The sequence below is a fragment of the Micromys minutus genome (genome assembly GCF_963924665.1).
Source record: "Micromys minutus genome assembly, chromosome: X".
NCBI lineage: Eukaryota > Metazoa > Chordata > Mammalia > Rodentia > Muridae > Micromys > Micromys minutus.
Window position 1 is genome coordinate 7,582,630 of NC_137970.1, and position 144,179 is coordinate 7,726,808.

Genomic DNA, 144,179 nt, shown 5'->3' on the forward strand with positions numbered 1-144,179 from the left:
AGGACTGTAAAAAAATAAAGATTAAAAATGCACTCTGAGCTGACCCAGAAATGAACCCACACACCTATGGCCATTTGATATTTGACAAAGGAGCTAAAACCATCAGTGGTAAGAAGATAGTATTTTCAATAAATGGTGCTGTTTCAACTGGTGGTCAGCATGGAGAAGAATGGCCTAGTGCAAGTGGATCAAGGACCTCCACATAAAACCAGATACACTCAAACTAATAGAAGAGAGAATGGGGAAGAACCTCGAATACAAAGACAATGGGAAAAATTTCCTGAACAGAACACCAATGGCTTAGGCTCTAAGATGAAGACTCAACAAACCTCATACAATTGTAAAGATTCTGTAAGGCACGGGATACTGCATGTGAAGCTCACCGAGATGGCGATCCGGGCGCTGGAGACTTACCGGAGCCATAAGAATTTAATTCCTTTTCAACCTTCAATTCAGTTCCAAGGACTCCAAGGGCTTATGAAAATTCCCAAAAATGATCACTTCAGTGAAGTCCACAACTTTAACTTCTACTTGTCAAATGTGGGGAGAGATAGCCCTCAGGGCAGACTGCATCCCGCAAACACTCTCTAGCTCTGGAGCCTCTCAGCTCAATTTCCTGGGATTTATACAAGATAAAATTACAGTGTGTGCAACAAACGATTCCTGTCAAATGACTCGAGAAACAATGACCCAGGCAGAGGAGGAATCCCGTAGTCGAAGCACAAAAGTTATCAAACCCGGTGGACCATATGTAGGGAAAAGAGTGCAAATTCGTAAAGCACCTCAAGCGATCTCGGACACAGTGCCTAAGAGGAAAAGGTCAACGCCCATGAGCCCTGCAAATACAATTCGAAAGATTCAAGGTGGCAGCAGTGTTTGTCAGAGGCCATACAGAGATAGGGTCATTCACTCACTGGTGCTAAAAGCTTACAAGAAACCCGATCTGCTTGCCCTGCAGAAAGATGGTGTCAATCAAAAAGACAAGAACTCCTTTGGAGCAATTCTCCAACAGGTGGCCAATCTGAATCCTAAGGATCTCTCCTATGCTTTAAAGGATTATGTATTTAAGGAGTTCCAGAGAGACTGGCCAGGTTACAGTGAGACAGACAGACAGACAGACATTGGATTCGGTGCTCTCTAGTAAACTAAATCCACCTCAGAATGCTGGCACTGGCCTGTCAGGGTCTCCCATGTGTTCCAGCAAGGGCACTGCCTCATCTCCTCAGAAACGACCTTTGGGTTCAGATTTCATTGATCTTTTAATGAACAAAAAAGCTCGAATATCTCACCTGACAGAGTCCCACCAACATTAAATGGCCATTTGAATCCCACCAGTGAAAAATCTTGTGCAGCTGCTGCCGTCCCCACCCCCTCGCCACGGCCTCCAACCCACCGGCCTGTCTCCAATCCTCCCCAGACTGTAAATTCCAACTCCAATTCCCCTAGCATTCCAGAAGGCCGGGGGACTCAAGACCTACCTGTTGAAAGTTTTAGTCAAAATGGTAGCATCTTTGAGGACCAGCAAGACAAATATACCTCAAGGACTTGTCTGGAAACATTACCCCCGGCTCAGCTCTGCTAAAGTGTCCAAAACCCATGGAAGAAGAGCATCCAGTGTCTCACAAAAGAAGTCCAAAAAGAAGTCTAAAAATACAAGGAAAAGGACCAAATAAAGAAACATGACATTGAGACAGTGGAGGAAAAGGAGAAAGACCGTCAGAGAGAAGAAACTGCCAAGCTGAGTAATGACAGTCCAAATGCCAATGAAGGAGTTAAAAAAGGGTGCACAGCCCCCGTGGAGCCTTCTTCAACAGTTGAACTCCCAGGTTATTTGATAAAATATATTACTATTGTTTCTTATGAGCAACGCCAGAATTATAAGGATGATTTCAATGCTGAATATGATGAATACAGAGCTTTGCATGCCAGGATGGAGACTGTAGCCAGGAGATTTATTAAACTGGATGCACAACGAAAACGCCTTTCTCCAGGTTCAAAAGAGTATCAGAATGTTCATGAAGAGGTCTTACAAGAATATCAGAAGATCAAGCAATCCAGTCCCAATTACCATGAAAAAAAATACAGATGCAAGTATCTTCATAACAAGCTGGCTCACATCAAAAGACTAATAGGTGAATTTGACCAACAGCAAGCAGAGTCATGGCGCTAGAGCTCTGCTTGGACCAGAAGATGTGAATAAATTTAACGCTTAGTTATTTAAAATTCCAGATGAGTTGCTCTAGAGTCTAAAAGATGAAACTTTGCTTGTTCAAGTTTCAGTATTAGTAAACTTGAGTTACTTTTTTTCTCTCTCCATTTTACTGTGCTTCCCTGAATTTTGAAGCTGCTTTTTTTCTGGTCCTCTCCCTGACCCCCGACCCTGAACTTGTTAATAGAAGCAAATTTTTAGAGATTGGAGATCCAGCATCTATACTTCAAATAAATTTTCCTTGAAAACTTGTGTTTGTCATTAAAGATGATTTTTGTTAGATATCAGGGACGCAAAATCCACACTTAAAAGAATTGTGTGTGTTTAAAACAAGAAAAAACAGTAATGTGCAAGGTGAAAAGCTTTTGGATAAACATAAGCCTATTTTCTGACCTTTCTTAATGCAAACTCTTTGCCTTAAATGGTGGAATAATTTAAAATTTGCACAAAGTACAAAAAAATCAAAACATTGTTTGTGGAGGTTTGAAAATTAGAAAGTTGTGTAAATGTGTGTAGTTTTCTATGCACTTATGTATACATGCATACATACATGCATATATACATACATACATACATACATACATACATACATTCATTCATACATACATGCATACATACATACATTCATACATACATACATACATACATACATTCATACATACACACATACATAACATACATACATTCATACATACATACATAAATACATACATACATACATACATAAGGGCTGTCTGGCTCTAGTGTTAAATCTGCCCTACAAGTTAAACCCCCATTGCAATGGCTGCCTTAAGGTGTTTGCTAGTTGTGTACATCATGTGGTTAATCAGTAGCTACACTGCTTCCCAGTGATTACAGCCCCGGGAAGCACACTGTTGCCTACCAGCATCAGAACATGTGTGTTCTGCTTGTACGTCTGCAGAGCTGCTGTGGATGTGAACTGTGTGAAGGTTAAAAAGCTGCTACTCTCAGTAGGCCGGACACTCAGGTTAAAGAGCTGACGAGTGTTGCAGTAGCTTCTTGGTGTGTGTGTGTTTGTTTGCTTGTTTGTTTGTTTCTGTCAAATTGCTACTTCTATTATGGAAGACAAAGGCATTTCCATTTCAACAGTTTGTCAGCTTTATAAATGTTGGGCAAAAAATGATATGTTATATAAATGAAGCAGATCTTATAGTTTTGGGGCAAAATGACAAAGATAAATGTGTAGGTAACCTATTTATATACTGCTATAAAGTATTTTTTGAAGAGAGATATGAAAAGAAGATATTACTTACATATATTTAAAGATTTTTTTTCATCCTGGATACCAGGATTATAAAAAAAAGAGTAGATATATTTTACCATAACATACTATGATTCATCAAATAGCACAAACTTTCATTTCCTGGAGTTTATCTGTTAATGTTGATTTAAACTATCACTTGTCTTTTCATGTGGAAACATAAGTTATGTGGTCAATCTATAAGGATTTTGAAATGAAGTTGATTCTGATTGTCTTGCATCGTTTCAAAGCGCTGCCGGTTGAAAAGGGAAGCATTATGTTTACAAATCTGTTTTGAAATGTTTGCCAAAATTTTGGTAGTATTTTTAATAAAAATGTTTGCCTTCAGCATCCAAAAAAAGAAAATATCACTCTGAGTGAGGCAACCGAATTACAAAAACAAACAAACAAAACAAAACTAAAGACCAAACACCCATGGTATGCACTCACTGATAAATGGATATTAACCCATTAGCCTGGAATACCCAAGATAGAATTCACAGACCCCAAGAAGCTCAAGAAGAAGGATGACCAAAGTGCAGATACTTCAGTCCCTTTTAGTAGGGGGAACAAAAATATTCACAAGAGGAAATATGAAGACAAAGTTTGGAGCACAGACTGAAGAAAAGTCATCCCGAGACTGTCCAACCTGGGGATCAAGCCCATATATAGCCACCAAACCCATACAACATTGCTGATGCCAAAAAGTGCAGCTGACAGGAGCCTGATATAGCTGTCTCCTAAGAGGCTCTGCCAGATCATGACAAATACAGAGGCGGATGCTCACAGCCAATTATGGACCTGAGAATGGGATCCTTGATAGAGGAGTTAGGTAAAAAATTGAAGGAGCTGAAGGCGTTTGTAACCCCATATGAACAACAATACCAACCAACCAGAGCTCCCAGGGACTAAACTACCTTCCAAAGAGTACACGTGGATGAACCCATGGCTCCAGCTGCATATGTAGCAGAGGATGGCCTTGAGGAGCACCAGTGGGAGGAGAAGCCCTTGGTCCTGCCCAGTGTAGGGGAATGTAGGGCAGAGAGGCAGGAAGGGGTGGGTGGGTGAACTCCCTCACAGAAGCAGGAGGAAGGGGCATGGGGAAGGTGTATGGAGAGTAAACCAGGAAAGAGGATAAAATTTGAAATGTGAATAAAAATATTCAATAATTTTTTTTAAAAAAGATTAAATATAATTTGTAAAAAGACTTCATAAAAAGAAAGAAATAACTAGAAAAGATCTTCTTGAATGATAAGATCATATTGAATGGTATAACTCAAACTCAGAAAGCCAAATGTCATGCTTCTCTTTCACTGGAGGTTCCTAACACCTGGTGTCGGTATATTTTTGGAGTAACCTAGAAGCCAGAAAAGTAAAACAGGACCATTGCCAGAGCTAAGGTATGGGGGAGCAATGCATAGAGGAATGAAAAGCTACAAGTGATCTGAGGAAAAAATAGACTCTAATTAAGGAGAAGAGAGCGATAAATATAGGAGAGAGGAGTCCAAACTAACAAGAAGGATGTCTAAGAATATCATAAAGTATACTATTAACTACCTACTGAAAATAACTATAAAACGTGGAAGTCGGGGTATAAATAAAGTTTCCCATTTGAGCTAAAGTACTCCCTGAAAGACACAAAGACCATCAGACACCAACACCAGTTGTGAGAAAGCCTCTTTAAGTTGCTTGTAGGGCTGCCCATGAGGCTCCAAAAATATCACAGGCCACTGCTATTGCCCTTGGTTCCCCGCCCCCCGCGAGAGGTGGAAGTCCCTATTTCCGAAGACACCATGTACTTCAGACGAAAGGCCCAGTATCCTGAGCTAGAACTCACTTGAAAGCCTTGCCCCTGAGGACCAGTTTTCATGGTACCAGAATGTGGTACCCATTTCCAAAAGAGGGAAGTAAACAACAATCCTACTAAGCTATGATGCTTATGAACCACATCAATAACCATCAAAGCAGGATGATTCTAAGGATGCAGTAGTAGCACACATAATTTAGTGGTAACCAACAGCTCTGTAATTGTACTTAAGACCCACTCAATAAGATGAAGTTTATACCTGGTACTAGTAGCAGGAGAATCTACAGTCACTAATTTACTTAACCGGCATAATCAGTAACAATCATTTATAAACACTTATACTTCCAGATAAGGATAGTCTTTATCCTCTCCAAGGAAAACTCTCTTTGTAAGAGACAGAGACCACTACAGAAAATGACAACCAATCAAAATTCAGAGTTGTAGCTCCCATTCCCAACAGATACATCTACAAAATACTCTTGCATGTAAGGCTCAAGGATCATTACAGAAGAGGGGGCAGAAAGATTTTGAGAGCAAGAAGATCAGGCAATTTGCGGTAAGATTGTGTATCCTAGTAACAGCAGAAGCCACACCTATAAAGATTCTACAGTATAACTGTCCAAACATGAGCTGAAAAAGGATGACATCAGTAGACATGCTAAAGCAGATGGGGAGGTTTAACCATACACTGTGAACTACAGGCAACTAAGGAATGCTGGATGTGGGAGAAGCAGTTTTCACTAGAAAGGAGCACACCAATTGGTTATCCAATACCAAATAGTCAGCCCTGAAAACATACATACAAGTAACATTCTACAGACTAAGCAGGTTATATTTAGAAATGTATATGTACATACATACATCCATGAAACAACAATTAATGAAAACGTAAAAGAATTAACTAAATTTAAACAGTGGTTTCTTTATCATGGCTAATGGCTTGCTCACTGGGGCTTGTTTCAAGACCTCAACCTCACTCTGCCTACAGCTATGTCAGAAACTCTTTAAATTCAAACCGGTTTTTTGCCTTGCTAAACTGGACTTTAAAAAAAATTTTGCCTCAGTTAAAAACCCCTTAGGTACCTTCTCTAGTTTTCCATCTTAAGACACCAGGCATAGCAGTGCACATCTGTAATCCCAGAACATGGGAAGTGCAGACAGGAGAGTTTGAAAATCAAGGTCACTGGTAGCCAGCCTCATAGCATTTTGAAGGCCTGACTGGGCTACACCAGACCCTATGCTCCTTCTTCCTGACCCAATCCCCAAAAAAGCAAAAGAAAAGAAAAAAAATCAAGAGAATGTGGAGGAGGAATAGGAAGTGGAAGACCACACACACACACACACACACACACACACACACCTCTGTAAAGCCTCACCCCACCCTACTCCACCCTTCCCTACCCTACTCTACCCATCTGCTGTGTGTCTGATGAACTTCAGTTTATTTTTTGGCCCCTTTGCTAACATTTTTGCGCAATGTACATGTGCATACCCTTGTATGGGGCTCCGTAGTCATGTGCAGTCTGAAAAGAATTCAGTTACTGTTACTGGTGGGTAAACATTTGCTTTTTTATTAAAAATATTTATTTTTTATGTATGTGATTACACTATTACTATCTTCAGACACACCAGAAAAGGACATCAGATCCCATTACAGATGGTTGTGAGGCACCATGTGGTTGCTGGGAATTGAACTCAGGACTCTGGAAGAGCAGTCAGTGCTCTTAACCACTGAGACATCTCTCCAGCCCTGTGTAAGTGTTTCTTGTCTCTTAGTTTATTAAGGGACCAAAATTAGAGGTCAATTCTGTACTTAGGAAGGTAGAATATGCTGTATCTTAGGCTGCCAGATATCAGTCATTTTTTTTAAAATATAAAAGACAAAACTGGGAAATTGTTAAAAATCAGAGGGGTGTGTGTGTGTGTGTGTGTGTGTGTGTGTGTGTGTGTGTGTGTGAAAGAGAGGGGGCATGCAAGATGAATATGGAAGACCATAGAGCTTGGAGAGGGAAGAGGGGAGAGAGAAGAAGGGAGACAGAAGAGGAGTGAGAGGGAAGAGGAGAGATGGAGAGGGAGAGAGAGAGAGAGAGAGAGAGAGAGAGAGAGAGAGAGAGAGAGAGAGAGAGAGAGAGAGAGAGAGAGAGAGAGAGAGAGATTGAGAGAGAGAGAGACAGAGAGAGAGAGAGAAGAGGGAAGAGGGAACCGGGAAGAGGGAGAGAGAGACCATACAAGATGAATATAGAAGATCATAGATATGTGTTGAATACAGCAGGGCAGATTCCATAAAGTTTAAAATCATCCAAAGTTCCATGTGTTCCTTCATGTTAGTATGCATGAAATAGCAAAAAGTCAAGGAGACACCAATGCTGACATTTAGCTTTTGGTTTTCACTACTAGGCCCGCATGTTAAGTTGAATAATGGCCGTACTGAAGATTCTCAGATCTGAATCTTTGTGCCAATGAATCTCTCCTCTTATATCACAAAAAAATTTGCAGATGTGATTAAGGATCTTAAAATAGAGAGACTGTCCAGATAGTCCCAATAGGACCAGCATAATCACAAGGTTTCTTATAAGACACAAGAGGAGCAAAATGAAGAGAGGGCACTGCATTGTAATAATGGAATCCCAAGCCCTGGAGCCTCCAGATTACTGCCAGCATCTCAATTTAACTCTGTAAGACTCACTTTGAATTTGTGAAATGCAGAACCATGACATAATAAATGTGTATTATGTTAAGCTACCAAGTTTGTGGTCCTTTGTTACAGTGACAATAGACCACTTGATGAAGCCCTTAAAGTGACTGTCACAGCAAAGGTAGTCAGGAGCTTGTGGGAACAGATGACTTGTTCTCATTAACTGCCCCTAGCCTGTGAATTTGCTCCATCTCTGGATGGACCTACCTAACATATATACACTCAGGTTTTCTCAACACAATCTAGAATCTGGGCCCATTCACTGCTAACTGCATCCTTGAGCACACTGAAGAATTTCACATCTTCCTACCCTATTGTTAGATGTTTCATGTGGTTATAAGGGTATATGATAGAAGATGACCATATACACTGGGCAAAGTAATCATCTCTATTTATTTCAAAATGTAAACTAAGACCATTGATACATCTTTAGTGTGGGCTTTTGCCAAGGATACAGTTTGCCAGCATGGATGTTGATCTTATTGAGGGTTCTTTCTATTCAGCTCCACATAGGTCCCTTAAATAAAACCCCAGGATGATATGGGTCTAGCTTGAGATGCCAAATACTACTAGCTGTATGTTTCTTGAATTTCCTCAGTCCAAAATAATCTAGGGTAGCTTAAAGATATCTAAAATTGTCCCAGAATAATGGACTGTCTAAAATAAACACAATTCTGGTTTGCAAACTATAAAAGTTACATAGATCTCTGTCTCTACCACAAAAACCTTGCCAAACTTCCTTACCTTCCCAATTTTCCATAGCTCTATGTTAAAGCAGCTTTTACAGGTTTTTTTTTCTCCCTTGCCCTTTCTATCCCACTACTATTATTGCCCATGAATTTTCTTTCTTGCCTCTTATTCAGATAAACACAACAGAGTCAGAGGACCAAGCAGTTCTAACAAGAAAAGAATCTACCTCAACAAATAGGGCATAGAAAGGGTTATGGCCACTAGGTAGAAACATATAGATGCCACTATTAAAAGAAAAAAAGCCACCACTTGTCGGTGCAGGTAACACCTCTTTGCTAATTTGGGTTTTTGGGTTTTTTTTGTTTGTTTGTTTGCTTGTTTTGTCTTGTTTTCTAAGCATAATAATGGTCCTAAATGTGTCAGAATTTCCATCAGAAATGAACAAGATTTGGCCAGTAGATGGCGCACCCTTAAAAGAAATTCACACCACCCTCTTGGCACAGGGTCTGGGAGATAGAGAGCCACTGCTGTTGATGATTTTAAGAAAAGGGGAAGAAAGGAGAGGGGGGAGGACTAAAGAAGAAAAAGAGGAGGAGCAAAGTAATGAAATAATGAAAGAACAAAAAGAAAAGCAAAGCAAAGAAAAAAAGAAGAGAAAAGAGAGAAAAGAAAAAAGTATAACACAAAGGTAGGAGTATATCTGGGAGGAGTTAGAGGGAGAGGAGAGCATATTGATCAAAATATTTTATATGAAATTCTCAAAAAGATCCAAAGGCAGAAAGGGGCTGTGCAGAAGAGATGTGGCAAGAGACTAGTGTATTGGACTCTGTAGTCTATAGGACAAATGGAATGTAACATTTCATACTTCTCGACAGTGCTTCTGTAATTAGCTTTTACTTCATTGTCTTCTGTAGGCAGTTCACTGACTTGTTGCATATGGTGATGCTCTTGGAGTTTTGAGACTACATCCTAATAATTTCCCTTACCCTCAGTTAGTAGTAACCTGTGTCTTTTTGGAGCACTGAACAGAGCCCCAGTTAATGGATTGCTTGGCTTCTCTAATTACATGTGTGCTCAATGAGGCAGTCCATGCATGCTTGGTTCACTACTTAGTCCTACATAGTGGCTAACTACATAGTGGCTAACCTAGCACACAGGTGTTGAGTATTATGTTGAGTGACTTCAAGAAATCCAAGGTCACATCTACTTTAATTCTAAAAGGTTGATGGAGAGTATCTATGGTAAAGTCTTGCCTGCATTATTAAACCATTACCGTGAACCCTGCAAAGTTAGCACTGTGAGTGGCTGTCTAGGAATATTTTAACAAATGATTCCAAATTGTTGCTATAGACTTGTTAGGGTTTTCATTAGTGTGCTGTTCTGTGGATCCTCTCTCATTTTTAGGGTTCTTTTCAAACTTGGTGTTTCCTCTATAAAAAGAATAATGCAGAAACAAAGCCTTCCTTTTAATAAGGACATGTGCATAGAGATGGTGCCACTCTATACAAAGTTCAAGTCCACAATGGTTTATACTTGACAAAGCCATTTTCTGTGTTCTGTGGAATTAGATACCTTCCTGCATCCTGGATGCCCCAGCTGGTGGGAAGAAAGGCTGATCCCAATTTCTCATTAGGACTTGAGAATCACAGTTGTAGATTCTTATGAATTGTTCCTGGACCTGTCTTGTCTGTAGTCTTAACAACCTTTCCACCTTCCCATCCAAATGTGCTGAGTTTTTAGTTGCCACTGCATTGCATGCTGACTGTCCTCTGCACAAACCTGCCTTCCTCATCCTCTTTTGTATGCTGTCTCTAGCAAACTTTCTGCTCTGACCCAGTGTCTCAGTCTATTCGTAGGAAATCCCAAGTGATGAGAAGTAGTGCTAGCAACAAAAACGTATTAATCGCATAATGTGAAGAAAATCCCTAGAAGATATCAAGCACAGGATTGTCTTTCCACAGATGGGCAAATTGAGGCAGAGAACCCAAATGATCTGCTCAAGGCATCATAAAGTAAGTGAGAAAACTCGTCAGAATCCACACCTGCAGCCCAGTCAGGCCTACTATAGTATTATAGCATCTGATCTACTCCCAGTCAACCTTCATAACATAAAATCAAACGCAGTGTCAAGTATTTGGAATCTCATATCAAGTGCTTTTTAAAAGTTCATCCTCTGTAGACTTCTGGCTATGAGAAGCCATCTGAATCTTCTGATAGAATATTAGCCAAAACAGAGAAGCCTATTTGAATGAAGGGTTATATTGCATTTTATTAAGAACAACAATGAAACTTAACATACAGACAGTATCTTACTTCAGTGACAAATCATATACATATGCATATGCCCATATGTCGCTCTAGGGCCAATCTTAGACATGGAACATTAGGTGCCAAGTTCACAACCATCAAATAAAACATAGTTCACAGTCCTTCAGTAAAGTTTATTTTTTAGTGTAATATGAGAACATATTTAACAGCTATAACAAAAGGTGTACTTTTTAAAAACCAATTTTCATTCTAACTATGCCAATTCACCTTCAGATCTATGAAAGGAATTATCAATCTGTTGAAATGACGATAGTTTCTCTGCTTCAAAGAAAAGAGTTAACTTTGTGGTAGACAACCTCACATACAGTGTTTCTCAACTCTCATTACATGTCTAAGCACATCTGTACTGGAAATCATTTTAATACCAAACTTTATCTTAATAGGATTGATATCATTCAGATAGATTAATTGGTTTTCTAAGAAGCAGAGGCAGGTAACTGCTCTCTGCAAACTCAAGAGGTTTTCAATATTCAGCAGTTCAATGTCAACAATCTGAATACTTTTAGACCTCTTGCCAATTGAGGCTTTTAAATCACTACAAGAAAAGTCCGGACTAAGTTAAACAGCTGTTGAAGATTAGTGCTGAGAGTTCTCACTACAGTTTGATATGAATTGAGGCATCTCCTTATGGACTGGAGAATATCTAAGACATCACTGAATCTTTTAAGTTAGTTAAAATACTTTTGAATTACAAGGTAGAGCAGGATAGAAAAATCTAGATCTTTGTTCTCAGAATGGGCAAAACTTTAAAGACCTTAAGTCCTCACATCAGCATCTAGGGGCTTAAATTCACATTTAGGATAAAGCTAGTATAATAAACTTGGGTTGGCCAGCATATGCTGACATAGCTCTTCTTAAATAAAAAATATGTTTACATTCTTTTTTTTTTTTTTAAAGAAGTGCTTTGTGAAACCTTTGGGAAGTTTCTTTAATTGACAAGTGTTTCAGATGGGAAAGAGAAAAGATAGGCACTATTCTGGACCCACCACACTCCTAATAAAGAGAACCCATTCTGGGTATACAAAATCATTCAATTTAATGTCTGTTATAAAACCTAATAATTAAAACGAGTCATGTTATCACATAGAGCCCTAATTTAATTTATGTATTTGACTGTATCAACAAATAACAATAGAGAAAATTTCATATGTCCCTTGGCACTTGAGAGGAAATGGTCTACTACCAACCAACACAAATATTTAACCATCTTCAAGACACAGGTATGCTTAGTGAGCTAATACTATGATCAGACAGCGATGGTCCACATTAAAATAATGCTCTTTCCTTAAAACAGTACAGAATGTTACTGACAAGGATCAATGCATGTCTAGATACAGTCCAGAAAAGAAAGTGCCTATTGTAGTGTGTATCACATGGAACTAGTCAATGAGGTTACCTAGGGAACACTTCAGCCACTATTTTCCTCTGTACACCTTGGACACAAAAGTCACGGTAAGTCAAGTATTTTATTTCTGAAACCATTAGCTACTTTCCATTAAAGGCAAAAAGAAATAAAAGCAGAACCCAGGAATTACTCCTCATAAGCACTTCACTTTTTGAAATTAAGCACTCAACATTTTATTCTCTCTACCAACACAAATTAGTCTAACAAACAGGATGAAACTTGTTCTTTTGGAAATTAGCTAGGTGATTCTTTGGATTGTTATCACTTTACAAAGACCGAAATTAAACTGATGAAGGTTAAATCAAGTGCACTTAAATGGCCCAAACCACAAGCTGTATTTCATCCACACTTTCCTTTACATGCTGATTGTGTTAAGGGTGATCAAGCAGGAGGCCTGAGGGTAAAAACTTCAGGATTGGAGCTGTTTAATCTTGTACAATACAAAGCAGAGAAGAGCCACAGAAGTAGAAAACCCAGTGATCTTGAGCAGACCAGGCACGGAAGGCAGGTTCCTCTCTAAGAAGGTGTGGGTGATTTCAATGGCTGGAACATCCTAAATAGATGAACATAGATCATTAATAGAAGTTCTTGCTGTATCTAGAAGAAACAAAGCCTTTATGTAGTAGTATGTATTTCTATCCCAAGACAGTTGCATCTATAGCAAAAGCAGAGGCTGATTGGAGGACAGTGCATTTTTTATGTGCTGTAGTCAATCTATAGAGATGAAGTAGGCAAACTTACCTTGGACTCAGGCTCTTGAACCCATATATCCTTCTTTGAAACTTTTCCTAGAGCATTCAAGACCTGAAAGAATAGAGACTACAGCATTATACTTTGATATTATATACTTTTTACAGTTTCAAAATCATATAAAACATTGATGAACCCATAGGCAGGTAGCAGAGAAATGCATACACAGACTTTCAGTGTCAATGGATAAAGAAAATTTGTTATTCACATACAATGGAACATTATTCAGCTCTATGTAAGAATGAAATCCTGTCGGTGTGACAACATGGACGAGCTTAGAGGACAACAAACCATAAATAAAACCTGCCATGCCTAGAAAGACAAACAATACGTGCTATCCACTGTATGCAGAAGGCAAATAAGAGAAAACAACAGAGGGCACCCAAAGCTAAGTGAGGTACCAGGGAGAAAGGCTACTGAGACTGGGATAATAAAGATAAAAATATAATTCGTTTGGAGGAATAAATTCTAACATTCTATAGCAGTACAGGGCCACTAAAGATAATCGTAATTTACTTGGTAATTCCAAAGAGCCAGAAGAAATGATTTGAATATTTCAAAGAAATAATACATGTCTGATGTGAGGAGATGCTGATTATCTTGATTTGATCATTGTATACCACACACAGGCGTCAAAATATTTGTATGCTCCACAGATGTGCACAACTGTGTCGATGAAATAGCCCAAATATCTAGTTTTTTTCTGTATATTTATATAAAGATAAAATAAAAACAGAAAGATGAGATGACAAAAATGCTCCCACAGGGCTGGAACTATAGCTCTCTGGAATGGCCCATGACTCTCATGCGTGATGCCTTCAGTTCAATTCCCAGTACTGCTGCCCATGATGAAATAACAACTGAAACAGTATACCTTAGATTTCCACCTTACCTCTCTAGCTGCTCGTTCTCCAGCTTCAACTGCTCCTTCCATATAGCCACTCCACTGTGTTGCTGTCTCTGTGCCTGCAAAGTAAATCCTGCCTACTGGCTGGCGAATCACCCTTCCAGAAAAAAAGGAGATCCCACAGTTACATGGGTATGTGCTGAGTGGAAACTAGCCAATCACTCCCTAACTTCATCTACTCCCGAGAAGGAAGGGAGACTAACCAAGGACCAAAAGCCAGTGTGTCTCATCCCAAAGTAAAATGCAGTTTTTTGTTTCCATGTACGAGGATCTGAACCTGGGGGAAGCAGACTAAGTTTATTCACTAAAGACGATGCTGACCTATTTTCAGCCAGCTAGTCAGCCAATGAGAATATGAATTCAAATCCTCAGTAACATCTCACAATTATATTTCCTATTGTAGCCCATTTTATTCATTATATTGTCTTCTATTCAAGATAAATACATCCACAGATTCGGGCCATAAAACATTTTTAGGACATCAAAAGAGACTGTAACAGCAAGGAGGAAGATGCTGACAGTCATTACTAGCAGAAGAAACAGCTCAGGAAGTCTATGAGTAAGTAGTCCTAAAATAATATAATCTGTAAGTTTCGCAGAACATTTAGGGGGATTCGCTAAGGGCGAACAAATAGGTTCTTCCTATAAGAAAATTCTGATACACAGAGCCAATGGGCAACTCTCTTTCCTAACCTTCTAGGTGTTATCTTTGCCATGCTTGTGGTTCCCCTAAACTGCACATCCCAGACAAAACCCTTCATCTCAACACACTGGCATTCCTTTTTCCAGTTCAAGAATTTCGTGCCTCATTTCCCCTCGATTCTATTTATACCATCTAGACCTGTACCGAGAGTCCAGAACTAGATTCGTTGATCAGTCTTATCACTACTAACAGTAGCTGTTTCATCCTGTTAAGGAAGAACAAGGCAAACAGCAATCTTGAAAGTACAGGTAAACAAGTGCTGCTTCTTTCTCTATGGACAGATGTAACCAGATGCTAACATTCCAGATTTGGTCCTCTAGAAACTTGAGGAAGGTGTGCTGTGGCCAGATAAGACACAATTTAGTGATGAAGCCACTTCTCCCTGACCCCACAGTAGTAACTATACCCAGATGGGAAGAATAATGAAGAAACTGTGAATGCCTAGTAGAATTCTATCATTTTAGGCTTCTTCCTGTGTTCTACCTCTTGAAACTGAGAAACTGGGATCCTAGATCCAATGCCTGTAAGGCAAAGAAATAATGTACGTGAAACAAGGTTTTTCTAAGTAGAGGTAGACTCCCAGGCCATGCAGATCTCATATCCTGCTACCTCAGCTGTATACATTGAGAAATCTTCCCTCTGAAGAGAAATATCTGATGCTCCTCTGTTGACAAAACATATGTATTGGACACGTGCAGCCAGGGTCCTTCTGTGTAGACTAATACCAGAGTATAATGTAGCCCTGTGAGACTAAATGTTGAGGAAAGCTCAAAAGGCTTCCTGATAGACAATGTGGTTCCCTCATCTCCCATGTGCAGCTGACAACTACATCCCACCTAGTACACTGCTACTGCTCTTTGTGTTAAAATCCATTTTCCTGGAGACATCTACTGAGTTACCAGCTGAATATTCTTCTGGGAACTACAAAGAATAACACTACCTATTTCCACAGTTCATATTGAATGTAGACTGTCTGAATGTGTGGCAGTCCCGGATGATTTGGTGCACTGATTAGGTAGTACCTTCCATACTGGGTCATGATACCGGGAGGGAAGTAGGCTGTGTAGCAGCCCCCAGAGTACTGCTCCTCACACCAGTTCTTCTCTTCATAATGGACCGGCTGTAGTGCAATGGGGAGGAAATTCCAAAAGAAAACAAAAATGGAACTGTTAGCTCTAACAGTGAAGGCCTGTACATATTTTATTAACAAAAAGTTTTATTTACAGTATAAAGTGGACATGGAACTCAGTGGTACACATGTGCCAGGCCTGAAATCTGAGCTCCATCACAAGGAAAATAAATAAGAAAGGAAGAAAGGAAGGAAGGGAAAGGAGAGGAGTAGAAGGGGGTGAGAGGGAAAGAAACCAGTTTGGAGATGAAGCTGTGTGGTAGAGCACTTTCCTAAGCATGCCAAGGACTCCAAGGTCAACCCCCAATATTGCAAGATAAAAAAGAGTACATTGTACAACAAAGACACTGATTTTTTTTTACCCTCTCTCTTAAGGGAGTCAAGAAATATCCCAATACTTAGGAGAGAGGATATTTTCACTCATACAGATCCTAAAGATTAGAGCTAAGTCTCTGGAAAACCCTACAACAATAAGATTTGGAAAGTTTTTTTCCAATACTCTGTAAATTGGACCGTTTTCCAATTTACACAGGTATTGCTGACAAGGGTAGGGTTGGGGGGACAAGAAAAAGAGAAGCACAATGCATAATTTCAGAATACTCTCCTTAAACTAAAAATTCATATACTAAAAATATTCCTTAAAAAATAATTAGGATGCAAGTAGTCCCTGATGAACATGAGAGTCTTCCAAGACTTCCCCACCACATTTGAAATGTCTATTATTTGCACATTTCAAACAACAGTCCACAGACAAAGTCCTCAGCTATTGGTGGTCTCTTCAGAAACATGTGTTGTCACTGCTTTCAGAAGCAGTGTAAAAACCCTGGAAGTGCTAAATGAGATACAAATTAAATCTCCTTGTGGTAAAATGAACTAGTATGCCTTTGACTTAGGCAAAGCTTAAGTCTGGTGTGTCAAATATATATCATGGTGCCTTCAGCAATGCATGATGACAAACCTGGGGTTTTGATTTATAGCAATCACTGATAAATGTCAAAAGCACAGGATCTCTGTCCTGCAGACCAATCTCCATGATCCATGATATGATTGTGGCTCCAAGTCTCTTACTAAGGTTGAATACCTATTATCTAGTGAGCACTTAAAAAGCCCAAAGTAATGCCATATCACAAATCCCATGTACTAATACTAGTGTTTAATGCCTTTGGATTGCTGAATGTAATCCTCTAAATAAGCACACCTCTTTCTATTCTCTGCTTAAGACTTCCACAAAACCAGAACTTGCTTTAATTTACCAATTTAAGACAAAAGAAAGAGTCTGAGAATTCTTACATATAAAGCTTCTTGAGATCCCAGAACTTTGGCATACAGCTCACAGATTTTCCTCTTCCTACAGAAAAGAATAAAAACATTAAATAAATCATAATTGATGGACATATAATAAAGGCATTCTGTTCTAGGGTACTTGATAGTGACTTTAAAGAGAAATAAAATTTAATGGCCTTCTATAACAATAAAACAAATAGTCTATTAATTTCTGAACTCACCTTACATGATTTAGTGGATTTCTGTATGCCGATTAACATCATATGCTTTAACATGGTAACTTAGAGAGGAATCAACAGAATTTTCCTGTTTTAAATTGGTCACACTATGTATAGCCCAGAACTGCTCTTCACATGAGGGTAGTTTTAAACTTGTGATTTCCTTGCCTCAGCTTCATGAGCACTGGCATTATATATATAAAAGTATATTTTACCATGCCTGCCTAATATCTTCTTGAAAGAAGATACAAGTTAAACTCACAACTATTTCTGGTAAAAATTTTAAGTTACTCATCTTCTAAATTAATGTTTCTATATCAATTATTGATTATATACTATTTACATTTATTCTTTTCAGGTTTTAGATAGATTAAACATGTAAAACTAGCTCTGAAATATTTGTGAAAGGGTAATGAGCAACAAAAAAAACTGTATGAAAATGAGGTAAAAGATGTAATTCAAATCCATAAAACAAGCATTAAGACCAGATGAGACAAATGGTTAAAAGTATAAGTGTGTGAGTGTACATGCAGGTGAAAGAATCAAGCTTAGTAGTAATAAAATACAAATATAAAAATATACAAATTTGTGTCACCAATTTCACTGGAAAATATTTTTAAAACACATTTCCTCAAAATAGTGTAGAAGAAAATGTAAGCGTATCATTCTTGTCATTGTAATTATTACTATTGCTATAACTCTTAGAACTATCACATAAGTACAAAAAGTTAAGTCAAGAAGGGTTGAGATTATAAATGTTACCTATTGCTATGCAAGGCTTTAAAGGAGACAATTGTCACTCATGAATGATATCACATAGTATAAAGTGGATATGTTAATTCTAGGACCTTTAGAAAATGCTTGATTAAAAGCTTTAACATACAGGAAGAAGTTTCAAGACTACTATGTACTTTCTTTCTCTGTCCAATCTAAATTCTCCATTGAAAAGATGACGCCAAAGCTCAGTGAGCTGGAGACTCATTCACTACCATTCAGTTAAGCAATGGAAAGGTTAACTTTTACTATTCTGAGCATTTTGTCTATAGTAGATGCTCAGTATGTATTACTTAAATTTTATGCTCAGTCCAGTATGGCATTCTTTTTCCTATGCCACAAAAAGATGACACGCTATTATGTTACAAAACCTTCTAAGCAGTAATTCAGACACTTGTAGAAAATTAAGAATATTGCCAAGACACGTAAGAATATTTCTGTAGTGGGAGGTTCTGTGTCAACTTGACACAAGCTAGAGTCATCAGAGAGGAAGGAGCCTCAGTTGAGGAAATACTTCATGAGTTCCAGCTGTAAGACATTTTCTTAACTAGTGATCAATGGAGAAGAACCCAGTCTATGGTGTGTGGAGCCACTTCTGGGCTTGTGATCCAGGTTCTATAAGAAAGCAAGCTGAGGAAGCAATTGGGAACAAGCAGTGGGGAGCAAGACAGTAAGCAGCACTCCTCCATGGCCTCTGGAGCAGTTCCTACCTCCAGGGTCCTACCCTACTTGAGTTCCCATCCTAGCTTCCTTTGATAATGAAAAGCATTATGGAGTGTATGCCAAATAAACCCTTTCTACAGAGTTGTTTTTGGTTATGGTGTCCTGTCATGGCAATAAATACTCTAAGATAAATGCCAATCAGTATTCTAAAAAGCTTAATGTATTTAACTTATTTTCTGGACAATAATAAAACCTTTACTAAAGTAGAGCTAAACTTAAAAATTAACCTTTATTATAGTTTAACTTTTAATCACAAATAATAAAAACATAATAAAATGTGTTATTTAATGCATTTAATACTATTAAATGAGCCAAAGACAAGATTTACAAGTATAGCAGAAAACTATCTTTCCATTTCTTTTTCCTCATTGAAATTAAAACTTTTTTGTATGAGGGACAGGGATGAACACTACACTTCACATATGCAAAACATGTGCTTTGCCACTGAGATCAATTCTCTACTCAGAGCAATACATGTAGATTACTTAGGTTCAAAAATTAGTAGAATATATTTTAAATTTTAGCCAAAGAAGGTACCATGTAAGTTATCTTGTAGTTGTATCTCTTTTATACATACACTATATAAACCTGTCTATTCAGCATCAATCATCCATTTATCACCTGAGCAGGTAGTCAAATCTATAAATCCTAAGTCTCTACTTCAGATTTATTGAATCATATTCTACAAAGCTCCTTCTGTCTGTGCACTGAGATGACCCTATGCAACAGCTCCTTGTACCAAGACCCTGCTAAGAGAGAGCTGCTCCCCCAGTACTGCTGACACACAGGCTTAAGGGAGGGTTAAGCTACTATCAGAATCAGTAAGTCAAGCTAACACCAGAGATAAGCAGATGATGAGAAGCAAGTCCAAGAACCGAAGCAACAGAAACCAAGGCCACTAAGCATCATCAGAACCCAGTTCCTCCACCAGAGCAAATCCTGGAGACTTTAACACACCAGAAAAGCGGGATAATGATTTAAAATCACAACTCATGTTGATGTTAGAGGACTTTAAGAAGGTCATAAATAACTCCCTTAAAGAAATACAGAACAACACAGGTAAACAGAGATAGAAGTCCTTAAAGAGGAAACACAAAAATCACAAATATCCATAGAGAATTAAAGGAAAATACAAACAAAAAAAGGTGAAGGAATTGAACAAAACAATCCAGGATATAAAAATTAAAATAGAAAAGAACAAAGAAATAATAAAGGGAGACAACCCTGGGGATCAAAAACCTAGGAAGAAGATCAGAAGTCTTAGATGCAAGCATCACCAACAGAGTACAAGAAATAGAAGAAAGAACCTCAGGGGCAGAAGATCTCATAGAAAACAATGACACAACAGTCAAAGAAAATGCACAATGCAAAAAGTTTATAACCCAAAACATTCCAGGAAATCCTGGACACAGTGAGAGGATCAACCCTGAGGGAAACAGGTATAGAAGAGAAGGAAGATTCCCAACTTAAAGGGCCAGTAAATATCTTCAAAAAATAATAGGAGAAAACTTACCTAACCTAAAGAAAGAGATGAACATAAACACACAAGAAGCGTACAGAACCCCAAATACATTGGACCAAAAAAGAAATCCCTCCTGTCACATAATAGTCAAGACACCAAATGCACAAAACAAAGAAAGAACAGTAAGAGCAGTAAGGAAAAACTGTCAAGAAAAATATAAAGGCAGAACTACCAGAAGTACACAGACTTCTTGATAGTTTCCAAAGCCAAAAAAATCTTGGACAGATGTCATATAGACCCTAAAAGAACACAAATTCGAGCCCAATCTACTATACCCAGCAAAACTCTCAATTACTACAGATGGAGAAACTAAGATATTCCATGACAAAACTAAACTAACACAATATCTTTCTATAAATCCAGGACTACAAATGATAATAAATGGAAAACTTCAACACAAGGAGGGAAGCTACACCCTAGAAAAGGCAAGAAGATAATTTTCTTTTAACTAACCCAAAAGAAGTCAGCCACACAAACATAATTCTACCTTTAACAACAACAACAACAACAACAAAACAGGAAACAGCAATCATTGGTCCCTAATACCTCTCAACATTAATGGACACAATTTGCCAATAAGAAGACATAGACTAACAAGACTGCATATATGAAGAGACCCAGCATTTTGCTGAATACAGTAAATACACCTCAGTGAAAAAGACAGAGACTACCACAGAGGAAAAGGCTGGAAAACAATTTTCCAAGCAAATGGTGCAAGAAACAAGCTTGAGTAGTCAATCTAAAATCGAATAAAATAAACTTTTAACCAAAAGTTTTCAAAAAGGATAAAGAAGAACACTTCATACTCCTCAAATGAAAAACTCAACAGGATGAAATCTCAATTCTGAATATCCATGATTCAAAAGCAAGGGCACCTACATTCATAAAAGAAACCTCATTAAAGCACAAATCACACATTGCACCTCACACAATAATAATGGAAGACTTCAACACCCCACTCTCATCAATGGACAGATAATAAATGCAGAAAATGAACAGAAACACAGTGAAACAAACCAAACTTATCAACCAGATGGATTTAACAGACATCTATGGAACATTTCATCCTAAAACAAAAGAATATTCATTATTCTCAGCACCTCATGGTACCATCTCCAAAAGTGACCATATAATCAGTCAAAAGCCAGACACAACTGATACAAGAAGATTGAGATATTCCCATGCATCCTCTTAGATCACCATGAACTAAGACTGGTTTTCAATAACATCAAAAAGAACAGCGAGACCACATACACATGGAAGCTGAACAATGCTCTACTCAATGATATATTGGTCATGGAATAAATGAAGACAGAAATTAAAGAATTTTTAGCATTTGATGAAAATGAAGGCACAACATACACAAACCTATGTGGGACACAATAAAAGCAGTGCTAAGAGGAAAATACATAGATTAAAATTTTCCAAACAAAGAAAGCCCAGGATCAGATTTTTTTCTGCAGAATTCTTAAGACCTAAAAGCAATACTCTTCAAACTATTTCACAAAATAGGGACAGAAGGAACATTACCCAATTTCTTCTAAGAAGAAACCATAATTACACTTATATCTAAACCACACAAAGACAAAACAAAGAAAAAGAAAACTTCAGACAAATTTCCCTTATGAATATTGATGCAAAACTCAATAAAATTCTGGCAAACCGAATCCAAGAGCACATCATAATGGATCATTCACCATTACCAAGTAGGCTTCATCCCAGGCATGCAGGAGTGGATCAATATACAGAAATCAATCAATGTTATCCACTTGGTGAACAATTTCATATAAAAAGACTACATGATCCTCTCACTAGATGCTAAGAAAGCATTGACAAAATTCAACACCCCTTCATGTTAAAAGTCTTGGAAAGATCAGTAATTCAAGGCCCATACCTAAATATATTAAAAGCAATATACAGCAAACTGGTAGCCAACATCAAACTAAATGGTGAGAAACTTTAAGCAATACTATTAAAATCAGAAACTAGAAAAGGCTGCCCACTCTCTCCCTACCTATTCAATACCATACTGGAAGTCCTAGCCAGATCAATTAGAAAACAAAAGGATGCCAAAGGGATACAAATTGGAAAGGAAGACATCAAAATATCACTATTTTCAGATGACATGATAGTATACATAAGTGACCCCAAATATTCCACCAGAGAACTCCTACAGCTGATAAGCAACATCACCAAAGTGGTTGGATATAAAATTAACTCAAACAAATCAGTAGCCTTCTTCTACTCAAAGGCTGAGGAAGAAATTAGGGAAATGACACTCTTCACAATAGTCACAAATAATATGAAATACCTTGGTGTGACTCTAAGCAAGCAGGTAAAAGATCTATATGACAAGAACTTCAAGTCTCTGAAAAAAATAAATTGAAGAAGACCTCAGAAGATGGAAAGATCTTCCATGCTCGTGGATTGGCAGAATTAATATAGTAAAAATGGCCATCTTACAAAAACCAATCTACAGATTCAATGCAATCCCCATCAAAATTCCAATTCACTTCTTCATAGATTTAGAAAGAGCAATTTGCAAATTCATTTGAAATAACAAAAATTCCAGGATAGCAAAATCTATTAAAAGAACAATAAAAGAACTCTGGGAGAATCACCATCCCTGACTTCAAGCTATATTACAGAGTAATAGTGATAAAAACTCTATGTTATTGATAAGGGGACAGGCAGGTAGAACAATGGAATAGAATTGAATACCCAGAAATTAACCCACACACCTATAATCACTTGATCTTTAACAAAGGAGCTAAAACTATCCAGTGGAAAGAAGATAGCATTTTCAATAAATGGTGCTGTTTCAATCTGGCAGTCAGCATGTAGAAAAATACAAATAGATCCATTCTTATTGCCCTGTAAAACTCAAATCCAAGTAGATAAAGGGCCTCCACATAAAACCAGATACACTCAAACTAATAGAAGAAAAAGTGGAAAGAACCTCAAACACCTGGGCACTGGGGAAATTTTTCTGAACAGAACACTAATGGCTTATGCTCTAAGATCAAGAATTGACAAATGTGATCTCATAAGACTGTAATGCTTCTGTAAGGCACAAGACATTGTCATTAGGACAAAACACAACCCACAGAATGGAAGAAAGATCTTTGCCAATCCTACATCCCACAGACAGCTAATATCCAATTTATACAAAGAATTCAAGAAGTTAGACTCCAAAGAATCAAATAACCCTATTTTAAAAATGGGATACAAAGCTAAACAAAGAATTCTCAATTGAGGAATATCGAATGGCTGAGAAGCACCTAAAGAAATGTTCAACATCCTTAGTCATCAGGGAAATGCAAATCAAAACATCCCTGAGATTCCAACTCACACCAGTCAGAAAGGCTAAGATCAATAACTCAGGCGACAGCAGATGTTATGAGGATGTGGAAAAAGAGGAACATTCCACTGTTGCTGGTGAGATTGCAGGCTGGTACAACTACTCTGGAAATCTGCCTGGTGGTTCTTCAGAAAATGGACCTTGTACAACCTGAAGACCCAGCTATACCACCCCTGGGCATATACTCTAAAGATACTCCAACATATAACAAGGACACATGTTCCACCATGTTCATAGCAGCCTTATTTATAATAACCAGAAGCTGGAAAGAACCCAAATGTCCTTCAACAGAGGAATGAATACAGAAAATGTGGCAGTTTTACACAATGGTGTACTACAAAGCTGTTAAAACAATGAATTAATGAAATTCCTAAGCAAACTAGAAAATATCATCCTGAGTGGGGTAGCCCAATCTCAAAAAAAAAAAAAAAAAAAAAAAAAAAAAAAAAAAAAAAAACCCATGCTATACAATCACTGATAAGTAGATATTAGCCCCAAAGCTTAGAATACTTATTATATAGTTTACAGATCTCATGAAGCTCAGGAAGAAGGATGACCAACATGAGGATGCTTTGGTCCTTCTTAGAAGAGGCAACAAAAATATTCACAGGAGGAAATATGGAGACAAAGTTTCAAGCAGAGAGTGAAGCAAAGGCCATCCAGAGACTGCCCCACCTGTAGATTCAGCCCATATATAGCCACCAAAACCAGACAATATTGTTGATGCCAAGAAGTGCATGCTGACAGGAGCCTAACCTAGCTGTCTCCTGAGAGGCTCTGCCAGATCATGACAAATACAGAGGCAGATTCTTGTAGCCAACCATTGAACAGAGAAGGAGGTCCCCAGTGGAGGAGTTAGAAACAGGATTGAAGTTGCAGAAGGGGTTTGCAACTCCTTAAGCACAAGAATAGCAACCAACCAGACCTCGCAGGGACTAAACCACTATTCAAAGAGTACACATGGAGGGACCCATGGCTCCAGCTGCATATGTAGCAGAGGATGGCCTTGTTGGGCATCAATGGGAAGAGAAGCCCTTGGTCCTGCCCCAGTGTAGGGGAATGTCAGGGCTGAGAATTGGGAGGGGGTGGGTAGGTAGGTGGAGGAGCACCCTCATAGAAACAGGGAGAGTGGAGATGGGATAGGGTGTTTATGGAGTTGAAACCAGGAAAGGGGATAAAATTTTAAATGTAAATAAAATATATCCAATTAAAAAAAGAGACATTTTATAAGCTTCAAGAAAATAGACTTTCCTAATACCTTTTGGGAGAGTTAGACACAGTCAGTTTTGAAAACCATAGTTGTTATTACTGATATTTTCAGTAAAGGTTTTGTCTTATAAGAATTTTAGAGTTTAACCAGTGTGTGGAATCATAATCAAATGTCCACCTCCAGTCTGCTATTTATTTTATTATTAATAAAAAGGAAAGGCAGAAAATCCAAAAGAAAATGTCAGGCTTAGTGTGGTATAATGAAACAAAAAAGAAGAATTCTATCTGCTACTCTTGACTTTGTCACATGTCAGCGGCTATGGTTTGAATGCATGTGTCCCCCAAAAATTTCAATGTTAGGGCTAGGGTCAGTGGTAAAGTACTTGCTTTACAGTCTTGATGACTTGAACTCAATTCTTGAAACCCATTCCAAGGTAGAGAAAACTGATGACACAAATTGTTCTCAGTTGTCCATTCATGTGTGCATGAGCCTACACACACACACACACACACACACACACACCAAGTTTTTTCTTATTAGAAATTTATCACCACAGTGATTATAATGGTGAATTATGTGTTCAAAGGTACAAGTATAGGGTGCTTAAGAAAAGGAATTAATCCCCAGGCGCTCTATATAGCTAAGTATTCTAGGAAAACCCTACATCTTAACCACATAAAATGAATACAAATTTGTAAAATTAAATTAATATAAGTTCATAGACATTTTGCCCAAGAAGTATATTACCAAATATTTTAAAAATTGTTTTTTAAGGATAATCATATTTGTAAAATATTGTGCTTTTCTTGCTGTTATTCTACTATTGTTGGTGCAACAAACAGAATGTCCAGGTAACCATTATTGATTTTCAGGTATAGATTGCTTACCTTATGTCTTTATGTAGTTTAGCAAGTCGATCAGCTTTCCGGGCAAGTATGAAGCTGGAGAAGAAAGCCACATTTGAATGTTCAGTTATAGTCAAGCTAAGTGTACATTACCACCTATTCAGCATTAATGAACTCTCCCAGCCCTCCCGTTTTCCTCGGCAAATGTCATCCTATCTTTGGCTCTCTCTGCTTCCAGAATTCTGTAGCCTGTTAGCTCCTAAGTAACAGATAACCAACCTCTTGATCAGTATTTTGCTTCTAAAATTTAACACCATATTTGATATAGAAAATTAGATGTTGTGCATATTAAAACTATATTAGATGATTATCCCTGCAATGACACTCAATAAAAGCTGAACAACTATTAATACAGGCATATCATAGGTACCATGATACATCCCTCCATCCCCACACTTTTGAGCCAATAATTGGTACCCTTATCTCACAGATAAAACCTTCTCTGGGGAATTATACTCAGCAGCAGATAAATCCCTCTGTCAACATCCTTTCCTAAGAGGCAATTGACACTCAGTGAGTGAGGTGTCTATTCCCTTGTCTCAGTTTGACTGGGAAGAACCATTCCAGCTTCCAGACTTCCATAGGCTGGCTAACTACTGACATACAACTCTCCAACTGGCCCCTCCCACAAAAGAAGTCATCTCTAAATTTCACAACAATAAACCTCTTGTACCTATGCCTCTATCTCTAACTCAGCTTCCTTGGAAACTAATTAAATACTGCCCTCCAATAAAGTAAGTTAGTAAAACTCAGCTATAATCCATCTGCTCAAATAGATTCTGTTTATTGTATAAATAATACTATCTGCACATTTGAAAGAATTGAATTGTGAGATGAATCCTTAGTTATACTATTAATAGAAACAGAAATCTTACAAAAATTCAAAGGATGGGTAGGGACACAACTCAGTAGTAAAGCAGTTGATTAGTTGCATGCAGAAAGCTCTAGATTTATTCTCCAGTACCCATTCTAAATCCAAATGAACTAAAATGAGATAAAACTACTTCCTCATTAAAATGGTTAAAATTATATTTATTTTGTTCTACAGATATAAAATAGACAGATAGAGCAAGACTGAAAGGGAATATTTCTTTTTCTCCTCAGCCCTGAATTAAAGTGTTCCTCGATTATAACCAGAAACTCCTTTAGGACTGTCAGCTATTACAGAATGTTTTGAGAAGCAAATATGCCAAGTATGTTAACACAGGGTGAGTTCCACTGGCAGTTGTATATTATTTAAGGGAAGAGCAAAAGGGGTGCTGGAGGATGGGGATAAATAATAGAAGAGAATTATTTGCAAAAAACAATGTACGAATGAAGTTCTACAATAAAATCCATCATTTGGGTCTTAATATTTAAAATTAAATGAATTAAAACCTGAAATTTGAACTATTCATCCTATGGGGTAACATCATCATTTTGCTTGAATTAGCACTTTTAATGATGACTCAAAATTCATAATTATGGTTAAATTTTAGATTTATGCAATGATCTGTAGGTTCAGACTTGTAAAATAGTTTTAAAAATTACCCAGAGCTAATAAAAAATTAAATCATTAGTCAGATGATTTTGTATGGCTTTGACCTCAAGTTTTTATCAAATCTCAAATTAGGTGTATAATAATCACTTACGCTGTAGACAAATATTTTTCAATTTTATTTAGCCGTTTACTGAGAAAATCAAACATGCTGGGGGCGTGTTGGAAGTATTTAGTAGTTCTAATATATAGTTTCTAAAAGGCAATGGTTATTATAAACACAGTGCTGGTCAATTATTATCTCTGGTTTTGAGGCTTTTAGAGTGAAATTCAAAGTGTAGGTAATATACCTTCAATGTTTTCATTATCAAGAACAAAGCACAAAGTCTGATGTAGTTGTATATACCTGCAATCCTAGCATTTAAGTGATGAAGGCAACAGAATTAGGAGTTAAAAGTTAGTCCCATTTATATAGCAAGTTGGACTCCAGTCTTGCTACATGAGAACCTGCCTCAAGAAAGAAAGGAAGGAAGAAAAGAAGGAAGGAAGGAAGGAAGGAAGGAAGGAAGGAAGGAAGGAAGGAAGGAAGGAAGAGACAAGACAAGACAAGATGGGAAGAGAAAAGAGAAGAGAAGAGAAGGGAAGGGAAGGGAAGGGAAGGGAAGGGAAGGGAAGGGAAGGGAAGGGAAGGGAAGGGAAGGGAAGGGAAGGGAAGGGAAGGGAAGGGAAGGGAAGGGAAGGGAAGGGAAGGGAAGGGAAGGGAAGAGAAGGGAGGGAAGCAGGGAAGAAGAGAAGGCACGGGAGGGAAAGCAATCTAGCTGGGCCTGGTAATACAGTCCTGCAATTACAGCTACTCAGGAATCTGAAACATTAAAGTTTAAATCCAATTTTGCTACTGAGTAATTTAGTGAGACTCTATATTAAAATTACCCATGAAAAATACAGTAGACATTTGCCTACCACATACCAGGCACTGGGTGCAATATCAGAGTTGTACACACAAGAGGGGAGAGAGGAGTGGAGGCTACTGCCCTAATACAACAAAGAGTAGCTACTCAACAACAGTGAGAAAACAAAACTTAATTTTCAACGCCTCAATCCTCAAACAGTTGCACTAATAACAACAAGCAAGATTTACAAAAGAAAAATGAGCAAGTTTATTATTCTTTACAATGTGTGGTCTTTGGGAGATGCACTGGTACAAAGTAACCCAGAAGTGCTAAGTCTGGCTTATTTGCATACCTAACAACAACATATTATCAAAATAAGAAGAAAGTTTTAGTCTTATGAAGATGGGGAAACCATGAGAAGGCAAATATACAGGAAGCTACTTTTGGATGTCAGCTTGAAGCTTCCTCTGACTCTAGCTCTAAACTAATAAAGTGCTATTTCCAGTAAGATGGAAGTGAGATGCAGGGAGGACTGAAAAAGATTTTTCCTTTTTTCCCTTTTTCTTGGATATTCTCTATATTTACATTTCAAATGTTATTCTCCCTTCATTCCCATGCTTCCATGAAGATGCTCCTTCTCCCAACCATGCTCTCCCACCTCAGCAGCTGGGTGTTCCTCTATACTGGGAAAATGAGCCTTCACTGGACCAAAGGCCTCTCCTCCCTCAATTGCCAGACAATGCTGTCCTCTGCTACACATGCAACTGGAGCCATGGTTCCCTCCATGTGTGCTCATTGGTTGGTTTTTTACTCCATGGGAGTTCCGGAGGGTTTGGTTGGTTGATAATGTTGTTCTTCCCATGGGGTTGCAAACTACTTTCAGCTCCTTCAGTCCTTTCTCTAGCTCCTTCATCAGGGTCCCCGTGTTCAGTCCAATGGTTAGCTGCAAGCATCCTCATCTGTATCTGTATGACTCTGGCAGAGCCTCTCAGGAGGCATCCATATCAGGCTCCTGCCAGTAAGTACTTCTTGGCATCAGCAATAGTGACTGGGTTTGGTGGCTGCATATGGGGTGGATCCCCAGGTGAGGCAGTCTCTGGATGATCTTTTCTCCAATCCCTGATCCTCTATTTGTTCCATTATTTCCTCCCATGAGTGTTTTGTTCTCCCTTCTAAGAAGGACTAAGGCATCCACATTGGCCTTCCTTCTTTACCTTGTTTTAGGTAAACAGAAGGCAGGCAGAGAGCTCTACTGCATCATGTTTAGAAGAGATATAGTCTGACCTCCCATAAATATAAAATATCATTAATACTGGAGAAATAAGTTCTGGTGATCTACTCCATAGTAGGGTAGCTATTGTTAATATTAACTTACTGTATGTTTTAAAGAATCTAAACAAGATTTTAAATGCTTTTATCACTAAGAAATTATTATATGAGGTAAAAGACATGCTAACAAACTTGGTTTGATCCTTCTACAAAGTAAGTATGTACTAAAATATTTTCCACCCAGATATACATTTTTAGCAACAAAATAATAAAATAATAAATATATCTCTTCTAGGAATTTCCCAAATCATTCCAGTAATAACTGGAAGGGTGCCAGCACATATATCTCTGTTAGAAAGCCTGTGGAGAGCATTTTTGGCACCTCTAAAGAGTTGATGGTGGAGTAATATTAAGATTAATTTTATTCCAGGACATCTTGGGGCTGGCCAAGGCAGGAATCTGGCTTTGGTGCTACGCCCTACAAGGGCTAGTATCAAGCACATTGGCATCTGTAGCTCAAGGTAGGGCTCTCAAGAATAAGGCTATAAGGAAGTACATCCACATCTGTAGTTCAGGATAGGGCTCTCAAGAATGAGGCTATAAGGAAGTACATACACATCTGTAGTTCGGGGCAGGGCCTTTTAGAATGTGGTATAGGAAGTACATTCCTATTTGATGCTCCAGGCAGTATCCTTAGGAATGCAGCTCAGGGCAGGGTGGATTTCAGAATGTAGGCACAGCAGTATCCATTTTTGTCTCTGACCTTTTCACCTGACCTCCAGTAAAATGTTTTCAGGATCTTTGGTTGTTATCTTGCTTGATCCCTGTCTCAGAACTGATATTACCTTTCTGCACGTAATTAAAGTGATTTAAGAAGGGATGAATTAAACCAAGCTTTGATTCAGCCATGAGGCTTAGGCCTCAAGTCCAGCCGAAGTCATGCTGCAACTTTAACTAACCTGTCTTCTTTCAATCCTCGCTCTGGCTCTGGGGAACCCCAAGTTGTTTGCCCGAGCTGGTCTTGGACAAAAGCCAAAGCAACTCCAGTGTTGCACAAGGCAAGACTATCAATGGTTTTCTACCTATAACTGAACTGACTTTCATGACATTCTGAAACGTACATACTGATCTGTTCTGTGTTGGCCTATAGCAATTTGTCTATTTGGGTAAACTACATGAATCTTGTCTTACTCAGTGAGACTAAAGATGAAGAAGATATGCTGCTTCTATGGACATTATATTTTAAGCCACTGCTTATCTCAGGAATTCAGTGCTATTGCTTACATTATAGCCAGAGAACTGGCTATTAAACATTTCATCAGCAACCCAGGAAGAGCTGACTTCCTAAGTTACTTGGAACGTGGATCTGCTCCTTTTCTCTGTAACTTTCCAAAAATGGTATAATGTGATCTTTTATTGAGCTCAACTATCTCTTTAAGAAGGAAGCCTGCATTTCCCAGAAAACAAAAGCAGAAACCATTGATCCCTAAAAGTCACTTGTCTGTTATTAACATGTGTTCCTTTGTAATAGTACAATACTATAAAAGTCTTTTTGTATGTATAGGATTTTTTATAAGGACAAAAGTAAGCAACTAGGAAGGTGTGTCTTTCCTTAGCATTTCCTTTTCGAGGGCCCATTTCCTTCTCTGGAATACTAGTTCTACGTAGGCTGTTGGTACTATCTATGCACTTCTAAAGCTAAAAGAAATGTTGTTGGTGAACAATAACCATAGGCTACTGATGCCCTGTCTCATACTGACACTATTACTCAGTATGCAACAAGTATTCAGAAGGCCGATCAAATCCACAGACACTGTATTTAGACAGTTTTACAGGGTGAAGTGCTTCTCTTTCCAGAGTGACTGTGGCCATTCTGTCTCTATGCAACACTATCATACTGTCCACCCGTCAGCCCATCTGTCCATCTGTCTGTCTAGTTGCTTGATCCACTCTATCCTCAGCACGTAAGTTTTATAGAAGAAAGAAACTCATAGGTGGGAAAAAGTTAAAAATAGTATCAAGTTTAGCAGTTTTCCAAGAGTGTCACATACAAAAACACTGTTATGGATATTTTATAACATGGAAACAAGATAGAGTTTATAGTTATCATTGCATATGCCACATTTTAAAGCAATATCCTTTGCTAGCACCTATACCAACACAAATTGGAAACTTACCCCATGATGGCAGGCAGTGACCCATCTGGTTTAGTGTCATCCAGAGTGATGGAAATTGGAGCCTCCTCATCTTCAATAATCATGCAGCCACAATAGTCTTAAGCAGGAGAAAATTAAGAGATTGATACCAACATTAGAGATACATATACATATAGGATATACATATATATATATATATATATATATATATATATATATATATATATAAACTATATTACAAAGAAGAAATAAAATCTTAAACTACTACTCTGTTCTACATCTAGGCTCTTTTATTTTAAAGACTCACATGACTATACAAAGATGTCTATCCCTTATGTGGAAAATTTCCCATCTATCATTTTTATAAAGAGCTATGACTCGTGCATGGCAAAATGGTAAGACTTAAAAAAATGGTAAAATGGTCCTGCATGCAGGGACACATGGAAAATGAAATGAGACGTGCTAAAAGAATTACTTCCATTAACCCTGGAAGCTGTAAAAAGGATTCTACTGAATATGAGCAGGAAGCAAATCTGGAAAGTACCTATATTTTAAGCCCTATTTTATTTAATATTTACAACACCCCATAAGCATTTATCACAAAACCGTATCATCATTTTATGTTAAGAGAGCAACGCTAATAAGCTGGTGAAGTTCAGGAACACCTTACTTCAGAACCCTGGTCTCTGGGCCTATTGGTCTCATTCTGCTTATGAAGAGTAAATAGCAAGATGAATGACAATGGCCCTCTAATTGATATTCCACTGTATGCTTGCATCTTTTCCCACCACTGTCAATCACTCTTGAGACCATTTTGTGAAATTTAGCGACAATAATTTCTCTAAAAATTTGGACACACTTATATTTCTGTATTCAGCATATTCTATTCAATATCCTTTAAAAAAAGTTGTTTCTGTACTTAAAGCTTAAACACAAATAAGAGTAACCTACCATTTTTCTTCCAGAAAGCTTCCTTGTAATACACCATGCACTTGATGACTGCCCCCATTGGGAGACGCTGAATTAACTGGTTTCTCTCAGGTGGAAGCTCTGGTTTAAAGTGGATTTTGGCAGTCAAAACTGGTGGTATGGCACTAATTACATATTTGCACTGAAATACAATATGCAAAATATTACCTGAAGCATGAGCCTTTGCAGAAGGTATGAAGCATCATTTAAAAACAAAAAACAAAAAAACAAAATCATCCCACTCTGAAACAATAAAATAGAACAATAAAGGTGGGCTGGTAAGTTTTGTGAACTTGACACAGCTAGAATTAGCTTGGATAGTAGGACCACAACTGAAGGACTGCCTCCATTAGACTTGAATGTGGGCATTTCTGTGTAGCATTTTTATGATTAATGATTGATATGGGACCATCCAGTCCATTGTGGATGGTGTCACCTTTGTATAGGTGGTCCTGTGTAGTAAAAGAAAGCAAAGTAAACAGATCATGGGAACAAGCCAATTAGTGGTACTTCTGTATGATTCCTGACTCTGTTCCTGTTTGAATTCTTGCAACGACTTCCCTCAATGATAGACTGATCTGTACCTGTAAGCCAAATAAACCCTTACTTCCCAAAGTCATTTTTGTTCATGGTGTTTATCACAACAACAGAGAAGCAAACTAGGATAGTAAGCAAACCAAGTCTGTCAATCTGAAAGACTTGAAGTGAATATATGCTGCATTTAATTAAACTACAGATTATATTACATACAATTAGAAGTTACAAATGGCATAAAACCCATTTATCACAAATGCCTTTGCCTATAATAGATTACCTCATAGTTTTCATGATTCAGTGTTTCTACAATGACTTTGTCATCTGTTTGGTCAATATAAGTAACAGGAGAGCTCAGCTTCACTTTATCTCCAAGAAGAACCATTATCTGTTCACTCACTTGGCCAGATCCACCTACAAATTTCCGTTCCTATTGGAGAATGTAAGCATAAAGAAAAGTTATAAAAGGAGAGTGGTGGAACATTTGCCACCAATTGGTAAATTTCCAGGAATATCAATGTCAGACCTCTATCCTTAGCATATCCAATTGAAGGAAGAATCATTAGGACAGAACCAAGGTACCTTAATTATTCTCAGCACAGATTGTAGCAAGGAAAAGTCATTACTAGCATATAAAATCAGAGGCCGGAAGAAAATGTTCTCTATGCCAATGCTGCCCTAACTACATGCAAATTGCAAGCCTGGGAATGTCAAATGTCCATGAGTATGGTGTATGTAAGGAGCTCTGGGAAGGTGGGGTAACTATGTTGATCCTAGGGGCTGTGCTTTCTAATTCCCCATGGAGTTACTTGCCTGAGCAGGTAAAGACATAAAAAAGATTATATTATAGATAATGTGAGTCTAAGAGAACAGGTTAGGGTACTATTAGGGTTAGCAATACCCTATCAGAAATAGCCAAATCAAGTCCTAGGAACCTAAATTTCAGCTTTTGAAAATCTTTGTCTCAAAACTAACTGTAAGTTTCATTGTCAAGGCAGAATACTGATAGCTAAGCATCTGTTTAATATTGAGTCTCTGTTTATAACTACACATTTTAAAATGAAAAAAGTCCTATATTTGCAAAAAACAGGGGTCCAATTAGCAACAACTCTATATATCACAAGAACAATTTGGAGACTTCTGATGATCTCCAGAGAAGAACAACAATTTACTTTGAAGACAAAGCCTAAATTCATAAAATATACTCAAAATTCTGGGACTCAAGCAACACAGCATAAAATCGAGTTAAGCTGCAATTAATTAATTAACCTCATCTCACTCAGGCATACCATTCCTAGATAAGAGACATTTTCTTTGGAAAAGGGAGATAGATCTTTTCAATGAATGTCAGAGTCTAAGGAATTAGGGATTTAATATTCTGAGTTTGCTGTTAATTTATTATATATTTAGTCAATGAATTGAATATCTTTATTCATTGGTAATGGAAGTGTATATAAGTAAAAAACTGCAAGTAACGGGAAAATTATAAAATCCAAACTATAGAACTTACTATTAAAAGTGGACACAAATTACTTGTGTGAATTAAAAGAATAATTTCCATTCTACATTTGTTAACATGAAAGAATACCTGTGAGAAACAGGTGGTAAAGAACTGGGATAATTTTAAGTATACTAATTTTCTAAGCACTATAATTTTCTTGGAAATTAACTCATTTTGAGTAGTTTAATTGCTTTGATATAAATAGCTTCATTTTCCTACATTTTAAGGGAAGGAATTTAATTCTTAAGATATAATTAATTCAAAATGAAATATTCTTTAGCAATGAACTTTACAGGAATAAAAAAAATGAGAAAATTTCCAGACATATTTTAGGTTATTTAATACTACCATAAATGATTATAAACAATGGAGGGATTATCAAGCATTGTTCTGGGAGAGTTTAGTTTCAGAACAGACAGTGTATACCTGGCCGCCATTGGTGACTGAGAATATCCTAGCAGTGCCTCCACACTGCCTCACATACCACAGGAACCACAGGGCAGATACCTCATGAGGCTCAGAAGTCACATTAATGTTCACAAAAAGATAAGCAAATTCCCGAGCAGTTCTGTTCACAGAATAAGAATGAAAATCACATGTCAATGCATATAGGAAGAAGAAGATAACCAAGTCCTGAAAGTTATCATGTGACCTCCACCCATGTCACATACATACTGTGAAAAGGATACACCAGCTACATACACATCAATAACAACATAATTAAAAACACATACAGAAGTCAGAGAAAAGCACCTTTACAACGTATAATAGAGTACAAGTAGAAAGGACTGAAGGAGCTGAAGGGATTTGCATGGCTCCAGCTGCATATGTAGTAGAGGATGGCCTTGTGCATCAATGAGAGGAGAGGCCCTTGGTCCTGTGAAGGCCCTATGCCCCAGTGTAGGGGAATGTCAGGGCAGTGAAATGGGAATGGGTGTGTGGGTGGCAGTGCACCCTCATAGAAGCAGGGGAATAGGGTATGAGATAGGAGATATGTGAAGGGCAAACTGGGAAAGGGGATAATATTTGAAAAACATATAACTAAAATATTAAAAAGTGTTTGTACTATTTTGGAAAACAAATACATAACAACCAAAATTTCATGGTCTGAGCATCCATAGGAAAGCATTTGTTAACTTTTGGAGAAAAAAGAAAAAGTTTTCTTCTGCTATTAAGAAATGGGGTTTAGCTTCAAATATGGTCTATCTAAAGATGCAATATCCTTGAACATTAGGCATACTTTTAACCTATTTTAAAGACTTTCCTCACATTCATATCTCTTCTGACTCCATTCTTGTCCAGGCTACTGTACAATCTCTTAGACAGAGAAAGTGGTGACCCTCCTGTATTATCACCCTACACCACCTCTAATATCCCCTACCATGCTAAACACAGTGAGTATTTTAACAATGGCAAGCTGAAAATGGTTATATGGTAATAGGGCCTGGAATGTCAGTATACAGTAGGCAAAGGAAAGAGGATAGCAAGTTAGAAGCCATGCTAGTCTACACAGTGAAACCTTGTTTAGCAGAATCAAGAACAACCAAAACAAAACTAAACAAAAAACAAAAAAGTTTAAAAACAATAACATGAAACAAAATTTAAAAATTCTTCAATAGCTAAAATAGAGAAACATCTCAAACCTTGAATATAGACAATAGTATAGATATACTACAGGCTGCTTAACTCATGACATTAACTACCCTCACACTACTGGCTCTATGTTCCACCAACCTGATCACTCACTTGTTCAAGTATGCCAATTTTCTTTTCTTTTCAAGCCATTTAAAAACACTACTCCTTACTTTCTCTGCCTAAAGGATACTATTCCCTTAAATCACTCATAGGTCTGAACCTCTCTCTGTTCATGTTGGTTATTCACAGAAGACATTCCATAACATTACCTTCTCTATCCTCCTCTCTCTTAGGTTTTTCTACCATCTAAACTACATCTACATTTTACTCTCTCGTATTCTAACATTATGCCATTCTGAAAGATGCTGTTCCAGAACAATACATACATGCATCCTCTTTCCTCATACTTTTCTGGTAATTCTTATAAGGTACCATGGTCATTCATAGGAAGGGCCATGTCACTAGTTTATCTATTTTTTCCACCCTACCCTTGACCCTCTGAATTATCCTGGAAATTAGCATCTAATGCTATCTTTTCCTGACTCTCAAATGTTTCTATAGCTTATTACTGGAAGATATTAGTACTATTACGTTATCTAATCACAAGCCTAAGCCAGTTTTGGCCTTTATAAGAAGATACTTTCCAGTGTCTAACAGTGTCTTTATATAATAGCCCTAAAATAAATATATGCTAACAAGTATATAAATATCATATGTGTCAATTGAAATACAAGAAAAAGGAATAAAACATACAAGCATGCCCCACAAAGCATATTGATCTATGTTTGATGCATATATGAGAGTAGTTCCACAAGAGTAAACAGCCCACTAGTCATCTTAGTTCATATACATGCTGGAATATTTATCCAAGCAATTTACTAATACTATATTTCTTAGTAAGTATCCATATCATTAAATCATGACTATAGTAGTAAACTGAAAGTTACTATGCTAATAATAAATCCTAATTAAAATCATTATATAGTTTATATTTTTATTCATCCAGACTAGTTTCTTATCTACATTTATATGGAAATTATTTTTTAAATCTGTTTTATCTTCATTTTTGAATATGGGGAGGGGATATACACACATTCCACATTTGTTGGGAGTCCTTGCAGACCAAACTGAAGGTCAGCTCCCCTGGTGCTGGAGTTATAGGACTTTGTAAGCTCCCCAACATGGAAACTGGGGTCTGAACTCATGGCCTCTTGGTAAGTACTCTGAACCTCTGAGCCATATTTCTAGCCTCTGAGATTAATTTTTTAAAAACATGTTTACAACCTGCTTTTGTAGGTAACCTCAATATAAAATAAAAATATAGCTACTATTTTTTTATTGAAGATATAACCCTTTTGTCCAAAAGTGGTCTACTCCGTGCACATACTTTCTTAAGTTTTTTATCATTTTTTGCCCAAATCTGCTATAGCTAATATCATTATTATATTTCTTAACTTTCCCTATAAGTCACTAAAAACAGCACTACTACTATTCAAGACAGGCTACAATGGATCAGAGGAGATTTTTAAAATAAGATTGCAAGCAGTCAAATATACTTTGTCCAACAGATTTTATCAATGAGATCTTTCATGGTCATCTTGTCCAATTCCTCAGCATGTCTTGCTTGCCATGGTGCATCAACGGGGATCTGCAATGAAACACTCATGAGTGAAGAGAACAGTAACCATTGTTCTAACTCTCTTTTCAGAGAAGCCTTTATGTGAACCTTTAAAACCTTGTTTCTTTGTCTCTGTAATTTGTTTAGAAGTCCATAGAGAGATGAGATGAATCTGGAGTTCATGCCTTAATGATATTTATTGTCAACAACAGAAGTAACAGTGATCATAATTACAACATGTATAAATTTATTTATAATTGGGATGGTGATAATCATTATTAATATCAATATTATTATTGGAAGATCACACTCATTTTAGGCCCCGAACTGAAATTTGAGGCAACAATGCTGTAGAGCCTGAGAATAAATAAACTCTGAAGCAGAAAGTCCTCCCTTGCTTTACTATTTAAAGTGGCACTGTAGATACACAACTGTAAGTAGATATTTGGCAGAAATGTGTCATATATATGTTCAGAGATATAGAAAAAAAGGCACACATGCAGTGGTGTTTTGAATTCCGGTTCCCTTGCTGCATGGTTTTGAGTAAATTATCAAAATACTTGGTATCCATTGTCTCCATCTGTCAAGTGAAAATCCTAGCTGTTGCAGAATTGTTGTGTATATTGGAACGAGTATGCATCAGCGCAAATCAGCAATGTCCCTTGTACTTTGCAAGGATATTAATCAGTTTCATTCTTCAGCAATATGCTACGTGCAAAATCAAACCCACATTTTACCTCTTTTCCCATTTCATCCATTGTTCTCCACAGGTTGTTGTAATCCAAATACGCCAGGGGGTTCCAAACAGGTGGAAATGCACCACGGAATGGGTAAGTTTTCCCCTGGAACATAAAAGTAAAGGGAATATATTTGAAATGGATAATACTACAAGAACCAGCCTGTTGTGAGAGTCTGCAATCCCATAAACTCAGGAAAATGAGGCAGAAGTTTATAAGTGCAAAGCCAGCTTGAGCAACTTAGTGAGACTGTCTTTAAAGTAAGAAGAGAACCTACGGAACCAACTAACCTGGGACCATAGAGGCCCAAAGTCTGAACTGTCAACCAGAAAGCATACAAGGAGCAGACCTAGGCTCCTCTGCATATATGTAACAGTTGTGAACTTTGGTCTTCAGGTGGGAATCCTAACAGCAGGAGCAGGAACAGGAATAGGAGTAGGAGCTCTCTCAGACTCTGTTGCCTGCCTTTGGATCCCTTTCCCCTAACTGGGCTGCCTTGTATAATCTAAATAAAAGTTGTACCTGGTGATACAACTTGATATGCCAGAGCAGATTGATATCCATTGGAGGCCTCCCCTTTTCTGAGGAAGAAAGAGAGGACTAAAGTTTGTGGGGGAGGAGAGGGGGGAGGGGAGAGGGAGGGACTTCGAGGAGAGGAGGGAGGAAGATCTTTGATCTGGGATTTAAAGTAATTAATTAATGAATTAATAAAAAGTAAGAAGGGAGAAGAGGGCTGGAGTATTATTCAATGGTAGAGTGTTTACCTAGCATACACCGGGCCTTGTGTTCCTCTCCTAGGACTACAAATAATAAGTAAAAATTTAGACTAATATAAACCATTCTTTTTATGAATATGTGTGTATGTTTGTGGGGGGAAACAAAGATAGAAGCAGAGACAGTGGAGAAGGGAATGGGAGGAAGGGAGGGAGGGAGGCAGGAGACATAAATTCCGGTATGTGTATCCACAAGTATGTGCAGGCCGACGTGCCTATGTGGACACACAAGGAGGTCAGGTCAACTTTGACTCAGGTGTGATGCTCTCCACCTTATTTTCTTGAGACAGGGACTCTTTTTGGAGATCACTAGTCTGACCAGAGTGGCTCTAGGATCTGTCTGCTTTTGCACCCATAGCCTGAAATGATAGTCACATACTAACTGTGGATGGGTTTTTACAAAAGTGCTGGGGCTCTGTTCTTCAGTCATCATGCTTGCACAGAAAATACTATACCTGCTGGGCTAGCCTCCAACTCCAACCTAAATCATTTTCAAAGCAACTGGATCTTCTACCATACCCAAACCGTTCCCTTTGAAGGAAATTAAATATATTATACCTAATGAAGCCTAATTTTAACAAAAAATACTAAAATTTCCTTCAGTGTTGTATTAGCTGTTTTTAGTTTACAAGAAATTATAGCTTTTGATTAATTTTACGAACAGTTAATTATATAAAGATAAAACTACTTTTAGTATAAGTGCTGAAACCATAACATTCTTATTAAATCTCCCTGGAAAGGTGGTCATATGTGAGTGACAAAATGATTAAATGAAGGACCATCTTTAGACACACACTAGTCAGATCTCAGATCAAGCTTTAAAGGTTTTCACAAGCTAAATGAAGACTGCTGAGACTACTATGTTTGCTGTAAAGAATCAGACTTTTACCAGTTTAAATGTTCAACATCCAGTTTTCTTTTCTAGGTGTACCCTGATTTCCATTTGAGAAATTGCCACTGTGTAGATATTACTATGTACAGAGCATGGTTCCAGCAGCCATTAAAATAAATAGGAAGGATTAGATTCCTCCTCCCAATTCCCAATCAAGCCCATCACAAGTCTGTGATCTGACCATGGCTAATCATATACTTTTGGAAGAGTTAGTTCATCATAAGCCAAGAGAATGGAATATGGATTCTCTTCCCCAAATCAGCATGGCAAACAGATGCTTCCTGTTGTGAAAACCATGAATCCTTTCCCTAACTTGTCAAGAGTTCTGTTTTGTGTAGATTCTGAAGTGTGAAGGCCCCGCCTCATCATTTCCCTTTATTAGATCAAGTTGTTTTTGTGGCTTAGTTCTAAAGCTTCTAATGTCAAGACAGCTTGATATTTAGAAACCATTTATTTTACTTTATTGTGTGACATATAATATACTAAGCAAAACAAGGGTAAGTAGGGGGTAGACTCTTAGAAAAAGAAGAAAAATTAGGTCGATTATAAGGTGCTATCTACAATGCAATTCCTTTAGTAGTTCTTTAGATTCTTAGTCTGTAGATCCAACCAACTGCAGATAGAAAGTAGTTTTAAAAAAGCTATACTTATGTGTAGAGATCCCTTTATGGTTATTATTTCAGAAACAAAAAATTATAACAATTATTTAGATAGCATTTACAAATGCCTGCTATTATAAGCAATCTATATATCATTTAAAGCACACAGGAGAATATGAATAAGGTATATGAAAACAACATTTCACTTAATTTAAGCACTCACGTATTCCCAGATCTTGGTTTTTATAGGAAGTCCTGAAACCAATCCTCTACAGATACAAAGGGACAATTATGATTAAAAATAAATGAATTCCTGATATTCATAAAGCCCAAATCTTTTCTGCTAGTACAATTTCTCATGAAAATTTGAGATTTTGATTAACAAATATCTGTAGAAAGTCAACTTCATGCACTGCATGATACTAAAAGTTGTGCTAGACTTTCAAAAAGGTTCATGAAAAAAAGTTTATCAAGGCAGAGTTACATAGCCTGACAGTACGTGCACAGTCTCTTCACAATGACAACTGAATAAGAAAGAATATCTGGCATCCATTAGATGACAAAGAAGTGAATTTCCTTTCCACTAGCAAATTCAAATAACCTTGGTTGACTATGTAACCTGATTTCTTATTACAAAATGGTATGCTGAAATGCTACAATCCAATTTTTGAGACTTCAAATCCTTTATCATCGTCATGACCATCATCAAATATTCATTAAGCTTTCTCAATGCCTAGCAGTGGCTGAAACTCTTCATATACACTACCTCATGTAATGCTCCAATTAGCTCTGTGGAGGCAAGGACTACTAATATTTCCATTTTATAAATAAGGAAGCTAAAGTCTAGTGACAATAGCTGGGAAGTGGTATGAGTGTAATTTATTCCTCTGAGGTCTTTGCTCATAAAATGTATTTCTTTACTCCTAGATGGTTGATGGAATGTGGAGATAGTTTCATTATAGTTGTATTTTAAACTTCTACCAAAAAAAAAAAAAAAACAAACAAACAGAGCCTTCTCATATATGAAACTTACAAATTTCCTCCATGAATCTGTCTTGTTTCTAAGATTAAAAATACAAAGAAAAGGGGGGCTGGAAAGATGTCTCAGTAGTTAAGAGCACTGACTGCTCTTCCAGAGGTCCTAAGTTCAAATCCCAGCAACCACATGGTGGCTCACAAATATCTGTAATGGGATCTGATGCCCTCTTGTGACAGCTACAGTGTATTAATATAAATAAAATAAGTCTTTTAAAATATACAAAAAAAGAAGTGCTAGAGGTATGATTGTCAAAGAAGCATGGTCATCTTTGGGAAAGGTGAACATATTTTCTCAAATAAATGGACAAAAACATTTTACACAAGAGCAAAAAAAAAATAGTTCTGGAGAGAAGGGCTGTGAAGCCCTTAAAACAGCTGATTCTTCTCTAATTTGAAAACTCAATAGAACCTATATTTTCTCTATAAAATGAATTTGTGCTCAAAGAATAGTCATATCTAAAAACTGATCTCTGCTTTGAAAAGAAATGTTTTTGAGATAGGGTCTCTCTATGTAGCCTTGAACTGGCCTGGAACTTGATATGTTGACCAGGCTGGCGTTGAACTAACAGGTAGCTATTCCCTATCTTGGCTTTCTGGGTGTTGGGATTAAAGGTGTGGGACAATGAAATGTACTTTAAAAATATTCTTGGTGATCGTTGAATAAAGTATTATGTGTCCTATTCGTAATAAAAATCTTATAGAACAATACCTATTTATGTGTGCTTAATAAGGTCTTAAGGACCCCTCAATCCAAGCCTATATAAACACACAAAGAACCAAAAAAGGTCAAAGAATAGGGTGAGAGGAGAATACCCTAGTAGTCTCCTTAATAATGGAAGCTATAGACAGTCTAAAAGATGAAAACTTTTAACATTCTCACAAAGGCACCAAGTAAGTAAACAATTAGTTTCATCTTTGTCAGTTTCTGGCTTTTCTGTTTCTATTTCCCCATACTGCAAGGAACAACTTCCTTCTTTTTCACAGACCTAAAAGGACCTATTTATTAATGGTTACTTCTAGATTACAAAACTGGAAGACTACTTTGACATGTGTGAATCTCTAAAATAATACAGAGTAAGAGGGCCTTAGGATTGGCTCTTGGCTAAGAGAAAGAAGCCTTAAGAGTAGACTCCATGGATTTTCAGCAAGGTGTCAACAGTTTCTCAATGCAAAACAAACTGTCATCAAGAAAACTATTACTTTTTGAAAGTAAAAGGAAATGAAGACTCTAGAGTATTAACTGTTCATTTTCTACCTATATTCTAAAATTATACTATTTTTCCAAAATAGTCATTAACCTCTGAATGACTGAAATAGAAGAAATTACTCATGTTGAGCAGAACAAAACGTTCCTGGAATCATACTCCCAAATATTTAAGACCATTTAAGAAATCACATTTTTAATATATCAATGTTCATAATAATATGACGTTATTAACAGACCATAATAGTTTATGGCTCTCATTAACTGCAAGAGGAGCTAAATTTATATTAAGCAAGTAGGACTTACTGACGGGCACTTCGAGAAAGATTTATTTTTAGTTATACCCTCATACTTTAGTTAACCAAACGGAAGTGAGAACAATCGTAGTATTTTAAGTAACTGGGGAGGCTGCCAAAACAACTTTCTTTAATCATGAAAAAAACAAATAGCTTTTGGATTGTCTTGGGAACATGCTTTTCCAAACCATATGCATTCATTGGGACATGCTTGTATCACTGTTTTGTAACAATACCTATTAGGGAAATTTTCCCTACAGTTCATAATGCAGTAGTAAATAAGGAAATCATCTAACAATCATTGATTTAAATAACAGCATTATGCTGTTTTTAAAAGTTAACAAAATAATCTTCTTACTGCTTCTGAATGGATAGTGAATACCTATGTTGAGTAGCTCAGACTGTAGAAAAAGAAGAATTACACTAAGGTATAAATGATGCTCTCACCACAAAACTGAAGAGGCTTAAATAAATGTTTAGGTGATCCTTCCCCAGGAATTCTAGTTATGTACAGAAATTTAAAACAAAGCTATTGCGATAAAAAGAATCCAAGTTTTTTTTTCCCACTGTAGGCTCTTGGGTAGCTAAAGATCACTGGCAGGACAACCTTTTAAAAGTATGTTCTTCTTTCACTTTAAATGCCATTAATTTAGGAGAAAAAGAATAGTTAGGAAAAAGATGAAAATATTGGGACGATGTACAGCTGTTTAACATTCATATTGAGCTATCATTCACATACCTTATAATCTATCCTTTAAAGTTACAATGCGGTGGCTTTCGGTATAATCATAGTTGGGGTAGAAAGATCACAGTTTGAAGCTAGCCTGGGTTATGTAATAAAACCCTATGCTTTCCCACCTTCTAAAAAAGAAAAGTAGAAAAGAATAGGAGATGAACATCTCCAACAAAAAGTATAACTTCCTTAGTGTTTTGGATTGTTTGTTTTGGACAGGGTCGTGTTGAGTAGAACAAAAAAAAAAAAAAAAAAAAAAAAAAGTGTTCCTGGAATCATACTCCCAAATATTTAAGTCTATTTGAGAAATCACATTTTTTAATTTTAATGATTATAGGCCTGCATCACTCTGCCTGGCTTTGTATTTTTTTAAGAAAATTACTCATTTGTACTCTTTTTCCTTTTTAGTATAGAATAGAGTTTATTCAGGCAATGGAGAAGGGAGTTAAGAGGGTAGTAGGAAGAGGGAGAGAGGGAGGGAGAAAGGAAGGAGGGAGAAAGGGAGGGGGAAAGGGAGAAGGAGACAGAGAGGAAGAAGAGGAGAAGAGGCTGGCCATGAGCACATGGAGGGGGGAAGGGTATGGCGGGGGGAGAAGAGACAAAGGCGTAAAAGAGCAAGAGGGCAGGAGAGGCAAAAATTCAAGAGCCAAAGTTGTACTGAGTGGTAGTTAATACTGGAGAATATTTTTTATGGTTCCATTGAGAATTTTCTTCTGATTGCATGAAACTCAAATTCAAAGCAAAAAATAAAATTCAGTTCTATAGAAATAGTACTGTACTACTCAATTATTAGGCATCAGCATTAATATCATTATTTGTGTCTTTTTATTTCAAATTCTATTTAGCAAGGATAGTTATTGATGAGGCTTTCGCAACTGTCTTTTTCTGTTATTTCCTTAAGACCCTGAACTAGTGGCATTCTTGTAGCTTTTTTCTCATCCCAGTAGAATTAGTCACTAGAATGATGAGATCCACTAAGTTTTCCAATGCTATTCTTTTATACATTTGGTTTAGAGGTGAAAAAGTTTTGAGTTGATACCTGAGACAGAGAATTACATTGTAACACCAATCCTGTCAGAGTACTGGGTAATGACAGAAATCACTTTCTAGTTAGACCAACATGCATTCAGTCAGGAGACAGCTGAACTTTACTTCTTCAGGAAGTGCCCAGAATGGAATAAGAATGGGATTCATAAGACATTCGAGTGTTTTTCAGGTTTCAATAGTTACAATGCAACTCTGCAATAGCTTAAAAATTTAGGATCAAATACTGAGCCTTTTGATTGCTGTTTGTGTATGTCTTATAGGATGAGGGTAGGGTTAACAGAGAATAAAACAGGAAGAAAGCAGTAAGCAAAGGAAAGGAAAGCGTTTTTTTTTTCTTCCTTCCTATTTTTTTTTTTACCGTTTCAAACAATATTTTTATGGCTTATCATATTTGACCAACTCTTCTCACATCCATCTCCCTTCATTTCCCAGCCAAAATTTTGTTTATTTCAAAGAAAAAACCAAAACACATTAAGGCTAATTTGTTCTGCTCAAATATTGTTAGATGTGTGACCTCCACTGGAGCATCATTGATTTATCAGGGGCTACACAGGAAGTTGGACATGAAGTCCCACACTTACTTAAGGAGCTACTTGCATTTAACAAGCTGTTGAGGGAAGGAGAGTCAGCTTTCGCTAACAGATCTGAATCCCAGATGGGTAACGGATTCTAAGCTGAGCAGTCAGGATCTCTGGAAATGAGATTGTCAATTTCTCTAGAGAAAGCTGGTTATTTAATGTTCTATTCCATTCAGAAAGTTATTCTATTAATCCAAATGCCTATGCTATAACTGACAAGGTGATTGCTAATCTACAAACAGAATGTAAGAGAAATAATTTATATCTAACAAGTCCAAGAAAACAGAACAATTCCAATAATTTTCAGTGTATGGTTAGAGATAATTTCTATAGTGAATTATTACTGATTAAAAATGATTGAAAAGCCAGGAATGCTAGTGATTCTCTCTAATCCCAAAAGTTTTTAGGTTGAAACAACATAGTAAGAATTTGTTTTTAGGGAGAGAGAGGAGGGGAGGGAGGGGGGAGAGAAAAAGCATAGTGGAAAAGATAGAAAAAGAAGGAAAGCAGAAAGAGAAGAGGAACAAAAAAAAAGAAAGAGAAGAGGAATGCAAAGATAAAAGGTATTCTGTGCGAGAAGAAAAGTAAGTCAGTGGTAGCACCAGGCCCTGTGTTTCATTACCAATATCAAGAAAAAGGGGGATTCTATACAAAGTTATTGGTGATGGTTATACAGCAATTTGAGTGCACTTAATGTTACTGAATTATATACCTAAAGTGGTAAGGAATGATAGAAAAATCTCCTAACCTCACTTTGATATATTATGAGCTGCCATTTTGACTAAGTAGAGTACTTATATTATAAAAAGCAAATCTGAGTGGTACTCTAAATGTATAGAACATAGAAAGGAGCCTCTCTGAGGAAATTGATAGTGGCCTTTGTTTTCAATGCTATGAGAAAACCTGGAGTGTCACATATGCTAGGCAAAAGATCTACACTTGAGCTACCCCTACTCTTAGCCCTATGTAAAGCTTTAAAAATAATTGTGTCATTTTGATCTCTAGGAATCCACAAGCAACAAATTAAGTATTTTGAAAATGTGTGTGTGTGTATGTGTATTACCCAGGACTATGTAGAAGCTGCCTGCATATATATTTATATTGTATATTTGATAGATCAAATTAATAATATTTAAATATTTAGCCTGTTTCAAAATCAATTTATAAATGGAAAATCCAAATGAGCTTAAGCACCCATAAGCACATTGTATCTGGAATGAAATAATGGTTCATGGACTCAGAAAGGATGCATTGAGATAAGTAAAACAAATAAACAACATTCCTTTAGGTTTTTGGCGGTTTCTCTCTGAAAGGGGTTGAAAGTGAAAATTCAACTTCCTCTTCAGACAAAAGAAATATGTTCTATAAATTACTATATAAAAGATGCTAAAATAATCTTAGAATTAAGTGCCCCTTATTCAAAAGAAACACTTGTAAACCAAGGGTTAAAAGCAAGGTCTTATTAGTAAGCATTGAAACAAAGTAACACAAAAGCAGATCTTTTGTCTTCTACAAGACATTTTGGCTGAAACAAATCTCATCTCTTGGCAAAACATGTAGTTAGTATTCTAGGACACGCACATTCTGAAAAGCCTTTGAGTTCAGAAACCTGGAGTAAATAGCCATAGCAGAATAGAAAATCCAGCACTAGGAAAAATGTTTACCAGGCTATTACTATAAGGAAAGCTTCTGAAGTTTCAAATAAAGGTTTATCACACCACCCTCTAAAAGTAAATGTTTGGTGCATATTTCTGACTCTAGTTTTATTTAGATAGCATGTGAAAAGTAGGGAGAAAGTGAGAATGCATAAATTGTCAATTCTATATCAAAGCTGAGCCTGAAGAAATGTTTGTGTTGGCTCTACCCACATCCTTCACTACACTCTCCAAAATTTAACAAAAGGCTTCCATAATTAAATGGAACTCATTCATCAAACAAATGTACTAATAGGTCATCTTATTTACAAATGTGAGTAATTAATCACTCCAATGAGCATTTAGTATCAAATGCTTCCTTTACCATTTAAATCTCAGTACTGAGAGAGCACAGACAGACACAGATCCCTGGGTCTTACTGGCCACTCAGTGTAGCAGAATCAGTAAGGTCCAGGGAGAGACAAAAAGAGGACATTGAATTACTCACCATGTACCCCTGTCAAAATCTTACAATGGACATAACTAGGAGACTAGAAAGTACTTGGCTTTAGTCCATGGGAGTTTTGGCGGGTTTGGTAGGTTAATAATGTTGTTCTTCCCATGAGTTTGCAACCTCTTTTAGCTCCTTCAGCCCTTTCTTTAGCAACCTCATTGGGATCCCCCGAGTTAAGACCGATGGTTAGCTGCAAGCATGCTCAGCTGTATCTATATGACTCTAGCACAGTCCCTGAGGGGGCATCTCTGTCTGGTTGCTGCCAGTAAGTACTTCTTGAGATCAGCTATCATGCTTGGGTTTGGTGGCTGCACATGTGGTGGATCCTCAGGTGAGGTGGCTCCTGAATGATCTTTTCTTCAATCCCTGATCCTCTATTTAACCTTGTATTTCCTCCCTTGAGTGTTCTGTTTTCCCTTCTAATAAGGACTGAGGCTGGGTTTTCAGATAGTACTATGTCCAATTTTCTGAGGAACCACCAGACTGATTTCCAGAGTGGCTGTACCAGTTTACAACCCCAAGAGTGGAGGAGTGTTCCTCTTTCTCCACATCCACTCTATGATCTGCTGTCACCTGAGTTTTTTATCTTAGCCATTCTAACTGGTGTGTGGTGGAATCTGGGGATTGTTTGGATTTGCATTTTCCTGATGACTAGAGATGTTGAGCATTTCTTTAGGTGTTTCTCAGCCATTCAATATTCCTCAGCTAAGAATTCTTTGTTTAGCTTGTACCCCATTTTAATAGGATTATTTGATTCTCTAGAGTCTAACTTCCAACCTTTGTGCACACATTGAGAGACCTATGGCTCCAGTTGCATATGTAGCTGAAGATACCAGTGTCTAGCATCTATGTGAGAAGAGGCCTATAGTCCAGGGAGGACATGTTTTCCCAATGTATGGGAATGCCAAAGCAAAGGGGTGGAGAGGGTAAATACGAGGGAGTGCACCTTTGTGAAGGCAAGTAGAGGGGGATGGGAGCAGGGCAGGGGAAAGATAACATCTCAAATGTAAATACAGAGTATCTAATAAAAAATGAGAAAAAATTTAAAAAGTACTTAGCTGAGTACATGACTACAAATTTTCAATGTTTAAACTGTACAAAAGGAACGTAGAACTGGCATTCAGGAAGTAAAAAATAAATAACTAAACCACGGTCTTTCACTAACACCAACTGTATCCGCTTATTTATCAGCTGGCCATCACTAAAAATGATGATGAAATCTCTTAAAAATATCAAAGGCTCAATGCTTTTCTAATCACTGCCTCAGTTTCATTTTCTAGACTATATAGTGAAGTAATAAAGAAGAAGCTTTCAGGGATGAATAGACTGTTACTACTCTTATAGCTTTGTCACTCTACCTCACTGAATCTTAGTTTTCTTTTCTGTAGAATGGGGGAAATCAGGACAACCTAGTGGGGCAGATATAAGAATATAATGAGTTCATACATAAAAGGACTTAGTTCTTTATTGTTAGCCTCTAAGAACAATAAAGGCTATTCAACACCTGACTCATTGTAAGAACTAAATAATGTGGATGTCTGCTAAACTAGCTTTCAAGTTCATTTTCACAGTTCCCAGTTGAAGTGCATGACTGTTTAAATAGTTGAGCACACAGGATTTGGTTTCCTTCTTCATATTAAATTTAAAAATAAAAAAAATTCATAAATGGTAGCTGAAATTATTCTTACTGTTATTAGGAAAATGTCATGCTTTGCAGAAACGAGAAAATAGAAAATCATTGTAACTACGGCTTAATAAAGCCAACATTTTAAAATATTTTGTGTAACTTTTAATGATGTTAGTGATTGAATCTCATACATACTATGCAAATACTCTGCCCCTGAGATATGCCTTCAGCTGTTACCACTTTGTAAAATCTCTTAATATTTTTTGATCTTCTCTTAATCCATGAGCTCTCAATATTTCTAAAGGCTACTTGTTTATTTTCTCAAATGTGCTATTATCATGTTTGAGATGTAGGCATCTCAAACTACATGTTTATCATGTTTGCTAAGATTCCTGACTTCCTCCTGGTTGGATATTGCTGTGCACAGATCCCAAGTGTCCCAGTAAACTCCTAAGGCTTCAGCCCCCAGACTTAAAATGATTGTGTGCAGTCAGAAGGAGATGTGTCTTTTGCAAAGAGGTGGGGTGACTGGTGTGAAAATCCTGTCATTTTGTATATATAAATGAGCCTTTCCTTCATAGTTTCAGGAAGTGGCCTACAATAACAGGTTGGAAAGTTAATTTCTCAAGCATTTTTCTAGGTTCCAGTCACTATGTGTTTGGCTTCCGTAAGAAACAATAACAGTTGCAAAAGCTATTGTTCCTTAGGTGGATCTGAGGAGCTGGATTTAAACAACCTCTTCTTCAAACACTAGGAAATGCACTACCAAGTCATATTTTCCAAAAGGAAAAGCCAAATACAAAGCATGAACAAGGTGTTCAAAGACATGCTCAGTGAGAATGCAGGAGAAACACCAAGTTAAAAGGTAAAGTGCCTCAAATTGTGTTCTTTGGGGCCTTTACATCTGGCTCTTAAGACTCAGGAGTTGCTTAGGACTATGGAAGATGCATAGAGAGAGAGAGAGAGAGAGAGAGAGAGAGAGAGAGAGAGAGAGAGAGAGAGAGAGAGAGAGAGAGAGAGAGAGAGAGAGAGAGTGTGTGTGTACCTGTCTATCTTTTGTTCATCTATTAGTCTAGGGAACTCCATCCCTTATGGCATGCAAATGTTTTAAGAAGGAGAGTGTAGTAAAGCCTGGGAGAGTTACTGTAGGTATCATAGTTACTTTACTATTGCTATGACAAAACACCATGGCTAAGGCAACTTATAAAAGAAAGCATTTAGTTGGTTTTACCATTTCAAAGGTTAGAATGTATGGTGGCAGATCAAAGCCTGGTGGCAAGAGCAACTGAGAGTTCAGATCTTAATCAAAAGTAGGAGGCAGAGAGAGAACATACTGGAGATGGTACAAGGTTTTAGTAACCCCAAGGCCTACCCCAGTGACACACTTTCTTCAACATGGATTTAATCTTTCTCAAATAATTTCACCAACTTAGGACCAAGTACTCAAATATATGAGCCTATGGGGACCATATACTGTAAGTAGGACTTAATATGCCATCCTAGTAGAATTGGGCATACAATAGTGCTTAAAGCTATGTGAACCATGGAAGCCTAGCTTAAGAGACTTCAGAGGAGAACAACATGAACAACCAGGCTAGAAACCATTCTTGTGATTTTAAATGTAACAACTTTCTGTTCTTGTACTAAGAATTTGCTTAAGGCTAAATTGAAACTTAGTATACTTTCTTTGACAGGAGATTTCAATACAGCATAATATTGACTCTGCTGATTGATTGTTAGTAATCACTCTTATGCAGGTCTACAGTGAAAAAGAACAAGGGGAGCCAGAAAAACGTTTGAAGAGAAAAGAGCAGCAGGAAACTTAACTTTGGAGACAAGGCTTTTGCTGAAAGAGGTGATGAGATCAAGGCAAAGCCTGAACTGCATTAGGATAAAGGAAGGGCATAAGGAAATTTCTGTTACTTAAAATCAACAACAAATCAAAGCTGCTACAAATGTGATGAGAAGATGCTGGGTTTAACCCAAGTTCGTAGTCAAACTTGGTAATGCTGTCCTCTTGACTCTGGCTTTAGAATCATGAAGGATACACAAGTAAAGGGTTGTGGAATCTTCCTTTAGGGATAAGAAGGGCTGTTAAAGCAAAGAGTGGGGCCAGAGTGTCCTAGTAGGGAGGACCTAACAAGCCACTTCATAAAGCTGTGAAAGTGGGGCTTGGATTGTATTGGAAACTCCAAAATATTAGAGGTGCCAAAGCCATGACATATCTGCTAAGCAGAATTGCACACAGGGAGTAGAAACACCCACGGGAAAACTGTATCTTTGCAGGCAGCAAAGCTGGAAAGGTGGAGTTATCTAAGCCCTTTTACATAAGATATAACGCTACAAAATTTTTAGTATGTCCTGTTAGGTTTCAATATTTTCTTTTTAGTGTTTCTTTGCTTTGGCCTGATTCAACCCTTTTGGAATGGTAAAATATATTCTGTGGCACTCTACTTTGGAAGTGTGTAACTTCCTTTTTGATTCTACAGGTGATAACAATTAAAAGATTATCTGGAGTCTAAGAATTTACTTTAGATAATGACCTCATAGGCTTATGTTTGCATACTAGACACCCAGTTGGTAGAACTGTTTGGGAAGGATTGGGGAGGGGGCTTCGTTGGAGGACATGTGTCATTGGGGATGGGGTCAGGAATTCCAAGACTTGTACAATTCCAAGTGTTCCAGTTCCCGTACCCCCTCTCTCTCCCTCCCTTTCTCCCTCCCTCCCTCCCTCCCTCCCTCCTTCCCTCTCTTTCCCCCAACTCGTTCTCTCTTCTTTTAGTTCCAGATGCAAGCTCTCTGTTCTTACTACCATATATTTTTCCACTATCAAAGACTAACTCTCTGAAATCATAACCCCAATTAAATACTTTCTTTAATAACTTACTTTGGTCATTATTTTGTTAGAGCAATATAAAAGTAACTAAGATAGGATCTACCTGAAACTTTGAAAACTGCTACATCAAAAAGTAGAGAAACATTTCAAAGTTTAGGGGTTTTCTAAATAGGATTCCTGTTATTCAGGAAATAACGTCACCAACTGACAATGGGAAACCTTGTGAAATTAAAACATTTCTGCTGGGCCTGCACAGATCCAAGCCAGATGGAGCCCCACTGCTGTGATTGGGGCCCCATTCTCACCTATCCCTAAGAAACTAATTCTAATCAGCATATGCTTGCAAAAACAATTTTTTTCTCCACTGGAGTCTCACTGGGTCTATAACCCATGCCTAATAATAGGCCCCATGACGAGCAATGGTATTTTGGAGATTTTTTTTTGTCTAGTGTTGGATTATTTGGGCACTCACCTTAATGATCTTTTGCTTGTATACTACAATTTCTAATTTTTTGTATTTGTATGTTTTGTGTGTATGTGTTTTATTCTTCTTTCTATTATTTTAAAAATCCTATTATATTAATCTATCTGTTTGTTTCCTAAAGGAAAAGAGAACAAAGTGTGGGGTTAGATGGATCAGGAGAGGGGATCTTGGTGGGGATAAGGACGAAGAAACCATGATCAGAATATATTGAACATGAAAGCAATATTTTCAGTGGGAAAAAAAGCTGTTTATCTGACAAAGAATTAATATTTGGAATTTATTTTTAAGAATGCAAAAAACCCAAAAAATAAGAAATAGAAGAACTTAATCATAAACTAATAACATTAACAAGTAAGTTTTCAAAAGATGAGAAATGCAAATAAAATCTACATTGTGATTTCATCTCACTATAGAGAGAATGGCCAACATTAAAAAAGAATAACAGCAAATCCTGGGGAAAATATGGACAAAAGGAAACCCATATTTACTACTTCTGGCAAGAATGCAAACTAGTCTAGCTACTATGGAAATCAGTGTGGAGGTCTAAAAAGCTAAAATTAGACCTACCATGTGGTTCACACCTGCCATTCCTGGGTATTTGCCCAAAGGACTCTTTATCAAAGCATCACAGAGATACTTACATATTAATAATAACTGCAGCATTATTCATAATAACTATGTTATGGAACTTAGGTTTCATACAGGAAAACATGATATACATAAACAATAGATTTTTCAGCTATATAAAATAAAAATATGAAGGAAATTGGAAACAACTGAAGACAGTTATATTAACCAAATTGAGACAATGTAAAAAAGAGAAATATTATAGTTTATCTTATTTGTAGTTTCTAGATTTCATGAGATTATGAAAGTCAAAACAAAACTATCTAAGGCAACAAAGGAGGCTGATTGTAGGGGGAAGAAAAAGAGGTGTAAGACAATGAGATATAATATGCTTAATATCCAATATATGCTTGTATGATAATAATATACTTATATAACATACATTGTACCATGTAAAGTTAATATACACAATAAAAAACTTTAAAAAATAAATGTTAAAAGGGAGAAGAATTATCACAAATGAACAAAAACTTTCTCAAATAAAATCTTCATGCATTGGTCATATAAATAAACAGTCAGGCTTACCTTGACATATTGAACTAGACGCTCTTTGACATTCACTTTATAGGTCTCTATGCCTAGCTCCTTAGACAAGCGTAAGATTCTGTTCTGGGTTGGTCCCACATAGGCTCCACCAACATCTACCCATTTAACATGCTCATTCTGAAGAAAAAGAAAAGGTAGATTACCTAATCTTTGTAATCTAGAAACATTTTCATCATGAAAAAAATCACGTTTAATTTGCTAACTTAATTGTGTCTTATGTGTTCTTTATAATGCACACCTAAAATTCAAAACCCCTTTTATCTTCCACTCAAAACTGGGGAACACTGTCTGACAATTCAATAGGCATGTCCATTTGCAGAGCTGTTGATGAGATCGATTCAGCAATGCAGTGCAGAAAGAACTATAAAATACATCCTGCTGATCTAGATCCTTTGCAATTCACTTCATTTATCCTGTGTATTTTTCTCTTTCATTATTACTATAGGAGTCACCCAGGGACTTACCAATCCTAACTTCCTGATTTCCACCAGCTGAAATCTTAAATCAGCCCACATTCATTGGCTCCTGCTGATATTTTACGGTATTTCAAAGGAAAATGCATCATGGCAAAAGAATATTTAAAAGTATAAAATATCCATATAACTAAATATTTACAAATATGTAAATTGTCTCAGGAGCAAGTCTCCACTGTTCCAGAGTCTTTATTAACATATTTGATTTTTTTTCAACAGATTGAATCTTGGTAACCTACAATTTCTTTATACATTTGTACTAAGTTCTTTAAGGTTGGCTTCTATTCTATTGTTTCCATCAGTTTTTGTGTGTGCATACTGCCTACTTACCTTTACTTGTCTTTATTTTTTATTGTGTAGCAACCACTGTACTTGAAACACCATGCGGAAGTAAGTGGAATGATAAGAGTTATTTTTCTCAGAAAAGATTTATGAGACACTAATAATACCCAATAACTGTTTCTTTTCAGTATCTGAGATTTGAGGCTAGAAAGAAATGCATATATGAACTGGTCTTCTTGCAGTTCACCCTTAGTTCTAAGATACAGTCTAACCTGAAGAGAAGGGTTGAAAAGCTCTCCTCATACACATATTTACCTTGGCTGGAACAAAACGAACAAGGAAGAACGTTAATCAGAGAGTCTGTGAGATAAAAAGCCCCTCAGGACACTGGAAAGATATTGGTCTTGTACTTAAGTGAGAAGGTGGAACTTTGGAAGGCTTTGACTAGTGCTAAGACATGACTTCTAGCTCAATGACTTACCTTCACTACTGTGATACCAAAAACTGATAATAGGAAACAAGAATAAAAACAGGGAATCAGATAGCCATAGCCATAACCTGGCCTAGAGGTGACAGTAGCTCCCACCATGATGTAGCAGTAACAATATTAGGAAGCAATACATTCTAAAAGTATTTTGAAGGCAAATGCAATACATTTTTTTTCATAGAATGAATGTTGGTCTGGAAATGCTGACCAAGACCCCAAGTACCTGTTGCTGTGTTGTTGTATGGGAGTCTTGTTTTTGCAGTTGCTGGCAAGAAAACCTTAGCATGGCCTTTTACATTTAGCGTGATAAGAAACTGTTCTACCACAGAGCAATTCATCAGCAGCTCTCCAATGTGACTGCTTTCATATTCCTTATCAAAAAAATGTACTCTAGGCATGAGGTTATAGATCAGTGATTCAGTTCTTGTCCACACACACACACACACACACACACACACACACACACACACACACACACACCAGTTTGGATGGTTGGTTTTGAGAAGTCTGTTCAACATCAGTATTGACTAATTCCTAAGTTCCCTCTCAGATCAATACAAGTGCATTTTATTCCAATAGGAGAGTCACTCATGGATTCCATTCTACGTTAGCAGTAGTAGTGAAATGCTATATTGACTTCTTTTAATCTAGATATCATAATCATCATGTTTTCTTTCATTATCAATACTGTCTCCTGAAGCTTCTTTACTCTCTAACATGTTTTAAAGAACACCAATAAATTTCTCTCACTTTAACACACAAAAAGAGGACTTGTAATGTACAAACATTTTTTTAGAATACTGACACTCTCTTTAAAGCAAGTAATCATAAGTAAATCAGGAAAAAGAGTGAGACATTTGTCAGAGCTAGGCCTTCTGCATACATGTTATGATTTTATACCTTGGTCTTATTGTGGGACTCCTAACAGTGGGATCAGGTGCTGTCCCTGACTCTTTTGCCTGCTTTGGGGAACCTTTTCCTCCTACTGGGTTGTGTCATTCAGCCTTCATACAAGGGGAAGTACCTAGTCTTATTGCAACTTAATATGTCATCTTTGGTTGATATTCGTGGGAGGCATGCCCTCTTCTGAAGAGAAAGGAGGAGGATTGGATGGGGGAAAACAGAGGGAGGACCCAGGACAGGAGGAAAAAGCAGAAACCATGATTGGAATGTAGTATATGAAAGAATATTTAAAAAGTGAGGTATTCCACAAAATATTTCTTTAAAACCAGAAATACATTAATAAAGTAGCTTGGGTTCTGTTGGAAGACACTAAGTGTAATATGGTATTCTATCAGGCTGTACTTGCTCTTTCTTTATTTAGGTCATACTACTCAGCCTAGGAGGTCATATACACAGAATCTATTAGGAAACAATACCTTGACCTTGTGGTGGCATTGCAAGCATTCCAATTTTATTAATTTGATTCTGCAAAATTATAGATGGTTTAATCATGAAAAACTGTTCTAAAATTGTAGAAAATTCATCAGAAGAAGTCATGTGACAATTATCAATTTTGAAATTTTGGGTTTTTTAAGATCCAAAATAGTTTTTATTTCTTCTTCCAAAATTATCCTAACTGATTATGTTATTTAAATCAGTTCTCAAAATTATTTGATTTAATTTTCTACAAAACGCCATCCTGACCATTTCTTAAAGCCTTCTTTTTCTTTCTCTAGGCATTTGAAACATAAATGTCAAGTGTTTGTTTCTAAGTATTTTTAAGATCCCTTTCTTATGACAAAGGAATACCAAAAAGGTATATAGTACCATGCTGAATAGACACTAGTAATTCCTATCTGTTGCTGACATATATAAATGGAGCAATATGGCCAAGTAGCTAAAGCCAATAGACTGGGATAAGCATGTCAGAATTTCATTTCCTTTATATGACTTGCTCTTAACTGAAAATCTGCAACATGACTGATGTTCTTATTTAATAAGCAAAAGGTTCAAATGACAAGGAAAATGGGAGAAAAGGAAAAGGTAATAACTACTTCTAATATGAAAGGATATTTTTCAGAAAATGACAGAAGAATCACATCTAATAAGCGAATACAGGTAGAATACTTAACTTGTCTTTTGCACTATGGTATATATAATGCCTTCAATTTGAATTTAAAGTTAGTCTGGTGGTAGAGACACATACCTATTATTCCATTATTCCTAAGGCAGGGACAGTAGAATCTCAAGTTGAAGAACAACCTAAGTTACACAGCAAGACTCTGTCTCAAAAATAAATAAAATAATAAGGCAGATACAGTGATGCATGCCTTTAATACAGCATCCAGGAGACAGAGGCAGGTAGGTCTGTGTGAGTTCATGGCCAGCTTGGTCTACATAGGAGTTCTAAGACATCCAGGGTTACACAGTGAGACCCTGTCTTAAAAACAAAAATGAAAATAAAAGTGTTCAGGATCTTCCAAGAGTGTATCTTATCATTCGACATAAAACCTGCATGTGAAACACTAATACACTTAATACAAATCCAGTAAGAACAGTGAAGAAATTCCAGTCTCTCCACTCCTTTTGTACATTTAAAAGGTGTATAAATGTTTTGTCCATGTGTATGTGTATGCACCATGTGTGTACCTGGTACCCACAGAAGTCTTAAGAGGACTTCAGATCCTTGAACTGGACTTAGAAATGGCTGTGTGATTGGAATCAAATCCAGTTGCTCTGAAAGAGTGAGAATTGCTCTTATCTAAAGCCCATAGTAGAAAGTCTTCACACAGCCATTGCAGCAGCCACTCCGATTCCCTCTTATTCCTGCTTCTGCTCTGCTGCCTGGAACTGTTAGACACTTGCTTTCCCAGGCTCCCCTTACAGTTGAGATACCCATGTGACCCAACTCTGTCTGAGGCAAATGTCTGCATGGAATTTACAACAAAGGAAAAGCTCTGTTTGTCTCAGCAAAGGATAGTGTTGCTCTTTTATTCTATTTCCTTTTGTTTGTTTTTGAAACAAGACAGCACTGTGTACCACAATCTGCTCTTAAACTCATTACCTTCTAGCCTCAGCACCTCTAAAGCAGTGCCTATTGCTGTGGGTCATAAAGACCCAGCATCTCTTGTTCCTGGAGAAAAGACTTGCTTAGAGCCATAGAACTTACCTTGTTACCAGAGCGCAAAAAGTCAACATGCAAAGAATAGTAGATCAAAGGGTAGGAAAATTCTGAAGCCTTGATAGCAAAACTGAGCTCCTGTACTATAGTGGATTTCATACCACTAAACGTCTATGAAATTAATGTTTTCACTGCCTAAACCACTGTTACTCTCATGGCTTAGACTGTTCTGTCACACCTAACTGAAACATCTATTTATGCAGAAACTCTCTCCTCATCATTTTTTCAAAATAATATGCTTTTTTATACTACAGTACTCAATTTTTACTACTCTATTTGTGTGTTCTACCAAAGGGGCACATTAATGACTCTAACTGCCAGAAGCCAAGGAATCTTTTCTGCCTTCATCCTTTATCTGTCACCTGACTGTTGAGCATTCTTTCCTCTTTCCTCCTGCAACAGGCAAGCATAGCAGTGTTTCAGTCTGGCTCTCCTTACCTTCTGTGATTTTTCCTTGCTTATGTTATGCCCTACAAACTTCCATTTTGGGCCTCAGCTTCCTCCTATGTACTTTCATTAGCTCCCACACATTCAGTTACTTGTAAACACAGTAATAGAAAACTATAGTTAGCCTGCAGTTTTCCAGAATGCTAATGTAGGCCCATGTATAAACCCATAGATAAAAGGTAGTGATATAGCAAGAACTATGCGTCTTCCTTATATCTAGCCAGACACAACCTGAGCAAAGAGGCCAAGAAAAAAATGGGGTATGTGTGCACGCTGGTGTGTGTGTGTGTGTGTGCATGTGTGTCTGTGCATGCACATGAGCATGTGCATGTGTGTACATATGTGTACAAGTTAGGGATACAAAATCACTTTTAGTTCAGCCAAACTACTTCACTACCTCCGATATGACATACGCAGTTTTACTCTATGATATAGATATTACAACACTATAATGAATGATTTGTTCACATTTGCTGTGTTTCTAAAAGGTTAGTGATTAAAGTCAGAGTCCACCACTGTAGAATGAATAATGGCTGAAAATAACAAAAATGCTGGGCACAGTAGTATATGCCTACAGTTCCAGCACTTGGAAGACTGAGGTAGGAGGATGAATTTGAGATCAGCTAGGACTATATAGTGGGTTTAAGGCTATCCTAAGATACTGAGAAAGACACCGTCTCAAAATACGAAGAAAAGGCCACTTCCTTAATAAAACAGCTTAACTATGTGATCTCATAAGATCTCCTCTAGGACTATGACCCTAAGTACCCCATTTATGGTTTAAACGAGATGCCATAAAGTATTAAATCACTTACCCTCACAGTATATGTTCTTCCTCCAACTCTATTCCGGGCTTCCAAAACTAAGACATTAATTTTGTATTCAGACAATAGTTTGGCAGCAGCCAATCCTAAAAGCAAAATAAAAAATATAAAATGTTAATAATATTTTGCCATTATTATATAAATAACATGAAAACAATTTACACAAATTTTATAATATGTATTAAAAAGTAATCTAGAGACGATTTGAAGTACATAAAATGATCATATAGGTTCTATGTAACTATCTCATTTTACATGAAAAATTTGAAAATTCCTACAATTTCTGTACCCACAGAGGTTCTGGAACCAAACCTCTACACCACAGATTTCAGAGAGGTTTGCCCAGCTTCTGCCTCTGCTGAGATTAAAAACATTCAGCACCATCCCCTGCAATAGGTTTTACTGGTGGTTAGGGTTGAACTCGGCCTTATACAAGTTAGCTAGGCCAGCAAAGGAACACTGAGCTGTCTCAAACCCTTAAACAACCTTTATCTCAAGTAACCACGTAAGCTTAACAAAGATGGTGTATCAGATCAATATATACTCAGAATATTCTAAGTATTAATACTCAGTTTTTCTAATTTTAAAACTAGCGTTATACCTGCTGACAGAAGAAAACAAAGAATATCAGTATGCAGACAAGCTTGCTACTGAGATCTATAAACATTCTTGTCTACCTATCAGGATTTTTGTGCTTACTGTCAGATAAATCATTCTGTGTTTCTTAAAAGGCCAAAACTCACAATCCTTTCAATTTCAATAAGCTGAAAACAGTGCAGTCTCAAGTAATAAATAGAATTAAGCTAACAATTAAACTTGAATTTGCCCGTAATTCAAAAAACAGGTTGTCTAGACAATCTCAATTTATTTGATTATTGCCCAGCATTTATCTTCACTTTAGATAAACAAATCGCACCTCAGTTGAGAGATGTAATTACTTCTTAATTCATTATTTGTCCAATTCTTTTATTGAAATTTCAAATATACTACAAGTGTTCCACACAGATATTCTCAAATTCTGCACACTTGGAAAGGCTAAATTTAAAACCATAATACTCCCCAAATTTTTATGAAACACCAACCCTTAGATAAGACATTCCAAGGAAAAGCATCAATGTTCTTAAAAGTTGGGATACTTATATTTCTCCTCTCTTGATGATAAATTCCAAGAAAACAATGTTTATGTTAAAGGCCCTGAACAGTTAGTTCTTCAGCAAAATGAGGATGATGATGATGATGATACTCATTCAATTCAGCATTTCTCCACACTCTGCTATTTTTTTTTTTTTTAACAAAAACACTGTGTGTCAAAATACAGTTTGGAAAAACTGGTTTAAGTACATTTAAGATTGTTCAAGTAGTTCCAGTAATAAACTCCCATAATCAGGGCTGTGGTTAAATAACATCATAAAATCTATAACATGAGCTAAGTATGGGAACAAAGCTTTAATATAGTTATGGATTCTCCTCTAACACCTCACAAAATTATTCTTTTTATTCCTAGAAGTGACATTTCCAACTTTTAATATTGATCATTGCCCCCAGAAGTATGTAGTTAATTCCTTACTATTTTGTAAGATGGTCCCTGACCAAGAGAATTCTTACATAATTGTACACTTGGATTCTTGAACACTCCAAGGACAATAAATATATAATCAAACATCAGCTTATACTGGTCAGGGACCATATCTCTCTCTCTCTCTCTCTCTCTCTCTCTCTCTCTCTCTCTCTCTCTCTATCTGTGTGTGTGTGTGTGTGTGTGTGTGTAGAGAGAGAGAGAGAGAGAGAGAGAGAGAGAGAGATTTCAAGCAAAATGTATACTGTTAATCTAATCCAACAGCAAATAAATGCTATATATAAAAATATTACCTTTTTAAAGTGAAAAGGGCAAATAGCTTTCACCAGATTTTCAAAGTGATATTTCTGTGGTAGTTTCTTCTCCCTCCATCCTCCTGCTGCTCCCACTTCTCTCCCTCCTCTTCACCATGTGTGTGGAATGTGGGCCTATGGTACACTCACCCATGTGACCACTTGTGGAGGCCAGATGTTGACTCAAATCTTCTCTATTGCTTCACCAACTTATATTTTGAAATTTCTGGCACTGTACCTGGAACTTACCTTTTGGATAAACTCTCTGGCAATTAGGTCCCCAGGATCTATCTATATCCACAGCCACAGTCCAAACCAGCTCACTGCTGAACCATTTCCCTAGTATCTTTTGGTATTTGAAACAGGGTCTCACTCTATATGTCAGAATGAACTGAACCTCACTACTTTGTCATGCTGACTTCCAAATTGAGATAATTATCTTACTTCAGCTTTCTGAAAGCTAGTATTAAAAACATAAGCTACCATACCAAGCTTTCAAGGGTATGTTTTGTCCAAAAAGTTTAGAATCACTGATCACAATTGTATATCTCTATACATTATCATAAACTCATCATTTTTGAAGTATACAAGAGTGAGTAGGCTGGAGAAAAGGCTCAGAGGTTATGAGACTGTGTCCCTCTTACAGAACTGGTCAGTTTTCCAGCACTCACATGGTGATTCAAAACCATAAATCCAGTTTCAATGCAATTTCATGATGTGTTCTAGCCTCCTCAGGCACCAGGAACATATATGGTATTTGAGGCAAAAAATCACCCACACATATAAAATAAAATAAAAATTTACCAAAAAAAGTATATATGGGCTGGCTAGATGGCTCATTTAGGTACTTGCTACACAGGCGTGGTGATCTGTGCTCAATCCCCAGAACCCACATAAAGGTAGAAGAGGAAATCAACACATGTATGCTGTGACACTTTTCACAATCGCATACAAACACACACACACACACACACACACACACACACACACACACACACACACACAATAACCACAATAATGATACATATTTAAAAGCAAATATGTTAGTCACATGAAAGTTGTCAAACCTAACAGAATAGCCCACATTTTTCAATGGAACTGTCCATGAACCAATAGCACTATAATATAGTCACATGTGTAAGTAACTATCAGATAACAGCACTAGGTTTTAGTGCACCAAGCCTCAAAGGAAGTTACTAAGGTTACTGCAGATGTGTGGATAAGCCTTCAAAGCAGACTAGTGAGATGGGAATAGAAAAGGACTGCCTTGGAAGTATTTTTAAGGATCAAAGGTTTAGTTATGTCAGTGATATTTCTGTGACATTTGATAATCCGTCTACCTTTCTAAGCTTCCATTTTGGTCCTTTTGAAATTTTATGAACAGTTATTAAGACCCTCAGACATCATTAATATGTAATAAACTCTCCAAGTTAATCACCTTGATTAACCTCTTATTGACACTTTTCCTCTGCTCAGTCAAATATTGTTAATAAGTGCTTTGTTTTCTTTGGCTTACCTACTGGAGAAGTGATTTTAAACAACTCCGAGAAGCCATGGGGAAATGTGAATGCACATCTGCTGAGAGAACTGGGAACTGATTTAAGCTCCTATAGAGTCAGAATAAAAGATAGTGCAAACAAATTCCAGAATAAAGCACAGAAGAAAACAGTGCTGAGAGATGATGCAAAAATAAACCCAAAGATGAAAACTTTTATGAAGCTGATTAATTACCAAAAAGAAAAATACTTAAATATATATAGAAGACATATCATACATAATGTAATCCAACCTCTTTTTTCCTGAGATCTCATTTCTAGGATCTCATGTATCCCAAGATGGCCTCAATCATATTAGATGAATGGATATGGCCCTGGACATCTGATCCTCCTGCTTCTACCTCCTGAGTGAAATTACAGGTGTATAACACCATGTCTGGTTTATGCAGCATGGGAGAACAAACCCAGGATTCAGGCATGTTGTCAATCTCTCTGTCAACGGAGCTACATCCCTGTTGCCTCCTTTTTTTCAGTATTCAGGATTGAATCCACAGCTTCGCCTGTAGCAGGTATGTGTGTGATCTACTGCTGAGCTATGCTCCCATTTATCCTATTACTAAATAAGGAAATCACAATTAAAAGACTTTAAATTTCCCTATCCACAATGCTAGATGATAAAATAATAAGGACAGTATTACCAAAGGAAAAGACAAATCTGCTTTAAATTATACATTTGTCACAGTACATAAAAAGGTAAATGGAAAAAAAAAAAAAGGTAAATGGCCTAAACAATCTACTCATCTCAAATGCTCACATTTAGAAAATGCAATATTATTTGTAAAGTTCTTATCATCCATTCTTAAAAATAAACCTATTATGAAACCTGTACATCTCAAACATGGATGCATATTCACTAGGTAAATACTTATAAAGTATATACAGATCTAAATCATAGGATTTTACAGTTTTACAAGTTCCACTATGTGAAAGAAAGCTACAATAAATCCTCACAATTTCTGGCTACAGCTGAATCCAATTACTATAAGATTTTCTCATGTTAAAACATCTCTCCACCACAACTATAAAAATTACAGGGTATAATATTCATCAATAATATATTATGACATTCCTTTTCTCCATACTTGGTCTCTGTGGTCCATGTAATTCAATTATGCTTAGATATAGTCTTATAAAACATTTATCACATTAGCTGAGAGTTATATACAAATTGAAATCAACTAGCCCTGATTAAATGTTAAAACTGAACATTCAGTGTCATATCTATTCAAAAGTTCATTTGACCATTTGAAAAAGAAAAGATTTTTTTACTCAGAGTTCCAATAAATGTAACTCTTGTATCATTGTTCAAAAACAAAAAAAAATAGTTTACACAAAAGAATGAAAGTATACTGGTGTGATTTTAGTGAAAAAAAAAATTAAACTAAATACAAAAAGTATCCTAAAGGACAAAAAATTCTCATCCTCATTGAACCTCAGTATCCAATAACTAAGCTATCAAAAAATAGTACCCTCTTAAAATGGAAGCTTTTTTAAAATCACTGCAAAGCAACATAGTATGTACCACCCAGTTCTGGGTTAAAATTTTAAGATGGTCCTCAAAGAAATAATTCTTACAGGTGATGTATTTCAGAAAGGGAGAAATTGTAATATGTAGAACTAAATATATTAATCAGTCTTCTTGTAAAATGTCTTTTCTGTCTTAGATCATTTAAAAACTCAATCCCTGCTAGTTTCAAGTTTTAGGCAGCTAGAGCTTTCAATCTGTGTAGTAGAGCTCGGCTCATAGAAATATATAGTATTTAATATATAAATACATATTTATATAGTGAGAGTTCTTTCTACATAATACTTGGTATTTAATTGAAAACAAACAAGTCATTTTATTCGTCATTCAGCATCATGACTAAGGCATTTTCATTATGTATATTCTAACCCTTCAAACTTCAGAAGTACAAAATCCACATGCATACTTGGCACACTGAATCTTCCAAGTAGCTCACAGGACCATATTCCTAGAGACACAAAGAGAAACTATCTTCCTTCCCTGGTCACACACTTAAATTAAGCACTACTTGTCTTTTTCATATACCCTCATGATCCTAAATCAATGCTCCTCTGGTATCTACTGTTTGGTATGGTTTTTTTCTATTGTTTTATCCTTATCTATTATAATATATTATACTTTCTTCTCAAGGTCCCAATATTTTGTTAGTACTTATAACATTAATATTTATCTCACTGTATAAAAGAAAAGGTCTTAACAACTGGAGATTTAGCTCATTTGGTAGTGTTCATCTTGTATGCAAGAAGCCTGAGTTCCATTACTAGTAATGCATGACAAAAAGAAAAAAAAAAAAACTGGGTGTGGTGACACATCTCTGAGCCTAGCACTCAGGAAGTAGAGATGAAGATCAAAAGGTCAAAAGATCAAAAGGTCAAAAGATCAAAAGGTCAAGATCATCCTTGGTTACACGGTGATTTCAAATTTAGCCTGGACTATGTAAGATCCTGTCTCAGAAATAAATAAAATAAAATAGATAAAAGCATGTATCAAATAATGGAAAAGATGGTATCCTAGAAAAGAATCAAAAACTGCAAAAGATATGCTGAATCTGAAATATTTGAGTGTGAAATATCCATGAAAAGATAAACTATGGGATATGAGTTTAGAGAGAGAAAGGGATTCAAATTAAAGACTAAACGCTTTTTATAGATAAGGGAACACTGAAGAAATATAACGAGAAAGAAGAGTATAAGATCCCACGGGTGACTTATAGCAGAGCCTTGAGGTGATTTCAAAAGAAAATGGAAAAGGTATGATCAAGGTATGATCAGGGTATGATAAAACTTCAGAATTCAATAGAGAAACAGAAAACATCGAAAGTATTTCAAAAGGGATGGCTTACAGATTATGGATTACACCAAGGGCCATTTCCCTTCACAACTATTAACATAAGATAAAAAAATTATAATTAGTTGGGTGAATAGAAAATATGGTGTCATGTTTGTTAGAAATGTTTTATGTTTTAAATAACAAAATAGAAATACCATTGTTTTCTGTATAAAGATAAAATTTTCCTAATGTGAATAAATTCTGAGTAATGTCATTTAGAATATGTAATCTTCTAAGAAGGTATGTTATATTATAAGCATAACATTGCAAATGCTAATTATTGACTATATATTATAGCTAAATAGGTACCATGTAAATAATCTTCTAAATCATTTAAACAGACACAAAGCTACTCTTCTTTGAAAAAGCTAAACCCTTGCTTTGGAGTGTATATTAACTTCCTTACAAAACCTCCCTTGTGCTTAAAATATATGTTAATAATAGTATCATTTTTAAAAAGTCCTCTAACTATGCTTCAATGAATGTATAAACTTGATTCAGGAGCTTGGAAAGATAGCACTTGGGAGATGGAAGCAGGAGGATCAGGATCAGGAGTTCATGGCAGCCTCAACTACATAATAAATGTAAGATGTTGAAGCCAGCCTGAGTTACATCAGACCTTTGTCAAAACAAAGAAACTGAGGGACTATATTATGGGATTCATACCTTGGAATATGACTAGCCTATACAAAGAGACGTGCTGTGGAGTTCATCAGAATGCTTGCCTATTTATGAACCATAAAGCTTGTAACTACTACCTGAATCAGACAGGCATTCACATCTATGTTAGTAAGAATTCATTTTTGATGCCAACACAGATAAAAAAAAAAAACAGTGTTTCTAGTCAGTTTGGCTGCTAAAATCTCCCAGATATGACTTGTAGAAATGACACTAAGGAGAACCAAATACCACTATTGCTGGCAGACTGAAAGTTGCTGTCTGGACTAAGTAAGTATGTGAACTATTGAGCAAAAAAATGTTCTCTATTCCCCACTCCCCTGAAATATGCCAATAACTTCCAAGAATTTCTTCATATAATTTGGAAGCTCTCTTTAAGAAATAAGAAACCAGTAAGTCAGGTATAGCAGGAAGATTAGAATCCCAAAGCCATTCTAGCTACACAGGGAGTTCAAGTCCAGCCGATGCTATATAAGACCCTGTCCCAATCCGCCACTACCACAAAACAAAAGAAGAAATCAAAATTACTACATAACTCAGAAATGAATCTGGTTATTTGAAATGAGAATCAAAAGGGACCTGGAATTTTAAGGTTCATCAGCTACATGCTAAATACACTTCTGCTGATGACTAAATATGAACAGTCAACTATCAAAATTAACCAAAATAAAAACAAAAGATGTGGCTGAAGGTATAGCTCACTTGACAGAGTATTTACCTACCATGCATAAAGAAACCCTGGCATTGATCCCCAGGCTACATAAAGCAGGCATAGTATCCCACACCTGAAATCTGGACACTTGACAGGTAGATACTAGAGAATCAGAAATCAAAGTTCATCCTTGGATACAAGGTAAGTTGGATGCCAGCCTGAGATTCATGAGACACTGTCTCATAAAAATTTTAAAAAGGCAAGCTGGAGTAATACTTCGGCTATTAAAGGCTAGACAAAAACAATTTAAAAGACAAAGCTTTCTTTAAGGAACCCTGGAGACAAGCCAAGAAAAGGACAAGAATAAAATCCCAACTAAACAGCAAATTGTAGTATAGTATTAATCAAGTTATACTACATATTACCATCATGTTTCTATTTCAATGATTAACATTGCTTCTAGGGTACTTGCCTAAAGGAACCAGATTTTTGAAAATACCAATCCACTAAACTGTAGGAACTCAACAAGTGTTTACAGAAGAAAAAAGGAAGGAAGGAAGGAAGGAAGGAAGGAAGGAAGGATAAATGCTCCCCTTTCTTACTCTCCACCAGTATCTGCTTCCCTCTAATACTGCAGCACACAGGCATATAGTTGCTGCCACTGGCTAGGATGGCCAAAGCCCCAGTCCTTACCAATCTGGTGATTAGACTGTTTATCCTGAACAGGATGGGTCCAAAGCTACCTATACCTAAAATTAATATATAACCATGTTTATGACCTACTCAAAGGGAGCATACATTAAAATGGATACTGTGGGAATACCCTATTTACTCCTTCCTACTGTCTTTCTCCCTCTAAATTATATTTTGCACATATATCTCTGAAATTACTAACACTTGAAAGAAAGGGCATAATTTCCTAAACTTTTCCAGTGACAATATTAGTGGTTATTTAATATACAAAAATGAGGTCTCCAGGAAAATAGAGAAAAAAAGTTCATGTGTCCCTTACTTGATAAGACAAGACCACAGGACAAGATGGAGACAGTGCAGCTCTCAGCAAGAGCATACAAGGCACTCCCTGACGGCCTTCTCTGGCTTTATGAAGAGATTCCCTCTGGGAAATGAATACCCTACACTTTTATGCAAGTTCTGGGGGCAAAAAAAAAAAAAAAAAAAAAAAAAAAAAAAAAACAGCAGGAATAGTTTGAAACGTCCTGCTCTTTAAAATAATTACCTTTTCCTAAAGGATTCTGCCTCTGTATTTTAACCCGCTCACTTTTCTAAGGAATGGTGCTTTAGAGAGGAACAGAACTGAATTAAATCATACATACTACCCCTTCACTGGTACAGACATTCAGTGGCTGGTGTGCTGTTCAGAGGAAAAGATGTGAAATCAGGGAAGGCCAGCAACCACCTATAGAATTGGGAGTGAAGGTCTCAAATAGGAGAAAAAACAAGGCTGTAGCTTCCCAGGGAAGTGTTCAGACCTCAGGGCAGTTCTTGAAACTCTCAAGCCACAGTTGCTTGGTTTTGTAAAACAGCAAATGTGTTGCCTACCCACAAGACTGTTGAGGACAGAGGAAACTCCTGTAATGTGCTAAATGTAACTGCAAAACAAGAGCTAATTGATCGTTACTATTTAGTAGTTAGGAGTCAAATTCTTTGGCCTCCCTCCACCAGTGCACATCACCAGCAAAGGGACAAGCCCCTGCACGCATCTGGCAGGATCTAGGGTCATGCCATAGTTAACATAGTCACCTGCAGGAGAAAGACCCTCCAAACACAACAGGGACATTGCAAGTTCCCTACCCCTGGTCAGCCAGGCCCCCTTATGCTACTATTAAAGATCCAAACTGACCTGAGATGCCGCCTCCAATCACGACTACGTCGAACATGTGGCCTGCGATACTGGGCTTTTCCAGATCCGTCATGGTTTGGGTGAAATTCTCCCGAGACTTGGGTTTAAAAGGGGAGACCGCCCAGGGTGGAACAGACCCTTGTACCGCCCCTTGACTGCTGTCCGAGGGCGGAGCTGATGTATCTACCCATACCAGGGGGGAGCCCGGCCCTGAAGGCGGAGCGCGCTCTTGTGCAACTGCTCTGGGAGCGCTAAGGGGCGGAGCTGATCCTTGCTGAGATACCCAGGGAGAGCCCCATACGCAGGGCAGGGATGGCCCTAGCATAGGCACTTGAGAGGCATGAAAAGGAGGGGCCGTTTGCATCAAATCTCTGAGATCATACAGCGGAGGAGATGTGAACAATGGCACTGAGATATCGGGTGACACAGGCAGCTGAGAACCCACACATGGAGCAGAAAGTGATGATGTTGATAACCAGGCAGAGAATGACAGAGAATGCCTGGGGGAGTCTACTGCCGATTCTAGTGGGGTGTTGTCTGGTGTGTCTGGCAATTGCAAGGAAGGCAGGGATGTGCTACTGTGTATAGGATGTTCTTGTGCTAGTCCCCAAGAGCGGCTAGATAATATGGATGGAACCGATGGAGTGGGCTCCACTACTGACCCTCGGGGAGTGCTGATCACTGAGGCAGGAAGAGACCCTAGTTCTGACTGGACAGAAGTACTAAGTTCAGAAACCATCGAGGACACTTGCTCAGAAGCCAGTGAAAACCTATGTCCAGATCGGGATGAGTCTGGAATTGGGATGGATCCTACTGTAGATACACGCTGAGAAAAAGAGCCAAGAATGGCAGAGTCTGAGGCAACTGCAGAGACCTGAAAGCTCTGGCCGTGGACGCGGAGGCCCTGGTCATTCCTCTGGCCAAAATCCTCACTGAGGCTCTGAGGGAGGTTGGTGGAGCTCGAGGGACCCCCCAGCTCCTGAAAGGACTCGCTCAAGAGAGTGGAGGCAAAGGGCTGGGCGGCGGTCCGCCACTGAGAGGGAGAGGACTCGAACGAGCTGCTAGAGAGATTGCCTGCGCGGGACGTTTCCACGTGGGTCTGGGAAGGGGCATTCCGGGTTCCGGGGGCCCAATCCACCTCAAGCCCCCGGCCACCGCGGCCACGCGTCACGGCCCTGCCTGACGGGAAGGCCTGCTTTTCTGACATAATTCTCACCGCGGCGAGACGCCGCGAAAGACTTTCCTAAACCACCCCCCTGAACGGCGCTCCGCTCTCAGGGCCCAGCTGTGTGTTACCAGTCAGCACTCAGAAGCCTAAGGCCAGCGCGCCCGGCCCACTTGGAGGCGGGAAGACGCGGCGTCAGCGCGGCGCGGCTCCGCCTTTCCCGCCTGCAGGCCTCAGCTGTGGGCGGCCCGCAGAGGCTGGACGATACCACAGCGAAGAGGAGGGGCGTGTCTGTGGGCGGAGTCCGCGTCTGCGCTCGCGCGGCGTCGCAGTTTATTAACCTGCCGCTTTGCCGGTATCTTTGTACACAAAAGAAATGTGAGCTGGGGCGGGCTCAAGAAAGCCTAGATTTAAAAAAAAAAAAAAGAAAGCCTAGATTTTAGGGAGACAAACCCGAAATGAGGGGACTCTACCTAGGTCAGTTTGGTTTAGCCCTCGGGTGACGTCACGGGGCGGAGCTGTCCGGGCTGCCCTGCACCAGTTTGGGACCTGACGGAGGTGGGCTGAAAACCGCCACTCCGGGCGAATGGTTCTGTGGTGTTTTCAAATGGGCATATCTAACCACAATCTAAGCAAGTATGCGAGAAAAAGAATAACTCAGCTACCACAAATTGTCACCGAGATTTAGAAATGAAAGCTAAGGGCTGCCTAAGGTGAAAAAAAAAGAAAAAAAAAACACGTGGAGCAGTGTAAAGCATAGAATCCAAGCATTTTGGAGGCTGACACAGAAAGATTGCCAGTTAGGGACTGGTCTACTCTAGTGTGAGTCCAGGTCCTAGGGGTTAAGGGTGTGGCCACGGAGTGAGGAACGGTTAGGGAGGGCGAGGAGAATAGCATCCTTCAACACAGTATTTTTAAAATCATTTTATTTGCTGAAAAATCTATACTCACATATTAATCTATCTTGATCATCCCTCCCACTACCCGAGACACCTCTTTTTTTTTTTTTTAAGATGCAGTGTTATAGTGCCATTGTGTTGTTGAGGATACTGGCCTCAAACAACTCAAAAGATCCTTTTTACCTTAGCCTGTCTATTAGCTGGGGCTACATGTAAGCTTTAGCATGCAAAGCTTCTGGAACTATTTATAAACACATTCATGGGAAGTTAGTTCTGTGAGTTTCAGTATGTTTACACAGTGAAGCATTAAATTAAAATTTTATTACATTTATTTATTTTGCATGTGGAAATCAAAAGAAGCTTCCCAGAGCCACTTCCCTCCTACTACCACGTGGATCCCAGGGATTTAACATAGGTCATCAGTTTGACAGGGAATGCCTTTGCACACAAATCTATCACACTAGCTCCCAAACACCAAATTTTAAAAATGAAGTACTCTAGCCCAGCAGTAGTAGCTCATGTCTTTAATCCCAGACTCTGGAGGAAAAGGCTATGAGTGCCTGGTCTACAGAGAGAGAGAGAGTTCCAGGATGGCCAGGGCCACACAGAGAAACTCTGTCTCAAACAAAAACTAAATCAACAACAACAACAACAACAACAATAATAAAATAATAAATGAAGGACTCTGACTAGTTGGAGTAATTTTCAGGATATTACCCAATGATAAAATCAAGCTATGAACATAGATTGCATACCCTCAAGCATGTGTATTTGTATCTTCATGTAAAAAAATTATTAACTTTTTGAGGCTTGTAAGAAAGAAACATCAGACAAATGGGTAAACATGGGTACAAAGAATAGAGATGATGAATACTATATTGCTCTCAGTAACTTAAAAAAATAGCTCATTTCTCATTAAGACATCTTCATGGATTTAATGAAACCCTCTGATTCATTCAAATTTCAGGTCCCTGAAAATTGTTCTCTAACTTTCATAAATATGTTATGGCATGCAGCCACATGCGTTTGTGCACACACTGACACACACACACACACACACACACACACACACACACATACACATATAAGTATGCTGTTTACATAAGATTTTTTTCTTGAAATTGGCAATTTATGTTGTCATTTTATATATACAAGCATTTACTGCATTGTCTACTTTTCATCATACTTCTACTTATGTTCAAATATTACTTGGCCACAAAAATAAAGAATGAAATCCTGCCACATGGATGAACGACTGGGCTATTCTGCTCAGTAAAAGAGAGTCACAAAAGAAAACATATTATATGATTCTGTTTTAAATACACATATTCTCAAAGAAAGAAAGTACAAAAGAGTTTAGCCGAGGCTGGGAAACAAGGACAACTGGCAGTTAACTGCTTGAAATGATACGTAGTTTTCCAAGTTTAGGTAAATGGCTGGGATGGTTGCACTGAGTGTGAATGTGCTTAATGCCAAGGATTTAAAAGCTGGAGAAGGTGCCTCACACCTGGAATATAGCTCACTGGGGCTGAAGCAGAACAATTGCTTCCAGTCTGAGCACAGACTAACCTGAGCTGCAATATGAGACCCTGCCCCCCAAAAAACCCAAAGAATATAAAACAAACGGTAAAATTGGTACGCTTACATTGTGCTTTGCTACCTCAAAGGTTAAATTAAATACACTATAAGTTGGTGGCACAGGCCTGCAATCCCAGCTACATGAAAAGCTACAGAAAGAGGGTTGTACATTGCAGACCGTTTACACAGCAAAATTACACAACATGAGCCTGTCCTGTGTACACACAATTGGATTTTCTCGGTTAAAATGAAACTGAAACGATGACATTTGAACTAAACTCCATTTTGTAAAGAAAAACAAGCCAGATTCAGACAAATACCACATGTTCTTTCCTGGGAAGAATTTAAGATTAAATGTGTGTGTGTGTGTGTGTGTGTGTGTGTGTGTGTGTCTCAACAGGTTAAAGCTCTTACCACACAAGCCTACAATCCTAATTCAATCTCTGAAACCCATGGTGAAAGGTGAGAACAGGCCCCTGAAAATTCTCCCCTGACATTCATAAATATGTTATGGCATGCAGTCACGTGCGTGTGTGCACACACTGACACACACACACACACATTATAGGTAGAGATTAAATACATTTGGAAGAAAGAAAAATTTTGTAGGAATGCTCCTAATGCCAACCCCCCCCCCACACACACACACAGACACACTAATAATGAATAAAACTGGGAAGATCTTGGTTACAGATCAATGGAAGGAGAGGCCCTTGGTTCTGTGAAGGCTCCATGCCCCAGTGTAGGGGAATTCCAGGGCCAGGAGACAGGAGGGAGTGGGGAGGCACCCTGATAGAAGCAGGGGGAAAGGAGGTGAGATGGGGGTTTCTGGAGGGGAAAACCCGGAAAGGGGATAACATTTGAAATGTAAATGAAGAAAATATCCCATAAAAAATGTCAAATAGTCAGTATAGAAAAAAATGGTTCTAGTTAGCACTTCAAGTACTATATTGAATAGATATGAGGAGAGTGGGCATCCTTGTCTTGTCCCTGATTTTAATGGAATTGCTCCAAGTATCTCTCCATTTAATTTGATATTCTCTGTTGGTTTGCAGTAAATTGCCTTTATAATGTTTAGGTGTGGGCCTTGAATTCCTGATCTCCCCAGTGCTTTTTCTGCATCTAAGGAGATGATCATGTGATTTTTTTTCTTTGAGTTTGTTTATATAGTGGATTACATCAATGGCTTTCAATTATTAAACCAACTTTGCATCTCTGGGATGAAACCTACTTGATTGTGGTGAATGATGGTTTTGTTGTGTTCTTGGATTCAGTATGCAAAAATTTTATTGAGAATTTTTGCATCAATATTCATAAGCGATGTTGGTCTGAAATTCCCTTTTTTGGTTGGGTCCTTGTGTGGCTTAGGTATCAGAGTAATTGTGACTTTATAAAATGAATTAGGTAGTGTTCCTTCTGTTTCTACTTTATGGAATAGTTTGAGGAATATTGTAACCTAGACTCCTGAAATCTATCAGACACTGGATCACCGACCAGGCAGCATACACCAGCTGATATGAGGCCCCCAACACAAATACAGCAGAGGACTGCCAGGTCTGGGTTCAGTCAGAGAAGATGTACCTAACCCTCAAAAGACTGGAGGCCCCAGGGAGTTTAGAGGTTGGGTGGCTGAGGTGGGAGTATCTTCATTGAGACAGAGGTGTGGGGAGGAGGTATGGGATGTGGAACAGTTGGAGGGTGGACTGGGAGGGGAATAAAATCTGGAGTGTAAAAATTTAAAAAATAAAAAATAAAGAAATGGGTGTTTATTTATGGTGGCATGGTCTTACTATGTAGCTCTTGCTGGACTAGAACTCACTATGTAGATTAGGTTGACTTCAAACTTGAAGTGCTCCTCCCAAGTATTAGTATAAATAATAAATCTGCTTCTTGCTGGAGATGCCTTTGTATTCTCCATGCCTAATGTCTTCTCTTCTAAAAGTTATTCCAGTGGAGACAGGTCAGGAGCCTGGCTTGCAGACCCACCCCTAGGAAAGGATATTCACCTTTGGATAATGTACTCTTCCTTCCCCAAATTCCTGCTGCATACTGCAATATTTGTGAGCCAATACCAACATAGGATCCTGGATCCAGTTAGATTGACCTGTCTTTCTGAATTCTTACTATTCAAACTATTACTTTGCTTCTCTCTTCTCTCTCTTCTCCCCCCACCTCTCTTCTCCTCTCTCTTTCTTTAAGATTCTGGCAAGGGCATGATTTTAAACTCCCTAACACTTTGGACTACCTTACTCTTCTTTTCTAAGCTCACTTTCTTACTATACAGCTGCCTGTCACTTATTGGCTGACCTCCATGTCTGATTATCTCCTCCATTCTCCTCCTCTAGTCAGCTGCAAGATATATGGCTTGCATATCCTGAAGTGTTTCTGTTAAACTCTAACAAACGATCCTCAATGGTTTGAGTCTACCCTTTGTCCTCTAGCTTCCATTTGTATCTGTCCATGAAGGCTTTTATTACTGAGACTAAGAAACCCACAACGGAACCCCAGTTCCTCTGGTATTAAATGATGACTTGGCCCAAGATTTCCAATAACACCTTTTTTTCATGCCGTTTAAATTTTTAATCATCAGAGAAACTGAACCTCTTCCTGCATCACTAGGATTTATGGGCATGTTCCACCACACCTGGCCTTTTTTTTTTTTTTTTTTTTTTTAAATCACAGAGATAGAAAGCAAACCAGGACAACATGTAAGTTAGATTATTTTTATGACTACTTGAATTCATATTTTTGTGCTCCAGAGCATGTGAGTACATATGTGTGGGCAGGTAAATATGTGTATAGGCAAGAGGTCAACCTCTGTATTGTTTCTAAGAGCCTATCTTGTTTTTTGAGGTAGGGTTTCTCAGTAAGATTTAGACTTGATATTTCAACAAGGCTGGGTGGCCAGTCAGCCTTTCTCTTCCTCTCCACCTCTGTCATTACAAAGTAAGTATACCATCATGTTTGGCATTTTACATAGGTCCTAGAATCATACTCATATCTTCATACATGTGTGGCAAGCACCTTACCAACTGAGTTATTTCTCCAGCCCCAGACATTTATTTGAATGCGTGCGTACGTGCCTTTATTTGATCTTTTATGTAGCCAGCAGGAGTCATGATACTCCTTAGTCTATCTTAACAATGAAGACTGGGCTGGGAAAAATAAAAATCAATTAAAAAAAAACACTTAGAAATATATCCAATGGTGTAAAGGTGTCCCACTGAGATATATGTGGATCAAGTTAAACAACTCAGAAATATCTCCTAGAAACATGAAGCACAAATGCGATGGTGTTTCTTAACAAAGGACAAATAACTTGAGTGTATAGAACTTAAAGCATGGTGATGAGATAGGAAATTCCTAATCCTGGTTGTTTCATGGCTCAAAAACTAAATTTTCAGTCTCAATTTTTAGTTCTCAAGAACTACTGGCCCTTTAAAAGAAGTTCCTCCATGCAGGGGCAGAGTATTGAGAGAAGGTTAGAGCTTTCTAAGCACATCAACATTAGTTCTTTTCCAGACTCCAGGTCAGCGATGATATTGAATCAAGCCCTTTGGATAATTTTTTAAATGCTGGCTCTGGCGGCTACATCAATAGTCCCCAGAGGGGCTATGTCTGACATTTATAAACGTGTTTACTCTTTGCCTAACCTAAACAGACAAAAGTCAGAGTATCCTCTGAATCATGTGGCTCTAGGCAACTTTAAGTCTAGGCTCCTCTTTAACTCATGCCCTGAACTTTCAATATTTCAAGACACAATTTGAAAAACAAGAAGAATTGTTTTTTTTTTTTTTTTTTTTAAAGCCAGGCAGTGGCTTCCTTGAGTAGATTAGCCATTAAGTTCAAATCAGCTTCACTTTAGAGATTGCAGCTCCAGGCATCCCTGCCGGCTGGGACCAGAAAGGCGAGGTAAAATGGCACGATAAACAGACGGTTATCTACACAGCTTGATCAATATGGAACTTGAGGCAAACAGGACCTTCCTTAAAAGCATCCATTTAAGGTACTTGAATTATAAACCAGATAACTAGCTTTAATTTTCTCAACATGTTTTTGAACAAACACTACTCAAAAGGGCTGATGGGCAGATGGTAAGTATGTCCACATCCATTTTCCAGTCTTCCCTGCCCTGCTGTGACCCCTCTAGGATGCTTCCTTTGGCTCCTTTTGCCTTACAGTTCTGCTTGATTTGGGCACTGGGACTGAGGGTCAACAAGGGGAATGAAGGACAGGAGAAAAAGTTCAAGTGTTTATCACTGTTAACACTTTGTTTTCCCCAGCCCCACCTAACACTTAAACTGAGATGGTGGTCTTTTAGTCACCTCCATTAAATCACATCTGCCATCCTCAATAGCTTCCACTCTCAGCTGGTATCCCTTAACAGTGTACTTTTCTCCATACCCAGTCAGGCAAAGCAGTTGCTGATCTGTGAATGCTTCATCGTCTCATTGGAAATATCCCAGTCTTTGAAAGTCTATCTCAGAAACATAGAAGTCTATCCCAGCGCACAGAAAGCTAATGCGATTGGATTGCTATACGTTCCAAGCTGTCCTAGGCTACAGAGTAAGAACTTGTCTTAAAACAAACAAACAAACAAACAAACCGCATATGTTTTTTATCACAGTTGATCCTGCAGGCCAGAGATCAGAAAGAGATAGAAATGGTGAGCTTAGTCAGAAGCAAGTCTCAGAGGCGGAAAACATTCTAGGCCTTGATAAGATTATATGGAGGCAGGAAGCTTCTAGGAGTAGGCCTAGATTTGGAGACAAAGGCAGTAAGCTTCAGAGACAAAATTACTCAGGAGAATTAAAGAAAACTACTTTTACATTTATGTTTTTGGAAATCCTTCATTTATGTCTAATATATATGAAGATTTTTTTTAATTGTGTGGGTGTGGGTGCACACTCTCGTGTGCACACTTGCCCACAAAGGTCAAAAGACGGTGTAAGATCTTCTAGAGCTGGAATTACAGAGGGTTAGCTACCTGATGTGGGATCTGGGAACCCCAATCCTCAGTAAGACTAGCAAGTGCTCCTAACCACTGAACTGTCTCTCTATTCCCAAGAACTCTGTTATTAAAAATAAAATATTAGCTTGGTATGGCTGTGCATACAAAACCAGCACTCAAGATGCTGAGGAAGGAGGATCTCCCTGCCTTTAAGGCCAACTTTAATTACTTAAGAAGTTTCTGTCTTTAAGAAATAGAAAAATTTAAAAAACAACTGTCAATTCCATTAACTTCAGAGTGACATTGACACAAATTTTGATGATAAACATAGAAAATAAATGACTGCATAATATTCATAACCCTGTCAGCAAAAATCTCAGGTATTAATTATTATACAGCTGTTTTTTTAAAATATTTTTATAATAAACACGATGTTTCAAAGTTTATGAAAACCCCTACTTGTAGACCTTGCTATTTAAGTTACTAATTAAAACCACCTATGTCTATATTAGTTTACTATGAAACTTTAATACTTTACTGTGTTTCAATATGATTAGCTTCATATGTAATCCTAGATATTTTTGTTCATTTAGACACATTGCTATCCAGATTGGTGCACAGAAATCATTCCAACCATCATCCTTAAATAGCGAACCAAGACTCAGCAATTGTTGAATTTTTAAAGCCTATTGATTTCTACTGGTAATGGCCTCTTTAGCTGATATCCTTTGAGTGACCAGAGAGTGGTTTGGCTCTATTGAATCATGGAGGTAATAACTTTTATGGAAAGTGTTCCTAGAAATAAGAGTTTCTAGGGACAGACAAATCCATATCTATTGCTTTTCCCACTGTCAGTTTTGAGATGGCATTTGCCCACAATTAAAGAACAAAGCAAAAGGCTGTCGAGTTAAATAGGTCACAGGCATTGTTTGCTTATAAATACTTCTAGGTTTTACAGAAAGCAGCAAGCAGACCTTTCAACATTTTGATCTAATTTTTTTTTTCTACTGAATTATCTTTAGGATACATAGTTACTGCTGCAAGGTTTCCAGTGGTTCCTGTAGAATTTTTATTAGCAACTTGGATTCTATATTATCACTGTTTTGCATTTCTGTATAGGGGACCAAAATATTCCAATGTGCAATGACTGGAAGAGACTATATATGGCATCCCAAAACATACTCTTTGGCATAATGATTATTTTGAGTTCAATTTTTGGGGAGAGGATCTGCTTCCAGATAATCTTTCTCTATAAGCTAAGATCAGCACAAGACTGACTGTGCAGCCAAGGTTTGCGTTGAACTCACTATATTCCTGCCTCATCCTCTAAGTTGCTATGGATTACAGACCCATGCCACCATGCTTGGCTCTTGAAGTGATTAGTTTGAGAAGAGAGTATTATAGGAGAAACCAGGAAAACATGTTTTCTGTCTTCCTGAAAAGGAAATTACATCTACATAGAATGGATTCACTTGTACTTTCTGTCTCTCTGTCTGTCTCTGTCTGTCTGTCTGTCTGTCTCTCTTTGTATCTCTGTCTCTCTTATCAAGAGAACAACTATATTGTTAGATACTGTTATCAATAATGAAGACAGGAACTTAACTCTAAATAACAAAACTTACTCTTGCTTAACATGCTGTCCTTAACATCTCTTCATAATTGTCCTCCTCAGACTTCTCTTTCTGTTTCAGATAACAATACTATGAAAGCTTAAAAAAAAACAGGCTTGAAATGTATTCATTTGACAAGTGTATGTCTCCTACAAGTGAACTGAAGTTCCCAGAAATAAAAGGCAAACCTATGTTGAAGATTCTACAAACCTGGTTGATTGATTAGAGAACTTCAGTGTTTGTTAAGCAGCAAAATATTAAAGGCCCAGAGCCAAAGTATCTTGGTTCCTTTAGCCTAATTAGTAGCAAACTACTTATTGTAATCTTCTGTGCACAAGCTAACATCCATCCTTGTGACTATTACTATTAGGTGAATCCTTTTGGAATGTACTAATGGACCACTAATTTTCACTAGTCCAAAGGATAAGAACTCCATAAGATAGAATCTGAGGTCTAAAGGCAAGATTTCTAAATATTGCTATAACCTATTACCTGATGGTCTCACCTATGTATTTTAAAAATGCTTTGATTTATGGCTTTCTTTTTATTTTAATGGCTGGGCAAACATCATCAAACTCCTACTATTTTAGAACAAGGTATTTAAAGTCAAGAAAATCTGTGTTTCCTACTAGTGAACACTCATATGTGGCTTTAGCATAAACTTTTAAAATTATTTTTGAGGTGAGAGTTGGGCTTATGCATGGACACATATACATATGAGATATAGTAGTATTAAATATTTGCTTATCTTCTCCCGTTAATCTCTTTGGGTTCTCTTGGTAGTGTCTGAGGCATATCTGTGTTTAAGTTAATTTTGTTATAACAATGTCCATCTCCATGTTAGGTTCTGTACCTTCAGCATATGTTCTATGTTCCAATAATAGATGCATGATACACATAATACTTTATATCACCACCCTTTATTTTTGCTGTTCCCTGTGCTTCACTCTTTCTACATATACATTTTTACCTAGGTAATTTCCATTCGGTTTTCTATATTTGGTTAATAAAAATAACATTTTTATAAATCTGATTTTATCAGCAAATACTAGTCCGACTCATTGCCAAGTGTCTGCCTTTCTAAGCAACATATTTCTTAGTTTTTTTCTATCCTCAAATAATATTTAGGGGATTTCCACCTCCTCTAACCTTTTTGTGTATTGTTTGTTTATTTTGGTCATTTTCTTGCCTGTTTCAAACTTGTATTTCTCTTAAGGCTTGCCATTCGCCGTGTTCGGACATTTCAATGGGATATTTTCAGAATGTTTACATGAGGATCATCAAGACAAAATCTAAAGCTCCTGTTAATCAAATCATCTCAAGCTCATTCACCAGGAGTATCAGAGAAGATTTAGATTGAATCAGCAGTTTTCAATATGCCCCAGAGGAGATGATAGGTTCAATAGGATTATTCCCTTGCTTCGAAGAGGGCAGCAGATGCAATAATCCTAATTCATTTAAGAGATTGGCTTCCTGGCACATCAAGTCAGAGATGGAAAACCTTTGGGCTTCTAATCTTTCTTTACTTGCTTTCTATCTCTCTACACAACTGTCCTTTCCTCTCTGGTCCAAACTACTAAGTGAGCTGTAAAATTTACAACTGAGTTTAAAATTTTAACTATTAATGAATGCTTAGGCAAATTGGTTACAAGAAGAATTTTACTAAGGTCCTTACCAGGTTGGTCTGTATTTTCACATGCATTCACAACCACCTATTCTGGCTTGTATAATAACTTATGATTTGCCAGGTGAGTGCCCACTGTAAATTCTAGAAGATCTTCTTGCTGTCTTTGTCATCTTCTCCTCCTCCTCCTCCTTCTTCTCCCTGCTTGTCCTTTTTTCTTTGATATAGAATTTTGATATATACAGAATCTTGATATATACCCCAAGTTGACCTTGAACTTGCAATCATCCTGCCTCAGCTCCTTCAGTAGAATCGCAAGTGTGCAGCATCATACTAGGTTCTTTTTCATATTCTTTCTCTGATATAGAAGAACTTTATATTACAGCACAGAGATCACTGTTCAGTTGACTTCAGGACTTGCAGTGGAGTTGAGTTTTTCCCTGAGTTTGTGCAGTTCAGCACATGTCAATAGAGACACTTAAAGCCAAAGAAATAAGAAAGAGGTAGAAGATTAGAGCAGATTGCCATAGTTTGAGGGAAAGTGAGGACCTGCAGACCACCTTTCTCTACTCCCTGAGGTCCCCAGTGGCATCTGTGTACACAGGAGGCTGGGAATCACGACATCTATCCCAGACCTCACTCTTTTTCATCCATAAATACATGGGCTGGGCCCCCTGTCACAGACTTGTTCTGCTTCCACTAAGCAGCTTTCTCGTGGTGTTTGGGCACACCAGTGGTGAGGCAGACACACAACCCAACACGTAAACACCCCCTATGCCCCCAAAACACATCAACATACATTGTAGGGCTTAGGAAGTAAGCCAGGGTGTCATATGTTCGAGTCAAGTACTTAATCGCTGGGTTACATATCCATTCCTTACAGCTCAAATTTTTACTTTTTTTCTGTTGCTAATTATTTTTTCTACCATATTTTTGTTTGCAGGCATTAAGTATAAATTGGTACATAGCAAACTATTTATGCACACTTCAGTAGGATTTGATATGTTTCAGCATATGTGTATTTAGCATTTAAGAAACTAAGCAAATTTGTTCTGACTGTGATGGCACATGCCTATAATACCTAGGAAAGCATAGATGTAGCATTATGAGTTCACAACCAGCCTAGGCTAGAGAGTGAGTGTCTGTCTCACAGCACAGCAGCATCAGTCAACAATGAGAGAGAAATAAAAGGAAAAAGAGAAAACATACAAACCCCCTAAATTTCTTTGAGCTTCTTTCTTACTCCTTTCTTCCACTCAACTGGTACATTTAATTAGCAAATAAACATTGATATTTCTGCTGTAGTCATTTGAATTTTATAAAATTTTGTATATATGGAAACAAATGGAATTTTTATTAACTGACTTTTTCTTTGGCATAAGTATTTTTAAATAAAATACTTGTTATGTATTAATAATCCACTCTTTTATTGCTACTAGTGGATATTTATAAAAACTGATAATTAGAGATAGCTCATAATTTGTTTATCCACTTGCCTCCTTATGGACATGTGAGTAATCTGAGTTTCTTATATTACAAGTAGTGTTGCTTTGAATATCTGTATACAAGTCTTTGTATGGGCTTATATGTTCATTTTTCTTGGATAAGTACCTACAATTGGAGTAGATACCTCATATAATAGATATTTGGTAAGGAAGAAAGACTTTCTCCTCAGTTTTCATAAGATTCAAATAGGTACAAATGCCATAATAAGAAACACATTCAAAACAAAAATATTTAATTGTTACGCATGCACTGCTCATCACATGGGAGAACTTTAAAGCAGAGAGAGAGAGAGAGAGAGAGAGAGAGAGAGAGAGAGAGAGAGAGAGAGAGAGAGAGAGAGAGAGAGAGAGAGAGAGAGAGGGAGGGAGAGAGAGAGAGAAAGAGACAGAGACAGAGAGAAAAGACTTATGAAGAAAGGATAAAGGAAAGAAATTTGGAGCTCCTAAAGGTAAAAAAGTATTGAGAGGACACGTAGGAAGATCCTAATGGAACACAGTTGTTTTTTCATTTTGATTTGCCTCATTTTGTTTTTGTGGCCTGCTTGCTTTTGAACCAGCGTCTCACTCTGCAACACTTCCCTGACCTGGAATTCACTGTGTATCGCAGACTGGCCTCAAACTGTTTTGTCGTCTTCCAGTTCTAGGCCCTCTAGGACTAGGATTATAGGTATAAGTCACCATATAAGGCCTGCAATCCTGAGATCAATCTTGTTTCTATGTTCCTTCAATGTTGTGTGAGCTGATAAAGAATAATCGTTGGTGAAGTATGCTCCATCCTTAGGAGGAGAAGAGGGAAACTAGAGAGAACTCTTCTGCATTTTGCTGCTTCTTCGTTGCCTTTGATTCAAAAATATTTCGTGTAAAAGAGACTGTCATAGTTTGCTTTGATATTTTGGTGACAAACAGTATGATCAAAACCAACTTGGGAGGAGAGAATTTATTTAGATTACCGCTCTCAGGTCAAACGTCTTTATTGAGGAAAGTCAGGTTAGGAAAATAAATAGGATGAGAATCTCCAGGCAGGACCCAGGCAGTGGCCGTGGAAGATTGCTGCTTATTGGCTTGCTCATCATGGCTTGCTCAGCCTACAGTAGCCAGGACCACCAGTCCACGAGTAGAACAACATATTTTAAGATGACATTCTGGTTTCCTGTTTAATTTATTGTTTTAACAAACTGTTACATTGTTATCCAAAATGGTAGTACTATTTTCTTCCCTCCAGTCATCTATTAGAGTTCTAGTTTCTCCTCAGGCGTATTCTACTCTATTGGATATTAAGAATATTATGTATACTGGTTTATGCTTACAATTCTACTATTTGGGAGACACAGAAAGGAGAACAAAAATTTAAAGTCACCCTTAGCTACAGAGAAAATTGGAGACTAGCTTGGACCTTACTTCCAAAATCTGCATGTTTAACTTGAAGTGTCTTTAGAGATAAGGAACCCGGAAAAGTCTCCTGAGAAGGATGAAGGGAAGGGATGTTAATGGGTGGAGGGGATGGTAGAACACATGTGATGTTAAGTAAATTGAAGGAGAATACTGGTTGTTAATAGTTTAAGCCTGGATGGGGAGGGGGATGTGGGATTACAGAGGATGAATGAGATAAATTAATCAAAACTAATGATATATGATAAAGCCTATGAAAATACATCACTTTCTAACATAATTTAAAATAGAATTTGAGTTCAGGTACCCAATAAACATGCATTATTAAGGGAAAAATCTCAGTGCCAGAAATGGGATACCTTCCTATGGTCAGGTAAGCCCACGAGCCCTCTAAGCAACACAGGCTCTTGCCATTGCTCTTGGTTACTGTAACTACATGGTAAAACCTTTTTGCTAAAGACACTGCATATTTTAATTTCAAAACAATGCCTAAAATAATGGAAAACTTCCTCCTGACTAGTTAGCTTCCATAGCAATGAAAAGTACAGTATAAGCTGTTGGGGAGGAAAAGACATCAATAGTATTGGACATCACTGACTGCTTCATGCTGTGATAATGCCCTGCCAAACAAGAAGTGCCCTCTGTACAACAATGGTGTTGGGAACTCAGCCATTTTCTGACTGGATCTAGTCCTCAGGAGGAATTTCATGTCTGGTACTGTGAATATGGTCACAAGTTCTCAAAAACAGGTTACTTTTGCAATGGTCAGTGGTAATGCCCAGAGGAAGTGACCTTGAGTGCTTAGTTCTAAAATATGTCACCTGTATCAACAGCCTCAACACCAAGTCTAGCCCAATGGAGGGAGTAGTAAGAATGTAAGGGTGAGAGGACAGCTGTGGAATTCTCTCTTCTGGACATGGAATGGCCACTGCAAACATGAGCTCACAGCTGCTAAGGCTATCTGTATAAGAATTGAACAAAAACAAGCCCGTCAAAATCCCAGCATTGATGGGGAGGGTTTTGTGACCACCCATCTGTATCTGAAGAGCTCTTGATAGTTATGTTTGGTTTGGGAGGAAGAATCTGCTCTTAGTGTAAATAATTTTATTGTTCTAATAAATGTTGCTTGCGATTGAAATCTAAATCCATATTATTCTGTTATTTTCAAAACACACTCCACTGGTAAGAAATAAGGAAATAAAATAAATCCCAATACAAAATAGTAATGAAGTTCATAGTTTTAAATTTCTATGACTACTTTTTTAAATGTATTATGAAAAGCCATTTTGTTGCAGCCACATGGCAAGGAGACAGCTGATACATTTTTCTCCACACTATTTTAATTTGAAATAGAATGAAGCAATATTTAAAATGTTTAAAAATTAACACATTTCTTCATAATCCATGAATGTTTTTTCACATACTGTTCCAGTAATGGAATATACTCTGTGAGACAAGATCTTTGCATGAAGCTTAATTGATGGCTTAATTCTAGTTACATAGGCCAAGATGAACCCAGATTTGAGATTCTTGTGTCTCAGCCTTGAGTGCTGGAATGTGCTCCAGCACATTAAATGGGAATAAATGCTTGTGTGTACCAAACTCAACCCACTAGAGGGAATGAGACTAGATTTGCTGAAAGACAGTTGTAACTATCCCATGAGCGTTTCTCCCCTCAAAAATTTGGGTTTGATTATCAACATAAAAAGAAAAGAGGAAAAGAACCTTGAACAGGTTGGGCATAGGGGTACACAACTATCATCCTAGCATGTGGGAAGCTGAGGCTGGACAATGGCCATAAAACTTGGTTCAGCCTGGGCTACGTTTGAGCTCTAGGCCGACTAGGACTATATAATAAGGCTTTGTAGTTTACTACAAAAACACCGTGGTGAACATAGATTAATGGTCGAATGGTTTTCTAGCAAGCACCCTGGGGTCCATTCTCAGTACTAAACAAAATACTTCCTCTAAAAATTCAATACAACATGTCTATGTTTGGAAGACCTCAGAGTGAATTTCACTTTACAACAGCTACATACACTGTAAAGCAAACACCTTAACTTCTGGCTGCATGCTGCTCAAACAGCCTGGTAACCAACCAGTTAATGACACACAGCTTTAAGTGCAGTGTTAATCCTGAAGGTTATTACTACAGAACACCCTTGAGCTTTACTGACAATGACTTCATGGGTCAAGTGTCATTGACGTAAAATCCCTTTGGCAGTTCAGTATACTCTTTTAGTATGTTTTCTACAGTAAAAAGAGCAATAGTCTGTATAAAAAATTAAATTCTTAGAAACTGCAGCATAGTAGGACAATGTTTTAACTTGATAATATATTACTTTTCATTCAAAATTTTTATTGACCCATCCATTGAACTAACATGGATGAATCACATCTAATGTGTAGAGTATTTTAAGACTAAGTTCATGTAACACAGACAATATCTTTTCTTTAAAAAAAGTGTATATACACCATAGCACACATATGGAGGTCAGAGGATAACTTTCTGGAGTTAGTTCTTTCTATCCACTATGTGACTTCTTGGGTTAAAACTCAGTTCATTCGACTTGTTGACAGGTAAGTATTTTTATACACTAAGGCATCTTTTTGCCTACACCACTAGCATTTTCTCTAGGCTCTGCACTACAGTTACCTAGCAACAGCTCAGTCAGGTAGGAACCTACAAAAAGGACTTTTGGCCTTTCTCTCCCCTCTCTCCATTCTCTCCAACCCTCCATCTCCTACTCTCCTTCTTCCCCATGTGTCCCTGGCTGCCCTCTTCCCCTTTGACTCTTTTTCTCTCCTCTCCTCTCCTCTCCCCTCCTCTCCTCTCCTCTCCTCTCCTCTCCTCTCCTCTCCTCTCCTCTCCTCTCTCTCTTTCTTTCTCTCTGTCCTTCTCTCTCCCTATCTCTTAACTGGTCCCCCAGGTCCCAAATAAACTCCCTTTTCTGTTAGTCCTGTTGCATGGTTTGATTGTTCAGGGGAACAACTTGATAGGGACCCACCAAGGCATCCCTCAGGCATCTGTTTTATAATACACAACACAGACAATATCTTTTTCAGTATCTTAATGGGAGGAAAAACAGTTTAAATGCAAATATAAGACATGATTGTTTACAAGTTGGAGGAGAAAATTTCTCAAGGACAAAGAGTAACTCCAGAATGTATCTTTCACTTTAACACTAAATTATAAGCATTTATCCAATTTTTATGAATTCATAAGCACTTTTTAATGATTGTGTATCAATAATCAAATGAACACAGTGATTTTTAAAAAGAAAGAGCATGCATATTTTCATATTATTGTAATTTGAATTAATGATGTGGTTAAATATATAAATTAAAGCTGTTCATATATTTGAAATTAACTAAAAATTAAGTTTGTTTTAAATAAGAATACTCTTCTTAAAGACAGAAATAAATAATAAATAAAACAGTATATGCCTTTAATCCCAGCACTCAGGAGGTAGATATGGGCGGGATCTCAGAGTTTGAGGTCAGCCTAATCTACTGACATTTGGTGATCAACAGAGAAATCCTGTCTGGAAAAACAAGCAAACAACAAGAACAACAGAGAAAAGTATTCTTTTAGTTTTAATCAAATAGATATGGGAATCAAGTTGCCTTAGAGGATAAAAGGTGGTTGTCACAAAGCCTGATGTGTTGATTTTAGTCAAGGCCTGTCCAAGTTCAGGCATTTTAGAACTTTTTAGTGTGTGGTAATATAATGGGTGTGATGGTTTGAATAGGCATGATCCCCATAGACTCATGTGTTTGAATGCTTGTCCCATAGGGAATGGTACTATTTATTAGAAAATGTGGCATTCGTAGAGTGGGTGTAGACTTGTTGGAGGAAATATGTCACTATGGGGGTGGACTTTGAGGTCCTACACTAAAGCTATGCGTAATGTGGAACACAGTCCCCTTTTGCTGCCCTTGGATCAAGATGTAGAACTCACCTCCACCAGCCGCATGTCCATTTGCACACTACCTTGCTTACCACCACAGTGACAATGTGAAACCTCTGAAACTGTAAGACAGGCCCAATTAAATGTTGTTTTTCATAAGAGTTGCCTCAGTCATGGAGTCTCTTCACGGCAATAAAACCCTTAGACAATGGGAAAAATACTACCTTGTTTTAACTAAAATTTTTATTACTGTCGATCATACTTACTTCTTCCTGGTTTTATATCATTAAATAGTTATATAGTTGAAGTATTTATGCTGTTATTTATTTATGTCTATGAGTTTCTTAGATATTAGAAAATATCAGGTGTTAGCCTACCTAAGCAAAATATATCACAAACGAAAACTCAGCATTTCTGCCTGAATCCCTAGTTTTAAAATAACTACAGACTGAAACATGTAACTAAAGTTTTTCTTCTAAAGCTTCATATTGATTTCTTTAAATAAGAACATTATTCTTAAATTCAGGAATAAATAATAAATGAAACAGCACATGACTTTAATCCCAGCACACAGTATATCACTTTTGATTCTTTTATTTATTTTTACTTAAAAATCACATTTATTATGTGTGTGTCTGTGTGTAGATATGTATGCATATGAGTAGGTTTGTACATGTCATATTGTCCTTGGAGAGACAGAGAACAACATTGTGGTTGTGGAAAGTCTGCAACTAGAATACCTTTCTGAGTGACCCCGTCTTGAGATACAGGGACCAAAGGAGCATTGGCGTTGGTCATCATGAAACAACATCTACACCTAGACAAAAAGCATGGCCTTAAGGCAGTTGTTTCTTTTTGTTATATGACAACTCTTAGACAGAGACTATGTTGGGTCTTTTTGTCACCAACCCTCTCAGCAGCTAGGATAATGATTGTTTCAATTTACATCATTTCAATTATTTAAAATTGTGTGTGTGTGTGTGTGTGTGTGTGTGTGTGTGTGTATGTGTGTGCTTTATGTTCATGTAGGTGTCCATAAAAGCTAGAAGAATGCATCAGATCCCCTGGACCTGGAGTTACAGTTGACTGTGAACTACTATTCTATGTGTGTGCTAGGAACTGAACTCTTGCTTATAGAAGAGCAGCAAGTGTTCCTAACTGCCAAGCCATCTCTTTCGCCCACAATCTTTCATTTTTATGAGACTTTGTATGATTCTGCCCTGGCAGTAGTCTTGAAATATGAATTCTAAAGGGGAAAATAGATAATAGTACGGCTTAGATTTGAACCATCCCCTGGAAGCTGGCTAATGCCTTTACTGCCAGCACTTGGGAGGCAGAGACAAAAGGATATCTGTGAGTTCTAGGACAGCTTTGTCTACAAATAGCCAGCACCGAGTAGAGAAACTCTTATCTCTAAGAGACAAAGAGAAAGAAACAAAGGAACAAAGAAATGTTTCCCTGGAAAGCTCCTATGTTGGAGGCCCAGTCCCAGTATAATAATGCTCAAAGATGGGGCTTTTAGAAGTGATCAGAAGTTAGAAGTTCTGATCTAATAATAAATGGACTGATAGATTATTGGGCTTTTGAAAGGTGGTGAGAACAGTAGGAAGTGGACCTAATGTAATAAATCACTGGGGCATGCTCTTGAAAGGTATACTGAAGTGGAAACTTATAGTTTCTTTGAAAAGTTAGTTTGTCAAATGATGTTTTGCTAGAGCACACAGGTGAATGGATGTCTTGCAAAAGCAAATACTTGAAAGACTTTTTCTGAAGCAGACACAGTTGAAAGGATGTTTGGATATAGCAGGCACATGAAAGTACTCTTGATGACAGAGTATAAATACGAGCCTACAGACAGTGGGACACAAGCCCTGAGCCTTGGTTTGGTTTGCTCCTCCTCCCTATTCTTTGTTAACGACACACATATATTGGTTGACCTTACCTAGCTTTGTTGTGCTCAACTTGCAGTAACACTGTCATTGAGAGAAACTTGTCCAGGAACTGTTCCTGAGTTTCCTGAGGCAGCTTGCTGTTTCTGTGGCCTCAGCTCAGACTGGTTGACAAGCCTGGCAGTTTCTTCAGGATTAACTACAGCTGCCTGGTGTCTGCTGGCTGAAAGGACTGGACTGTAGCTGATGGTTCATGCCTGGTGTCTGCCTGTCTAGAGGACTGGTCATCAGCTGCTGAGTTATATCTGGTGTTTGCTACAGGACTGAACTGCTGCCAAATAATCCGGCAAAGAACTATTGCTGAACAGGTCCACTTCCCCATATCCTAATAACTTTTCTTTTCCACTACCTCTGCTGGGTGGTGGGTTAGAGGAGAGATTATTAAAAGTAGGGTGCAAAACATTTATGCCTATAGTATATTTTTCTTCACCTTTTTCCTTCTCTGATTTCTGGTTTCGTGGAGGAGAACTAATTTTCTTTTCCACACACTTCCCACCTATATCAGTATAGTCCTGGAAATAGTGGAGCTGAGTGATCATGGACCAAAACCTCTGAAATAAGAAACCACAACTTGTTTTCCTTTTAAATTGCTTATCTCGGGCATTTTGTTACAGCAATATAAAAATGCTGACTCACGCATTCAATACAAGTATGGAAGTGTTTGTTATAAATTTTGTTCTTGGTGTTATAGTGAGGAATAATTATAGCACTATTGCAAAGAGTGAATTGCAACAAGGAAGATCTTCTGCTGGAGTCACATGAATTGAATGATAGGAGCCAGTCATGCTAAAAGTTAGGCAAAGCTATTGCCAGAGAAAGGGGCAAGTCTAAGGCAAAGGGTTGAGTAAGGCTTGGCATAATTAAAAAAGAAGTACGGTGTCGCGCACCTAACGTCTCGCCAGCAAGAACAACGTGTGGCAACAGGATTCTTCTGTGAACAACCTTTATTGTACAGTACTCTTAAGCAGGGGACCCCGAGGAAGAAAAGAGCACTGTTTATATATGCCCAGGAGGCTCGTGTCGCTACCTGATTGGTGCGCCCTCCAGTAACTCATTAGCATGCCCCGAGAGCGGGCGGTGACGTTCGTGGTAAATGCGCACTATGTCCCTCGGGCTGGACAACATCTCTGTTTGCTGAATCATCCGCAGGAAGCCGGCGCCATCTTTGGGTGCGGCACAAACGGCTACCAACATCAAGGTTTTTCATTTCATTTGGGCCTTGATGATCCAGGTTGTTTCATTTAGTGTAAGTGCCTTCCTTAACTCACAGCAATTTTGCCCCCCCCCACCACCCTGCTTGCCCCAGGAAAAAGGTTTTTATAAGAACGTGTAATCAGGATGAATTTCAAAGGATATGATGTCAATCAGAATAAAAAGTGCTTCCATGACATAAAGCAGCACCCATTTTCTCACTGTTCTAGTTAGCTTCGTATTGCTGTGAGAAACATTCTAACCAAAAGAAACATGGGGAACAAAGGGTTTATTAGCTTCTATATCCCAATCATCCTTCCGTCATTGAGGGAATTCAGGGCAGGAACTTGAGCAGGGCAAGATCCTAGAGGCAGGAACTGAAGTGGAAGACACTGAGGAACACTATATATTGGCTTACCCACAATGGCTTCAGCCTGTTTTCTTACACAACTCAGAACTACTTGACCAGGGCTGACACCACTCTACATCGACCATTAATCAGAAAAACCTCCAAAGACTTGCCTAGAGATCAGTCTAATGGGGAAAAATCCCCAGCTGAGATGCCCCTTCCCAAATGTGTCCAGGTTTGAGTTACGCTGAAGAAAGATTTTTTTAAAAAAATCTAACCAGAAGACCTATTAGTATGTACAATTTGCATGCTTTCATGTATCAGGTAAAAATAAATTTAAGGGTGGTATATAATTCAATGGTGGAGCACTTACCTAGTATCTGCAAGGTCTTGTGTGAAATCTCTAGTATTTCACACAGGAAATGAAGAAAGAAGTGAGTGCGAAGAAAGAAAAAGAACTACACAAATAGGCTGAAAACAATAAACAAATCAACAGGAGATAGTACAATGCTTCAGCAGGTGAAGGTGCTTGCTGCTAATCCTAATGTGCTAAATTCAATCCCTGGAACCCATTTGGTAGAAAGAAAGAAAGTTTTCCGAGGTTTAGGTACCGAAGTGTTTTGTAGATGTATCCACTGGGACTGGGCTTCAATGCTTTGAATTTTGATTGCTTGTAGTTTTTGTGATGGTCTCTGAAGGGCTAAGAGGCCCAGGCAATGCAAACACAGGTACTGACAGGCTTATTGCCCTTTTCCCTTCTCTTTCCATTCCTAAAAGGCTAGATGACATTCCTAAAGCTAGCCCTCAAGGTCAGTTCCCTTATTTGGCAACTGACTCATTCCTGAGATGAAACACCAAGGTGGAGCCATCAAAATTCATTCTTTGGCTCTACCAGCTAACCTGTCCAACTAGGACTCACCGTCTCACCCTAGCACAGATTCTCCTTTACTCCCTAAAAACCCACCTCTGCAGAAAAACACCTCCTTCTTGCTGTCTGCCTTTGTCTGATCCAGAGCACCCCAACCATAGCTTCAACCAACCATTCAAACAAACTTCCGACACCTTTTTAACTGTTGGGGGGTATCCATATTAAACCTAGAATCTCCACTCAGAGGGCCCATGTCAGTAAACTCAGCCTGATCTAGTTTTATGTTTCTTCCACCATTATCCCACACCCTTAAAATCCATTCCCACACATATTCCCCAGACTTCTGCTTGAATGAATTAGCAAATGCATTAAGCTCCTTAGTAGTATAGTGCATAGTATAGCACATTTCCTCAAGGACTACACTTTCTACCTCCCCTCTAGGGGCCTGTTTTGCTTTGAGTCTGGTTATGGGTCTAGAAGGAACTATTGGTGGGCCTTGAGAAAATATTGTCTTGTCTGGCTTTTTTTTCAGCGGAAGTCACTTCTGCTTTATCAGACTCTGAGGAACTAATTTCCTCAAATGAAAAAGGTAATATTTCAAGGGTGGGGCTGAGGGTACTTCTCCCTCAAGTGGGGTAAACCCTTGAGAATCTGAAGATTCAAACTTCTCAGCTTCAACAGGATCTTCTCACACATCCCCATCCCAAGTTATAGGATCCCATTCTTCGCCAATTAATGTCCTTCCTTTAACTGCTGACACCCTCTGAAGCTGAGACTTGAATTTTCCCTGTAATTCAGCCAACCTTATAATGAGGGCTTCAGTTTGGTTTTCTGCAGCTCGAGCTCTATGGCTGCTGGAGAAAAGATTCTCTTCAAGGACACACCTAGCCACCTTTAGACTCTACTTGCATCTGGAGCCGTTCGATTTTATCATACAGCTCATTCTTTTCCTTCATCAATTTTTCTAGAGATACCAAGAGTAACATGCTAGCAAAATCATTTTCCAATTTTTGCCCATCTTGTAGAAAGTTTTGTACACCGAATCACCTAATTCATCACAATAATAAAAGGTGTTAGCTTTTTTAAGTTTGAAATATAATTTCAACCATGGGTCTTCAATGTTCTCCGAGCTCCCAGGAGAGAGAGTATCTATCGAGGTTTCAGCAGTTGAAGGAGCTGGTGAATTATTAAACCAACTCCAGATTGTTAAAAGATTTGTCCTTATACTGCTGCTTTAGAACCACTCCCAGTACCAACTTCTGTCTTAGGGTTTTATTGCTGTGAACAGTCACCACAACCAAGGCAAGTCTTATAAATGACAATATTTAATTGGGGCTGGCTTATGGGTTCAGAGGTTTATTCCATTATCTTTGAGGTGAGAGCACAGCAGCATCCAGGTAGGCATGGCACAGAAGGAGCTGAGAGGTCTACATCTTCATTCAAAGGAAACCAGGAACAGACTAAGCATCCTCAGGCAGCTAGGAGGAGGATCTCTGAGCCCACTCCCAGAATGACATACTTCCTCCAAGGCCACACCTTCTAACAGTGCTACTACCTGGGCCAAGAATATATAAATAATCACAAACATTCTTTATGAGCTGTTCTTTACATTCCTACTGATACTTTACCCTTCTTTCTCCTTCTTCTGTATTTATCTCTCTCTAATCAGAATACTCTCATTTTTCCATCTCTTTCATCAGTAGTCTGCCTACTATTCCCTCTCTATTACTCTCCAACCTTACTCCCAAATCTGGCAACAGTACCATTTTTTTCCTGGCTTCTGCAGTGACTCCAGTGTATGTGCTCATACCTATAAGATTTGGAGCTAGTAGCTTGATATGAGAGAGAATATGAGACATTTGCCTTTCTGGGTTTGGGTTGGCTTTTTGGAGTCAGGGTCTTACAATATAGCCTCACTGTCCTAGAACTCAGGTTATATAAACAAAGCCTTAACTACTACATCTGTTCTTTAGTACTCGAATTGCAGTCGTGAGGAAACACAGAAAACATGTTCTTTAGATTTTTGAAACAGGATCTCATATAGCCCCTGCCTAACTTTGAAAAACTAAGTAAGAATGGCATTGAACTCTTGACTCCTACAGGATCTACAGGTTGGCTATCCTATAGAGGATCCTGACAAAGATATATCTGAATGCTAGCCAAATCTCATAATTCTTTGGTACTCAAGGTCAACACATGCAACAGACCTAGAATACAATGCCACTTGTCTTGGGAATGGAAAATATGCCTCTCCCAAATATGAAGGATAGTTGAGCTTGAGGGATGATTGAAAGGAAGGAGATAATGAGGCAGTATACAAAAGCAGGAAAAAAAAATCTTGGGTCCATGAGAAAGCAGGAAAAAATAAAACCTCTGAGGATAGAATATACTTGAAGCCTTGGCCAGCAGAGTAGCAAGAATTCCAGCACAATGAAACATCAAAGCCACAAACTTCAGTTTGGCCTGGATCAAGTTCCCTAAAGGTCTAGAGGAATCTTCAAGCTAGTTAGGGTGGCAGAACAAGAGGAAGGCAGTTAAGGAGAAACAGTCACAAGAGAGCTCTTCTTGCCTCCCTCTTTGAATAAATGCAGTATACAGATTTCCAAAGACTAATGGCACCTTACCCATTTCTCTAGAAAGAACAAAGACAACATTAGACCCTATTTAACCTGAAGATGTTTTTAAAAATCAGATGAAAACATAAACTTATGAGAAACAAGCCATGCTTGCTGGCTGGGGAAGAAATAGCTTACCTTTCCTTAACATTTGGTTTGATATGTAATGTAAACAGTCTTGTTATCTCAGCTTTCCCCCCTTCCATTCCTTCCTCCTCCCAACCTTTATCACTTTCACTTATAAAGATAGTGTACTTAATGGCATCATAGGAGGCCTGGCTTGAAGCTGGCATTCAAGAAAGAAGATAGGAGAAAGCTTTGGCTAAATCTCAGTAGAGGAGTAGGGGAGTAGTCTAGATGTTTGGTGAACCCAGGAGAAGAATGATGTGGCCGATAACTTTTTAAACTTAAAAAAAAAAATCTAAAATGATTTTCCTATCAATCCCTGCTTCTATTTTTTTCTTGGTAAAATTTGGCAGGTAGCAGAAACTTCAGATTAGAATAAAATGGTACAAGAAGAATCTAGATGAACAAGCTTTACCAACTTTTGATTTACCAGTATACCTCCCCCAAGTACTGCTGCTATAGACTTTAATCCCTTTTCCATTTGTCAGTGAGCTGCTGGGACCTTGTAGCAGCTTGAGGAGTTCTTTTCAATGACCTTTACTCAGGTAAAGCTTGATGCTTGGTTTTGTCAAAAGCAAGCAAACAGACAAACAACAACCAAACACCTGAGACTTCAGAACAAGCCAATATAAGGCAGAGTTGACATTTACTTTTTTGCATACTATTTGTATTAATTAATTTTGATTGAAAAAAAAATGTACACACAGCATCTTGATCATTATTTTCCTCCCCGCATTTCATTTTTTTAAAAATCTCTCAAAACAAACAGAAAACAAAAAGCAACCAAACAAAAACACCTCAATGTGGTAAAAATTACCAAAACAAACAAAAGCACACACATTTTAAAAAAAAAACCAAAAAACAATGGGTTCTGTGTGTGCTGTCTAATTACTCCTGGGCATGTGGCTTGCCCTAGAGTATCTACCATATACCCAGAGACAATTCACTGGAGAAAACTGATATTTTTTCTTTACCCAGCAGGCATTAATTTGAAACAGCTCTTTTGGTTAGGAGTAGGATGTCTTTTATTTTCCAGAGAATAATAAATTAATTGTCTAATAAATTCAAATATACCAGGGTGCTTTATAAAAATTAAGTTATTCGTTTATTTTACATCCTGATCAAAGCTTCCCCTTAAAAGTTTTAAAAGATTTTCTATTAAGATTTAAGAACAGGGATTTATAGTGAGAATTATGCTCAGGAAAAGAAGAGAGAGGGAGATGCATTTCTGAATGTAGAGTCTTTAATTTAGCCAAATATCACACTTTGGTGAATGATTAAGATACCTTCAAAAGATAGCTGAAATGTATTGCAAGGTGCTTCCTGGGGTATAGGCAACATGTTCACAATTGGAAATGCAAACCTAGACATAACAAAGATGTCGAAATTAAGGGCATCTTTATTGTAAGCAAAAGTTAATACAGGGACAAGGCTCAGTGGGTACAGGCACTTGTACTGACCTGACTTTGAAACCCTGGACTCAGCCACATGATGAAAGGAAAGAAATTACATATGCAAGTTCCTTCTGACTTCCACATGTATACTTTGGCATTTGTGTAAACAGACACATACACACTTAGAATTCTTTCTTTTTTTTATTTTTTAAAACAACTTTATTTTACAAAACAAAGATAAATGTACAGATTTTAAACATTTTTTGCTTAAAATTATACATTTTTGTCAGTACTTTTTTCAGATTTTAACATAATTTTTACATAAAACTATATGAATATATTTTTTAGTCAGTACTTGATTTTTTTCAAGGTTTGATAGTATGCCTTGAAAACTTAATAGTTACAATGAGCTAAAGTACATGTAAAACAAAATGTAACATGGAAATAGTTAAAGTTTTCTTGTTTTGTAAATATTTTTTGTTTTGTTTTGTTTTCTTTATTTCTTGGACTTCATACAGTCTGTGAGTTGTTTCTGGGGGAGTGCAAGCCTCTGGGGTTAGCATCCCACTATCAGTGACTGCATATTATGTCTGTTCTTTTGTGACTGGGTTATCTCACTCAGGATGATATTCTCTAGATGCAGCCATTTTCTTAAGAATTTGGTTAAGTCATTGTTTCTGGTGGCTGAGTAGTATTCCATTGTGTATATGTACCACAATTTTTGTATCCATTCGTCTTCTGAAGGACATCTGGGTTCCTTCCAGCTTCTGGCTATTATAAATAGAGCCGCTATGAACATTGTGGTGCATATATCTTTGTTGTGTATTAAAGTGTCTCTGGGGTATATGCCCAGAAGTGGAATAGCTGGGTCTTCAGGTAGTACTATATCCAATTTTCTGAGGTATCGCCAGACAGATTTCCAGAGTGGTTGTATTAGCTTGCAACCCCACCAACAGTGGAGAAATGTTCCTCTTTCTCCGCAGCCTCGCCAGCATCTGCTGTCATCTGAGTTCTTGACTTCCAGCTGGCAGGAGGTTTCAGTCAGATGCTCCAGTGAAGGGCTCCATTTTTCACCCAATCATCTAATTTTCTACCTTTGTATTCTGACTTACCAAATCTTATCACTTGTCTATAATTTTAGACATGTTTGTTTGGAGACAGCATCTTTTACACGGCCCAACAGGATGGCCCAACGCTGCAATACATTTCAGCTCTATCACAGGAGTAGGAGGCCATGCAACTTGATATTACTCTTTGTACAGTCTGAAGAACTCTCAGAGACTTCAACCCAAGAAAGGCAATCAATCGAAAGTCTCCTTTTGTTTGTGCTAATTAATAGGTCCAATCAAAAGAAGCCAATTCATCCTAACACAGGGTTTCCCCCTCTACCTTCATAAACTGCCAGTTGCCTATAGGTTATATCTGTCCCCTCTCCATCCAGAGGCACTCTTTGTTCCTCTGGAGCAAATATCCCTCCTCCTCTCTCCCCTTACCCCCTCATTTTACTCTTTGTATGTCTCCTGTCTTTATCTCCTACACCATGTTCTTTGCACCTCTGGGGCAAACACTTTTCCTTTGTGCTGAGAACTTGGTCTGAGAGTGTCTTGTGCCAATTCTGGTCCTTTCAGAGTCTGTAAATTCCTTTTCCAAAGGTGGTTACCCTGAGGTTAGGGAGTTCAAAATTATACCCCAGTCTCAGCCCTGGCACACCTGGACCATATGAGATTCTGCCTTACAACTCCCGCCACGGAAAAGTCAGATCAACTGTCTAGCAGAGTGTGGTCAGGCAGAACTCAGGGAGTGCCAACGGAAGAATCAAGTATTCAAGACTATTTTATAAATGAGATTGTCTGAAAGTCTATGAGTTCCTCATTCAGGTTTATGGGTGAGAAAGCGTTGTCAATAAATCTAAAATCAAAGGTCATATGGATTTCTGATCATATACTTTTTGACCTTTAGCATGGGTCGTTAGCTGTTTTAATATTCTTATTTACGTACCAGCAGATAAATATGGTTCTATTGCAGTAAATCTTTTATATGGTGTTATCAGTTAAATCAAAATTCTTGATCCTCCATTAGCAAGAAGTATAAACCAGATTTATAAGGTTTTTACACGGTTCTTATCTTTCTTCATGCCCCCTCAGATCTCCCCGTCTTTCTTGCCTCTTTTCAGGCTTGCCTTCAAGCTCATGATTCTCCTAAGAGCTAGGATAATGGACATGTGTCAGTATGCTCAGCTAAAAATGAATTTTAAAAAATCATTAAAGGCATTTTTGAGAACTACTAGAGCAACTCCTATATGGAATATCCTGTTTAAAATGTCTATTTCTTATAATACTTATTACTAAGTTACACTGGTCCATTCCTACCAAGAACCTATGAGTGTTGAAGAAAATTTTGTTTTTATGTCCTGGCTTATCTTTAATGTTTTTAAATTCATAAACTCATGAAAGATTGTTAATAATACAAAATATCTATCTAGAAGCTACAACAGCAAGCTCTTTTTTTAAAGAAAGGGTCTTATCTAACCCAGGTTAACCATAAAATTGCTATGTAGCTGATGATCTTGAATTTATTATTTTTCAGACTCTAATTCCCAGAGTTAGGATTAGATGTGTATACCATCATGGTCAAAATTATGCTGTGCTAGGCTAGAGATCAACCCCAGAGTTTTGTAAACATTAAGTAAGCACTCTGCCAAATAAGCTACATCCACAGGCTCAAAGCTCTGTAGACCTTTTTTTCACATTCAAATCCTTGAACCATAATCTAAATAGCATAGCTGTCATTATTTTCATGGAGTCTATTTCCTCTACATATAAAAAGTATTAATTATATAGTGAGCAAAACACTATAAAATATGTCAAGAAGTAAATTAAGAGACTAACATACACATTTGCACTATTAATATGGCATAGTGATATACTGGTATACTGACATATTGCCTAAAATATATATCAAAAATGTATATCCAAATTCTCAAATATATATTACAATAAAACTATGTTTGGAACCAAGGCTAATTCTATGTGTACAATGTGTTAAGGTCAAAGGTTAACTTTGATTATCTTCCTCTATCATTTTCCACTTTAGTTTTTAGATAGGAAAACTCTTACTAAACTTGGAGCTTGCTGTTTCAGCCAGATTAGTTAATCACCAAGTACCCAGGATGTACTTGTTTTCCTTACTTCAGTGTTAGGGTTGGAGAAACCTCTTGGCACACCTAGGTTTTACATGGATGCGTCCTCCTGCTTACACAGCAAGCACTTTACCCACAGAACCAATTCCCCAGCTGATAATTTTTCTTTTCTTTAAGGCTTCAAGATTCTCAGCTTTTCCAGATGCTAGTGTGAGTCCAGTACTCATGGGGCCCTATCTTCTCTTTTGGAAAATGTCCTATTGATTTCTACAAAACATATTCTGTGGCACATTTAGACAGAGAGAAAGCGGGGGGGGGGGGGGCAAAGTTTACGCCATTTAGAATAGTCCAGGCAGGATACTCCCTATTTATTCTGTATGCATTTCCTCAGGATATATATCTATAATAAATGATCATGTTGTGTCCTTTATAACTTCTGACTAGAGATCAACAGGCTTGAGACTAATAATCATTTATGATTAATATATTATCTATGGCTATACACCAAATCCTCTAAGTGTTAGTGTGGTGGTTTGAATATGCTTGGCCCTGGGAGTGGCACTATTGGGAGGTAGGGCCCTGTTGGAATAGATGTGGGGAGGCGGGGGGGGGGAGGAGGCGGAGGTAGTGTTAGAGGAGCTTACCAGGATTGAACATAGGACCTCTTTCATACTAAGCAAATGCTCTACCTCTCAACTATATTTCCAGGGTATTATTTTCTCGTATCTCCTTGAGAATTCGAATAATTGAAGTATTTACATCCCCATAGAGCTGTATGTATGTTAAAGATCCTGCAGAATGCTTGACTCTAGCTGAGTAGAACATGTGGAGGAATGGAATGTTAAATGTCCAGAGCCAAAAGTATCTTGGGATAACTTTGGCCTCTTAGAAACCAATTATCTTTAGCTCTTGGATATGAACTCACATTCTTATGACTGCTTGGCAATGGACCACGTGGTCCATTAAGCTTCGCTGATTACTGCCCTCCAGCAACCCTAGAGCTAGGCATGTGACAAGACATCACCTGAAATCTAGGAGAAAGATTTCCCTGTTTTGCTATATCCCACCTACCCAACATCATCACCAAGGTATTTGTTGGATGCATTAATTTCTGATATTTTTGTTCTTTGGCTTGTAAGTGTTTGTATAAAAGTACTCATTTTAGGACACATTGTTCAGGGTAATAGATTTGTATTTTTGGGCCACAACTGATCTTATTTAGTTTTGGCTCAGAATAAATAATATTCTGACTCCCTTAAAGTTATTTTATATTATTAACTATCACAAAAGTGAGTGAGTCAGCAGATTAAAATATATATAAACTGAAAAATGACTGATATGTCCTATTTGAAAATTACCCAGAGTTTGGAATCTTCATTTCCCTCTCCCCTCTCTCCCGTGTAGTTGAGGTTTAACTATGATCTCATCAGTTAGCTGAGGATGATATCAAACTACTGATATTTCCATTTCTGCTTGTCAAGTAACAGGCTCTCAGGCATAGCTACCATGCTTAGCTCTCAGGATTTCTTTTGTTGGTGTCCCTAAACAGATATAAAGAAATTCTGAAAAAAAAAAAGTACTTCAGCCTAACCAAACTGACCTTGACCAAAATACTCTAAAGTATATGGCATAGAGATGTATTTACCTAACATTTATTAACTCAAAATATATTAGAGGTGTATTTCCTGGCCTCACAGAATTTATAGTGGCATAGGAAAGGCAGACAGATTAATGGAGTGCAAGAATCCTGACTGACTCTCAGAATCACATTCTCTGATTACGAAGCCCAATTCCTCAGTCTGTACTCCATCCACCACGAGCAGGTCTTTGTGTAGTTCGTTGTTGTATAGTATAAGATCTCCACCCCATTTCCACCATAACCTTATCATCTCCAATTGCTGGGTACTAATTTACTTAAGTTTCTCACCACAACCTTAATCTTGGTTCATAGCAGTCCTATAGGACAGCCAGAACTTCTTTCCTATACTCTCATATCTTAATCCCCAAATACTTTTGTTTTCTGGCAGTACTGCAGATTGTACTCTGGACACCATGCAGGCCAGGCAAGTGCTCTACTACAGCAATACAGAACCACCTCAATCCTCCAATAGTTCTTTAAGGAGCAACAAGCCTTATGTAGATTCCTGTCCTTTCTAGCTCTACTGTTTTGTTTTTCTTGCTAAGGCTTAAAGCCTTCTGATACAGTCTTTATTTTACTGAGTGTTTTGTTTGCCTGTCTTTATCCATTACAGTGTAAACTGCATAAGGGTTAAAATTGTCTTCTGTTATTATTGCCATTCTATCTCCAGAGGAAAGTATCTCATATGTAATTTGCACTTAACAAACACTTGTAGAGTAAATATAAATCATATATTCACTTGCTGGAGGCAAAGTGCAGTACTTATCTGTCAGTGAATCACATCGTTAATGAATTAAGAAAGAGATGTAATAGCAAACTGTGGTACTTGTCTACTAATCAATCAAATTTTGTTGAACTATCAAAGATATGGAGCCAGTCCTTGTGGGACACGTTTATAATTTCAGCACTTGAGAGGTAGAAAGATTACAAAGCAGGAGCCAGCCTGTGACACATGCAAACACACATGCACAGAGAGAGAGAGAGAGAGAGAGAGAGAGAGAGAGAGAGAGAGAGAGAGAGAGAGACAGAGACAGAGACAGAGAGAGACAGAGACAGAGACAGAGGCAGCGAGAGAGACTATAAGGTACTCAGATGCCATAATTATACCTGAGGATGACTTTAATGGAAACATTTGACTTATATTTATAAGAAAATGATTCATAGAAACAGTCTCAATGAGTTCTTGTTTTGCTTTGTTTTTCTATAACTTTGGGTGCCTCAGAACTCTTTACACTAGACTGGCCTCAAAATCAAAGAGATCCTTCTGCTTCTGCCTCTCAATTGCTCATATTAAAGGTTAATATCACCATTGTCTGTCTCAAGGAGTTCATTGTTTTGCTTTTTCAAGTGGAATATGGAAGAATGCTTGACTTGCTCTTTAGTATTTTGATAAAACACCACTCTATTTACTAGAGTTGATGTGAATTTCAACATATTAACATATCTTTTTAATTGCAGACCCTTTTGTATAGCCCAACTATTTCAGGGTTTATACATGAATCAAGGCAATAATCTTTGGCTACCAAGTTGACTCCAAGTGTAATTTTGTAGTCCCTTCCTGAAAACAATTTTTCTGTGTTGCCAGTATGCACATTCAAATATAGAATTAGTTAGCTCTGATATACCTAAGAGTAACTGATGTGAGATAAGAGTGTGGTTCCATGTTAGAGCAGGTGCCTAGGATATGCAAGGCGCTGAACTCTATCTCAGTTATGCTTTGCAAAAACAAAATAAAGCAAAAACTAAGCATATAGGCTAGAGAGATAGGCCTATGGTTATAAGAGCACTGTCTCCTCTTCCGGAGAACCTTTGTTTATTTCCAGGTACCTACATGGATGCTCACAACCATTCATAACTCCAGTTCCAGGAGATCCAACTCCCTCTTATGGCCTCCATGGATACCAGGCATGCACACTGGGGCGTGAACATCCATGCATGGATGTATAAGCATGCATAATATGCATATATATAAAATAAAAATACCCATCTAGAATAAGCAAAATGTAGGTGGTGTTCTAGAGCTCACCAGATTTTTCTTCATACTCACAGCATTAGGGTGTTCCTTATTGGGTCAGAGCCAGGGATGTGAGCTCACTCTCCCTCTAATGTTATTTTCTGTTCCAGGCACACACAGGAAGGTTACAGTTTGCAGATTCCCTTGCTGGAAGTTGAAGCCTTGTAATTAAATTTTGGATGATAAGTTGCATATGTAATTGGGAACAAGTTATGAGTTCTGATAGAAATTCACTCGGGATGGTGGGGCTTCTGTGATTTGGGTGGCTGTAGAATGCAGTCTCCCACTGACTTTGCTGCTTGTAGAATGTGAGAAGCAATCTTTGTTGCATTAACCCAGTGAGACTTTGGAGATTTTGTTTTACTCGTTTCGGACACACCTACTCACTATTGATCAGAATTTGTGACCAAACTGAAATACTCAGAAATTAAGTTAGAAATTCTTGTCCCTTTTCTAGTGAGATAGGATTTGAAGCCCCCCCCCCATCTTTTTCTTACTTGAAATGAGGTAACAAAATCTGTTAAGGTTGGGAAACAAAAGGCATGAAACTATAGTCACACAGGTCATTCTGACTCATCACTACAGGTACTTGCAGTCATGAATGCCATAAAAATAAAAAGTAATTTCTGGAAAACCATGTTTTTCCTTTTTTAATTGCAGTTCTTATCTGGAATCGTGATGCAGGTGAACAACTACTAAATATATCATTGTGCTATTCTTGTCAACCAAAACAGTTCTAAGAACCAACTGCCTACTGTTCTGATGATCTTTTTGTTTCAGAGATGGTGTCCATGTCTTGGTATGGGCTCAAGAGATCCTCTTGCCTCAGCCTTCTAAATGTTAGGACCATAAGCTCATTCCTCTGTTTCCAGCTTCTTTTGTTTATTTTGAGACAGGGCCTCATGGGAATGAAGGCTGGCCTCAAACTCACCGTGTAGCTGAGGGCAGCCTTGAACTCTTCATCCTCCTGCATCCCACTTTTCAAGTGGGACACAACAGACTTACCTTTAAGCTCTTATTCCTCAACCAAATGCCTTTTTTCTTCTTGTCAGGAAAACCAGATCCTGTCACACAGGAAAAAGAGTCATCTGGTTCAGTGTCAGACATAAGACTGTGTTAGCCAGATCTCTTAAGGAAGGATCTCCTCCATAATCACAGGGAGAATAGTCAGCAAGTGAGCATTCCCAGTCTTTACAGGCTGGCTCATCTGTAGAGAGGAACTAGGTACATTGTCAGACATCAGGCCTTTATGAGCCATCCACTTTTCAATGACTTGCATGAGAAGAGGCTATTGGGGGTCTCACAGAGAACAACTGTCAAATGGGCAACATGATCTGAGATTCCTGTTGGATTGAACTAACTAGACTGTATTGAGCCTGCATGGTAGCTTTTTTGTCAGTTTCCCATTCCATTCAAGCATGTTCACGTCAGCACACTCTAGACTCTATCGCAGCCTGTTTCCCAAGAACCCAGGCATGCTGCAGGCATGCTGGTTCACTGGGCTTCTCATTCTTTTCCTTCCCAGCATTCTTTTATTTCTGATGCTAGCCAACACTCAGGGGCTTCAAAACCAGTTTAGACACCAAAGAAGAATTACAAAGCATTCCAAGGAAAGACACTACTCTGCCATGTGATCTGTAGAGTCCTGGCTGATGAATATCCAAATAAACATCAGCAGATGCCCCCCCCCCCAACACCTAGCAACTCTTAAGATGCCCATGATGAGCCTAAAGTTTCTCTACTGAGTCAGGAATGTTGTTAGATGTCCTACTGCTGTGGGAGTGTCTTGTCCTGTAAACCCAAAACACTGGTCTTCTCCAGGTGTTCTATTTCCCATTGTTTTGGTTCTTTCAAAGCTTTTCCTGAGAAGTATGTTACCGAAGTTAACCGCTAAGGTACCTTGAAATGTGCCATGGCTGTGGTGCTGGGGTCTGATCAAAAGAGAGCCTGAGGGATGTACAGTGTGAGGATTTGTCTGTTTTAATTTCTTTTCCTGTTGCTCTGATTAATTAGATTGAAGAAAGAAATTTAATAAAGAAAGCTTTCAGTGTACAGCTCAATTTACAGTCCGTTGTGGCAGGGACATAAACGTAGCAGAAGCTTGAAGCAGCTCATCACATTAAGTCTGCTGTTAGAAGAAGACAGCAATGAATGCATACATGCTAGTGTTCTGCTGACTTTCTCCATTTTATATAGTCTAGGAGTCCAGGTTTAGAGAGTGGCCCAGCCAACAGTGCTACATCAATTAATCTAGATATGCAAGACATCCTCAGAGGCTTACTTTCATTTAGAGAATCCCTCACATGTGTGCCCAGAGGCCCATTCTTAGCCCCCTGCTCAGGTGATCCTAAATTCTTTCAAGTCCAAAATACTAATTATCACAGTCTCATAAAACAAAATCAGTGAACGCAAGATGGGTCAGTGGGTAAAAGAATTCATTGCCTAGCCTTACAACATGAGTTTGATTACAGGACTCAAATGATAGAAGAGGCAATTCATAATATTTGTCTTCTCTTATTTGCACATGCATGTGCCTACTCCAGAAAAATATTTTAATTTTAAAATAGCAATAAAAGATATGACAAGAGAATAAATGAAACGCATATCAAAACAGAATGATATTATGCATAGAAAGAGGTAAAATAACAAGAAAAAATCCTGATCATATTGCCCCTTAGCTTACAATTATTTGGCCCCTAAGTTGGTCACCCATTGGTGAGGTCTACTAGGCTGTAATTCTGCTGTATATGTGTTGGGGGCCTCATATCAGCTGGTGTGTGCTGCCTGGTTGGTAGTCCCAGTGTTTGAGAGATCTCAGGGGGTCCAGGTTAGTTGAGACTGCTGGTCCTCCTACAGGGTTGTCCTGTTGCTCAGCTTCTTCCAGCTTTCCCCTAATTTAACCACAGGTTCAGCAGCTTCTGTTGATTGGTTGGGTGCAAATGTCTGTATCTGACTCTTTCAGCTGCTTGTTGGGTCTTTCAGAGGGCAGTCATGATAGGTCCCTTTTGGGAGCACTCCATAGCCTCCCCTTTCTTTCTTTCTTCTTTCTTTCTTTCTTTCTTTCTTTCTTTCTTTCTTTCTTTCTTTCTTTCTTTCTTTCTTTCTTTTTCTTCATTCCTTCCTTCCTTCCTTCCTTCCCTCCTTCATTTCTTTCTTTCAAATTCAATTTCTTTGCTGTCTTTTGATATACAAAGGCTAACTGCTCCCCCTTTTTGAGTGTGGTAAAAATGCTGATGTATAACTTCCTAAAATAAGCCATCTTCTCACTGTGGTTTCTTCCTTCACTTTGTATTGCCTCATTTTCCCTGGGGATGTTCTGAATGGACAGAAAGTCATCAACAGTAGCTACTGTTTCAGGCTTGAATGAGTCAGCTAAGTATATAGTAAATGAATAAACAGCAAAAGATAGGTGGATAATTATGTAGGTAGATAGAAAACTCGATGACAGTTAGACAGTAAAACATCATTATACCATATGCTCAAAACAATACTAGAGAAGCCCTGCTGAGACTGTCAATGGGAATTTCTAACAGAGAGTACCAGGCAGGGCAGTGTTCCATTGAGGTTTGCAAGAACAAACCAGCAACTTATAGGGATAATACCCAATAGGATGCTCACAACACCTAGCAGAAGCCACCTGGGGAAGTCGAGTCAGCCAGCTGCTGATACAAATTGAACAGTCTATCGATTCCATGGCTGGACTCCCAGGTTCTCTTGCTTACTGTAGGCAACTTCATATCTTGGGGTAAACAATTCTAAACATTATTGTAAATGTTTTACCTTCTAGCTGTTTTCAAGGCCACAGTTTTTACTTCTGGGATGTTCTGTGGTTCTCTCCCTTCTGTGTTATTATAGCTGGGGGACCATTCCTTTTCCACACGAGGATCCTTGAAGGATCCTCTGAAACAAGCATACTTTGCTCTGCACTGTGAGGGAGGGAGGTAGTCCCACTTCCAGAGACAACTTCCCAGTGAGCTTAAATAGCACATAACAGTTTAATGTTTATTACACATAATGTTTATTACAAGGGGAACCGCAACCTGTATCAGAACACCCAAGCATCCCTATGGCATGACTCCTCTGGTGAGTCAAGGCCTTCAGATGGCAGCCAAGTGAGTGAGCTTGGACTTACATCATGCACCTCCAGCCCATTATTTAGGTGATAATTGCCTGGCCAACACTGACTATACCCTCATGGAAGACATTCTGAATCAGATCTACCCAGAAAGCTATTGTTATACATTTAACCTAGAACACTGTTGGTTTAATTCTTGTTTTTTAACTATTGAATTTAACTTAGCAATTTGTAAGGAATTCAATGCTCTACCATGATGGGAAGAGAGGACTAATGATTCCCCCCCCCCCCACAGTCATAGGAAAGATGTTCTTTAGGTTTTTGAGAAAACCTGACATTTTGTAGCACATAAGGATCAAACAAACCATTAATTTGCAGAAAACACAGAATCGACAACTCTGCATTTTATGGGAAGAATTACAAAATTGAATTTGTTTAATGATTTTAAGGCAATACTACCAATTTTATTGATTCTAAAAAAAGGATGGAATAATTTGTTTTGATCTTTCCGTGTTTGAATGATAACTGAGACCTTTAGGGGAGTCATTGCCGTATTAGAAGCAAGTAAGCAACCAAACCAAACAACAACAAAAACATCATATAGATTTAATAATGCCTTATCATAAATCCTTAAATTAGGGTATTGAATAATGCATTATCACAAGTCCCTAAATTTATACTCAGTATGCTGCAGTCTAAATGGACTTCTTCTTTTATAAAAAGAAAACATGTATCTATATAATTTACCATTAAGCTTAATTTTCAGGAGACCTTTGTGGCTTGAGGCTTGTAGCCATAGGGCTAGTCACGAGATGCTGCAAGCTGAGCTATTAAGCAATGTGCGTGAGTAGCTGCCCTTTCTACTGCTCGGGCTGGTCTTGTGACCTTAGTAACCTTTTTTCAGTTTTACCTATTGAAGATAAGCTGAGAAAGAGATAGGGGTAGGTTTTGATTTTCATTATGTGCACTCAGGGCAGGCAAGAAGTCATGTGGAGAGAGAGGCATCCATCAAAATCAAGACATGAAAGAAGCCAGGTGACTGAGAAAGAGAAAAAACATGTTACTACAGGTAACAAAGAATACTAAAGACAGTCCTATGATGTTAGAAATGAAGTTATGAAAATGTTCATGACCCTAGTGGCCCAATACTTTCTGACTGGATTCTTATTTTTTTTTTAAGCTCACTAGCCTAGTCCATTCTTTGTCCTTCTTAATAAATAATCTCTGTTTTATTTCTGTTTTTTTTTAATCAGTTTGTTTTGTTTCTGTAGAACTCAAGAAATTGGTCACATGTCCATGATAACACAAGGCCACAAAAAGTGCAAGCAAGTTTTCAAACCAGAAAGATCTGGGTTTAAATTTGACTCTGTCATTCTGTTGCTTACTGGTCAGGTGGCTCAGTTCAGTACCTATGCCTTATCATCTTTAAAATGAATGTACAGCATGTGGTCTACAGTGCTTCTTGATAAGGTTGCAACGAAATAATATATGCTATGACCCTGACATATGGTAGACACATTTTTCTACATTTATTCACTCATGCCTCTGACACTTTTACACTTAATTGCATTTGAAGAAGCCTATCTAGTGTGTTTTAGTGGGTATTTACTAAATTTTATCTTGGACATTCTTTCTCTCCCTTCTGTCTCTGTCTCTGCCCATGTCTCTCTGTCTCTCTCTGTCTTTCTCTGTCTCTGTTTCTCTCTGCTTCACTCTGTATCTCTGTCTCTGTCTCTGTCTCTCTATCTCTCTTTGTCTCTGTCTCTGTCTCTGTCTCTCTCTCTCTCTCTCTCTCTCTCTCTCTCTCTCTCTCTCTCTCTCTTTATTTGTATGTATGTATTTGTATGTAAAATTACCAGTGCTTCTGACAGAGAATCATGGTGCAGAGATAATTTGTATATCCAAGTCCAGAGGCTCTGATTCCCTCTTCTGATCTCCTCACCCCTGCAGGCACATGATACATAGACTAATATGTATGTAAAACACCAATACAAATAAAAGAAAATACATTTTAAAATTTGCTAATTGAGATTATGATATTAAAAAAAATCTTAAAACTTTTGTAGTAATAACCTGCTGACCTTATCACAGGTGTCTGAATAGGGAGGTATATCAGTTTTCTTTCTGTCGTGTGTGTGTGTGTGTGTGTGTGTGTGTGTGTGTGTGTGTGTGTGTGTTGTATGCAAACGTAAGTATGGTTAACTCTATCAGTTTTCTTTCTGTCCTGTGTGTGTGTGTGTGTGTGTGTGTGTGTGTGTGTGTGTGTTGTATGCAAACGTAAGTATGGTTAACTCTATATACTCCCGTGAAAGCCACTGGGAGCCTTCCCTGTCTCTGACTTATTCTTTTGGGACAGGATTTCTAACTGAACCTGGATCAAGGCTGCTGGCCATCAAGCCCCAGCAATCCTCTGGTCTCCATTACCAGTAGTAGTGGGTTACAGAAGTACACAGCCACATGAAAAAAATTGCATTGCATTCTAAAATCTTGTCTTCATGCTTGCACAGCAACCCCTCATGCCAACTGAGCCATGTTCTCAGCTCATATCATTTCTGTCTTTCACTCAATATGTCAAACCCATAAAAGAATCTAGTACTTCCACTCTGCCCACTTTTACCTTATCCATTGGCACTTTTCTGAAGCAGCTATGGACTACTGCAGGAGCTTCAAATTGGCTTTCTTGTTTCTGTCTTGACATACTCTACAGCAAGATTCTAAATAGCAACAAAAGTAATCCTAAAGTGTAAGATCACGTGACTCTCTGGCTTAAAGATAGGGTCTCTCTGTTCTTAAAATAAAATATAACTGTTTTCACATGACTGACAAGTATCATGCAATCCCTGTTCATTTCATCTATGAAATCTTAAATCATTTTCCCCTTTTCAAAGGCCACCAACCTCATTAACTTCCAATTTCTCTAACATATATCACTTTCCCTTCTCACACCCAAACGATTCTCAGATGCTCTTCAGTCTTTGTGGGCTGGTATTTATTATTATTATTGTTGTTGTTTTTCCATATTACACCTTGATCACTGCACCCTATCGTTTCCCTCTCACACAGTGCCTTCCCTATCCCCCCTTGCTCTCCTCCTCTGAAAGATTGGAGGTCATCCCTGGTTATCCCCCACCCTGGCACATCAAGTCTCTGTAGGGCTAGGTACATTCTCTCCCACTGAGGCCAGACAAGGTGATGTGAGATGTTCTCCTTCAGGTATCAACTCAAATGTTATCATATCAGTGGTGTTTCTCCTCAACACCCCACTCCAAGGTCGCACTCTCCTCCTTCTGATGATTTTTTTTTCCCTCAGTGATCTGTGTTTTTTTTTTTTCTCCCTTCTTCATGTATGTTACAGTTTGAGTCTGAAATGTCCTCTGGAAGCTCATGTATTAAAGACTTAGTTTTCAGCAAATCTGCTTTTGGGAAGTGATTGCATCTGAAGGATTCTGACCTAGTTAGTCAATGAATTGATACCCTAATAGGTTCATGATATGACATTATCATTGGGAGACATTTTAAAATGACAGGAGAGGCCTAACACTAAGAAGAAGCCATTGAGCTTATTATGCCCTTGAAAGACAGACATCGCCTCCAGCTACTTCTTTCTACCCCCCCCTTCTCCTCACCCCACTCTAGTTCTCTAGTTCTCTCTTTCAGATGAAAATCATATGAGCTCTTCTGTCAGCCACTTGATTCAATAACCAGTATGTCATGGTTCAACATTCATTCACAGCAACGGAGTCAGCTGACCAGAGGTTGGGGCCTCTGAAACTCTTCAACCCAAATAACCTTTTCCTTCTCTGTGTATTTATTCATATGTTTTAATGTTATGTGTATGGGTGTTTTGTCTGCCTGTATGTCTGTGCATTATAAGCATGCCTGGTGCTGGTGTCAGAGGCCCTGAAACAGAGAGGGTTGTGAGTTGCTCTGTGGGTACTGGGATGCAAACTGGAAGGACAGTCTGTGTTCTTAGCAACTGAGCCATCTCTGTGACCCCACTCCTTTAAAAACGTCAATGTAGGTATTTTTTTCATAGTGACCAAAAAACTAACAGATATGATATATGGTAAGTTACAATAAATATTTTAGTGAGATGTATAATTCATTAGGTCCTATCACTTTCCCCTGTAATCACGTAATCCTTGCATCTTACAGTGATTCAAAACATTATCCAGTTTTGTTTTCCCGGAACCTCTGCTCAACATTTCTTCACATCATTTTCTTCTATTTATATCTGATGGGCAAAGAACCTTTTTGATAGATTGAGAAAAGGCAATTGATTACTTTGGTCTAAAATATTAACTTTTCATTAGAACGTTTACTGAGTCATCTGAGTAAGTTCAACAATGGATCTTGCAAATAACTGAACCTTATCAAGTGGCTTTGAAAGCTCTTTCAGATATCAGGATGACCTGTGTTGTTGCCTGGTGTTGGAGTACTTATTTATTGTGTGTGAGACCCTGGGTTGGATCTCAAGCTCTGCAAACAAAATAACACAGGGTAGTATCAAGGAAAGCTGAGATTATACTTCAGGACAGGGGGATATTTAAAATATAAAAGTTAGAGGCAGAATGCCTACCACAGATTGGATATAAACAATTTATCATTGACAAACAAGTAAGAACAAGAAGGCCATCTAATATAGAACACGCCATGAAACAAGATGCCCACCAAAGTCATTTACAGGGATTGTAATCTGTATTTCATAATACCTTTATCTGGAATCTCCATTTTAGAGCCTTGGTACAAGGATATTAACACTGTTTCTGAGAATCACTATGTGTGTGTGGTATTCCAGCTATTACAGGCTGCCAATATGTGTGTCAATAGAGAACTCCCTGTTTATGAACTGAGTTGGCAGCATTTATCTCTCACATTAATGGAGTAACAGATGAGCTTTTATAAAAGGAGCAGGTGGAAGATAAAAGTGGAAACAATCTGCCCAGCTGTGAAAATTTCCTAGACAACCACATTCCTCAAAAGGCATCCTATCTAGGAGTACTGCAGAATCCAGATGCTATTGGCAGGAAGCACTAAATAAAGCCCGCAAAGCCACTCATTCTCTCAGAATAGAGCTCTGTTTCTAGAAATATTCCTTCGTTTCATAAAAAAATGAATGTGGTGTGTGTTGGGGCAATAGAGAAGGTGGCTATTGGGGTGAAGAGTACTTGCTGTTCTTGCAGAAGACCTGGGTTTGCTTTTGAGCACCCACATAAGGTAGCTGATAACCATTTGTAACCCCAGTTCCAGAAGACTTGATTCCATACCTACACACACACACATACACACACACACACACACACACACACACACACACACACACACAAATACATACATACAGGTACTTACACATACAATAAAAATAATAAATAAATATTTAAAAAATAATAGCATTAACAACAAAACAGATTTTGGGGGTTTTCAAAAAATTGAAATAATTCTTTGTTTAGATAAAGGTTACAAAAAGAATGCAAATGCATTTAGTTACTGTCCTAGCAACCTTCCATGTTACCGTCTCATGTGACTGTCTTCAAGGTATATTCATCAGAGCTAGGGAATCATTATTGGCATAATATACAGACTTCAGAGAAATGTCAAAAACAGTACTTTTTTCTTTTTGAGACAAGGTTTCTTATGTAGTACAGCCTGGAATTTACACATCTGACCTAGTCTTCCAAGCATTACTGTTAGTGGTGCAAGGTACACATCTGGTACGAGTTCACTTGTGTTTGCTATGTTCCTCTTTTAATCTCTGGTCTTCATATACTTGTGGTTTAATTTAATAATAACGTGGTCATCGAACTATGAGTCAACATACAGCAAAACAATTTTACTTCGTGGTTGATCAAGATAAAGCATGTGGCCAGACTGTGATGGTGAACTCCTTTATTCCCAGCACATGAGAGCCCGAGGCAGGTGGATTTATGAGTTTGAGGCAAGGCTAATCTACAGAATGAGTTCCGGGACAGCCAGGTAATGCGTCGAAACCCTGTCACAAACAAAACAAAGAAAAAACAAACCATCTAAACCAACCAACCAAATAACCAAACAAAATGTTGAAGCATGTACATTTTGAAATATACTCAAACGTACCAACTGTAGCAAATAAGTAAATGACTCATCAGAAAGAACATTTAATAAAGACAGCTTTGACTTTCTCTTTATGTTATTCCCAAATGTAGGGAGCCGTTTGTACCACACCCAAACATGGCGCCGGCTTCCCGCCGAGAACTCAGCAAACAGAGCTGTTGCCCAGCCAAGAGACTTAATGCGCATGCACCACATACGTCATAGCCCGCTCTCTGGGCACACTATTGAGTTACTGGAGGGCTCACCAATCAGGTAGCAACACGAGTCTCCTAGGCATATATAGCAGTGCATTTCTCCCCCACGTGAGGAGGAGAAGAGGAAGATAGAGAAGAGGAAGATAGTGGAGAGATTGTGGGAGACCCCACGTGGAGGGATGGCAGAGAGATACCACGTGGAGAGAGACCCGATAGGAGAGATTGCGGGAGATCCCGCGTGGACAGAGACTGAACAGAGAGATCGCACGTGGGGGACTGCGCGTGAGAGGTCGCCTAGACAGTAGAACCCGGTAGGGAGTCCCCGGCTCAGAGAGAAGTTTCCTGCTCAAGAAGCCCCTGCTCAAAGTGCTGTACAATAAAGGTTATCCGCAGAAGAATCTGTTTGTTTGTTGCACGCCTGTTCCTAGCGGCGGGAAGCGTGGGCGCGTGGCACCCAAATAAGATTAAGTTTCTCCAAGTAAATCAGAGGTCTGTCACTCAGTTCTAAAAAGGAAGGCTTTGCCTGATTAACTTAAAACTTGGGTTAAATTACAAACCAGATATTAACTACCAGCCTCCCAATTGGACTTACACTTATTCAACGAAAGAAATTAATTTCTATTACTGTAAACCCAGTCCACAAACCATGATTGGTGAGGCCATGGATCCTAAAAGAAAACCCATTACTGCTATTTCACCAAACAAGTATAATTTCTAACTGCATTTTGAATACTTTGGCATACATCCACAGAGAAGCTTAGCTCTTATACCACACCAAAGGGGTTCTTTGTGCTGCAGATGGCGACTATTTTTATGGCCTTTTTTATTTGGATAGTTAATGTATTTACATTTCAAATGTTATCTCCTTTCCTGGTTGCTCCCTTTCCCATGTCCCCTTCCCCTGCTTCTATTAGGATGCTAAACCCCACCCATCCACTCCCACCTTAACACCCAGTTATTCCTCTACACTGGGGAAATGAGCTTTCCCAGGACCAAAGGCTTCTCCTCCAATTGATGTCAAACAATGCGATTGTCTGTTATATATGCAGCTGGAGCCATTGGCCTTGTGTACTCTTTGGGTGGTGGTTTAGTTCCTGGGGGATCTAGGGGGTCTTGTTAGGTGATATTGTTCTTCCTATTAGGTTGAAAACCCATTCAGCTCCTTCAGTCCTTTCTCTAACTTCTCCATTGGGGTCTCTATTCTCGTTCCGATGGTTAGCCTGAGTTATCCTCATCTGTATCAGTACGGCTCTGGTAAGGCCCGTCAGGAGATATCCTTATCAGACTCCTGTCAGCAAGACTCTTGGTATTAGCAGTAGTAACTGGGTTTTGTGGCTGTATACGGGATGGATCCCCCCCGGGGGGGTTCTCTGGATGGTCTTTCCTTCAGTCTCTGCTCCACACTTTGTCTCCGTACTTCCTCCCATGAGTATTTTATTCCCCCTTCTAAGAAGGACTGAAGTGTCCACACTTTAGTCTTTCTTCTTCTTGAGCTTCATGTGGTCTGTGAAATGAATCTAGGATATTCCAAGCTTTGGGGCTTATAATTGAGTGCTTAGCATGTGTGTTCTTTTGTGACTGTGTTACTTCACTCAGGATCATATTTTCTAGTTCCATCCATTTGCCTAAGAATTTCATAAAATCGTTGTTCTTAATAGCTGAATAGTACTCCATTTGGAAATGGACCACATTTTCTGTATCTATTCCTCTGTTTAAGGACATTTGAGTTTTTTCCAGCTTTGGCTATTAAAAATAAGGCTACTATGAACATAGTGGAGCATGTGTCCTTGCTATACGTTGGAGAATCCTTTGGGTGTGCCCAGGAGTGATATAGCTGGGTCCTCAGGTAGCAGTATGCATAATTTTCTGAGGAACCATTACACTGACTTCCAGAGTGGTTGTACCAGCTTGCAATCCCACCAGCAACATAAACCCATTATAAAACAAGAAAGCAAAATAAACCACGTCCCAGATTAAAAACCAAACCAAACCAAACCCAGCATCAAACTGTAATCTAATAAGAACACACAGAAAACTCGAGCCCATTATATGATGATCAACTACCTTGGACTGTAAGGACAGTCCTAGAATGATGGATGTACCCAGTGTTACTCTTGGATCAAATGGATTTGCCCTCTCCCAGTAGGTATAATGACACAGTTCAGTTGTTAACCTTTGCCTTAGTGACTAAATAGGTTTTCATTCATGTATTCATTTTTTAAATTGAGCCCCTTTATTATTATTCAGCATTTTAACCACAAAATACAACAAAGTAAAGTATCATGAGATAACCCCAAAACCATCACATCTTTGAAATATATAACAAAAGAGATGTATTATGATAAAAGAAAACACACCACAGTGAAGTTGGAAAAAAAAAGTCAACAGAATGGAAAAAGCCCAAGAGAAAGCATAGGGATCAAAGGCTCCCTTGATTGCATGCTTAAAAATCCCATAAAAACACTAAACTGGAAGGCATAAAATAAGCATAAAGAATCTGGTGCAGATCCATGCTGTGCCTCTCCACGCTGCCTCAGTCTCTGTGGGTTCATATGAGCTTTGCTCGTGTTGATTTAGAGGGCATTGTTTCCTTGGTGTCCCCCATCCCTTCTAGTTCTTATATTCTTTTCTGCCTCCTTTTCAGCATGGTACATGGAACCCTGAGGGAAAGAATTTGATTGAGACATCCATTTGAGGCTTAGTGTTCCAAGGTCTTTCACTGTTTGCATATTTTCTGGTTTCTCTATTTCTAACAACTATGTCTTAAAACAGACTTATCAGACAGACCAGCATTTTTACCCTTAGATATGCAGTCAAGAGAGTTTAAAACATGTTCACACAAAATCTGGTCATAAATATTCATAAGCGCCCCTTTCCCAATACTTACAGAAGTGGGAAAATACCAGATGTTCACCATCCATTGAATGTACAAAGAAAAACAGACATATCTATGCAATAACATATTTGTTTAAGAAATGGGATGAATCTTGAAATCATGCCAGGTTAAAAGGCCAAGTATTGTATTCCATTTATATGAATTACAAAAGGCCACATGTGGTTTGATTTCTTTCACATGAATAAAAATTTCATAGAAATGAAATACCATAGAGGGCATCAGGTTCTTGTGCACACAGGCGAGCACTGGGAAAACTAGGATTGTTAGACATGCAGGCTTTGCTCTTTAAAGGAAGGAGATGTTTGCCTCCCAGACTGAGGAGAATGGATGTAGTCATTGATAATTAGATACTAGCCCCAGAAAGCTCTGAATACCCCAGAAACAACTCACAAGCCACATGAAAATCAAGAATAACAAAGGCCCAATAGTGAAAGCCTCAGTCCTTCTTAGGGAAAAAAAAGGTATAGCACTCTCTCAGTGTGTGGTACACATAGACCTTAAATCATGAATAATCCAAGAGTTAGGAATATAGCCTTGTGGCAATTTTTGGTATTCAAAGATCATTATGTTTAATCTATACACACCAAGAAAACTCTGACTGTCTTCATGTTCTGTTCTGTTCTACATGTATTTCATGCTTATGGTAACTAGTAAGATTTCAATGCATGCTATCAAACCTCTAAAAGAATTGCCAAAATGCTTTTAAAAATCTATACATGTGTCTCTGTTCTTTAAATAAAGTTAAATTTGTAAGAAAAAAAAAGAGTGGATTAGTTTTACCAGCTGGTGATCCTTTGTGCTTTCTGATGAGCCAGGCTCTGCCCATATCGCCTAGAATATCTAGTTACTTATCCGAGGTCCTTCTCCTCTAAAACCTTGAGCATTATTTCCATGCTATTAAACCCATTCTCGAGAGTGATGTCACTCATACTTTACATCAGCTTAAGTGACCTTTGTGTTATTTTAGGGCCAGGCCAATCCTGACATTCACCAGGCATTATGTTTACCTCACTCTCCCTAGACCCTAATCTTGAGCATTGTTTCTGAGTCAAAAGAACCCATCTTTATGGAAGATGTCATGCATACTTGGTAAAGAATTTCAATATAAATGGGTCTTAAGTTTCATTATACACACAGGTCTGAGTTAGTTGTCATTGGCAAACTTCCATCCCTCCTCCCCGTGCCAGCTGTGTTGTTTTTAAATGTGGCTAAAATAAAAAGTGTCCATTTATTTATCATGTCAGATTCTAAAATTTTGAACCAGTACCCACTAACTAAATTGAACTGACCCAGATCTCCTTGCCTCTCACAATGATCCTCTGCTGGTCTTGGCATTTATAATGCCCACAAAAGGCATTAATAGTTTCTGGAGGCTAAGAACAAAGGTATGAGTTTTTTTTTTTTTTTTTTTCAGGTGAGGAAATTTATCTACATCTGTTATTTGTGATTTTTTATAGCCTCATTAATATATTAAAACACTATGAATTATGTATGTTAAGTGAGTTATGTTTTCATATACAAAACATGTTTGGCATAGTTGTGTGTGTAAGAAAAGATGATAAGGGCTGGTGAGAGGATTTGATGTTTGTGTTCAAGCCCTGGGACTCACATGACAGAAAGAAACAACCATATCCTGAAAGTTGCCTTCTGACTTCTCACTGCATGCTGTGGCAAAGACACACATATAAATAAGTAATGTAAAATGTTTGCATTGAAAACACGATGAATTAACTTTTAAATGTGACCATTAAGAAAAGGAAAATCAAGATGTCACAGGTCATATGAGATCTATAAACAGAAAATATGGAATAAAAATGGTCGATTTCTATTGTGACAAAGCCTCAGCTTGTGACACTTCAGTTTCAATACACTCGCTGAAGTCAATATGAAATTGAAGTAATTAGTTATAGTAAAAGTAGAGATGCCTTCTCAATTAGGTTAAACCCCGTAGTTATCATAGACTGAAAATTTAATAACTCTAATGGAAAATATTGATTGCTTTTATGGGACCTACGGTTCATGTGTTTGGGCAATCCCACTGTGCCAGCATATTTCATCAAGCTAGCTCACCAGACACACATGGTTCGAATTCCAAGAGTTCAAAAGACCTGTTGGGAGTGGTGATACATATCATTTGGGAGACTGAGGTAGAAGGTTAGATATTTAAGGCCAGCGATTTCAAAAGACTTGGGTGCTCCTTTATTAGACTTAAAATTATATCGACAGCTTTCTTTACTTGTAAAAAATAAAATTATGAAATCTCCAGGTAAATGTATGAAAATAAGATAAATTATACTGGTTGAGGCAACTCAGATTCCCAAACATCACCTATGTGAATTCTAGCTTCAAATTTTTAATTTTTTAATGTTTAACTTGGTGTAACTGTAGAATGGAGAAAATAAAAAGGGGAAAGGAGGTACTGACTGGTGACAGACAAATTTGAGTAGGGTTGGAAGTAAAGGAAAGGGGAGACAAGGAAGGACTGGGGCAGCGGGAAGTAGGGTCCAAAAAAAAGTATATGAAAAGCCCATTTGGAAACTTGTAAGTCAGGTAAAAATATGAGGTAAAAATTACACTCCTAGATTCATAGGAGGATACAAAATAGTACAGAGTATCTCACATACTCTAGTATGTAACTATGCATTTTAATGGTGACCTTTTGTATGGCTCTTTGCAGGGTCCCGCATGGCCCTGATGGGGGTGGAATGACATGGTTCCTACCCCTGGAACTGGGCCAACAGGTCACGGACCTCCACAAGTGTCTATGGCTGCTGAGGGCAGAAGGCTTGTTTGTATAATGCTGTACATATTTTACATTCCTTTTTAAAGGAATGTCCTTCTTTGTTAATGTTAGTGACTCAGTGATAATTCCAAGACAGCATTTGTCTGGAGGTAACAGTAGGGCTCTCAGCACAGTGGTAAACTCTGGGAGCTCCAGGACAGCCCTTAAGGCTATGGGGAAAAAAAAACTCTGAAAGTATGAGTTAGAAAATATATAATTTCTCAAAAAATAAGGGTACAATATGAATTATATGAAGGACTTCAGAAATCTAAAGGAACAAAAGCAGCTGTGCTGTAACCAACACGTCAGAAAGATACTAAGGAAGGAGATAAAGAGATTTAAGGAGTTGTGATCACAGCAGCAGCTTTATATATCTATGCTTTCAAAGGGAGACAGATTCCTGAGTTCAAGAACAGAGCAAGATTAGGCCTAGATATGGGAGAAATGGTAATTTCAGGACAGGGTCCCACACAGTTAGCTTATCATCTGTGCAGGAGCAGGCACATTTCTGAATTCTTTTGCAATGTTAAAAGTAGAGGAGTGGTTTAGTCCTTGGGAGCTGTAGGGAGTCTGCTTGGTTGATATTGTTGTTCTTTCTATGGGTCTGTGAACCCCTTCAGCTCCTTCAGTCCTTCCCACTAACTCCTCCATTGGGGTCCCTGTGTCTTATCTGGCAACAATGGGAGGGGAGGCCCTTGAACCAGTGGAGGCTTGATGACCCAACATAGAAGAATGCTATGGTGGTGAGGAAGAAGTGGGTGGGTGGGTGAGAAAGCACCCTCATAGAAGCAGGGGGGAAGAAGGAGGGGAATAGGGAATTTGTGGAGGGAAAGTCAGGAAGGGGGGTAATATTTGAAAGGTAAATAAAATAACCAATAACACACGCATATGTATAAAGGAAATTGTTGACATTCTGGATATTTAGACACATTTCCTACTCATTCTTCAATTTGGATAGGGATAAAGTAAATGGCATAAAAGTAAAAAAAATAAAAGGAGAGGTGTGCTTGCTGTCTTCTAAGAATTAAGTGTCTGGGGTCATGAGATGCTGACTTGGGGAAACCTGGAGTAAACCTGGATTGATACATAAAATAAAAGACTGGGCTTATGATCTGCAAGAGATCCAGAGAATTTTTTAGAATAGCGAAAGAGAGAATTGCTTGGAGAATTGTCGGGACCAGAGAATAGCAACAGAAATCTGCCTAGAGAGAGAGAGAGAGAGCTGTCTGGAGATCTCCAGAGAGGGCAGAGCTTAAAAGAAGCAACCTGGAAAACTGTCTTGACTAGAATATAGGCAGCTAGCTTAAACTCACAATTTGACTTTGAGCCCTTTGTTTTGGGTGCTCCCAGATCTACCTTCTTGTAGATTGTCCTGAAGCTGTTTGTATTTTAATGTTAATTTCACTTCCCCAAGAAGGGCTGTTTAGTCACAGGACTACAATTGAACTTTCCCATTTTAATTAGTAAAATAAAGGAAAGCCAGTGACTGGGCGGGGCAATGGAGGAGGAGAGAAGGGAGGTCTAAGTGGTCAGAGGATGAGAGGTCAGAGGAGGAGAGGTGGTGACAAGATGGAGGTTTCCTAGGACCAGCTAGACCCAGGTGATATTAATTGCCGTTAAAAAGCTATGAACATTAAGGATTTTACAGGTCTAATATCTCATATAGAAGGGCAGTTTGTATCGTTGTCTGTTTGATGTAATCTTGTTGTGTAGAGAGGATCTGTGGATTAAGAGTTGGATATATAAACCTGTATGAAAAGCTATCGGGCTGTAGAGCTGTATTTATGTGGGATTTTGGGGTAGAGAAACACCCTGGGACAGAGGCAGCGAACAGGCAGTAGAAAACCTCCAGGGAAGGGAGTTTCGCAGACAAGTTGGGCCATAGTGGCGGCTCAGACTGGGTACCAGAGGAGCGAGTGTCTCTGCTATCAGAGTCGGGCCTGAGGCGTGAGACCTCAGGGCCAAGAGAGAGATAAACCGATTTAATATTTTTTAATATTTACTGCAACACCTTCTCTCATAACTGCTTTCCAAGCTGAGGCTGCTTCTTAGCAGTTTTTGTACATTCCAAAGCCGGGAATGTGACATTGGTATTTTCCACGTTTTTTTCTTTTTCTTTAATTTTTGGGCAGGTTTGATATAAAGTCTCACCTTGTAGCTCAGGATTTACAAAAACAAAAACAAAAACAAGACACAACAGCAACAACAAATAACTACTTATAAAGTCAATAAACATCTACTATGGACCTTGAAGACAAGTTCATAGTTTCCTCTCCTTCCAATTTTATTGCACAGACTAAGCCTCTATCACTTGAGAAAAAACAGGATCCCAAACTTGGGGACTTATCAGGGAAAGTACATCAATTCTTAGTAACAATCCTATTTCCATGTGAAACCTTGGGCTTCTTCAGTTTGTTGGGAACATTTCATCAAATGCTTGTCCCTTATTCTTTACAACCAGTTTTCTGCTTTAAGAGGAACTCCATGAAGCAGTGGACAAACATGCCTCACACTCCCAAGTTGTAATAAGAAAACTACTTGCATAAATTTCTAGCTTTTAAATTGAGTCTTGGCTCCTGCAAGAGCCGGAGCCACCTCTTTCTGAGTATGGACAGCTCAGCAATAATAGTTATTAGTTGTGAGTATGAGGTAATACTAGACGAACGAACAATTTAGTATTGTTTAGAAAATAAGGTGATCTCAAGGTCTATTGTGAATACTCTCAGCTTCATGCGGTATCATTAAGTACTTTCTTGTTATTGCTTGTTTCTTTGTTTTACATCGTGACTAGTTTTGATGAATGTAGATTATATTTAAAATTCAATATAACAAAATCTATCTCAGCTATTGATTACATTATTTCTTTTTGAGACAGGGTCTCACTATGTACCCCTGGCAGCTCAGGAACTCTATGTAGACAGAATGGGCCTCAAACTCATGGAGATCTACCTGCCTCTGTCTCACTGTGACTGGGATTAAAGTCATGTACCACCACGCCTGGGTCAAGTGGGTAGATATATTAAATTTTATGAGGCAGTTAGCTCAGCACACAAAAGCAAGTTGAGGTCTATAGCACAAGGATTTGTGCATTAGTAGAAAACCAGAATTTGACATTGTCACAAAACCAGAATTTGACATTGTTGTCTGTAATATATTATGTTTAGTGTCTTAAAATAGTCTCAATGACTGTCATAGAGTTCCAGAAATCCTGTCTGTGATCACCTATGTTCCCCATCCCTTTCTGTGGAATAAGACTCGGAAGCTAGATAGATAAATTTAAGTGTGGGAATAGAAAGGTGTCAGAATAGTGACAACAGGATCAACATGATTGAAAATAGTTGTGTATTTTTGTTTGAAACACGACCTCACTATATACCGTAGGCTGGGTTCAAGCACATGATCTCCCTGTCTTCACCAAGATACGTGCACAGCACCATGACTAGTTTAATAACTGTGCATTTGTATTATACCTATTACAATAATTCAGCCCCACTTAGAAACGTTTCGAAGGACTTAATGACTAGAAGATGAAATTAGCTTTGGTTGGTCTGTCAGAGTCTTTTCACTGAGTGCTTCTGGCTTTGGGCTGGGATGGGTTAGTTGTAGATGCTAGAGAGAGATCAGAGGTTAGAGAGTGACTGAGGAAAAACATCTCTCACTGTCCTCCACTTCAGATGCTGTTTTGTCATGGTCTGGTTCTTCCTAGTGCAGTGTTTTGTGCCAGTTGACGTTGGCCCTGGGGTTCTGAGAACTGTTTTATTCCTTAGATACAGTAGGGTCTGTTTATATACTCTAGCTGCTCTTTGCCACTCTGCATCTAATTATAACGATCATTTATGAGACTAACTCATTGCTTTAAATCCCATTTAGTTAGGGTTGAATTTAAAATGTCCCTCACAAGCTCAGATGTTTGATATGCCTATTCCACAAATCATGGTACAGTTTTTAGAAAAAGGCTGTAGACCCTTTGAGCCTGTGGCCTACATAACAAAGTGGGTTGAAAGGAGTGGGCCTTGAAAGTGCTATACAACCTCAGCTCGAGTCTGTCATCAAAGTCCTCTCTGCAAAGATGTGCATAACTTGGGACAAGTTTCTTTTGCTCTCCCCTGTTGTGGCAATATGATGTCCTCTGAAACTACAAGGCAGAATGAATCCTTTCTCTTTAAGTTTGCCTGTAACAGACATTTGACCACTTCAATGAGAAAAGTCATTAAAACGCAGGGGCTGTAAAATCTTCAAAGGGGCGTCTGTTTTCCGTTTTAGACTCTCATACACCGTGCGTCTTCCTTTAGGAAAATGAGAAAATATGTGTTTGTAAAGGAAGAAATGCCTGCACACCAGTCACCCCCCCCCCCCCCGTGCCCCTGAATATGAGAAGAGAATTAGCAAACAGTCCTGTTTTGTGGGCACTCAAGCATCGTAACAGGTTGGTTCTTTAGCAGCACTGTAACCGTAGATAAAGTGCCTGGAACTGAAAAATTGTTGATTTCCTCTGCTTTCAGGGACACTGTTCCTGATAACAGGACTGCATTTATAACTGCTTTGGGAATGTGTTGATGCTGCTAATGTCATGGTTACATAGCCATGGTTTCTATTAAAAATAAATCTTGAAACCTTGACACAAACCATCTGTGTTTCTCCTGTCAATGGAGTCTTGTTAAGCAAAACTTTACTTCAGATGACTTTCTATTTACTGGATTGGTATTATATAGTTTTATTTATATCAATCAAAACTTTTGTTGACATTGTGAACCTTGCTACTGAGGAATATCAATTTGTTTATACCTATGCTTCTTAAAAATGTGACTAAGCTAAGATAAAGTTATGCTGCATTATGGTAGGTTGTAATCTAATTCAAAAGGTTGCCTTTTATTTGGTTGTTTTGTTTTTGACACGGTATTTCATGTAGCCAAGGCTGGCAGTAAACTATTGTTTTTGACACAGTATTTCATGTAGCCCAGGCTGGCAGTGAACTGTCTAGAAGCTGAAGCTAGCCTTGAACGACTGGTCTTCCACTTCCCAGATGCTGCGATTATAGGTGTGCACTACCACATTAAACTCTGAGTGGTATATTTTTAGCACACACACACACACACACACACACACACAGAGAGAGAGAGAGAGAGAGAGAGAGAGAGAGAGAGAGAGAGAGAGAGAGAGAGAGAGAGAGAATAACATGTAATGGAAAAAGAAAAAATTGAAAAGATGCATGTGCAGGCTAAATAATATAAGAGATTCCATGATAACCATGAGTTAGGAAAGGTGTAGGAGCCAGGCATGCTGACACCCACCTTAAGTCCCAACATTTGGGACACAGAGGTAGGTAGATCTCTTTTGCTTTAAGGCTGGTCTGGTCTACATGTTAAAGTGTAGGACAGTCAGGGATATGTAGAGAGACCCTGTCTCAAAAACAAACAAACAAACAACAACAATAATAATAAAATAAAAATAAGTAAAAGAACAGTAAATAAAATGAATACAGGCTTTGAGGCTGGAGAGACAGCACTGACTGCTTTTCCTGAGTACTGAGATTCAATCCCCAAAATCATTTAGTGAGTCACAGTCATTTGTAATTTGAATCCTTGGGGATCCGTTGCTCTCTTCTAGCCTCTTTGGGGACAAACCATGCCCATGACACAGGAACTTATGCAGGCAAAACAACAATATACATTAAAAAAATTTAAAGATGTACGATGGGATTTTTCATTAGAATCCTCAGAGAAAACATGTTTTTTTTTTTTTTTTTCTTTTTTCTTTTTGATACCTGTCCTCTGGGCTGTTAAAGAATATATTTATTTTGTTTAAAGTCAATTCATTTGGGTGTTTTGCTACTGTAGCCACAGGAAATTGACAGAGTGTTATGTAATGTAGGCAGGATAACAAATAATGCTGAACACACCCTTTGCTACTTTTGCTCATATACTACTGGTCTCATGAAGAGAGGCAAAAAGTCATTTATTTTCTTTGATTTTTCTGGAAGAGTTTTCAAAATATTGGTGATAGTTCTTAACTAAATATCTTACGGAACTGTCTAGTAAGCCAGACCCTGGAGACTTCTTCTTTGTGAGATTTGTACAATAACATCAATTTCTGTAACCCTCAGGGGGTTATTCACATCGTCTTTTTTAATGTTGTTTTTGTAGTGTTGGGTCTTTTGAGGAATTGAGTCATTTCTTCCAACTTGACAAGTTCATGACCTGTAAGGTCAATGCTAAAGTTCCCTATTTAATTCCTGATATTAATAATTTATTTACAAATTTGATTAGCATTCCCAGAGGCTTATTAATATTACTGCTTTCTTTTATAAATCAAAATGATTTTGAGACAAGGCCTCACCACTTAGCCTTTGCTGGCCTGGAACTTAACATGTAAGCTATACTAAATTGGGATGCATAGAGATCTTCTTGCCTCTGTCCTATGAGTACTAGAGTTAAAGACATGTGCCACTCGAAGTTCTTTCCCTTATTCAGTTATTTTTTAATTTTAAATTTTATTTCATTTCTTCTCTGATAAGCATATTTCTTCTTCTTACTTTGTATTTAAACGTTTTCTTTTCAAATAAAGTGTAAGCCTTTATTTTCCTTATTATTTTCAAAGAGTCTCTCTTAACTTTGGTTGATAAACCTTGGAACACACACAATCTTTCCTGTTTTCTATCCTACCCATCCGCTCATGTACCTGAAAAAGGTTCTTGATTTGAAGAATTCACCTGTTCATCATATGATTATTTTCTTCTCTTCAAACCTTAGGTGAACTATGAAACCCCAAAAGGTCATTGGTTTTAGTCTGATAACCAGAAACCCCAAGGAATATAGATCATTATGACTGTCATTTGTGTGTACTGTAGATAATGTACATGTGTGAGTATACACATGATATATGTTAATAAAACAGCAGAAGAGGAATTCACAAGACTTTTGGAAGAGGATAAATTCTGCTGTGGTCTCAGAAAGCAATAACAAGGAAGTGAAAGTAAGTACAATTGACTATGTGCTGCAACTTCCACTGCTGTTTTCTTTCTAGCTCCAATCTTTAGGGAGAAAAAAAATCCAACCAGCCAGCCAACCAAACAACCAACCAGCCAGCCAGCCAGCCAGCCAGCCAGCCAATCAACCAACCAACCAACAAATAAAACTTTTGAAACTTTATTTGTTTTGAACCATTGTTTTCAATTAAATACCAATCAACTCTTAAGTTTTGTTTCTCAAAACAATGAGCAATGGTTTTTCTGTCTGTTGGCCCAAACATTCATTTTCATTTTCAACACATAGTAGCTATCACTGTAATCATAGTACAGTTATTTCTCCCATGTCCTTATATAGCTCTTTATGTTCCCCTTGACCTTCTTACCTATATTTATTTGCCTCTTCTTTCAGTACTGGAGATTGAGCACAGGGCCTTGCATATGATGGAGAATTGTTCTCTACTGAACTATAACCCTAGTCCCATTCTTCTAATTCAGAAAAGTTTCATGTTTTTCATCTTTCAGTATGCATCACCCTTTAAAAAGTGGTAGCTGCATGTGTAGCTACAGAGTCATGCTAGATATCTTGAAGTCTTTACTTCCTGTTATTTGAACAAATATGTAGAGAGCTATGTGCATATAATGTGAATATACAGTGTAAGTTTCAGAGAGTGAGCTCTGTCTTAGAAATGACTAAACTTGAAATTTTATGTTAAATTAGTGAAAAAAATTAATGATAAAAAGAACTGGAAAAAAATCAAATGTACTTGCATATTTATATTTATGCAATTATATATTTAAGTGTATCTTAGTATTCATACTCCGATTTCATAATCAAAGCAGAAAGAAAAGAAGATTGGTACTAAGAAACATTGTTTGTACAATGCTAAAATCTGTAGGTGTGCTGTCTGCCTTGTCTTTTATAATAAAGGTCACATTATTTCCCACAACAGTGTTTGGGTCTTTAATTTTATATTGTTGGAGTTAAGAAGGACAAGATCATCGATACAAATTAGATTGCCAAGGGAAAGGGAAGGACAGAGGAAAGACTGGTACTGATTTGAGAAGTAAATGTCATGCCATTTGTATTTCAAAATACTAATTTAAATTAAAGCAGTTAATGTGACTGCATATATACTTACACAACCTTAGGGGAGAAACGATTGATTTGTGCTTAATCACATTTAACTCAAAGTGTTTGTTTCTGAGAGTTAATACTATTAAAGGTATTCTCATTTAGCTTATTTTTCCCCTTAAGAGACAGACATATTTTGTTGCGATCTTCTTTCTTTGTGAGTTTCATACGGTCTATGAGTTGTATCATGGGTATTCTGAGCTTCTGTTATGGCTAATATCCACTTATCAGTGAGTACATACCATGTGTGCTTTTTTGTGACTGAGTTGCCTCACTCAAGATGATATTTTCAAGTTCCATTCATTTGCCTGTGATTTTCATGAAATCATTGTTTTTTAATAGCTGAATAGTATTCCATTGTGTAAATGTACCACATTTTCTGTTCCACCCCTCTGTTGAGGGTCTCCTGGGTTCTTTCCTGCTTCTGGCTATTATAAATAAGGCTGCTTGCTGTGAACATAGTGGAACATGTGTCCTTGTTATATGTTAGAGCATCTTTTGAGTATATGCCTAGGGATAGTATAGTATAGTATATTCTCAAGTAGAACTATTTCCAATTTTCTGAGGAACTGCCAGACTGATTTTACTCGAATCAGCAATGGGGGAGTGTTCCCCTTTCTCTACACCCTTGCCAGCATCTGCTGTCACCTGAGTTTTCTGGATACTACAGTACTACTCAGTAGGGGGAAGAGAACAATCTCTGGGAAGTAGAGGAAGAGAGGGATCTGGGAGGGAGAGAGAAGAGGGAGGGAAAAGGGCACAGTTCAGATATGGCAGGAGAGGGCAGAGAAGTACAGGGTCAGGAATTTAAATTTGAAAGTAGGTGTGTAGCAGTGAGGGAAGGGGAACTGGGGATAGCCACTAGAAATTTCCACATGCCAGGGACTCAAGAGGTTCCCAGAACCCAACAAGGAGGACTTTAGCCAGAATACCCAGCAAAAGGGAGATAGAATCTGTAGAGACCACATCCACTGGTTAGGTACAGTCCCCATTTGAGGGATGTGGCCACCCACTCAGCTCAAAAATATTAATCCAGAATTCCTCTTATCTAAAGGAAATGAAGGGACAAAGAGAGGAGCAGAAACTGAAGGAAAGGCCATCCAGACACTGCATCATCTAGGGATACATGTCATCTGCTGAGAACAAACCCAGACACTATTGCTGGAGCCAAGAAGTGCTTACTGACAGGATCCCAGTATAACTGTGCCCTGAAAGGCTCTGCCAGACCTACACCAATACAGGTGTGGATGTTTACAGTCAAACATTGAACTGAATGTGGGGACCATCCCTCCATCTCTGGGATGAGCCTACTTGATCATGATGGATGATCATTTTGATGTGTTCTTGGATTCGGTTTGCAAGGATTTTATTGCATATATTTGCATTGATATTCATATGAGAAATTGGTCTGACGTTTTCTGTCTTTGTTGGGTCATTGTGTCGTTCAGGTATAAGCATAACTGTGGCTTCACAGAAGGATTTGGGTAGTGTTCCTTTTGTTTCTCTTTTGTGGAATAATCTGGAGAGTATTGGTATTAGGTCTTCTATTGAGGTCTGACACAACCCATTTGGTCCTGTGTCCCCCCCCCCCGTTGGGAAACTTTTGATGACTGCTTCTATTTCTTATGGGTTATGGGGTTGTTTAGATGGTTTATCTGATCCTGATTTAACTTTGGTGTCTGGTATCTGTCTAGAAAATGGGCTATTTCATACAAATTTTGCAGGTTAGTTAATTATAGGCTTTTGTAGTAGGATCTGAAGATTTCTTGAATTTCCGCAGTTTCTGATGTTATATCTCCCCTTTCATTTTTGATTTTGTTAATTTAAATACTGTCTCTGTGCCCTCTAGTTTGTCTGGCTAAGGATTTATCTATCCTGTCAATTTTCTCAAAGAACCAACTCCTGGTATTGGTTTTTTTTTTTTTTTTTTTTTTTTTTTTTTTTTTTTTTTTTTTTTTTTGTATAGTTCTTTTTGTTTCTATTTTGTTGATTTCAGCCCTGAGTTTGATTATTGCCTTTTTTTCTATTCCTCTTCTGTATATCTGCTTCTATTTGTTCTACAGCTTTCAGGTGTGATATCAAGCTGTTAGTATATGCTCTCTCCAGTTTCTTTTTGGAGGCACTCAGAGCTATGAGTTTTTTCTCTTAGCACTGCTTTCATTATATCCCATAGCTAGGGTATGTTGTCCCTTCATTTTCATTAAATTCTAAAAATAGTTTGATTTCTTTCTTTATTTCATCCTCAACCAAGTTATTGATTGGAGAATTTTTCAGATTCCATGTGTTTGTGGGCTTTTTGTGGTTTTTCTTGCTATTGAAGACCAGCTGTAGTCCCTGGTGATCTGATAGGATGCATGGGATTATTTAGATATTGTTGTATCTGTTGAGGCCTGTTTTGTGACCGACATTGAGGTCAGTTTTGGAGAAGGTGCTAGGAGGTGTTGAGAAGATGGTATATTCTGTTCTTTAAGGATGATATCTTCTATAGATGTCTGTTAAATCCATTTGGTTCATAATGTATGTTAGTTTCAATGTGTCTCTGTTCAGTTTCTGCTACCATTGATGAGAGTGGAGTGTTGAAGTCTCCCACTCTTAATGTGTGTGGTGCAATATATGCTTTGAACTTTAGTAGAGTTTCTTTTAAGAATGGGGGTGTCCGATCACCAGGAACAGCAGAGATCCAGGGACACAGGCCTGGTGAAAATGCACTGGGAGTAGCCGGGGAGCATCTAAGTCATAGAGGTTTGTGCCGAGCACTTGGAAAGTGCATGTCCCCCATTGGTTCAGGGAGGCAGGAACCCTGCCTTAGGGATTCTGTTTCAACCTGGCAGGCCTGTGCATGCAGAACAGACACTCAGGCCATCTGGCACCAGGAACAGCGAAGATCCAGGAACACAGGCCAGGTACACAGGAGAGTCGAGAACCAATCACTGACAACAAGACCACGTATAATCACAGACAACAAGGTGGCAAGTGGAAAGTGAAAGAACTTATCCCAGGGAAACCAAGACAACCTGGCAACACCAGAACTCAGCTCTCCCATCACAGTAAAAAGCAGAAAGCCAAACACTCCAGAAAAAGAAGACTCAGACCCGAAATCATACCTCAAGATGATGATAGAGAGCCTTAAACAAGATTAAGAGGAAAAGCATAAAGAAAGAAACTTTTAAAGAGGAAACAAGAAAAACACCCAAAGAAATCAAAGAACTAGAGGAAAACAGAACCAAAGAGATAAAGGAATGAAAGAAGAAATTTAAAATGGAAATAGAAACAATAAAGAAAACACTAAAAGAGACAACTCTAGAGGTAGAAAACCTAAAAAAGAAGTCAGGAGTCACAGATGCGAGCATCTCCAACAGACAACAAGAGATGGAAGAGAGAATCTCGGGGGCCGAAGACAACATTGAAAACAGACAAAACAGTCAGAGAAGATGCAAAAGTCGAAAATCTCCTAACCCAAAATGTCCAGGAGATCCAGGACACAATGAGAAGACCAAACCCAAGGATAATAGAAATAGAAGAGGGCAAAGAATATCAACTAAGAGGCGCAGTAAATATCTTCAAAGATAATCATAGAAGAAAACTTCCCTACCCTTAAGAATGAGATGAGCATGAGCATAAAAGAAGCCTACAGAACTCCAAATAGAGTAGATTAGAAAAGAAATTCCTCCTGACACATAATATTCAAAATGCCAAGTGCCCAAAGCAAAGAAAGAATATTAGAAGCAGTAAGGGAAAGAGGTCATGTAACATATAAAGGCAAACCAATCAGAATCACACTCGACTTCTCAACAGAGACTATGAAAGCTAGAAGATCCTGGACAGACATGATGCAGACCTCTAAGAGAACACAAGTTGCAGCCCAAGCTGCTATACCCAACAAAACTATCAATCACCATAGATGGAGAGACCAACATATTCCAAGATAAAACTAAATTTACACAATATCTGACCACAAACCTAGCACTACAACAAATTATAGGTGGAAAACCCAATGCAACGAGAGAAACTACATCCAATTAAAACAAGAAAATACCTAAGCAAGAAAACCAAAAAAAGAAAGACGGACAGGCACAATTCTACCTCTAAAAGAAAAAATAGCAGGAAACAGCAACACTATTCCTTAATATCTGTTAAAATAAATGGACTCAATTCCCCAATAAAAAGATATAGGCTATCAGACTGGATACATAAACAAAATCCAGCATTTTGCTACATACAGGAAACTCATCTCAGAGACAACGACAGACACTGTCTCAGAGTAAAAGGTTGGGAAAAAAGCTTCCAAGTAAACGGCCCCAGGAAGCAATCTGGAGTGGCCATTCTAATATCGAATAAAGTAGATTTTCAACCAAAAGTTATCAAAAAAGTTAAGGAAGAACACTTTTTACTCATTACAGAAAAATTTGTCAGGAGGAACTCTCAATCCTTAACATATATGCTCAATATACAAGAGCACCCATATTCATAAAAGAAACCCTACTAAAGCTCAAAAAATACATTGCACCCCACATAATAATAGTAGGAGACCCCAACACCCCAATCTCATCAATGGGCAGATCATGGAAACAGAAACTGAACAAGGACACAGTGAAACTATCAGAGGTTATGAACCAATTGGAATTAATAGACATCTACAAAACTTATCATCCCAAAACAAAAGAATATACCTTCTCAGCACCTCATGTCACCTTCTGCAAAACTGACCATATAATCAGTCACAAAATAAGCTTCCATAGATATAAGAAGATTGAACTGCTCGATGCATCCTCTGAGATACCATAGTCTAAGGCTGGTCTTTAATAACAACAAAGACAACAAAAAGCCCATATACACATGGAAACTAAACAATGCTCTATTAAACGATACCATGGTTAAAGAAGAAATAAAGAAAGTAATTAAGGATTTTCTAAAATTTATTGAAAACTAAAACACAATATATCCAAACCTATAGGATGCAATGAAAGCAGTACTGAGAGGAAAACTCATAGCTCTGAATGCTTCCAAAAAGAAACTGGAGAGAGCATACATGAGCAACTTGACAGCACCGTTGAAAGCTCTAGAACAAAAAGAAGCAGATACAACCAAGAGGAGTAGAAGGCACGAAATAATCAAACATAGGGCAGAAATACACCAAATAGAAACAAAAAGAACCATCGAAAGAATCAACAAAACCAAGAGCTTGTTCTTTGAGAAAATCAACAAGATTGATAAACCCCTAGCCAGACTAACTAGAGGGCATAGAGAGAGTATCCAAATTCACAAAATCAGAAAGGAAAGTGGAGGCATAACAACTGAAACTGAGGAAATTCAAGAAATCATCAGATCCTACTACAAAAGCCTATACTCAACAAAGCTGGAAAATGTGGAGGAAATGGATGAATTCCTAGACAGATACAAGGTACTAAAGTTAAACCAGGATCAGGTAAACCATCTAAATAATCCCATAACACCTAACTAAAGAAATAGAAGCAGCCATCAAAGCCTCCCAACCAAAAAAAGCCCACATCTAGATGGGTTCAGTGCAGAATTTTATCAGACATTTATTGACGACCTAATACCAGTACTCTCCAAACTATTCCAGAAAATAGAATCAGATGGAACACTACCTAACTCATTTTTTGAGGCCACAATAACCCTCGTTCCTAAATTACACAACAACCATACAAGGAAAGGGAACTTCAGACCAATCTCACTTATGAACATTGATGCAAAACTACTCAACAAAATCCTTGCCAACCGAATCCAAGAACACATCAAAACGATCATTCACCATGACGAAGTAGGCTTCATCCCTGTGATGCAGGGATGTTATAATATATGGATATCCAACAATGTAATCCACCATATAAACAAACTCAAAGAATAAAACCACATCGTCATCTCACTAGATGCTGAGAAAGCATTTGACAAAATTCAACACACCTTCATGTTAAAAGCCTTGGAAAGAACAGAAATCCAAGGCCCATACCTAAACATAATAAAAGCAATATACAGCAAACCAATAGCCAACATCAAACCTAATGGTGAGAAACTTGAAGCAATCCTACTAAAACCAGGGACTATACAAGGCTGCCCACTCTCCCCATACCTATTCAACATAGTACTGGAAGTCCTGGCTGGAGCAATTAGACAGCAAAAGGAAATCAAAGGGATACAAATTGGAAAGGAAGAAGTAAAAACATCACTGTTTGCAGATGACATGATAGTGTATGTAAGTGACCTCAAAAATTTCACCAGAGAACTTCCACAGCTGATAAACAAGTTCAACAAAGTGGCTGGATATAAAATTAACTCAAACAAATCAGTAGCCTTCCTCTACTCAAGGGACAAACACGCGGAGAAAGAAATTAGGGAAAAGATACCCTTCACAATATTCACAAACAATATGAAATACCTTGGTGTGACCCTAACTAAGCAAGTGAAAGACCGGTATGACAAGAACTTCAAATCTCTAAAGAAGGAAATCAAGGAAGATCTCAGAAAATGGAAAGATCTCCCATGCTCATGGATTGGAAGGATCAACATTGTAAAAATGACCATCTTACCAAATGCAATCTACAGATTCAATTCAATTCCCATCAAAATTCCAACCCAATTTTTACTAGAGTTGGAAAGAGCAATGTGCAATTTCTTCTGGAATAACAAAGACCTAGAATAGTGAAATCCATCCTGAATAACAAGAAAACATCTGCAGGAATCACTATCCCTGATCTCAAGCTGTATTACAAGGCAATTGTGCTGAAAACTGCATGGTACTGGTACAGAAATAGGCATGAGCATCAATGGAATAGAATAGAAGATCCAGAAATAAGCCCTTACATATATGATTTATAAAGGAATTGTAAACATTCAATGGAAAAAGGACAGCCTATTCAACAAATGGTTTTGGTCCAACTGGCACTCAGCATGCAGAAGAATGAAAATAGATCCTTTATTATCTCCTTGTACAATGCTGAAGTGCAAGTGGAACAAAGATCTCCACATTAAACCAGGTACACTGAAATTCCCAGGTTTCTCTCCCTGGATAGTCAGTGGAGAGAAAGTGTGTAGTCATCCATGGACCCAGGAGTGAACCTGCTCTTGTGGTTCCTCCAGGTGCCCAGCAATCTGTGGGCAGGCTGCCAGTCCTGAGAATGTATGCTGGCTCAGGTGTTGGAAACTAACTCTTTCAGATATATGGATTCATTGTGTTTCATCCAGAGTGTTAGCTGTTGACTTTCTGTGTCTTGGGGTTTCTATTGCTGTAGTAAAAAAAAAAAAAAAAAAAAAGAAAGAAAGAAAGAAAGAAAGAAAAAGAAAAACAAAACAAAAGCAAAAATATCCTATGACCAATAGCAACTTGGGGAGAAAAGAGTTTATTTTCCTGTATAATTTTCATATCACACTGTATATACTTCATTGTCAAAGGAAGTGAGAGAAGAAATGCAAAGCAAGAACCTGGGTGGAGGAAATGAAGCAGAAGCTGTGGAGAAATGCTGCTTAGTTGTTTGCTCCCCATGTCTTGCTCAACCTGTTTTTTTTTTTTTTTTTTTTTTTTTTTTTTTACAGAAAACAGACCCATGTGCCTGGGATGTGGGTGGTGGTACTATCTGGAGTTGCTCATCCATGTCAATCATTGATCAAGTATTTGTAACAGACTTGCAGTTTCGTGTAGGCGTAATCTCAGTGACCTTCCCCCTTCTATATATGTTTAGTTTTATGTCAAGTTGACAACAGCAACAAGCAAACTCGGTTAACAATGTTATACCCTCCCAAAATTCCCCTTTCTGGCCTTTAAAATCTTCCTTTATTTTTCCTTCTTTGACAAATTTGTAGATTTCGTCATTGACATGTTATCTGTAATAAGTTAGGAGTCTCAATTTTGTCTTTTAAGACTTTATGGTTTTTACATTTTCTTCGAAACCCCTTGTGTTTGAATGTCACATTACATTGTTTTATTTTTTTAACCTCTTATGTATTTATTAATTGCACCCTGAATGCTGTTAACCCAATTCTGATATTCATTTCTTGCTTAGATTGTGGTCAATTTTCCTTAACTTGTTTTTATAGTAATTACTTTTTGCTTTAACTCTATTCTTAACTCCCTTCAGTGAGTCAGAGATAGATTTGGGATTTTAAGTTTTTTATTTCAAAGTGTGTATGAATGTTTCACATGTATGTGTTCTGTTCACTAGGTACATGCCTGGTGCTCTTTGATGCCAGTAGAAGGCATTGGATCCCCTCAAACTAGAATTACAGATTGTTGTGAGCTGCTGTGTAAGGGCTGGGAATTAAATCCGAGTCCTCTGTAAGAGCAACTACTACTTTTAGCTGCTAAGTCATCTCTCTAGACATTAGCTTTTATTATTATCATCACGTGTGTGTGTGTGTGTGTGTGTGTGTGTGTGTGTGTGTGTGAGAGAGAGAGAGAGAGAGAGAGAGAGAGAGAGAGAGAGAGAGAGAGAGAGAGAGAGAGAGAGAGAATATGTGGTGTGTGTGAGTGTATGTGTGTGTACACACTTGGGGGAAGGTGCAGGTGTAGGCATGTTATGGTGCATGTGTGAAAGTGAGAGACAACCTTAGGGAGGCATGTTTCAAGCTTTAGTCTTTAACTTTTAGTTTTAACTGAGTCATTTAACTTTTTTGCTGAAACTGAACAATTTGTAGTTCTTGATGTGGGTCATTCCTCCTATTTTCAACTTTAGCTGATTTTACTCTTGGTAAACTATTATGATTTGCTCCATGTATGTGATGGTTAGTCATGATATTGTGACAGGTTTTAAAATCATGTAGGAGACAAAACTCTTGTTGTGTGCCCTGGTTATTTTTGTTAACTTGCCACAAGCTAGAGTCATCTGGGAAGAGGGAAACTGAATTGAAGCATTGCTTCCATAAAAATTGGCCTACAGGAATGCCTATGAGGCATTTTCTTGATTAATGATTGATATATTAGGCCTCAACATACTTGGGGTGTGCCACCCTGGACAGTTGGTCTTGGGGTGTATACAAAAGCAAACTTAACAAGTCCTCCAAACCAAGCCAGTAAGTAGTGTTTTTCTTTGGACTCTGATTTCACGTCTGCCTCAGGTTTTTGTCCTGACTCCTTCAATGATGGACTGTGATGTGGAAGTACAAGCCAAATGAACCCTTTCCTCCACCAGGTTGCTTTTGCTCAGTGTTTTGTCACAGCAACAGAAACCGACTAATACAGTGAGGTAACTACCAAAGAAGCTTTACTAAGATGGTAATACCCCCCTCTAAATGTGGGTGGCACTATCCCACGAGCTGCATTTTCAGGCCAAATACAAAGGAGAAATGAACAGTGCACCAGTCGTCTTCCTCCTGATTATTGATGCAAAGTAATCAGCCATTGGAAACCCCTGTCACATGCCTTCTCTGCTGTGACTTCTTCTGACGTGTATGCTGAAATTGTGACCCAAAATACTTTATCACCCATTAAATTGTTATGTTAGGTGTTTGTCACAGTAATGAGAGATACAACTAATATATGTTACATATCAGGCAAGGTTCTCACAAGATCACATGGTCCACATCATTTAGGATAACTTAAAAACAATTCTTTTTTACAAAGAGTTTAACTAGTAGAGTTTGGGTGGGATGAAGATTGTTACCAGTGAAGGAGACAACAGCATCCAGAGCTCAGAAGAGACAAGAGAAAGGAGCAGCTGCTGTCAGTAAAAAATGAAAGCTTAGTGCAGACCCTTTTAGAGGAAGAGGAGCTTTCTGTAACAGATCCTGTCTGAGGCAACATTGTAGAGAGGAGCACATGGGAAAAAAGCCTATGCACACTTACCTTTCTCTTCTGACCCCATGACAATATCCAGAAGTTGTTTTGTCCTCTAGTTTTAAGACTACACAGCCCAGGCTCTCAGCGAATATCAGGAAAAGGGGGAGAAAGTGAATTTGAATCTGGAGGACAAAAGAAAATACCAGCACAGGCATTATTCCAAAAACTTTGGTCCTTTGGTTTTCCTTTTGTTTTTCTTAGTGGGAGCTCACTAAGTAGTCCTCCAAATATGTGATGTCTCAAGGGCTATATGTCCAGAGCTAGTCAATGAGTTTACCTTTCCTTTTCCTTTGGACTAGGAAGAGTCTCTTGATCCTGCTATATGTCTTATGACTCCAGGTACATTGTTGATACTACACTGAGATCAGTCTTGAATCAAGGTGGGTGCCTATCCTTGTAAAAGAATTTTGTTCTCTCTTCTAAAACATCCAGCTAGATTTTTTCCTACCAGATAGTCGTTTGCTGCCACCTTCTGGCATCCTGTCACCACAGTCCAGACTCCTTGGAATATTGAATGAAGTGGCTCCTTCCATGCAGAGGCTGTGGTAGGAAGACCATGGTAGAACTGGACATTGTTCACAAATAAACAAAGAGGTCTAGGTGGCCTGTGTGTCATGTCAGTTACAGGGAAGAGAAAGCTGACACAGACTGCAGAGCCCTAATCTGAATATCTGAGATGGTCTCAAAATGGAAATGTTTTGTGTACTGACATGAAGCTACTGAGGGAAAATTTTACATCTGACTTCTTAGGGAGGGATGTAATAAAAAACATTAAGCATTTTAAAATATTATATAAGATTATAAGAGGTTGGTGATGTAGCTCAGTGAATGAGTACCTTCCTAACAGACCTGCTGGTTGTGTATATAAGATGTGGATGAATCATAAATGAATTTTGTATTCAGATTTGTTTTCCTTCTCTAAGCTAGCTAATGCATATGCAAATATTAAATAATAAATTCATAACATTTCTGCTCCCAAGCATTTTGGATATGGGAACTCAAGTGGTAGAATAGAATTTATTTAGATAAATTCTATTTGAAAAAATAATTCCAAGCTATCATGCAAAGTGACACAAAGGAAAGATTACTTTCCCTTGGTACAAAGTTGTGGGTCCCATACATACATTTTCATGCATATGTTCTATATTTTGTTGCCATTTATCCCCCTTTCTCAGTGTCCTCTTCTGTCCTTCCTACCCTCCTCTTCCTTCTTTGAAATTTTCCTGTCTTCTGTTTCCCTGTCACGTAAATTTCATTATCCCCTCCCTTTAGTCTCCACATTTCTTCTTCTCTTTGTGATTTCCGAACACACACACACACACACACACACACACACACACACACACACACACACACACATTTAATCTTAAATTCTTCCCAGGAAAGAACATGTGGTATTTGCCTGAATCTGGCTTGTTTTTCTTTACAAAATGGAGTTTAGTTCAAATGTCATCGTTTCAGTTTCATTTTAACCAAGAAAATCCAATTGTGTGTACACAGGACAGGCTCATGTTGTGTAATTTTGCTGTGTAAACGGTCTGCAATGTACAACCCTCTTTCTGTAGCTTTTCATGTAGCTGGGATTGCAGGCCTGTGCCACCAACTTATAGTGTATTTAATTTAACCTTTGAGGTAGCAAAGCACAATGTAAGCGTACCAATTTTACCGTTTGTTTTATATTCTTTGGGTTTTTTTGGGGGCAGGGTCTCATATTGCAGCTCAGGTTAGTCTGTGCTCAGACTGGAAGCAATTGTTCTGCTTCAGGCCCAGTGAGCTATATTCCAGGTGTGAGGCACCTTCTCCAGCTTTTAAATCCTTGGCATTAAGCACATTCACACTCAGTGCAACCATCCCCGACATTTACCTAAACTTGGAAAACTACGTATCATTTCAAGCAGTTAACTGCCAGTTGTCCTTGTTTCCCAGCCTCGGCTAAACTCTTTTGTACTTTCTTTCTTTGAGAATATGTGTATTTAAAACAGAATCATATAACATGTTTTCTTTTGTGACTCTCTTTTACTGAGCAGAATAGCCCAGTCGTTCATCCATGTGGCAGGATTTCATTCTTTATTTTTGTGGCCAAGTAATATTTGAACATAAGTAGAAGTATGATGAAAAGTAGACAATGCAGTAAATGCTTGTATATATAAAATGACAACATAAATTGCCAATTTCAAGAAAAAATGTTCTTATGTAAGCAGCATACCCATGTATGTATGTATGTGTGTGTATATGAGCACACCTGGATGCCATGAATGTGAAGGCCTAATAACGGTGTTGGGAGTCACCCTCCATCACTCCTTTACTTTTTATCAAGTACAGACAGTGAAAATCCTGTTACATACCTTTCAGTCATATTCTCTTTCTTTCTTCCCCCAAACAATCTGCTTTGACGTCACTAGGGTCCCTTCCATTTCATATAAAATTATTGGTTGTAAAAAACACACAGTAGTCTTCTGTATGTTAATATTCACATGAATGGTATACTATGAAGTGCTAGTCTTACGTTTTCACTTTGTACTCTGCTGTTTTCAAGACTGGTCCTTGTTGATACATGCAATTCGCATTGTAATTCTGGCTCATTAAGCTCTGTGTTTTTGCTTTTAGACATACTCACATGAACTATTATATTTTATTTTAGTGCCAAACATTTGAGATGTCTTCAATTTTATCTTTTTAGTACGAGCGATGTGTTATAACTTTTTAACAGATGCATGTCATGTATTATTTGTATCCCTGTAACACATCTTCTTCAAGTGCAAACATTTTCTGAGGTCTACCATACACTGAGCTACACGCCACATACATTTTCACTTTAGTTAGACAAATTTGGCTGATGCTAAATTTCCATCAATAGAGAAGAATAGTCCTCCCATTACTGAACAGAGGTTTTAAAGAGTTCTGTTTTTCCACATTCCTGTTACCAACTAACATCAGCTACCTTTTTAGCACTTGACAAATCTGTTGATCTGTTGTTTATTAGTCTCTATAAACAGTTCAAAAGCTCAAGGAAGACTTCTTTTGTTAATTAATTATTTTATTTATTTGTATTCCAAATGTTGCTCCCACTCCCATAGGTGTTCTAAAACAGTAGATCAGCAAGAGCTTGTGACAGGTGTCAACCTAGTCCTTTCTAGTTAGTCCTTTCCACAGGGAAACAGCTGTTTTAGTGCTTGCTGGCACTAGGTGGCAGCACTGTACCATAATCATACCTGTCAGCCCTGCCTGAGACTTGCTTTCCCTAGGATTCAAGGTGGTGGTTCTTAATCACACAGTAACACAAATGGCTTTCTTCAGTTAGGGCTTAGGATACTACCCTAAATATGACTTCAGGGGATCAGCATATACTTCACCAAAATCTACTGTGCTGACCTATTTTGGCCTGACTATTCTGAGATACTGCAGACAGAAGGACCTCTGCAAAGCTTTCCTTTTTGAAAACAATTTAAATACGGGAAATCTACATAGCAAAATAATCCATTCAACTTTTATTACCTGAGAGACATCTATATGACCCTGAGACATCTGTATAACTAAAAAACATATACTCAGCTACTCTTCTATCAGACTCCTGCAGCCAGTGATCCGAACCTTTAGGCACTCCGTGTCCTATTCTTTTCTGTAACTTTGAATGGGATATAAGATGTCACTAACTGGTTCTTCCTCGACTTTTGTATTTTGTCAGACTCTGTATACATATACAATTACATATTATTTTTCTGTTAATTTGTATTATTACAACCTCATTTGTAGTTTCTTCCAAAGAACCTAGCAGGGAAGTTAGAAGCCATTTCTCATCACACTGAATATTTTTATAAACAATTTGTGAAATTATGCTTAGATAAACATCATTTTAAATTTATTTTTCATCTTTTTTATTTTATTGGATTTTTTAAATTTAGATTTCAATTGTTATCACCTTTCCCAGTTGCTTTCGCCTCCAGAAACCCCCTAACCCATTCCCCTCTCCCTGCTTCTCAGAGGGTGCTCCCTCCTCCACTCCTTTCCTACCTCTCTTCCCTGGCATTCTCTTACACTGGGGAATTGAGCCTTCACAGGACCAAGGGCTTCTCTTCCTATTGATTCCAGACAATTCTATCCTCTGCTACATATGTGGCTGGAACCGTGGGTCTCTCCATGTGTACTCTGTGGTGGGTAGTTTAATCCCTGGGAGCTCTGGAGGGTCTGGTTGGTTGATATTATTGTTTTTCTTATGGGTTGCAAACCCCTTCAGCTCCTTCAAACCTTCCCCTAACTCTTCATTGAGGACCTCATTCTCAGTCTAATGTTTGGCTGTGAGCATCTGTCTCTGTAGTTGTCAGGCTCTGGCAGAGTATCTCAGGAGGCAGCTATATCAGGCTCCTGTCAGCATGTACTTCTTGGCATCCACAATATTGCCTGGGTTTGGTACCCGTATATAGGATGGATCTCCAGGTAGGGTAGTCTCTGAATGGCCTTTTCCTCAGTCCCTGTTCCATACTTTGTCTCTGTATTTCCTTCTGTGAGTATTTTGTTCCCCCTTCTAAGAAGGACTGAAACATTCACACTTTTTAAAAAAGACACAGCCTCATATTGCATAGGCTCCTCTCAAACTTGTTTTGTAACTGAGAAGGATACTGAACTTCTGATCCTTCTGTCTCTACCACTCAAGTGATAGGATTATAGGTGAATGCTTTCATTCCCACCTTACAATGCTCTTTCTCCTATTTTCGTGTGTGTGCTCTCCTGTGTACATTCATTGTGCCTGTGTCTATATGGATGTTAACACATATGCAGGCACACGTGGTGTGGGTGTCTATGCACACAGCTGAAGCCCAGGACTGATGTCAGGAATCATCTTCCACCATACTTTTACCTTATTCACTTTCCCCTGAAGTTATAATTGGGGCATCCTAAGCCTGAACTGCAGAAAGGCCAGGTCTTTTGATTGCAATAAGAGCTCACCCATATGGCTTGTCACGCTAGCCAGTTTTCTCTGGGTATCTCCCTCTCTGCTTTCCCAGGTAAAATTACAGGTGGGCTGCCACTCCTAACCAGTGTTTATGTGGGTTCTGGAGATCTGAACTCCTGTCCCCAGTCTTAAATAGCAAGCACTTAACCACAGAACCAGGTAACTAGCCCACAGTATTCTTTAGTACAAACATTTACAAGGAGTTAAGCTCTTCATTTAAAGACCTCAATATTGGTTTCCTGATTTCTTCTTAAAATGAGATGATGAGAAAATGTTCACAGCAACCACCTTTTGATCAATTAGGTGTCAGACACTGCATTAAGCACATTGTACATACTATGTCATTCTTACCATACTTGCATGAGCTTGCATCCTGCTTTCATCTGCTGAATATAGGTAACATGTTGAGAAACAAACTAAATTTTTCATTAGAACAGTGCTAGTTAAATATCACAGCCATGTTCCAAATTCTGTGTTCACCACTATTATGGTGCTCTGGCTTACTGCATGCAATTCTGCAATCAGCCCATGTCTCAATCCCTAGGCAGTTTGTGCTTAAAGAGAGGAATAAACTTCAGCTAACAAGAGGGAATCCTTTCTAAAACTGTCTCCCGCTGACAGAGACACATCTGCTTACTTCTGAGGTCAGCTGTATCTTCTACTAAGAAGCCCTTTAAAATTCATCTTCCTTTCAAAATTAGTGTCAGCAACAAAAACCCAAATTATTTTTCACTCGGCTTTTCTAATCTCCTCTGCATTTTACGACACCTAACAGGAAAACACGTCTCCTGATGCTGCATGTGTCAGTGCAATTTCTACCTTATTCTCTTGCTTGCCACCAGTGCCTGTGCTCACACCATACCTTCACCTCCCCACAAACATCTGGAGCAAAAGCAAGCATTTCCATGTTTCTTGTAGCTTGCCTTCTGTAGTCAGATCAGATGAGTACAGTGTGGATAACAATATTGTGGTGTACTCTCAGTGCTTGGGAGACATAGAGACATTCAACCCTCATCTTCACTGTGCAGTGATGATATTTCACTACCACAAGGCAATACCCTTATCTTGATCTATTTTTGCACTTCTGTAACAAAAATATCCCGAAGCTGGGATTTTTACAGAGTTTCGGATGTTCAAGAGCATCATCACACCAGTATAAATTTCTAGTGACATTCTCGTGGCAGGCCGCATTCTAATTTGAGAAAACATGCAAGTAACAGCAGCCATATGGAGAGAAAAGAAGTAATGGAAAGTGAACTAAGGAATCCAAATGTGTCTTACAACAATGTGATCTCACAATAATCAATTTTGTCCCATCTAATTCAACCTTTAGAGAGTTTTTCTAATTGCCCAAGAGAAACAGTAACCTACCTATTAAAAACAGATCCCTTCTGAAGCTCAGTGGTTAAGAGCGCTGACTGTTCTTCCAGAGGTCCCGAGTTCTATCCCCAGCAACCAAATGGTGGCTCAAAACTATCTGTAATGTCATCTTCTGGTGTATATGAAGACAGTGACAGTGCACTCATCCATGAAATAAAATAAAAATTAAAAGAAGAAAACAGATTCCTCCTAACCACCAATGCCTCACAGACTCTACTACCTCAGTACTGGAAGAATTGAACCTCAGCATGCATTTGGCAGACACATTAAAGTACATATCAGTTTCTGTGTATGTAATGGAAATCTGGCTGAACTTCATGTTCTATATTGTGAAGTTAAGTATAATCAAGTTTCTATTTCCTTGAAAGGTTGAAAAGTCTCTTGCAAATAACTATATAAAACAAACTGGTTCGGGCCAATCATCCTTTCTAGTGTTGTACATTTTGATTGCATCAATGCGATTGTGAGTCTTAATATTTTACTTAAATTCTCTTCAGCATATTTTGATTATGTTTTGCCTCTCATTGTTTTGGCTTGAATTTTCATTTTTTGTTTTGAGACCTTTTTGACACACACACATACACACACACCACACACACAAACAAATACACACACACAGACAGATGAACATAGAAAGACAGACAGACAGAAAACAGATGAACTGACTGATGAATTGACAGATGAACTGACAGATGGACAGATTGATGGATGGATGGATGAATGGATGGATGGATGGATGGGTGGATGAATAGATAATTTGGGTGTTAAATGAGGAGAGAAGTATTATGAGTCTTAACATGACCT

The 144,179-nt window shown here is 38.1% G+C and overlaps 1 protein-coding gene and 1 pseudogene across 2 annotated transcripts; one reads left to right on the top strand and one right to left on the bottom strand.

Annotated features, from left to right (window-relative positions):
* The first annotated feature begins 312 nt into the window (after positions 1–312).
* Positions 313–2,170, top strand: LOC308415842 (RNA polymerase II elongation factor ELL2-like; annotated as a pseudogene). The gene has a single exon. The product of its transcript is annotated as an RNA polymerase II elongation factor ELL2-like (transcript).
* Positions 2,171–10,968: 8,798 nt separating this feature from the next.
* Positions 10,969–69,333, bottom strand: MAOA (monoamine oxidase A). Its single transcript, XM_080909918.1, has 15 exons — positions 69,203–69,333; positions 59,724–59,818; positions 54,075–54,212; positions 38,668–38,772; positions 37,869–37,960; positions 35,104–35,245; positions 33,457–33,606; positions 32,625–32,784; positions 31,695–31,791; positions 25,864–25,917; positions 17,175–17,232; positions 15,778–15,875; positions 14,038–14,149; positions 13,137–13,199; positions 10,969–12,948 (listed from the first exon to the last, which is right to left on the bottom strand). Exons 1-15 carry the CDS (start codon positions 69,273–69,275, stop codon positions 12,805–12,807), a joined length of 1,581 nt encoding a protein of 526 aa, XP_080766044.1. The 5' UTR covers positions 69,276–69,333; the 3' UTR covers positions 10,969–12,804.
* Between the last annotated feature and the right edge of the window lie 74,846 nt (positions 69,334–144,179).

Coding starts and splice junctions, on each gene's coding strand:
- MAOA (XM_080909918.1), bottom strand. CDS start 69,275: ATGACGGATCTGGAAAAGCCCAGTATCGCAGGCCACATGTTCGACGTA. Junction 15,876..17,174: donor GATCTCAAGAAGCTTTATAT/GTAAGAATTCTC, acceptor ATTGCACTACAG/CCGGTCCATTATGAAGAGAA. Junction 13,200..14,037: donor GAGAACGAGCAGCTAGAGAG/GTAAGGTGGAAA, acceptor CTATTCTTTCAG/GTCTTGAATGCTCTAGGAAA.